This window comes from Ranitomeya variabilis, chromosome 7 (genome assembly GCF_051348905.1).
Source record: "Ranitomeya variabilis isolate aRanVar5 chromosome 7, aRanVar5.hap1, whole genome shotgun sequence".
In the NCBI taxonomy this organism is placed as follows: Eukaryota; Metazoa; Chordata; class Amphibia; order Anura; family Dendrobatidae; genus Ranitomeya; species Ranitomeya variabilis.
The window spans coordinates 10,752,699-10,890,000 of NC_135238.1; the positions used below are offsets into that span (position 1 = coordinate 10,752,699).

A 137,302-nucleotide genomic window follows, 5' to 3' on the forward strand; every position below is an offset into this window, starting at 1 on the left:
ATTCACCACCTTCCATCATTTCCCCCTCCGTCCATCCCGGCACATCATTATCCCTCACTGGTCGCTCCTCCATCTTGTCATCACCTTTTCGTTCTTCCGCATCCACCTGTTTACAGCCCTCGTTATCCATCTCTGACTGTCTTCTCCCAGCCCAGTTCCGGCACTGAACATCCCACCACTATCCGTCTACTTTCCGGACATGCTGCTATATTCCTGCCTCTCTTGATCGTTCTTATTTCTTGCAGCCCCTCGTCACCTTCCTCTGTAATTTCCTACCCTCACATGAGGAGCAGATGAAGTGTCCCCCACTGCGGTGCGTTTGGCTTGTATTCCTACCCCCGGCCTGGAATCATCTGCTAATATTCATCGCTTTCACTTTATTTCAATCCATCTCACTTAACAAGCCGGTTGTAGAAATCTGCATTGATCTCCTGCACTAAGTGAGAGTTCCTTCCTCTTGATGTGTCATGTTTAGAAAGACTTCTCCATCTTACTCCTGCTGGAATGAACGTCTGAGATTTCATCTCTCCCTATTTTCCCTTTCTCTTCGGTTTGGCCGAGTGTTTTATGACCTGTTCTACTTTCCCATCCATCTCCTGTCTACGATGCGCTGTGTCAGGCGTAATTCATTCTCTGCCAGTCTCTATGCACAACTGAAGCTTACACCCAACGACAATAACCGTGCAACATGCAACACGTCTGTAAGTAATGAATTAAGGAACATAACCAAAAACTACTTGAAAGCCATGGGCAGCTTACGCCATACTTGCCGACCATCTACGCACCCATCCCCAGGTGCATCTCCTATACCTCTGGCACGTTCCATGGGAAGATGACTAAACTCATGCGTTGTGTAGAGATGGAGACAGCAGACAAGAGCCAAATATGATGTAAAAAGACCAGTGCACACATGCTCCATGTCCACAATACTTACCATGATCGAATACACAAAGCCCACTATGTTGACTGGCCACATAGGGCAAAAACAGGACAGGATGGCAATGACGAGATAGTCCTTTGGCTTTTCTGGCTCAATGCCGCTGGCAGTGGCAGTAGACCCTTGTCGGCAGAGGCTTGGCCGGGGCGAGTTGGATGTGGCTTGAGCCAGCCGTCCTTCTGAACCAGTCAGGCTGGGGGCTCGAGGTCCTCCGTTGGCTGCCGGCTGGGCCTTCAAGTCATTGAGCGATGAAGCTTTGGATTGGATGGTCACTGATGGTTCCACTTCAGATCCAGCAGCCTCCTGAGCAGGCTCTGGTTCCTCTACCACCACCACAGTGGTAGAACATACTGGCTCCGAAGGCTCCGCCGGGGTAGTCTCCACCTCAGGTGGAGGCCCCGTATCTGCAGGAGGTGTTGCCATGGGTAAAGGAGCCAGTGGAGAAGGTTGAAAAGAAGGGATAAAAATGGGCCCAGAAGAGAGACGTCAAGAAGGAAAGCAAGAGCGGAATTCTAAAAGGTAGGAAGAGATAGAAGAGTCATATTCGGGGCAGGTGAGCATGCAGATGTTAGCTATTATCAGGGACATTGGGCACAAAAGCCAAGAAGACCACCTGATCCCTAACATACAATGCGCGGGGACCATTCTCTACATGCTATCATGTTATTTACCTTTATTATACCATGTACGCGTAATATAACTTCTACTGTTATCCAGGACTCCTCTCATTGCACCAAAGAAGCTCTCTGCAACGCCTATAACTCCTCCTACTCCTCATCATTACCACTTATCAGAGACGATTGTGATAACTCTTCCTTTTATTTTCGATCCCCTCCTACTATTCTTTATAAGTGCTCCCATTATAGAAGCTCTACATATCTCCACTTATTGATTCTCTTAACTCCTCCCACTAGACTTTATAACCCCTCCTATTCCTGATCACTCCTCCTACTAGTCTTTATAACCCCTCCTATTCCTGATCACTCCTCCTACTAGTCTTTATAACCCCTCCTATTTCTGATCACTCCTCCCACTAGTCTTTTTAACCCCTCCTATTTCTGATCACTCCTCCCACTAGTCTTTATAGCCCCTCCTATTTCTGATCATTCCTCCCACTAGTCTTTATAACCCCTCCTATTCCTGATCACTCCTCCTACTAGTCTTTATAACCCCTCCTATTCCTGATCACTCCTCCCACTAGTCTTTATAACCCCTCCTATTCCTGATCACTCCTCCCACTAGTCTTTATAACCCCTCCTATTTCTGATCACTCCTCCCACTAGTCTTTATAACCCCTCCTATTTCTGATCACTCCTCCCACTAGTCTTTATAACCCCTCTTAGTCCTGATTACTCCTCCCACTAGTCTTTATAACCCCTCCTATTTCTGATCACTCCTCCCACTAGTCTTTATAACCCCTCTTAGTCCTGATCACTCCTCCCACTAGTCTTTATAACCCCTCCTATTCCTGATTACTCCTCCCACAAGTCTTTATAACCCCTATTTCTGATCACTCCTCCCACTAGTCTTTATAACCCCTCCTATTTCTGATCACTCCTCCCACTAGTCTATAACTCCTCCTATTATTTCAGATTCTTCCTCTTTCTATACCTCTTCCAATTACAATAAGAATCTTCTGCATACTATTCTTATTATTGTTACATATCAAAAAAAATACCACCGTACCCGTGCTTTCCATAGCTCAGCACCACCCTACATCTCCTCTCTGGTCTCAGTCTACCACCCTACCCGTGCCCTCCGCTCCGCTAATGACCTCAGGTTAGCATCCTCAATAATCAGAACCTCCCACTCCCGTCTCCAAGACTTTACACGTGCTGCGCCGATTCTTTGGAATGCACTACCCAGGTTAATACGATTAATCCCCAATCCCCACAGTTTTAAGCGTGCACTAAAAACTCATTTATTCAGACTGGCCTACCGCCTCAACGCATTAACCTAACTATCCCTGTGTGGCCCATTCAAAAAAAACTAACAACATAATCAGGTTACTCCATGTTCTCATACACTTTATGCAGTTAATAGCCTCTGTGTCTGTACTGCTACATACTTAGGCTGATAACTGGTTCATGCAGCTTTACATGAACACCCGAGCCTTACACTATGGCTGGTCCAAATAACTAAAGCAATTGTTACATCCACCTCTCGTGTCTCCCCTTTTCCTCATAGATTGTAAGCTTGCGAGCAGCAGGGCCCTCATTCCTCCTGGTATCTGTTGTGAACTGTGATTTCTGTTATGCTGTAATGTCTATTGTCTGTATAAGTCCCCTCTATAAGTTGTAAAGCGCTGCGGAATATGTTGGCGCTATATAAATAAAATTATTATTATTACTACACACTGTGCACATACACAATACAGTACAAACCTGACATTCCCTATACATACTGGACACATACACACAATACAGTACTCACCTGACCGCCTATACACACTGTACACATACACAGTACTGTACACACCTGACACCCTCTATACACAGTGTACACATACACAGTACTGTACACACCTGACACCCTCTATACACAGTGTACACATACACAGTACTGGACACACCTGACACCCTCTATACACAGTGTACACATACACAGTACTGTACACACCTGACACCCTCTATACACAGTGTACACATACACAGTACTGTACACACCTGACACCCTCTATACACACTGGACACATACACAGTACTGTACACACCTGACACCCTCTATACACACTGGACACATACACAGTACTGTACACACCTGACACCCTCTATACACACTGGACACATACACAGTACTGTACACACCTGACACCCTCTATACACACTGGACACATACACAGTACTGTACACACCTGACACCCTCTATACACACTGGACACATACACAGTACTGTACACACCTGACACCCTCTATACACAGTGTACACATACACAGTACTGGACACACCTGACACCCTCTATACACAGTGTACACATACACAGTACTGTACACACCTGACACCCTCTATACACACTGTACACATACACAGTACTGTACACACCTGACACCCTCTATACACACTGGACACATACACAGTACTGTACACACCTGACACCCTCTATACACACTGGACACATACACAGTACTGTACACACCTGACACCCTCTATACACAGTGTACACATACACAGTACTGGACACACCTGACACCCTCTATACACACTGTACACATACACAGTACTGTACACACCTGACACCCTCTATACACAGTGTACACATACACAGTACTGTACACACCTGACACCCTCTATACACACTGGACACATACACAGTACTGTACACACCTGACACCCTCTATACACAGTGTACACATACACAGTACTGTACACACCTGACACCCTCTATACACAGTGTACACATACACAGTACTGTACACACCTGACACCCTCTATACACAGTGTACACATACACAGTACTGTACACACCTGACACCCTCTATACACACTGGACACATACACAGTACTGTACACACCTGACACCCTCTATACACACTGGACACATACACAGTACTGTACACACCTGACACCCTCTATACACAGTGTACACATACACAGTACTGTACACACCTGACACCCTCTATACACAGTGTACACATACACAGTACTGTACACACCTGACACCCTCTATACACACTGGACACATACACAGTACTGTACACACCTGACACCCTCTATACACACTGGACACATACACAGTACTGTACACACCTGACACCCTCTATACACAGTGTACACATACACAGTACTGGACACACCTGACACCCTCTATACACAGTGTACACATACACAGTACTGTACACACCTGACACCCTCTATACACAGTGTACACATACACAGTACTGTACACACCTGACACCCTCTATACACAGTGTACACATACACAGTACTGTACACACCTGACACCCTCTATACACAGTGTACACATACACAGTACTGTACACACCTGACACCCTCTATACACACTGGACACATACACAGTACTGTACACACCTGACACCCTCTATACACAGTGTACACATACACAGTACTGTACACACCTGACACCCTCTATACACAGTGTACACATACACAGTACTGTACACACCTGACACCCTCTATACACAGTGTACACATACACAGTACTGTACACACCTGACACCCTCTATACACACTGGACACATACACAGTACTGTACACACCTGACACCCTCTATACACAGTGTACACATACACAGTACTGTACACACCTGACACCCTCTATACACAGTGTACACATACACAGTACTGTACACACCTGACACCCTCTATACACAGTGTACACATACACAGTACTGTACACACCTGACACCCTCTATACACAGTGTACACATACACAGTACTGTACACACCTGACACCCTCTATACACACTGGACACATACACAGTACTGTACACACCTGACACCCTCTATACACAGTGTACACATACACAGTACTGTACACACCTGACACCCTCTATACACAGTGTACACATACACAGTACTGTACACACCTGACACCCTCTATACACAGTGTACACATACACAGTACTGTACACACCTGACACCCTCTATACACACTGTACACATACACAGTACTGTACACACCTGACACCCTCTATACACACTGGACACATACACAGTACTGTACACACCTGACACCCTCTATACACACTGGACACATACACAGTACTGTACACACCTGACACCCTCTATACACACTGGACACATACACAGTACTGTACACACCTGACACCCTCTATACACACTGGACACATACACAGTACTGTACACACCTGACACCCTCTATACACACTGGACACATACACAGTACTGTACACATCTGACACCCTCTATACACAGTGTACACATACACAGTACTGTACACACCTGACACCCTCTATACACAGTGTACACATACACAGTACTGTACACACCTGACACCCTCTATACACACTGGACACCTGACACCCTCTATACACACTGGACACATACACAGTACTGTACACACCTGACACCCTCTATACACACTGTACACATACACAGTACTGTACACACCTGACACCCTCTATACACAGTGTACACATACACAGTACTGTACGCACCTGACACCCTCTATACACACTGGACACATACACAGTACTGTACACACCTGACACCCTCTATACACACTGTACACATACACAGTACTGTACACACCTGACACCCTCTATACACAGTGTACACATACACAGTACTGGACACACCTGACACCCTCTATACACAGTGTACACATACACAGTACTGTACACACCTGACACCCTCTATACACAGTGTACACATACACAGTACTGGACACACCTGACACCCTCTATACACACTGGACACATACACAGTACTGTACACACCTGACACCCTCTATACACACTGGACACATACACAGTACTGTACACACCTGACACCCTCTATACACACTGGACACCTGACACCCTCTATACACACTGGACACATACACAGTACTGTACACACCTGACACCCTCTATACACACTGTACACATACACAGTACTGTACACACCTGACACCCTCTATACACACTGGACACATACACAGTACTGTACACACCTGACACCCTCTATACACACTGGACACATACACAGTACTGTACACACCTGACACCCTCTATACACACTGGACACATACACAGTACTGTACACACCTGACACCCTCTATACACACTGTACACATACACAGTACTGTACACACCTGACACCCTCTATACACAGTGTACACATACACAGTACTGGACACACCTGACACCCTCTATACACAGTGTACACATACACAGTACTGTACACACCTGACACCCTCTATACACAGTGTACACATACACAGTACTGTACACACCTGACACCCTCTATACACACTGGACACATACACAGTACTGTACACACCTGACACCCTCTATACACACTGGACACATACACAGTACTGTACACACCTGACACCCTCTATACACACTGGACACATACACAGTACTGTACACACCTGACACCCTCTATACACAGTGTACACATACACAGTACTGTACACACCTGACACCCTCTATACACAGTGTACACATACACAGTACTGTACACACCTGACACCCTCTATACACACTGGACACATACACAGTACTGTACGCACCTGACACCCTCTATACACACTGGACACATACACAGTACTGTACACACCTGACACCCTCTATACACAGTGTACACATACACAGTACTGTACACACCTGACACCCTCTATACACAGTGTACACATACACAGTACTGTACACACCTGACACCCTCTATACACAGTGTACACATACACAGTACTGTACACACCTGACACCCTCTATACACACTGTACACATACACAGTACTGTACACACCTGACACCCTCTATACACAGTGTACACATACACAGTACTGGACACACCTGACACCCTCTATACACAGTGTACACATACACAGTACTGGACACACCTGACACCCTCTATACACACTGGACACATACACAGTACTGTACACACCTGACACCCTCTATACACACTGGACACATACACAGTACTGTACACACCTGACACCCTCTATACACAGTGTACACATACACAGTACTGGACACACCTGACACCCTCTATACACACTGGACACATACACAGTACTGTACACACCTGACACCCTCTATACACACTGGACACATACACAGTACTGTACACACCTGACACCCTCTATACACACTGGACACATACACAGTACTGTACACACCTGACACCCTCTATACACACTGGACACATACACAGTACTGTACACACCTGACACCCTCTATACACAGTGTACACATACACAGTACTGTACACACCTGACACCCTCTATACACAGTGTACACATACACAGTACTGTACACACCTGACACCCTCTATACACACTGGACACATACACAGTACTGTACGCACCTGACACCCTCTATACACACTGGACACATACACAGTACTGTACACACCTGACACCCTCTATACACAGTGTACACATACACAGTACTGTACACACCTGACACCCTCTATACACAGTGTACACATACACAGTACTGTACACACCTGACACCCTCTATACACAGTGTACACATACACAGTACTGTACACACCTGACACCCTCTATACACAGTGTACACATACACAGTACTGTACACATCACACTAGAGCAACTACGAATAAGTAGTTGACACAATGAAGCTCACCAGTAAATAAATCATTTAAAATTTAACCTTTATTAGAAACACATAAAAGATCCATATAACCACTGAAATTTTTTACCACGAACAAAAACCCTGAATCAGAGGGGAACATCCACAGTACTGTACACACCTGACACCCTCTATACACACTGGACACATACACAGTACTGTACACACCTGACACCCTCTATACACACTGGACACATACACAGTACTGTACACACCTGACACCCTCTATATACACTGTACACATACACAGTACTGTACACACCTGACACCCTCTATACACACTGGACACTGACAACTGACACCGCCTATATACACTGGATACAACACAATACTGTATACACCTGACTCCCCTTTACATACTGTACACATACAAAATGCTATACACACCTGACACCCCCTATACACACAATATCATACTCACCTGACACCACCGTTACACACTGCATATACACAATACTGTACTCTTCTGGCATCCCCTATATATACCGGACACAAACACAATACAGTACACACCCGACACCCTCTATACACAATGTGCACATACAATACTGTACACATACACAATACAGTACACACCCGACACCCTCTATACACAATGTACACACACAATACAGTACACACCCGACACCCTTTATACACATACAATACTGTACACACACAACACTGTACACACCTGACTCCTCTTACATACAATACACACCCGTCAGCACTATGCGCACACATACACCACGCTGATGCTGTTCCCACATGCAGCTGACACACAATCTACAGCAGACAGCCGCTGTGCTCCGCCACATGGTGAACCCGCACTGTCTCCTCTCTGCAGCTTCTGGACCTATTAGATGTGAATGTAGATGAGATGCAGGAAATTGGGAAGGGGAGGGGGGAGGTGGAGATGCAGAGCCAAGTCAGCGCTTCACCTGGACAAGGGATGAATGAGAAGTTAACTGTGTGTGTGCCGGCTGCCCTATGTTACACACACCCTCCATGTGTCAGGTGTGCGCTGCCTGTGTACATGTGTGCCCCTCCGTGCCTACGCAGCATGTGTTTGGGCTGTTGTATAGTGAGCACATCACTCCTCAGCCTTTCCTCCTCCTCCCCCCAGGCTTCCCCATCCTAATAGCAGTACCAGTATATAATGAGACATTGATATATTGCCTCCTACCATCCCTGCACCCAAAAATCACATAACTGTGAGCGTGAAACATACAGCAGGGCTCACACCTGCACATGCCATGCACCCTGCCCGCATCCCTCCACCATCTGCAGCAGAGCCAGAAATGCCCAGCGATGCTGCTGCCCCTCCCGACACACCTAGATGGGAGCATCTCACCTCCTCTCTTTCCTTCTGTCCTCTCTCCAGCAGTCTCCTGGGGTTAGTTAGGGAAAATGGGGGGGACACAGGACACTAAACCTCACAGGTCAACCCTAGAGGGGTCCGATACCCACCCACCCCCCGACACAAAGCTAAGCAGCGTGTGTCTGGTTGTGAGGATACTGTGTCTGTGTCTCTCTCCCCCTCCCACTTTCTCTCCTTTCCCCCTCTTTCTGTCTCCCTCCCACTTTCACTCCATCTCGCTGTCTTGTAGTAGCTGTAAGGATGCTCAGACTCGCAGCACCTCCCTGGTGCTAACCCTAACACATCCCCTGCCCAGCACTGGCGCCCTTGTGCTAATCCTCACAGCCCCAATGCACCCCTGGGCTCCCTGCATCACTATGCTCTCTGCACCCCTGTGCTCCCTGCACCCCTATGCTGCATGCACCCCTGAGCTCCCTGCATCGATGAGCTCCCTGCACCCCTATGCTCCCGTCACCCCTGAGCTCACTGCACCACTGAGCTCCCTGCACCCCCCTGCTCCCTGAACCCTAGTGCTCTCTGCACCCGTGTTCCCTGCATCCCTATGCTCCCTGCACCCCTGTGCTCCCTGCACCCCTATGCTGCATGCACCCCTGGGCTCCCTGCATCCCTGAGCTCCCTACACCCCTGAGCTCTCTGAACCCTAGTGCTCTCTGCACCCCTGAGCTCACTGCAGCCTAATATTAGTAATAGGACTCGCAAGCGAGAGTACCCTTGACGCTGGGTTGAGAGCTTATCTATTTTAGCCAAAATATTAACCAATACCTCATTTAATGTATTTATCATATGCATTAATTTTTTTTTATCTTTTATTGCACTTTTTATAATTTTTTGCAGGATGCAGCTAGTCCCCTTTTTGTTGGCTGGGTGTACTGGGGCGCCTGTTCCTTTGGGGTGCATGTATATAGTGCTGGGCGGCCCCCCTGACAATATTAGGGGCGTCATTAATATGCTGTTAGCCGGACACTTTGCCCCGCACATCCCTGTGTGACTGGCATCCTACACAAGCCCTATCTGTGTGTAATTTTTCTACTATGCAGCCCCCACTCCATTATCTGGTAGGTGTGGGGTGAATGTTTCTATCAGTAGTTTGCACCTGTGCTGCCCCTGCCTTTACCAGTGGGGGCTGCTGCATCCTGCTAGTGCATTTGTCATCAGACAGGTTTTGGGAAGGCTGGATCCTTATGGTATGGTTTTTTTTTTTTTTTTTTATGTTAGCCTAATACTCCCAGCATCCTAAAGCGCCCTGCACCTCTGTGCTCCCTGCACCCCTCTGCTCCCTGCACCCCTCTGCTCCCTGCACCTCTGTGCTCCCTGCACCCCTCTGCTCCCCTGCACCCCTCTGCTCCCCTGCACCTCTGTGCTCCCCTGCACCCGTGCTCCCTGCACCTCTGTGCTCCCTGCACCCCTGTGCTCCCTGCACCCCTGTGCTCCCTGCGCTCCCTGCACCTCTGTGCTCCCTACACCCCTCTGCTCCCTGCACCCCTCTGCTCCCTGCACCCCTCTGCTCCCTGTCTGGTCCCAGTTATACATCTACACACCCTTATTATGGCCATACAGGTCTGCATTGACCCTCTGCTGGCCAAACCATGCCCAATTCCTACTATGTGGCGGTGGTATCAGGTGTAGCTGTATAGGTATAATATCAGGAGTAATAACCCTGCAGCATGTGGCGGTGGTATCAGGGGTAGCTGTATGGTGTAATATCAGGAGTAATAACCCTGCAGTATGTGGCGGTGGTATCAGGTGTAGCTGTATGGGTGTAATATCAGGAGTAATAACCCTGCAGTATGTGGCGGTGGTATCAGGTGTAGCTGTATGGGTGTAATATCAGGAGTAATAACCCTGCAGTATGTGGCGGTGGTATCAGGTGTAGCTGTATGGGTGTAATATCAGGAGTAACAAAACTGCAGTTTGTGGCGGTGGTATCAGGTGTAGCTGTATGGGTGTAATATCAGGAGTAATAACCCTGCAGTATGTGGCGGTGGTATCAGGGTTAGCTGTATGGGTGTAATATCAGGAGTAATAACCCTGCAGTATGTGGCGGTGGTATCAGGTGTAGCTGTATGGGTGTACTATCAGGAGTAATAACCCTGCAGTATGTGGCGGTGGTATCAGGTGTAGCTGTATGGGTGTACTATCAGGAGTAATAACCCTGCAGTATGTGGCGGTGGTATCAGGTGTAGCTGTATGGGTGTACTATCAGGAGTAATAACCCTGCAGTATGTGGCGGTGGTATCAGGTGTAGCTGTATGGGTGTACTATCAGGAGTAATAACCCTGCAGTATGTGGCGGTGGTATCAGGTGTAGCTGTATGGGTGTAATATCAGGAGTAATAACCCTGCAGTATGTGGCGGTGGTATCAGGGTTAGCTGTATGGGTGTAATATCAGGAGTAATAACCCTGCAGTATGTGGCGGTGGTATCAGGTGTAGCTGTATGGGTGTACTATCAGGAGTAATAACAATGCAGTATGTGGCGGTGGTATCAGGTGTAGCTGTATGGGTGTAATATCAGGAGTAATAACCCTGCAGTATGTGGCGGTGGTATCAGGTGTAGCTGTATGGGTGTAATATCAGGAGTAATAACCCTGCAGTATGTGGCGGTGGTATCAGGGGTAGCTGTATGGGTGTAATATCAGGAGTAATAACCCTGCAGTATGTGGCGGTGGTATCAGGGGTAGCTGTATGGGTGTAATATCAGGAGTAATAACCCTGCAGTATGTGGCGGTGGTATCAGGGTTAGCTGTATGGGTGTAATATCAGGAGTAATAACCCTGCAGTATGTGGCGGTGGTATCAGGTGTAGCTGTATGGGTGTAATATCAGGAGTAATAACCCTGCAGTATGTGGCGGTGGTATCAGGGTTAGCTGTATGGGTGTAATATCAGGAGTAATAACCGTGCAGTATGTGGCGGTGGTATCAGGTGTAGCTGTATGGGTGTACTATCAGGAGTAATAACCCTGCAGTATGTGGCGGTGGTATCAGGTGTAGCTGTATGGGTGTAATATCAGGAGTAATAACCCTGCAGTATGTGGCGGTGGTATCAGGGTTAGCTGTATGGGTGTAATATCAGGAGTAATAACCCTGCAGTATGTGGCGGTGGTATCAGGGGTAGCTGTATGGGTGTAATATCAGGAGTAATAACCCTGCAGTATGTGGCGGTGGTATCAGGGTTAGCTGTATGGGTGTAATATCAGGAGTAATAACCCTGCAGTATGTGGCGGTGGTATCAGGTGTAGCTGTATGGGTGTAATATCAGGAGTAATAACCCTGCAGTATGTGGCGGTGGTATCAGGGTTAGCTGTATGGGTGTAATATCAGGAGTAATAACCCTGCAGTATGTGGCGGTGGTATCAGGTGTAGCTGTATGGGTGTAATATCAGGAGTAATAACCCTGCAGTATGTGGCGGTGGTATCAGGGTTAGCTGTATGGGTGTAATATCAGGAGTAATAACCCTGCAGTATGTGGCGGTGGTATCAGGGTTAGCTGTATGGGTGTAATATCAGGAGTAATAACCCTGCAGTATGTGGCGGTGGTATCAGGGGTAGCTGTATGGGTGTTATATCAGGAGTAATAACCCTGCAGTATGTGGCGGTGGTATCAGGGTTAGCTGTATGGGTGTAATATCAGGAGTAATAACCCTGCAGTATGTGGCGGTGGTATCAGGGTTAGCTGTATGGGTGTAATATCAGGAGTAATAACCCTGCAGTATGTGGCGGTGGTATAAGGTGTAGCTGTATGGGTGTACTATCAGGAGTAATAACCCTGCAGTATGTGGCGGTGGTATCAGGGGTAGCTGTATGGTGTAATATCAGGAGTAATAACCCTGCAGTATGTGGCGGTAGTATCAGGTGTAGCTGTATGGGTGTAATATCAGGAGTAATAACCCTGCAGTATGTGGCGGGGGTATCAGGGGTAGCTGTATGGGTGTAATATCAGGAGTAATAACCCTGCAGTATGTGGCGGTGGTATCAGGTGTAGCTGTATGGGTGTAATATCAGGAGTAATAACCCTGCAGTATGTGGCGGTGGTATCAGGTGTAGCTGTATGGTGTAATATCAGGAGTAATAACCCTGCAGTATGTGGCGGTGGTATCAGGTATAGCTGTATGGGTGTAATATCAGGAGTAATAACCCTGCAGTATGTGGCGGTGGTATCAGGGGTAGCTGTATGGGTGTAATATCAGGAGTAATAACCCTGCAGTATGTGGCGGTGGTATCAGGGTTAGCTGTATGGGTGTAATATCAGGAGTAATAACCCTGCAGTATGTGGCGGTGGTACCAGGTATAGCTGTATGGGTGTAATATCAGGAGTAATAACCCTGCGGTATGTGGCGGTGGTATCAGGTGTAGCTGTATGGGTGTAATATCAGGAGTAATAACCCTGCAGTATGTGGCGGTGGTATCAGGTATAGCTGTATGGTGTAATATCAGGAGTAATGACCCTGCAGTATGTGGCGGTGGTATCAGGGGTAGCTGTATGGGTGTAATATCAGGAGTAATAACCCTGCAGTATGTGGCGGTGGTATCAGGTGTAGCTGTATGGGTGTAATATCAGGAGTAATAACCCTGCAGTATGTGGCGGTGGTATCAGGTATAGCTGTATGGTGTAATATCAGGAGTAATGACCCTGCAGTATGTGGCGGTGGTATCAGGTGTAGCTGTATGGGTGTAATATCAGGAGTAATAACCCTGCAGTATGTGGCGGTGGTATCAGGTGTAGCTGTATGGGTGTAATATCAGGAGTAATAACCCTGCAGTATGTGGCGGTGGTATCAGGGTTAGCTGTATGGGTGTAATATCAGGAGTAATAACCCTGCAGTATGTGGCGGTGGTATCAGGTGTAGCTGTATGGGTGTAATATCAGGAGTAATAACCCTGCGGTATGTGGCGGTGGTATCAGGTGTAGCTGTATGGGTGTAATATCAGGAGTAATAACCCTGCAGTATGTGGCGGTGGTATCAGGTATAGCTGTATGGTGTAATATCAGGAGTAATGACCCTGCAGTATGTGGCGGTGGTATCAGGGGTAGCTGTATGGGTGTAATATCAGGAGTAATAACCCTGCAGTATGTGGCGGTGGTATCAGGTGTAGCTGTATGGGTGTAATATCAGGAGTAATAACCCTGCAGTATGTGGCGGTGGTATCAGGTATAGCTGTATGGTGTAATATCAGGAGTAATGACCCTGCAGTATGTGGCGGTGGTATCAGGTGTAGCTGTATGGGTGTAATATCAGGAGTAATAACCCTGCAGTATGTGGCGGTGGTATCAGGTGTAGCTGTATGGGTGTAATATCAGGAGTAATAACCCTGCAGTATGTGGCGGTGGTATCAGGGTTAGCTGTATGGGTGTAATATCAGGAGTAATAACCCTGCAGTATGTGGCGGTGGTATCAGGTGTAGCTGTATGGGTGTAATATCAGGAGTAATAACCCTGCAGTATGTGGCGGTGGTATCAGGGGTAGCTGTATGGTGTAATATCAGGAGTAATGACCCTGCAGTATGTGGCGGTGGTATCAGGAGTAATAACCCTGCAGTATGTGGCGGTGGTATCAGGGGTAGCTGTATGGGTGTAATATCAGGAGTAATAACCCTGCGGTATGTGGCGGTGGTATCAGGGGTAGCTGTATGGGTGTAATATCAGGAGTAATAACCCTGCGGTATGTGGCGGTGGTATCAGGGGTAGCTGTATGGGTGTAATATCAGGAGTAATAACCCTGCAGTATGTGGCGGTGGTACCAGGTGTAGCTGTATGGGTGTAATATCAGGAGTAATAACCCTGCAGTATGTGGCGGTGGTATCAGGTGTAGCTGTATGGGTGTAATATCAGGAGTAATAACCCTGCGGTATGTGGCGGTGGTATCAGGTGTAGCTGTATGGGTGTAATATCAGGAGTAATAACCCTGCAGTATGTGGCGGTGGTATCAGGGGTAGCTGTATGGGTGTAATATCAGGAGTAATAACCCTGCAGTATGTGGCGGTGGTATCAGGTGTAGCTGTATGGGTGTAATATCAGGAGTAATAACCCTGCGGTATGTGGCGGTGGTATCAGGTGTAGCTGTATGGGTGTAATATCAGGAGTAATAACCCTGCGGTATGTGGCGGTGGTATCAGGTGTAGCTGTATGGGTGTACTATCAGGAGTAATAACCCTGCAGTATGTGGCGGTGGTATCAGGGGTAGCTGTATGGTGTAATATCAGGAGTAATAACCCTGCAGTATGTGGCGGTGGTATCAGGTATAGCTGTATGGGTGTACTATCAGGAGTAATAACCCTGCAGTATGTGGCGGTGGTATCAGGGGTAGCTGTATGGGTGTAATATCAGGAGTAATAACCCTGCAGTATGTGGCGGTGGTATCAGGGGTAGCTGTATGGGTGTACTATCAGGAGTAATAACCCTGCGGTATGTGGCGGTGGTATCAGGGGTAGCTGTATGGTGTAATATCAGGAGTAATAACCCTGCAGTATGTGGCGGTGGTATCAGGGTTAGCTGTATGGGTGTTATATCAGGAGTAATAACCCTGCAGTATGTGGCGGTGGTATCAGGGTTAGCTGTATGGGTGTAATATCAGGAGTAATAACCCTGCAGTATGTGGCGGTGGTATCAGGTGTAGCTGTATGGGTGTAATATCAGGGGTAATAACCCTGCAGTATGTGGCGGTGGTATCAGGTGTAGCTGTATGGGTGTAATATCAGGGGTAATAACCCTGCAGTATGTGGCGGTGGTATCAGGTGTAGCTGTATGGGTGTAATATCAGGAGTAATAACCCTGCAGTATGTGGCGGTGGTATCAGGGGTAGCTGTATGGGTGTTATATCAGTAGTTATAACCCTGCAGTATGTGGCGGTGGTATCAGGTGTAGCTGTATGGGTGTAATATCAGGAGTATTAACCCCGTCAGATATAATTTGGGGGCTGGTGACTACACCCCCACCAAGTCCTGGGACAGGGACGGCACCTTTCACACTTTCGGTATAAATTCCGGAGCTGGAGGAAGATGGTAAGGAAATACTTGTCGCATGAAATGAGCCGGGTGATAAATTATACATAGCTGTGGGTGGAAATCCCTTTTAACACTTTACGTTGAGGACTTTTGGGGTTTCTGTGCCCGGCTAACCACGAATAACACGTCTTCTCATGCAGAATGCTAGGACTTGTAGTTCTACAGCCGGCGGCCCCTTGCAGGTCGCCCCCCAGCTAAAGGCAGATCTCCTGCCCCGAGTCGTGTCTGCGGCATGGCGGCCCCTCGCACTTGTTTGTCACTACACCTCATCTCTCACTATCCATCCATAATGTAAGCACGTCTGGGCCCATGAATTATTCATGACCGCAGGAGGTCCCATAGGAGACATTCTGTGTTAACCCCCGCCACACAGGAGCCGAGAGCCGGGCTTCCCCGAGAAGAAAATACCCTGGATCCAGGCGGAGAATCGCCAGTCAGCGATGGGAAAACAACGACAAAGCTTTTATGGGGAAAGCCGGAAAATAAGACAATGGCGGGGGGAGAAGATGAAGGCAAATACAAGACAGAAGCTGCTGTGGTGATGGAGGAGGCAGGGGCGAGGGTGTGAGGAAACAGACAGCCGAAATAAAGGAACACGGAAGATTTGAGGAATTGTATTAAGGGGCACAGAGATGATGGAAGGGGGGATCCCAGGGTGCTGGGGAAGAAGAGAGATGGCGTGAAAAAAGAAACAGGACGCTGATTAAGAATTCATGAGTGAACAAATGTGAAAATATACAAAGGGTTAAATGGGGTAAGATGTGACGGAGGCAGTGATGAAGTAGAAATGAAGGGACATAGGTAAGGGCGGCAGATAGAAGGGTATGAAGGAAGGGACACGGGTAATGGTAGCAGGGAGAAGAGTATGAGGGAAGGGACATAGGTAAGGGCAGAAGAGAGGGTATGAAGGAAGGGACACGGGTATTGGTGGCAGTGAGAAGAGTATGAGAGAAGGGACATGAGTAAGGCAGCAGTTAGAAAAGTATAAAGGAAGGGATCTGGGTAAGGGCAGCAGAGAGAAGGGTATGAAAGAAGGGACATGGGTAAGGTCAGTGGTGAGAAGGGTATGAAGGAAGGGACATAGGTAAGGACAGCGGTAAGAAGGGTATGAAAGAAGGGACATGGGTAAGGTCAGTGGTGAGAAGGGTATGAAGGAAGGGACATAGGTAAGGACAGCGGTAAGAAGGGTATGAAAGAAGGGACATGGGTAAGGTCAGTGGTGAGAAGGGTATGAAGGAAGGGACATAGGTAAGGACAGTGGTGAGAAGGGTATGAAGGAAGGGACATAGGTAAGGGCGGCAGTGAGAAGGGTATGAAGGAAGGGACACTGGTATTGGTGGTAGTGAGAAGAGTATGAGGGAAGGGACATGGGTAAGGGAGGCAGTGAGAAGGGTATGAAGGAAGGGACATGGGCAAGAGCGGCAGTGAGAAGGGTATGAAGGAAGGGACATGGGTAAGGGCAGCGGTGAGAAGGGTATGCAGGAAGGGACATGAGTAAGGGCGGCAGGGAGAAGGGTATGAAGGAAGGGACATGGGTAAGGGCAGCAGTGAGAAGGGTATAAAGGAAAGGACATGGGTAAGGGTGGCAGATAGAAGGGTATGAAGGAAAGGACATGGGTAAGGGCAGCCGTGAGAAGGGTATGAAGGAAGGGACATGGGCAAGAGCAGCAGTGAGAAGAGTATAAAAGGACCTGTGGGGTGGCAGATAGAAGGGTATGAAGGAAGGGACATGGGTATGAAGGAAGGGACATGGATAAGGGAAGATGTGAAATGATAGCTTTGTAGAACACCAGAGAGAGGTAGCGAGGAGAAAGTTGACGGGGTGTGTGGGGCGGCAAGGTGGAGATGATGGGGTCTCACATCTCATGAAGAAAGGATGCCAGAGGTTATTCCTAAAAGCCGGAGTGCTGGTAAAGATAAAAGGTAACAAGGATCGGGAACCTACAGGAGAATACAAATAATTTGGAGACATGTTCTGGTTGGGAATCTCGAGGATCCGATTTTGGCATTGTTGTACATTGTCATCTGTCCCGGAGAAAGAACTAAGGGGGCAAAGATCGGCCCTGAGGTGTAGTGCGGACACACGGCGGGTGAGCGAGACCGTAATAAGGACACAGGAGATTTATGGGGAACCAGGAGCTGATGAGGCAGAAAAATGATGGGGCAGAGGGGAGTGTAAGCGATATAGCGGAGGCAGGAAGAACGAGGCGTCAGAAGCGGTGATATTCTGAGGACGACTGGGCGGCATTGGGCTGATGCTTTATATGGCGCCATTTTACAGATTTTTTGGCTCCTGATGGATATGCTACATAATAGCTTCATACAACACTGGAGAGAACAACCCTCTATACGTCTCCATGTGGGCGGCAGGACCTCACGTCACTATGTGGGCACCTTAGACTCTGAACACCTTGGAGGCCATTTATTACTATAACTCACGAATCCCCTCAAAAAGTTTGTGCACCCCTCTTATTGCATCAAGATCTACATCTCCCATCACACCGAAATATTCCCTGCAGATAGAGGAGCGGTAATGGGGGCGATCCAGGAGACAATATGTGAGGATCACAATGTGGAAGATTCTGATTTGTGGATGAATATCTGCATTTCTCATCACTGAGAGACTCCATGGAAACTGGAGCAGATACCTGCACATCACACAGCGTGCGTGGCCCCAACGTGCTAACGAAGCAGAATGCACATCTGTGTGCTGTGCCAGGACTGCCCCCTGCTGGGGAGACACCGCCTGACGTCACTGCACACAGCTCAGGACTTCGCCTTCATGCACTGGAGGCCAAGAACCACACAAGATAGTCCACATCTCTGACCACCCGTGCCGGTGCCCCCAAATATCACCACAGTCTACACCGATCACACCAAACGCTCCGGTATAGGAGTTCACAACGTTCTTAAGTATCTTACATACACCATATAGACATCATACAAATCCATTATATTCTGAATGATCCTCTCGTCATTACTGAGAATAGAGTCCAAAAATCAGCATCATCCTGATTAATGTCCTTGGTATTATCTGCCAAGAGGAGCGGAAGAAGTAAAAATTGTGCAAAATACATTTATACCCGCTATATACAAGACTTATTACATGCTGCTACTATAATACTGCCCCTATGTACAAGAATATAACTACTATAATACTGCCACTATGTACAGTACAAGAATATAACTACTATAATACTGCTCCTTGTACAAGAATATAACTACTATAATACTGCCCCCTATGTACAAGAATATAACTGCTATAATACTGCCCCCTATGTACAAGAATATAACTACTATAATACTGCTCCTATGTACAAGAATATAACTACTATAATACTGCTCCTATGTACACGAATATAACTACTATAATACTGCCCCTATGTACAAGAATATAACTACTATAATACTGCCCCTATGTACAAGAATATAACTACTATAATACTGCCCCTATGTACAAGAATATAACTACTATAATACTGCCCCTATGTACAAGAATATAACTACTATAATACTGCCCCTATGTACAAGAATATAACTACTATAATACTGCCCCTATGTACAAGAATATAACTACTATAATACTGCCCCTATGTACAAGAATATAACTACTATAATACTGCCCCCTATGTACAAGAATATAGCTACTATAATACTGCCCCCTATGTACAAGAATATAACTACTATAATACTGCCCCTATGTACAAGAATATAACTACTATAATACTGCTCCTATGTACAAGAATATAACTACTATAATACTGCCCCTATGTACAAGAATATAACTACTATAATACTGCCCCTATGTACAAGAATATAACTACTATAATACTGCCCCTATGTACAAGAATATAACTACTATAATACTGCCCCTATGTACAAGAATATAACTACTATAATACTGCCCCTATGTACAAGAATATAACTACTATAATACTGCCCCTATGTACAAGAATATAACTACTATAATACTGCCCCTATGTACAAGAATATAACTACTATAATACTGCTCCTATGTACAAGAATATAACTACTATAATACTGCTCCTATGTACAAGAATATAACTACTATAATACTGCTCCTATGTACAAGAATATAACTACTATAATACTGCTCCTATGTACAAGAATATAACTACTATAATACTGCTCCTATGTACAAGAATATAACTACTATAATACTGCCCCTATGTACAAGAATATAACTACTATAATACTGCCCCTATGTACAAGAATATAACTACTATAATACTGCCCCTATGTACAAGAATATAACTACTATAATACTGCTCCTATGTACAAGAATATAACTACTATAATACTGCCCCTATGTACAAGAATATAACTACTATAATACTGCCCCTATGTACAAGAATATAACTACTATAATACTGCCCCTATGTACAAGAATATAACTACTATAATACTGCTCCTATGTACAGAATATAACTACTATAATACTGCTCCTATGTACAAGAATATAACTACTATAATACTGCCCCTATGTACAGGAATATAACTACTATAATACTGCCCCTATGTACAAGAATATAACTACTATAATACTGCTCCTATGTACAAGAATATAACTACTATAATACTGCCCCTATGTACAGAATATAACTACTATAATACTGCCCCTATGTACAAGAATATAACTACTATAATACTGCCCCTATGTACAGAATATAACTACTATAATACTGCTCCTATGTACAAGAATATAAACTACTATAATACTGCCCCTATATACAAGAATATAACTACTATAATACTGCTCCTATGTACAAGAATATAACTACTATAATACTGCTCCTTGTACAAGAATATAACTACTATAATACTGCCCCCTATGTACAAGAATATAACTACTATAATACTGCCACTATGTACAGTACAAGAATATAACTACTATAATACTGCTCCTATATACAAGAATATAACTACTATAATACTGCTCCTATGTACAAGAATATAACTACTATAATACTGCTCCTATGTACAAGAATATAACTACTATAATACTGCCCCTATATACAAGAATATAACTACTATAATACTGCTCCTATATACAAGAATATAACTACTATAATACTGCTCCTATGTACAAGAATATAACTACTATAATACTGCTCCCTATGTACAAGAATATAACAACTATAATACTGCCCCTATGTACAAGAATATAACTACTATAATACTGCCCCTATGTACAAGAATATAACTACTATAATACTGCTCCTATGTACAAGAATATAACTGCTATAATACTGCCCCCTATGTACAAGAATATAACTACTATAATACTGCCCCTATGTACAAGAATATAACTACTATAATACTGCCCCTATGTACAAGAATATAACTACTATAATACTGCCCCCTATGTACAAGGATATAACTACTATAATACTGCTCCTATGTACAAGAATATAACTACTATAATACTGACCCTATGTATAAGAATATAACTACTATAATACTGCCCCTATGTGCAAGAATATTACTACTATAATACTGCTCCTATGTACAAGAATATAACTACTATAATACTGCCCCTATGTACAAGAATATAACTACTATAATACTGCCCCTATGTACAAGAATATAACTACTATAATACTGCCCGTACATACAAGAATATAACTACTATAATACTGCCCCATGTACAAGAATATAACTACTATAATACTGCTCCTATGTACAAGAATATAACTGCTATAATACTGCCACTATATACAAGAATATAACTACTATAATACTGCCCCTATGTATAAGAATATAACTACTATAATACTGCTCCCTATGTACAAGAATATAACTGCTATAATACTGCTCCCTATGTACAAGAATATAACTACTATAATACTGCTCCTATGTACAAGAATATAACTGCTATAATACTGCCCCCTATGTACAAGAATATAACTACTATAATACTGCTCCTATGTACAAGAATATAACTACTATAATACTGCTCCTATGTACAAGAATATAACTACTATAACACTGCCCCTATGTACAAGAATATAACTACTATAATACTGCTCCTACGTACAAGAATATAACTACTATAATACTGCTCCCTATGTACAAGAATATAACTACTATAATACTGCTCCTATGTACAAGAATATAACTACTATAATACTGCCACTATATACAAGAATATAACTACTATAATACTGCCCCTATGTATAAGAATATAACTACTATAATACTGCCCCTATGTACAAGAATATAACTACTATGATACTGCCCCTATGTACAAGGATATAACTACTATAATACTGCTCCTATGTACAATCCAGGAACTTTTGTGGTTATTTTCATGGTTTTTAGCATATTAGAGGCAGGGCCAAATTCAGGTTTTTATGGGTCCCGGGCAAAAGAGTCTCAGTGGCCCCTTCAACACATATCACAAGTCATGATGCACAGATAAGAAATATATGTATAGTACAATCCCAAAGATCTCACTGCTTACATAACATGAGTGTACAAAGTATAGTCCTCCATACAGTATAACGAGCCCCATATACAGTGGGGGAAATAAGTATTGGATCCCTCGCTGATTTTGTAAGTTTGCCCACTGACAAAGACATGAACAATCTATAAATTTAAGGGTAAGTTAATTTTAACATTGAGAGATAGAATATCACAAATAAAATCCAGAAAATCACATTGTATAAATTATATAAATGTATTTGCATTTTGCAGTGAGAAATAAGTATTTGACCCCCTACCAACCATTAAGAGTTCCGGCTCCTACAGACCAGTCAGACTCCTAATCACCTCGTTACCTGCATTACAGAGAGCTGTTACATAGTCACCTTTATAAAAGACTCCTGTCCACAGACTCAATCAGTCAGACTCTGACCTCTGCAACATGGGCAAGACCAAAGAGCTTTATAAGGATGTCAGGGACAAGATCCTAGACCTGCACAAAGCTGGAATGGGCTACAAAACCATAAGTAAGACGCTGGGTGAGGAGGAGACAACTGTTGGTGCAATACTAAGAAAATGGAAGAAATACAAAATGACTGTCAATCGACATCGATCTGGGGCACCGTGCAAAATCTCACCTCGTGGGGAATCCTGATCATGAGGAAGGTGAGAGATCAGCCTAAAACTACACGGGGGGAACTTGTTAATGATCTCAAGGCAGCTGGGACCACAGTCACCAAGAAAACCATTGGTAACACATTACGCCGTAAAGGTTTAAAATTATGCAGTGCCCGCAATGTCCCCCTGCTCAAGCAGACACATGTGTGGCCCGTCTGAAGTTTTCCAATGAATACCTGGATGACTGAGTGATTGGGAGAAGGTGCTGAGACAAAAAAAAAAAAAAAAAGAGGTCTTTGGCATTAACTCAACTCGCCGTGTTTGGAGGAAGAGAAATGCTGCCTATAACCCAAAGAACACCATCCCCACTGTCAAGCATGGAGGTGGAATCATTATGTTTTGGGGGTGTTTCTCTGCTAAGAGCACAGGACTACTTCACCGCATCAATGGGAGAATGGATGGAGCCATGTACCGTAAAATCATGAGTGACAACCTCCTTCCCTCAGAACATTAATAATGGGTGGTGGTTGGGTGTTCCAGCAAGACAATGACCCAAAACATACAGCCAAGGCAACAAAGGAGTGGCTCAAAAAGAAGCACATTAAGGTCATGGAGTGGCCTAACCAGTCTCCAGACCTTCATCCCATAGAAAACTTATGGAGGGAGATGAAGCTATGAGTTGTCAAGCGACAGCCTCAAAATCGTAATGATCTGCAAAGAGTGGAGCAAAATTCCTCCTGCCGTGCGCAAACCTCATCATCAACTACAAAAACGTCTGACTGCTGGGCTTGCCAACAAGGGTTTTACCACCAAGTATTAAGTCTTGTTTGCCAGAGGGATCAAATACTTATTTCTCACTGCAAAATGCAAATACAGTTATATAATTTACTGATGGTGGCCCGATTCTAACGCATCGGGTATTCTAGATTATGTATGTAGTTTTTTTTATGAAGATTTAAGAATAATGCAATAAATACACAGGATTTTCCGGGTAAAATATATACATTATCAGTGAAGCGGTGTTTATTCCCTCCCTCATAGAGTGTCTTCCATGTTATTCCCTCCCTCACAGACTGTCCTTCATGTTATTCTCTCCCTCACAGACTGTCTTCCATGTTATTCTCTCCCTCACAGACTGTCTTCCATGTTATTCTCGCCCTCACAGACTGTCCTTCATGTTATTCTCTCCCTCACAGACTGTCTTCCATGTTATTCTCTCCCTCACAGACTGTCTTCCATGTTATTCTCGCCCTCACAGTCTTCCATGTTATTCTCTCCCTCACAGACTGTCCTCCATGTTATTCTCTCCCTCACACACTGTCCTCCATGTTATTCTCGCTCTAGTATATGTATGTAGTTTATTTATGAACGCTGATCGGTCGAGGCCGGCCTGGCGCGGCGCAAGCAATCAGCAAAGCGGGATTTCGGTTACAAACCCTTAGACAATTATATATATATACTAGATGGTGGCCCGATTCTAACGCATCGGGTATTCTAGAATATGTATGTAGTGCGACGTAGTATATAACACAGGCCACGCAGTATATAGCACAGGCACGTACTATATAACACAGAGTATATTAGCACAGCCACGCAGGATATAACACTGCCCAGGTATTATATAGCACAGCCACGTAGCATATAGCACAGCCCACGCAGTATACAACACAGCCCACGCAGTATACAACACAGCCCACGCAGTATACCACACAGCCCACGCAGTATATCACACAGCCCACGCAGTATATAACACAGCCCACGCAGTATATAACACAGCCCACACAGTATATAACACAGCCCACGCAGTATATAACACAGCCCACGCAGTATATAGCACAGGCCACGTAGTATATAGCAGTGTGGGCACCATATACCTGTTAAAAAAAATAAAAAAAAAATAAAAATAGTTATACTCACCTTCCGGCAGCCCCCGGATCCAGCCCAGGCCTTTAGCGATGCTCTCGCCAGGTCCGTTCCCAGTGATGCTTTGCGGCAATAACCCGTGATGATGTAGCGGTCTTGCGTGATCCTACGTCATCTGGGGTCATTACTGCAAAGCATTACTGGGACCGGAGCATCGCAAGGAGCGGGAAAAGCTGCCGGGGACGCTGGAAGGTGAGAATATCACAATTTTTTTTATTATCATTTTTAACATTATATGTTTTTACTATTGATGCTGCATAGGCAGCATCAATAGTAAAAAGTGAAGCGGTGTTTAAATCCCGCTCCAATATCGCTGATTGGTCACGGCCGGCCGGGTGCGACCAATCAGCGACAGGCACAGTCTGGCCGCGAATTGGCTCGGGATTTAAACCCCGCGCCAATTCACGGCCGGACTGCACCTGTTGCTGATTGGTCCCACCAGCCACACACGACCAATCAGCGATGCGGGATTTCCATTACAGACGAAAATGGAACTTAGACGATTATATATAAATATATATATCATGGGATTTTATTTTTGATATTCTATCTCTCAATGTTAAAATTAACCTAAATTTATAGACTGTTCATGTGTTTGTCAGTGGGCAAACTTACAAAATCAGCAAAGGATCAAATACTTATTTCCCCCACTGTAATGCTCCATACAGAATAATGGGCCCCATATAATGCTCCATACAGAATAATGGGCCCCATATAATGCTCCATACAGAATAATGGGCCCCACATAATGCTCCATACAGAATAATGGGCCCCACATAATGCTCCATACAGAATAATGGGCCCCATATAATGCTCCATACATAAAAAAAATAGTCAGTTACCTCTCCTTGTTCCCGCAGCTCCGGTCTCCTCAGCCTCTTCTGGCTGTGCAGAGGGCGGTCGTGACATCATCGCTCCATCTAGTTTAAAGGACAAGGGAGCCCCATAGCAGGCGAGTGTCACTGACTGAGTGGACCCCCCGCTTAATTAGGGCCCCAGCACTTGTTGGGGTGGTGACCCTGGCCCTGGTTTGAGGTGACTTATTGTGCTTTTGGGGCAGTAGAGGTGGTGACCTCTGAGTTCGAGCATGGAGACCTTCAGATGTTTAGTCTGCGCTCTACTGTGCAAACTGAACCCTCACTTCCCGCTGCCGTCAATCTCGCTGCGGGCCCTTTGCAGTTACTAGACTCTCTGTGAGACATTTTGCCATCCAGTTCTGTGCTCTGCTGAATTTACCTGGAACAATGCCGCTCTCCTGGCCATCTTCTCTGCCGCCTTACCCAAGGGGATCAGAGGTGAACTCGCCAGTAGAGATTTGCTGTCCTCGCTTTAGGACTTGTTCTTTAAAACGCTCATCCACTCGGGTGACAAGGGAATACGACTTAAGGAGAAAAAAAAAAACTTCTGGATTCCATGAGTCACTTTCCACAAAAGTCTTCGAAATCTCCTCCCAGAATGGCAGAAGAGGAACTCATGGAGATCGGTCAGAACAGATCATCTACAGCGGGAAGATCCAGTCGCCTTACTGGAGGACTCTAAGTGTTGTGGTGAACGGGATCATTGTCACACAAATTGTTCCCAACTGAAGGCCAAATAGTAGGGAGAACCTCCCACCTCGGCAAGGAGGACATCACCCTTGGATTAACGCTTTCTTCCACTCAATCCTCAGTGCCTATGGTCATTTCCTACAGATCCTCCATGTTCACGGGACAGGAACTTACTGATGCCGGAGCAGGAGAGAATTGTATGGACGTGGCTTTGGCCAAGAGGCTGATTATTTCTTTAGTCCTTTTGCAGACGCCCCTGAAGCTAGCCTCCGTGAATGGCTCAACAATTCCAGGTGGCCGTATCCAATTCTGACCAGTGAAGATAACTCTCCAGATGGGTGCATGGAGGACATTTTTTTTTTTTTTTTAGATTTACCACTTTCTGATCCACTGGTGATTTTGGGACTTCCGTGGCTACAGCTACACGCTTGGCTCATCCGACCAGATTGCCCAGTGGGGATCATCTTGTGATGACTGCTTTAAGATTCCACCTCAAATACCTTCTCAGAATCTTTACCCTGTCTCTAATGTTCTTGGTCCCTATCAGGACTCCTCGGATGTCTCCTCCAGGCAAAGGGAACTGCAGGTAAGACGTGACTGAGCCCGAGTGTGTCCTTCTATGTTTTCTCTCTAGAAGAGGATTTGTTGAGGACAACCTACAGACAGAGTCAAAGCGGTTCCTGCTTCTGATCCAATTATGGAGTATGAAATAGACCAAGTTCTGGACTGTGATATGACTTGTGGTCCCAAGGAGAAATGCAGGGGCCTAAAGAGGATATACGTGGCCTTAATCCGTTCCAGAAATTCCACACAAAGCATGGTTTCTTCTACTACCAACTCATCTAGGAAGGACCTAAAACTTGGGAGGTACAGTTATGTATCTGCCCAGCTTGGGAGGGCTTCATCACCTTCTACGGTTGCTGTTCTCCACGTCGGGTTGTGTAAGTGGCCCGGCGTGCTTCCATAATATCAGCCTGGACCTATATGAGGCCCACCATGGAATCCACCTGTGTCTTGATATTAAGACTCTTAGTTATGACTGTGCACCACCACCTGCCCCCCTGCGGCCTCCAGTCCTCACTTCATACCCGCCTTTCATCTGCTGCATCAATCCCCACTGATCCTTGTGCCCACCTAAGACCACTTGTATCTCTACATTCAACGCCATTGCATCTTTTTTGAAGGAGACCATGGTGTCTTCACTTAACAATGCAAGAATATGAGTGACCTGGAGGCCATGGCCCACGAGGACCGGACTAAGACTTCTCAGGAACAGTGCCTGTGTCTGGTGATGCACCACATCTGCAGCAGGTTAGAACAGCCAGAGGAGCTCGGTGAAGTGCAAGGGAAACTGGTCAGAACGGGGTGAAGAGACATTTGGTGCAGAATCACTTGTTATATTTCTTGTGTTCAGCCATTTTACATTGTTTCTTTAGTTTATTGCAGAAAGTTGATAAATTTTGCCGACAATCCTGACTTGGGGACAAATGATTTTGACTGCAGCTGTAACAGCCTCCATACTGCCCCCTATGTGCAAGAATATAGTAGTACTCTCAATAACAAAAAACAATAAATCTTGGGATTTCATTTTTACTAAAATTCAGTTATTTCATAAGCAACAATGAGAAGTGAGACAGGGCGAAATACTTTATATACGGAGACAGATTATATGACACTGAGAACATAGAGGGAAGAAGAACAATGTTATTTACTAAGGGAGATCAAGAAAAAAACAAAAAACAAATCCCGAAGTGACGCACAGAGGGAGAGTGGAGGTGAGGAGCGATCGTCACCACAAGGACAGTTAAGAAAACTTTTTTTTTTTCACTTTTAAACTTTTTCAACAGTTATCAAAATGACGGGTTTCCAGCAGTTTTCAGTATTTACAGTGCGAGATGCAAGTGACACGTCCATTATATACAGCCTGTACCCGACCCCTGCACACTATATACACACAACGTCTCACCTGTGTATAACAGAAAAAGAGGGAAGGGGCGCCCTGAAATGTCGCAGAATAGGAGCTCCTGCCTTGTAGAAAGGGAGATTACCGCCTGCCCTTTACGGTCTGTATACGGATTGTGGAACGACGACATGCAGGGCCAGTAACGAGCGGACAACGAAGGCTTGAAATGACCATGGACAGAGTCTATATAAACCTATGTACACAGGCATTCACTCCTTCTGGAAAGTATATACACGTAGAAATTTGTACAGAAAACTGCTGCCCTCGTCCTGCCCCTCCAAAGAAAAAAACAAAACAAAAACGTGGCCACCAACTCACGCGGCTACTAGTCACATCAACCATGGCTAGGAAAGATGTAGTCCGACTACGAGGCTGATTTGGACTCGGTAATGAAGGCTGCGATGGGTGAAGACGTGAAATGCAAAAGACGACGACCATGAAGATGACGACCCTTCGTCAACAGGGGCAGCGGACAAGATCCGCTGGGATTCATCCTAGTTTTTTTGGAAACTATCCAGCAGGATACGTAGAATCGTGATTAGATACAATGTATCCAAACTTTACGTCACTGATACATTTCCGGCTACGTTTCCCAGCCTCAATGCCAATAAGCAGCACGGAAAGGGGTCGGTTTTGTATCCATATTCCTAATATTTAGCTACCGGGGCATCCGTCCGGAGATTGGCGCCATCTGCTATAAGTAAACCTCTCCGATCTTTTTTTCCGGAGTGGAACGTTCTGTCGTAAAATAAATCGATGCAATTTCCGATTTTTCTCCACTATTGCGCCTCATGTGCAACGGGAGCAGAACATGGAAGTTTCATCCATAGTAAGGAACGAGCAGAAGTTACAGACGCCTCAATTAACTAAGGCTTAAAGTTTTTAATGGTGCAACCGTAGAAGACTAGTCAGACGCTGCCCGAAGTTCATGAAGTAAGTCGCCCACCCAGATGACCTCAAGGCACAGGAACACCTGACAGCACCTCCGTTGGCGCTGAAGCCCTGGGGTTTGGGTTCCCAGCTGGTGGCCTTCACCATTGATATCTGCAGACCTGTTTTCTGTCACCTCAGACAATAAAACGCTAGAAGAATTCAACCTTTAAGAAGAAGATTCACAGTAGTGGGAGCACCGCAGCGGAGCAGCCTGTAAGTATACCTTCTCTAAACTAAACCTGCTCATTCCATAAGAATTCATGTTATTCTATATTAGATCCTAGAAACATAAAAAAATTAAAAATAGGAAAAAAACAAACAAAAAAAAGGGTTAAAACCTAGAATTTATACGCCAACCCCCTTAAGCTATTTGTTCGGTGGATGACGGGTGGAGCTGTAATGTACGATGGGAGTCATCAGCCAAAATTCATGAAGTTCCTGCTCGTATTAGAGAACGTTAACCGACTGCCGAAAGTCACCAAACACGAGCAATGTGAACATGGCCAGGATCATGGTGGCTTCTTTCCACCTGTCAGGCACCGGCGCTACTGCACCGAGCTCGCGGGATGGTCACAGAACTGCGGAGAGCGCAGCTGCACCCAACATCGGGCACGTTCTGCCGTTTCGCCTACAGTACGGGTCATTGTCTCCGCTACATCCTACTCTGGACAGAGACAAGTGGGATCAATTTGGAGGCCTGGATGTAAATGCCCACAGAAGACAATGCTTGGCCTTCACGGGACACTTGTGACCAGACAGGAATGAAGCAGAGCCCCCTGGACACAAGTACCCGTGAAGCCAGATTCTGCCCGAAACATGGAGTTTGGAGGTCCGTCTTACAAATGATGGCATTACCCCAGTTCAGGAACTGACCACGTCATCATTATCCACCTCCCACTGCTGCCCGGAGGACCAGCGCCATCACGTACCGCGTCTCGGGGTACCGCGCCCGTTTTCCTACCCTCCTTCACAGTGCCCTTATCTCAGATAATTCGGCTGGCGCCCGGGACATCTACTTGAAAAATTGAAAAGGATTTACCGCTCACACATCTAGTGTCAAGAAATACTAATCATGAGCCGGAGCAGCCCGCCAGCCCTTGCCACCCGCAGAGTCCTGATGTCTCACTGTCCTTGCAGGCACCGGTGCACACTATGGCGTCACTTTTATACAAGGCGTTGGTCCATGATTTCCACCACGCCAGGTGCTCCGATCACGCCGGGGGATGCAAAAAATGGGCACCAAGTCCTACAGCATTACACGGGGCGTGTAGTGTACAAGTCAGGCTGCGGTGAACTCCAAAAGTCATCCTCGGGGGCCGGCAGTATGGATGTCATTTTCCTAAATCCCTGGTCACCTTCCTTTAGCCTCACGGTTTTTATTCACCTGGAGGACAGAAGGTGGGAGGTGGGTTACATACAACCACTCTTCAGAACATGTGTGCCGGAGCCGGGGGCCGGTGTGGACCCCCAAACACTGTACACAAACACATCAGAAGAGAGCGACATCGTTGTCTGCACCCCCCTCCAGGAGAGCCAGTCACCAGGGCTGCGTGGACATCATGCCGGGAACACTGGTGTTCGGAAGCACAGCGGTTTCGCCGGCCGTCGGATCAGCGAGAGGGCAGACTTCGCAGGTGCCTGTGAGGGGAGAGAAGGCAGAAAAAGGGCGAATTATTGGGGGGGCACATAACGAACAATGCAAAACGTGAGCAGGGGGATAAAGTCAATGATTAGAGACGGAATTACGAGAATACAATAAAGCATCTAGACAAGCAGAGCGGGGGCAGGGGCGTCTCCAAACACAACCACTGAGTGACGGGCAGGCATGCTACAAGACGAGGTACGGGGGGCTACAGGGCATACCCCAAAACCCAGCAATGCTCAGCACAGCCTCCAGCTACCAACAATGCATACATCCCCAGGAAAGGGAAGGGAAAAGGGAACTAGGCTCTTGCCTTAGCCGTGGTCACTGCAGTAGGGGTCCCTCAGCGAGCCCCGTGGCCCCCGACATGGCGTGTGTGTGCATGTGGCCGCTCAGCTGTGCCAGGGTTTTGCAGTGAACGCTGCACAACTTGCAGAGGAAGCTGTCTGCCCGTGGGCACACCAGACCGTGGTGCTTCACCGAGTGGACCCGCAGGTACGCGGCCGTGGCAAAACCTGCACGGGGGAGGAGAAGCACACGCCACTTTAAGGCCGGGCCACAGGCATCGCTTCATCATCACAAAGTGATCCCCTCATCCACACCATTCTGCAAGGTGCCGCTACCCCACTAAAGAACCAGTAAACAGGGAGAGTTCACGGGAAGCCCTCAGCAAAAAGGAGACTGAAGACAAAGCGTTAGAGCCGATCTCTGAGGGTTTCAGAAACTATATTCTCGGCTAAAAGTAGGTGGCGTTCTGTCCAAGGATCAGAAATGTCTAATTTGTTTACTGGTTCTTTAATTCATAGCCAGGCTCCGCCCCCGAAGAGTCTAACATTCCACATACCCCGCCCCCAAGGATCTCATTAATGCTTATTTTAACATTTGCAAAGTAATAGCTTTTATCTGGTCTCCTAGCCGAGATCACATCAACTTCTGGTACCTGTAGCAACAACTCCGCATGCCCCCATGATACAACGTACAGGAATAATGGACCTTTTATATCATCTACTCTTGTTGTAACCAATTTACTAACATGTTAGTGAAAAGAACCCGTCCATTTTGTCAAGGAACCGTTCACACATAAGAGCACACTGGTGAGAGTGATTAAAGGACTCTTAAAGACCACCCTCCACCCTTCTAGGAGAACGTGTTCACTCATGGCCGAGAAGAGCATCGCTGGATGTTGGGATATGCCGGATTTGGGGCCCTCAGACGTGTAGTGGTGCGGTGTTGGACTGAGCGGCTGAGACACGTGCACAACGCACACCTCCCTTACCTTTGTTACACAGTTCACACACGTGGTTGGGTCCCTGGCTGTGGACCTTCATGTGGTCGGTGATGTAGGCCGCACTGAGGAGCTTCCCACACACGTGACAAGGAACCTTCTCCTCGTGTCGCACCATGTGGGCCCTCAGCCGGTCCTTCGTAGCAAAAGCAGCTTCACAGGTCTGGAGGCGGAAGGAGAAGACAAAGATGTGACTGAGAAACACAACGAATGCCGACCGATGGAAGAACCACATTTTACAAGTACCTGGCATTTAAAGGGTCGCTCCGTAGAGTGAACTTGTCTGACATGACTGTTCAAGTGATCCGGACTGAAAGAGAAGAAATGAAAGATAAGATTGAAAGAGACAAAAGAGGAATCGTCATGGGCCGGGCTGGCCAGACCGGTGATGGGCCGGGGGATGGGATGGCCAGACGGGTGATGGGCTGGCTGGACGGGTGATGGGCTGGCTGGGGAACGGGCCGGACGAGTGATGGGCTGGCTGGCGGACGGGCCGGGGGATAGGCTGGCTGGACGGGTGATGGGCTGGCTGGGGGACGGGACGGACGAGTGATGGGCTGGCTGGCCGGGGAAAAAGGCCGGATGGGTGATGGGCCGGGGGATAAGCTGGCTGGACGGGTGGGCTGACTGGGGGACGGGCCGGGGGATAGGCTGGCTGGACGGGTGATGGGCTGGCTGGGGGACGGGCCGGATGAGTGATGGGCTGGCTGGCCGGGGGACAGGCCGGACGAGTGATGGGCTGGCCGGCCGGGGGACAGGCCGGACGAGTGATGGGCTGGCCGAGTGACAGGGCTGGCATCTTACCGGGAGAAGCCTTTCCCGCAGTGGCTACAGATGTATGGTTTGTGCACCGTCCCGTCGTGAGAGCGGACGTGATACGTCATGCGGTCCTTGCGCTTGAAGCGTTGCTGACACACGTGGCACGAGTACGGCTTCTCATCGGAGTGAGACAACTTGTGACGATTCAGGTGGTAAACGTCCCGGAAGGCCTTCCCGCACATCTCACAGGCGTGGTTTTTCCGAACCTTTTTCGCTGTAGGCGACGGCCCCGGTCCCGGTAAAGGCAGTGTGGAAGCAGATGTAGGAACCTCCAGGGGTTCAGTACTGGTCCCGAGGGTCCCAGCAACACTGAGCAAACTGAGAGGAACCATGGTGGGCATCTTGACTGCAGGCTGCGCCCGGGCGGGCTTGGTGCCCGTGTGGATAGCTTCATGTCTCCGCAGGTTGTAGCCGTTCTTAAACTCTTTGGAGCATAAGGAACATATGTAGGGGCCCCGGCCCTTAGACTTCTTGGAGAGCTCCATGACCGGGTGCAAAGGGAGAGCGGTGGAGATGGGGGAAGGCTGAGATGTAATGGTGGTTGGCACCATCTGCTGTGGGATGGACAGTCCCGGCACCACTTGTTTGAGGGCGGCCGTGTCCACTGTGGACGGGTGCTGGGGCGCCATAGTGTGCACCAAGGTTTGCGTCGTGAGGGATCCATCGGGCGGTGCGGTAACAGTCGCAAGTACAGGTAAGAGTTCAACTTGTAAGGGCTCCGCCGGGGGTGGAGGAGGGGTCTGGAGGAGACAAAAGGGACCAATAACTAATAGATCCTCCAAGCTTCCAAATCAACAAGAACAGTGTAAAGTTAGGACACCCCAGGTGGCAACTGGAGGCCGGGTACAGCCAGTCAGACCAACGTTCTTCACAACAAACGGCTGACCAGTCGCCAAGTCATTAATCGCTAGGACCACCTGGTCACCGAGACAAGTGCAAGCTCCTCAGACCAGGCCCCGAGCACGACAAAGGCTTAGTATTGGGTCATGTCCAGTCCCAGCCTCGCTTCCCCCCACGTAGAGGACATTTATCTGCACACCGTAATAAAGACCACCGCCACACCATGACATCTCTGTGCACAATTCATCATGCCTAGAACGTACAAGGACCCCAAATAAGCCCCAGCCATATACACCGGACACATAGGAGCACATGTCACACACTGTCTGCAGAGCCCTGGACCCTCATCCATAGGCACAGAGACCCCACAATGTAAAGAGACCCCAATCTTCTCCCAATTAACCGCTTCCTGACACCGTCCGCCCTCCCGTGTCCCATGGACGCAGCACACAATGGCCCGTCAGACCTCGGTGTCACTGTGGCCGGATGGGGGGCGACCTCTCCACGCGGGGAGCAGAGGACATTATCCCTCACTGCCAGCTTCACTATGAGAGGAAAGAGGGAGAGGAAAGAGGGAGAGGAGGGGTGGTGAGAAAACACCCAGCACCAGCGCTCTCCGCTCCCTCCTCCCTGCAAAAAAAGAAATACAGCCTCACAGGCGGGAGAAGAAGCTGCAGATTTACAGGACTCCGCGGCCGCCGCCGGCTCCTCTGCAGCCAGCGACCCCCGGCCTCCCCGCACACCCCCAGCGTCCCCTCACACCCCGGGCCTCCCCGCACACCCCGGGCCTCCCCGCACACCCCGGCCTCCCCGCACACCCCCAGCGTCCCCTCACACCCCCGGCCTCCCCGCACACCCCCAGCGTCCCCTCACACCCCGGCCTCCCCGCACACCCCCAGCGTCCCCTCACACCCCGGCCTCCCCGCAGACCCCCAGCGTCCCCTCACACCCCGGCCTCCCCGCACACTCACCATTACCTGGAATATAAAGCTGGTCCAGTTCGCGTCCATTATTGCAGAAATCAATAAAGTCTCTTTTTCCCGTCTATTCTCGCGGTGGTCGCCCCCCGCTCCGCCGCCCCCTCCCTCCTCGGACGCGTCTCTCCGGTAGATCACTGCCCCCTAAAGGCGGAGGGGGAAAAAAATCCCCTATAAAATACACAGGGCATGGGATAAAGAAGGCTCAGCGCCGCGGTGACATCATGGCCCCCTCCTCCTCCCTGCAGCACGCACGGGGGGCTCCGCGCCCCTCTTCTTCTCCCCTCTTCTTCTTCCCTCCTCCCCTTGCGGATTATTTGTGCATTATTTACTATCCAAAATATGGCAGCGCCTGTGACCTTTCACCCCGCGGCTCCCCAGCCCCCACCTGCAAAAAAAACAAAAAATGTCACAAATCCGCGGCGGCCACACAGCGGCGGGCACCGGGTCACACAGCGCCGGGCGGCGGATGCACCGGGCGGCTGCAGCTAATAGCGCTGCGCGCTTTGTAACATTGGAGCTTTTTTTTTTTTTTTTCCCCTTTTGCTGCAGATTTGGACTGAACTAAAGATAAACAAGGGAGGGGGGAGCGGAGCGCGGCGTCGGAGCAAGATGGAGGCCGAGCATTGTGTGACGCCGAGGGGAAGGGGCGGCGGAGGACCCGCTCCGCAATCACCAGCTGCCCACAGGGGGGTCCCCGCTGCGCCAAATCCCCTCCGCCCGCCCCCTGCCCTGCGACAAACACGGGCCGCGGCCGCTAGCAGGAAGCGCGGAGTCTGCGAGCTCAGCCCGAGCACAAACACCCCCCTCCCTCCGCGATGGTCTCGTCCGCCTGCATTGATGAGCAGCTGGCCTCTCAAAGGGGAGGGGCGGCTCTTCTTCCTCCTCCTCCTCCCCCCTCTGGGCTCAAATATTTATGTGTCGGCAGACACTTTAGGCGCTCATTCTGTTAAAGGAACAGCGTCTTCTATAGTAGCCGGCTATGGCATCCTACACAATGGGGGTTACTGGGGGTGAGGGGCTGCTCAGGGTGAGGGATTACCGGGGGTGAGGGGCTGCTCGGGGTGAGGGATTACCGGGGGTGAGGGCCTGCTCGGGGTGAGGGATTACCGGGGGTGAGGGGCTGCTCGGGGTGAGGGGCTACGGTGCCGGCTTACACCGTTGTATCATAGACGTAGTGATTTAGAGGATCAGCTAGTGACGCCATATAACCACACTGTGGCCCCATTATCAGAGTATTGTATGAGAAAGCGCCGGACTCCTGCACACAGCTCCATGTGAGCTCCAGCGAGTCCCCCTCTTCCCTCCGTGTGAACTCCAGCACGTCCCCCTCTTCCCTCCGTGTGAACTCCAGCACGTTCCCCTCTTCCCTCCGTGTGAACTCCAGCACGTCCCCCTCTTCCCTCCGTGTGAACTCCAGCGCGTCCCCCTCTTCCCTCCGTCTGAGCTCCAGCGCGTCCCCCGCTCCCCGCCGTGTGAGCTCCAGCTCCTCCCCCTCTTCCCTCTGTGTGAACTCAAGCGCGTCCCCCTCTTCCCTCCGTGTGAACTCCAGCACGTCCCCCTCTTCCCTCCGTGTGAGCTCCAGCACGTCCCCCGCTCCTCGCCGTGTGAGCTCCAGCTCCTCCCCCTCTTCCCTCCGTGTGAACTCCAGCGCGTCCCCCTCTTCCCTCCGTGAACTCCAGCGCGTCCTCCTCTTCCCTCCGTGTGAGCTCCAGCGCATCCACCTCTTCCCTCCGTGAGCTCTAGCGCGTCCCCCTCTTCCCTCCGTGTGAACTCCAGCGCGTCCCCCTCTTCCCTCCGTGTGAACTCCAGCGCGTCCCCCTCTTCCCTCCGTGTGAGCTCCAGCGCGTCCCCCTCTTCCCTCCGTGTGAGCTCCAGCGCGTCCCCCTCTTCCCTCCGTGTGAACTCCAGCGTGTCCCCCGCTCCCCGCCGTGTGAGCTCCAGCTCCTCCCCCTCTTCCCTCCGTGTGAGCTTCAGCGCGTCCCCCGATCCCCTCCGTGTGAACTCCAGCGCGTCCCCCTCTTCCCTCCGTGTGAACTCCAGCACGTCCCCCTCTTCCCTCCGTCTGAACTCCAGCACGTCCCCCTCTTCCCTCTGTGAGCTCCAGCTCCTCCCCCTCTTCCCTCCGTGTGAGCTCCAGCGCGTCCCCCTCTTCCCTCCGTGTGAACTCCAGCGCGTCCCCCTCTTCCCTCCGTGTGAACTCCAGCACGTCCCCCTCTTCCCTCCGTCTGAACTCCAGCACGTCCCCCTCTTCCCTCCGTGTGAACTCCAGCACGTCCCCCGCTCCAACCCGTGTGAGCTCCAGCGCGTCCCCCGCTCCACCGCGTGTCAGCTCCAGTGCGTCCCCCTCTCTTCTCTGTGTGAGCTCCAGCGCGTCCCCGCCGTATTTATTTAACATATACAGTGCCTTGCGAAAGTATTTGGCCCCCTGGAACTTTTCAGCCTTTTCCCACATATTATGCTTCAAACATAAAGATACCAAATGTAAATTTTTGGTGAAGAATCAACAACAAGTGGAAAACAATTGTGAAGTTGAACGAAATTTATTGGTTACTTTAAATTTTTGTGGAAACCACAGGGTGGTGCAAAAATACTAAAACCCTCAACAATGGAGGTTACAGTCTGCTGAATTGTGAGTGAACATTAAACAGATATCTACGGGGGACACGCACAGGACTATGGGAGTACCGGGGACCTAGAATTAGAGGTGACCCAAGGGCCCGACATGGCCGAACATTACGCACCACTCTGATAAAACCACACATAATGCGAAACAAAAGGAGCCGCTGGACTCAGCATAGAAACGTCACACACAGGCAGCAATACCTGCAGTGCTGGGCACAGCGCACACCACTAGCCCCGACGCACGTTTCGGCAGTGTGCCTTTTTCCAGGGTGATAGCAAATACACACCAGACCCCTGATGAACTCTGCTGCATCCTCTGCTGAGCCCCGTCTACAGCTGACTGCAGGGAGGAGCGAAAAGGTGGAGAGAAATACTTATCCAATCAGGGGTCCCATTAGTAGTGATCGCACAGGGGTCCATATCCCATCCATTCCATAGTGGCGCAGTCAATTGGCCGTAGACCAATCAGCGATATTGGCGTGGAATTTAACCCCCCACTCACAGCGCAACATAGTTCAGTCACGTTTACTGGACACGTTCTGTCAGTCACAGTGCCATGTAGTTCAGTCACGTTTACTGGACATGTTCTGTCAGTCACAGTGCCATGTAGTTCAGTCACATTTACTGGACACGTTCTGTCAGTCACAGTGCCATGTAGTTCAGTCACATTTACTGGACAAGTTCTGTCAGTCACAGTGCCATGTAGTTCAGTCACGTTTACTGGACACGTTCTGTCAGTCACAGTGCCACATAGTTCAGTCACGTTTACTGAATAAGTTCTGTCAGTCACAGTGCCATGTAGTTCACTCACATTTACTGGACAAGTTCTGTCAGTCACAGTGCCACGTAGTTCACTCGCGTTTACTGGACACGTTCTGTCAGTCACAGTGCCACATAGTTCAGTCACGTTTACTGAATAAGTTCTGTCAGTCACAGTGCCATGTAGTTCACTCACATTTACTGGACAAGTTCTGTCAGTCACAGTGCACGTAGTTCACTCACGTTTACTGAATAAGTTCTGTCAGTCACAGTGCCATGTAGTTCAGTCACGTTTACTGAACAAGTTCTGTCAGTCACAGTGCCATGTAGTTCACTCACGTTTACTGAATAAGTTCTGTCAGTCACAGTGCCATGTAGTTCACTCACATTTACTGGACAAGTTCTGTCAGTCACAGTGCCATGTAGTTCAGTCACATTTACTGGACAAGTTCTGTCAGTCACAGTGCCATGTAGTTCACTCACGTTTACTGGACAAGTTCTGTCAGTGACAGTGCCATGTAGTTCACTCACATTTACTGGACAAGTTCTGTCAGTCACAGTGCCATGTAGTTCACTCACATTTACTGGACAAGTTCTGTCAGTCACAGTGCCATGTAGTTCACTCACGTTTACTGGACAAGTTCTGTCAGTGACAGTGCCATGTAGTTCACTCACATTTACTGGACAAGTTCTGTCAGTCACAGTGCCATGTAGTTCACTCACATTTACTGGACAAGTTCTGTCAGTCACAGTGCCATGTAGTTCACTCACGTTTACTGGACAAGTTCTGTCAGTCACAGTGCCATGTAGTTCAGTCACGTTTACTGAATAAGTTCTGTCAGTCACAGTGCCACGTAGTTCACTCACGTTTACTGAATAAGTTCTGTCAGTCACAGTGCCATGTAGTTCAGTCACATTTACTGGACACGTTCTGTCAGTCACAGTGCCATGTAGTTCACTCACGTTTACTGGACAAGTTCTGTCAGTCACAGTGCCATGTAGTTCAGTCACATTTACTGGACAAGTTCTGTCAGTCACAGTGCCATGTAGTTCACTCACGTTTACTGGACAAGTTCTGTCAGTCACAGTGCCATGTATTTCACTCACATTTACTGAATAAGTTCTGTCAGTCACAGTGCCATGTAGTTCAGTCACGTTTACTGGACAAGTTCTGTCAGTGACAGTGCCATGTAGTTCAGTCACGTTTACTGGACAAGTTCTGTCAGTCACAGTGCCATGTAGTTCACTCACATTTACTGAATAAGTTCTGTCAGTCACAGTGCCATGTAGTTCAGTCACGTTTACTGGACAAGTTCTGTCAGTGACAGTGCCATGTAGTTCAGTCACGTTTACTGAATAAGTTCTGTCAGTCACAGTGCCATGTAGTTCAGTCACGTTTACTGGACACGTTCTGTCAGTCACAGTGCCACGTAGTTCAGTCACGTTTACTGAATAAGTTCTGTCAGTCACAGTGCCACGTAGTTCAGTCACGTTCACTGAACACTTTCTGACAGTCACAGCGCGCTGAACAGATGCTTCTTTACTGTACGCTATCACGATTTACGCTTCCTGTCTTCCAATGGGTCGTAAGTGAAAATACGCCAATGAGGATGACAGAAAAGCAGCAGCAGCAAGAAAACGACAACATCAAGAGCAAGAGACACTTCAACAAACTGCTGCCAGACAAGCCCAGGATGGAATCTCACAGACAACATCGCCAACAGGAGGCACCACAACAAACTGCCACACGGCAATGATAACGTCTATATTTCACCCGGGAAATCCTGTGTATTCATTGCATTATTCTTAAATCTTCAGAAATAAACTACATTCATATTCTAGAATACCCGATGCGTTAGAATCGGGCCACCATGTAGTATAGTATATAGGGGTATACACAGTATATAGGGGTCGGGCCTATCACTCATGGTAGGAGCCATCCTGTATATATAGTATATAGGGGGATACACGGTATATAGGGGTCGGGCCTATCACTGACGGTAGGAGCCGTCCTGTATATATAATATATAGGGATACACGGTATATAGGGATCGGGCCTATCACTCACGGTAGGAGCCGTCCTGTATATATAGTATATAGGGGTATACACAGTATATAGGGATCGGGCCTATCACTGACGGTAGCAGCCATCCTGTATATATAGTATATAGGGGGATACACGGTATATAGGGGTCGGGCCTATCACTGACGGTAGGAGCCATCCTGTATATATAGTATATAGGGGGATACACGGTATATAGGGATCAGGCCTATCACTGACGGTAGGAGTCGTCCTGTATATATAATATATAGGGATACACGGTATATAGGGATCGGGCCTATCACTCACGGTAGGAGCCGTCCTGTATATATAGTATATAGGGGGATACACGGTATATAGGGATCGGGCCTATCACTCACGGTAGGAGCCGTCCTGTATATATAGTATATAGGGGGATACACGGTATATAGGGATCGGGCCTATCACTCACGGTAGGAGCCGTCCTGTATATATAGTATATAGGGGGATACACGGTATATAGGGATCGGGCCTATCACTCACGGTAGGAGCCGTCCTGTATATATAGTATATAGGGGGATACACGGTATATAGGGATCGGGCCTATCACTGACGGTAGGAGCCATCCTGTGTATATATAGTATATAGGGGTATACACGGTATATAGTGATCGGGCCTATCACTCACGGTAGGAGCCATCCTGTATATATAGTATATAGGGGGATACACGGTATATAGGGATCGGGCCTATCACTCACGGTAGGAGCCATCCTGTGTATATAGTATATAGGGGGATACACGGTATATAGGGATCGGGCCTATCACTCTCGGTAGGAGCCATCCAGTGTATATAGTATATAGGGGATACACGGTATATAGGGATCGGGCCTATCACTCTCGGTAGGAGCCGTCCTGTATATATAGTATATAGGGGGATACACGGTATATAGGGATCGGGCCTATCACTCTCGATAGGAGCCGTCCTGTATATATAGTATATAGGGGGATACACGGTATATAGGGATCGGGCCTATCACTCACGGTAGGAGGCGTCCTGTATATATAGTATATAGGGGGATACACGGTATATAGGGGTCGGGCCTATCACTCACGGTAGGAGCCATCCTGTGTATATAGTATATAGGGGGATACACGGTATATAGGGATCGGGCCTATCACTCTCGGTAGGAGCCGTCCTGTATATATAGTATATAGGGGGATACACGGTATATAGGGATCGGGCCTATCACTCTCGATAGGAGCCGTCCTGTATATATAGTATATAGGGGGATACACGGTATATAGGGATCGGGCCTATCACTGACGGTAGGAGCCGTCCTGTATATATAGTATATAGGGGGATACACAGTATATAGGGATCGGGCCTATCACTCACGGTAGGAGCCGTCCTGTATATATAGTATATAGGGGGATACACGGTATATAGGGGTCGGGCCTATCACTCACGGTAGGAGCCGTCCTGTATATATAGTATATAGGGGGATACTCGGTATATAAGGGTCGGGCCTATCACTCTCGGTAGGAGACATCCTGTGTATATAGTATATAGGGCAGTACTGTGTGTTGTTGGCATGTGTAAACGGGTGGTCTCTTCATCTCAGCGGTCCGGCCCTCCATCCAGTGACCACCCTGCCGGCTCCATAGACTTCCTCCTAATTTAACCCTTCCTGTCACTGACATCTTGGGCACACATTACCTCCCTTTGGCTGCGTCTTGCTGGAGAGTCGCCATCTGCGGAGCGCACGCCGGCCTCATACGTGGAGCATTGTGCCGGGCAGCGGTGCGATCCTGTGCATTCCTCTAATAACGGACGTTACACAGGACATGAATGCCCATGATATGCCAAACCAACAAAACGAGCAGAATCTGGCATAACTCGGGGGCTGGAGGCGACACTGGTCCGTCCTGCAGTGAGTGGTGGAGGCCGCTCTTCTTGGATCTACCCCACAGCATTAGGGCACACAGTGGATCTCCAGGCATGTAATGAGCACTCGCAGCGGTGAGATGGGGGTCACGCTCTAATCTCCCCTCTATTGGGGGCCGGTGACACAGGCTGCATGGGGCCATTAGTCACGTGATCAGTCAGAACAGCCGAGTGACCCCCAGGACAGGAGACTAAGGGGTCGTCAGCGCATTCCCATGGATGTCCGAGAAATCCTCATCACGGCACTGAGGGGACAGATTACAGCAAAGCGAGGCGGTGCAGCAGCCGAAACCAGGACACGGATCACAGGGAGCTGCAGCATCCAATCCTGTGTGATACTGACTGCTGAGCCGTGTATCTAATCCTATCCTGTGTGATACTGACTGCTGAGCTGTGTATCTAATCCTCTCCTGTGTGATACTGACTGCTGAGCTGTGTATCTAATCCTATCCTGTGTGATACTGACTGCTGAGCCGTGTATCTAATCCTCTCCTGTGTGATACTGTCTGCTGAGCTGTGTATCTAATCCTCTCCTGTGTGATACTGACTGCTGAGCCGTGTATCTAATCCTCTCCTGTGTGATACTGACTGCTGAGCCGTGTATCTAATCCTCTCCTGTGTGATACTGACTGCTGAGCCGTGTATCTAATCCTCTCCTGTGTGATACTGACTGCTGAGCCGTGTATCTAATCCTCTCCTGTGTGATACTGACTGCTGAGTCGTGTATCTAATCCTCTCCTGTGTGATACTGACTGCTGAGCCGTGTATCTAATCCTCTCCTGTGTGATACTGACTGCTGAGCCGTGTATCTAATCCTATCCTGTGTGATACTGACTGCTGAGCCGTGTATCTAATCCTATCCTGTGTGATACTGACTGATGAGCCGTGTATCTAATCCTCTCCTGTGTGATACTGTCTGCTGAGCCGTGTATCTAATCCTCTCCTGTGTGATACTGTCTGCTGAGCCGTGTATCTAATCCTCTCCTGTGTGATACTGACTGCTGAGCCGTGTATCTAATCCTCTCCTGTGTGATACTGTCTGCTGAGCTGTGTATCTAATCCTCTCCTGTGTGATACTGACTGCTGAGCCGTGTATCTAATCCTCTCCTGTGTGATGCTGAGCTGTGTATCTAATCCTCTCCTGTGTGATACTGACTGCTGAGCTGTGTATCTAATCCTCTCCTGTGTGATACTGACTGCTGAGCCGTGTATCTAATCCTCTCCTGTGTGATACTGACTGCTGAGCCGTGTATCTAATCCTCTCCTGTGTGATACTGACTGCTGAGCCGTGTATCTAATCCTATCCTGTGTGATACTGACTGCTGAGCTGTGTATCTAATCCTATCCTGTGTGATACTGACTGATGAGCCGTGTATCTAATCCTCTCCTGTGTGATACTGTCTGCTGAGCTGTGTATCTAATCCTCTCCTGTGTGATACTGACTGCTGAGCTGTGTATCTAATCCTCTCCTGTGTGATACTGTCTGCTGAGCTGTGTATCTAATCCTCTCCTGTGTGATACTGACTGCTGAGCCGTGTATCTAATCCTCTCCTGTGTGATGCTGAGCTGTGTATCTAATCCTATCCTGTGTGACACTGACTGCTGAGCTGTGTATCTAATCCTCTCCTTTGTGATAATGTACTGAGCCGTGTATCTAATCCTGTCCTGTGTGATACTGACTGCTGAGCCGTGAATCTAATCCTGTCCTGTGTGATACTGACTGCTGAGCTGTGTATCTAATCCTATCCTGTGTGATACTGACTGCTGAGCCGTGTATCTAATCGTCTCCTGTGTGATACTGACTGCTGAGCCGTGTATCTAATCCTCTCCTGTGTGATACTGACTGCTGAGCCGTGTATCTAATCCTCTCCTGTGTGATACTGACTGCTGAGCCGTGTATCTAATCCTCTCCTGTGTGATACTGACTGCTGAGCCGTGTATCTAATCCTCTCCTGTGTGATACTGACTGCTGAGCCGTGTATCTAATCCTATCCTGTGTGATACTGTCTGCTGAGCCGTGTATCTAATCCTCTCCTGTGTGATACTGACTGCTGAGCCGTGTATCTAATCCTATCCTGTGTGATACTGACTGCTGAGCCGTGTATCTAATCGTCTCCTGTGTGATACTGACTGCTGAGCCGTGTATCTAATCCTCTCCTGTGTGATACTGACTGCTGAGCTGTGTATCTAATCCTCTCCTGTGTGATACTGACTGCTGAGCCGTGTATCTAATCCTCTCCTGTGTGATACTGACTGCTGAGCTGTGTATCTAATCTCATCATACGCGGTCAGCCGGTCACTATTGCAGGGACTTGTGCATATTGGCAGCATTGCTGCCCCCTTGTGGTGCAGGTGGGTGTTACGCAGCTCTGACTATACAGTCAGTGCTGGGGGCCCGGACCGGCGATTGGGCCCCGTCTGTATTATATCCGTTATATATATATATCCGTTATTGTACCCGTTATAGCGCTCTCAGATACTAGCAGGGGCTGCATCACTCTTGGCCGGATACTAGAAGGGGTCGCGTTGCTCTCGGCTGGATACTAGCGGGGGCCACTTCGCTCTGGGTCGGATACTAGCGGGGGTCGCGTCGCTCTCTCCAAGATACTAGCGGGGGCCGTGTCGCTCTCGCCGGATACTAGCGGGGGCCGTGTCGGTCTCGGCTGGATACTAGCGGGGGCCGTGTCGGTCTCGGCTGGATACTAGCGGGGGCCGCTTCGCTCTCGCCAGGATACTAGCTGGAGCCGCTTCGCTCTCGCCAGGATACTAGTGGGGGCCATGTCGCTCTTGGCTGGGTATTAGCGGGGGCTGCTTCGCTCTCGCCAGGATACTAGCGGGGATCGCGTCGCTCTCGACCGGATACTAGCGGGGGCCGCTTCGCTCTCGGCTGGATACTAGCGGGGGCCGCTTCGCTCTCGCCAGGATACTAGCGGGGGTCGCCTCGCTCTCGGTCGGATACTAGCAGGGGCCGCTTCGCTCTCGGTCGGATACTAGTGGGGGCCGCTTCGCTCTCGGTCGGATACTAGCGGGGGCCGCTTCGCTCTCGGTCGGATACTAGCGGGGGCCGTGTAGTTATTCCACTCTATTTTGGAGACATCAGATTTCTATATGTATAAAAAAGACATTTTATTAATACATCGCTCGGCTGAGTAACAACAGACGTGATTCATTCAGACATCTGGACCATAAAACAAAGTAAAACATGGACGTGACTCGTGCCACCGGAGCGGCTCCGTCTGACGACACGCGGAGGGTCCGTGCAGCCAATAACTTATCTTCTCACCTTCTGAATGATGGGCCCCGACGAGCTCCTCCTGCACGGGGCGGATCAGCCAACGTCTCATTAAAATGACTGCTCTTATATACAAGTGGTTACATCTGAGGACCCTACAGACCCCTCTATATGACGCGGTGTGTAGGGTCGGGGGCCGCACTGCACGGATTCACAAATTCACACGATTACAAACACTATAACATGATAAAACATGGCGGTCCTCCCACAGTCTCCTCGCAGTAATGTGGGGTCCCATGTAGAGGTGACGGAGGACCCCACACACTCCACAGACGCACAGGTTACCCCCAGGCCGGCGTGGGGCAAAGACACGGGCATCAGGCAGGAGATTTAAAGGTTTCACAGAATCCATGACGTGAAGGCTTCTCGGTGAGAAGTGCGGGGTCCGGGGGGCGTCTTCAGCTCGCTACGATGCACAGGATATTGGCCTGTGGGGAGACCACCATCAGAATCAGGTCTGTCCCATAATCCCCACCCCACAAATATAACTCCCATTACTGAGGGGGCCGGCTACAATGTACAGATCCGGAGTCTTACCTTTAAGAAGGAGGTGACTTGTTTGGTAGACATCCCTTCCATGGAGGCCAGGTCCTCCACCTGAAACACAGAAATGGCATCTTCACCTTCGACTGACCGCAAAACACCCGACAGTGTATTCTCCCGTTACATGGCACCCTCTGACCCCGCGCAGTCCCTCTGACCGGTTGATCTTATCTTCTGCCATCGACATCAGTGTAACTGCAGTGTGGATTTACATTTTTGTTAGCTGCTTTCTAACGCTGCTCAACTCTCCTGCACTCCCCCAAAAATGGAGCTTATGTATTTGTCAGTGCAAGGGCTGAGCGGCATTTGTTGCCTGCTCCTGAGAATTTACTCATGTAAAACTGCAAATGCAGCTCTATTGATGCACATGGCAGACGATTATCTTCTGCCATATGCATCAATATAACAGCAACTATCAGAGAACAGGAAAATTGTGTTCTGCTATAAGCAGCTAATGATGTAAAACCACACATGCCGATGGCAGTAAATACAGTCGCAGATTAATGTGCAGAAGCACAAGATGAATTCTACACTAAGATTGGTGAGAACAGTCTTGGACGCCGAGTCTCACACTGACGGCATGCTGCGCCATTCACTCGATAGCACGCGCTTTATTTTTTACACTTACGTTGGTGAACGGGCCGTTGAGCTCCCTCCAGCCCACAATCAGCTTGGCCTTCTTGTCCCCGATCTTCTGCAAGGACTTCAGCTCTTTTATTGATCCGGTGTTGAGGAGATTGAGAATCTGCTCTCTGCCGTTCTGCAGCAGATCCGTCCGCATCTTCATCTCCCAGCTGGGCTTGTTCTCGTAGCCGTCGTGGACCTTCTGTGGATGTGATGGGTAAGATGATAAAGAAAACCTCCAGATACAAAGACCCACGTGAAACCCACCATTCACCAGCGCCCGTGTCTTCTGGGGGAGGTAGCATGATGGGGACTGTCAGCAGGGGAGTCCTCCCAACCACTTACCAATTCCCGGCGTTTCTCACTCACCTGCGTTTTCTTCTCCACCATCGGGATCCCCGCTTCTATGGTGTTTTTGTCGAGACCTGAACCAAACATAAAAGAATAAAAAAATCAGATGTGAGGACATGACACCTACCGTAGTGCAGGACAGAAGGTACTCGTCCCCCACAACCTCCGCCACTAACAGACAAGCTTCTGACCCCTACCCAGGGCCGTGCCAGAGAGCTCGCCCTCCGCCGCGAGGCGTCCAAGACTCTCACCCTGCAGGGGCTGGACGCGGAGCACCTTCCTGGCCTTGGCACGAGTCCTCAGCGGCACCCGGAACGTGCCCTCACTGGCGATGGAATCAGACAGTTCAATATCTGAGCGAGCCTCAGCCGCCAGAGCCTTCTCCTCCAGCTCCTTCTGCTTCTCCTTCAGCCGCTGAGGAAGGAGTTAAAGGGATATTACACCATTATCCTCTATACACGGATGCTGCCCGCAGACCATGCCCTTAGAATAGCGCTGGTGTCCATCACCATCAGATCACTGGCAGGGATCTGCTAACCTCAGCACCACAGTTGTACAACAACTCCCAGCATTTTCTGACAGTGCATGCTGGGAATTGTAGTTTCAATGGGGCACCGCAGAATGCTGATCCTTGCTCTCAGAGCGCCGCTGCCTCACCTCGATCTCCATCTGACTCTCCTCCCATTTCTTCAGGAGGGCCATGCGCTCCCGTTTGGGGGTGCTGAGTAGTTGGGTTTCCATTTTTCCCTTCTCTGACAGAATCCGGTCCAGTTTGAGCAGCCTATCCACCACCGCCGGGTCCAAGTTGGCGATATGGAGTTTCTTCCTGTAAAAAAGCAGAAAGGGTCTCCGTATGGGTCAGACTCCAGGGTGACGATAACCCGCAGCAAGTGCAGGATGAAAATCGTACTTATTGGCTTCCTTATACAAGTTTGGAGACTCCTCTGTGGGCTCACACTTGACTTTTTTAGGGTGTTGAGATGGAACCAAATTCTCCAGGTCATCCCGGGGTCTCTTCATGGTGGGCTGAACTGAGGAAGGAAAAGTAGAGACGTGAGACGATGTCTCTCAGCCGATGTTCTGCCATCCTTATACCCAGTGTCCGATTGGAGGGGACCTCATACCTGGTGCCTGGGTGGTCTCCAAGCTGAAGGGTTTGTTGATGACCTGCTTAGACTTGGCAGCGAAATTGAGGGCAGTGAGGGTGTCAAAGTAATACTGCTTTTCCGGGGCAATGTTCGCGATCATAACGCTGTGGGCAGAGCCGCCGAGCGAATCCTGGAAACAACAAACACGTGTGAGGATGGCCCGAGAGACCGGCCACGGCGACTGCCCATCATGGCAGCGGGTGCCATCAGTGGAGCCCACCATCCCTCACCTGCAGGAGCCGGGTCAGCTTGCTGTCTCTGTAGGGGATTCTGGGCAGCCCCTGATTTAAGGCGTCCACTACCTTGCTGAGAGTGAACAGGGACGAGTTGATGGCGCCGCTCTCCTTCAGGCGGATGCCTTGGTTTCCGGTGCGCCGGTTGTCTTCGGAGCCGGCCAGGTCTATGAGGTAAAGCTTTCCGGTCAGCTGCCTGAACGGAGAAATCTGCTGATTCTTCTGCACCTGAGGTACAATAAAAAAATATATATATATTGTGATACTGTGTCAGCCGGGAAAATCAATGCAAACACTTTAATGCCCAAAAGTGACAAAAGTATGCTCTCTGAAGAAGGAGCCGCTGTGCTCTGAAAGCTGCAAATATATTATTCTGGTTAGCAATAAAGGGATCCCTCCGAGAATACTTGTGTCATTTTTGGGCATATAAGTATTTACAACGATTCTGCACCTAATGTGCTATAATAGCATTAGCGGGGCTCGTCCTCGGCCTAGCGGAGTGTCCGCTCTGTGCGGAGGCAGAGGACAGGAGCGGAGGCCGAGGACAGGAGCGGATACTGCAGCGTGAAATCACCAACTCCTCAATGATTAAAAGTGGCAAACGTTGTGAGAATCTATACAGGATCGTATGGGTGGTCCGTCCCCCCAGGATTGTATGGGTGGTCCGTCCCCCCGGGATGGCAGAGATCAACACTGCTGATACATGGCTGCCCCTGCTGGTCGCCTGGCCATGCTCATAACGAAGCGGCACCCGACAAGTAATGGCGGCTCCTACTTCCAGGCCACCTTGTCGGACGGCTCCCCCTCTCACCTTGATGAGCAGCACGGCGTGGCTGCGGCTGGAGCGGTCGTTCAGTTTGGTGGAGGCGACAGTCCGGTTCTGACTGGCGGGAATGAAATGTTCATCGAAGTCTGAGAAGGTGGTGATGGTCTTGTGGGTCACCCCCGGGATGAGGATGTTGTGGCCTTTGTCTTCTCGGATAGGAAGGTCCTTGTTCTTGGGCTCCAGCAGATCCATCACCTGATAAGAGAAGGGTTAATGAGGGATTGGAGGGGGATCTGGCCGGTCCCCAGCGGTGCAGCACGAGGTCATCACCCACCTTCTCCTGATAGATCTCCACGTAGGACATGGTGATGGTGAAGGTCCAGTTCTCCTCCTCGGGTGTGCCGTTCGTCCCCCGGGTCATCTGCAGCAGGTCTCTGACGGCTCGCGGTATGATGCCCGGCTGCTGCGGGCTGCCCAGCATGGTGTGGGTCTTCCCTGGAGAGGACGGCTAGTTACACGGAGCACAGGTGTTACATAACCCCCAACCCCCCAGGACACTACGTACCCGCTCCGGTAGGTCCGTAGGCGAACACACTGGCATTCTGCCCGACCAACAAGTGGGGCAGGATGGGACACACTGAGCTGGTGTAGATCTCGCGCTGCGTGGCCTTTTCTCCATAGAAAGCATCAAACCTGAGGAGCAGAGTAAGGGACAGGAGTGAAGTTCTGCCATAAATCCTGGATGTGCCCGGTCCTTAGTGACGGCGTCCCCCGGCGGACATTGCCACCTGCACCACGGTCACTCACTGGTACTGCATGGTTTCCAGCTGGTTCCTATAGTTCACGATCTCCAGTGACTGCGCGTCCAGGCCCCGGACACAGGCCTGGTCCTGCTCCTTCTCCATGAACGGTCGGAGCCGCACCGACACTCGGACGCGGGAAGGTGACGGCTTCTTATTCACCCCGTGACTGTCCAGGACGCTCACCCTCTTCGCCATGTTTATGCCTGACGACGCAAGAACAGATGAAGGACAAATATCGGGCAAAAGGTCCCTCACTGCTAACGCTGCCCCTGGTGGGTCAGACCGCTGCCCCCGCTCACCTGTAGAGAACGCACGTCGTGGTTGCACTCAATGATCCCGTTCTCTCCAATAGGGGGTCCCCGAATCTGAAAAAGGCACCTGAAAAACAGAGCGCAGAGTGAGAACGACGGGACACAGGGGACATCCACTGATCGTATAGAATACCAGTGACGTGACAAGAAGAACTATCATAGGAACGAAGAGAACCTAAAATGTCAGAAGAGAAATACGTGGGATCCACAAACACAAGAGAAAGGAGCCGGCCGTCAGCCCAGATCACAGTTATATAAAGACTTCACCCCCAGATTTCATTGCTGTAATTACCATTAATACTCATGTCATCATATAGAGAAATGAGGGACACCGCGCCGGCTAGGCCACGAGCCCCATGCACCGCACCGGCGAGGCCACGAGCCCCATGCTCCGCGCTGGCGAGGCCACGAGCCCCATGCACCGCTAGATCCCCTAGATTTACATACTGAGCACACCGGACTGTGATTGACAGCTCTCGCTGCCGAATCCAAAGTGAGGAGCATCTACACCGACTACGAGGCAGCCAGCAGTGCTGACAATGTGGGGATGGCCTCCTGCCATCATAGCAAGAAACTGATCATCTTCTCTGGCGCTGTATCCTTGCACAGATTACGGTCCCGGCGCTGTATCCTTGCACAGATTACGGTCCTTGTGACGTATTCTTGTACAGATTACGGTCCTGGCACTGTATTCTTGTACAGATTACGGTCCTGGCACTGTATTCTTGTACAGATTACGGTCCTGGCACTGTATTCTTGTACAGATTACGGTCCTGGCACTGTATTCTTGTACAGATTACGGTCCTGGCACTGTATTCTTGTACAGATTACGGTCCTGGCACTGTATTCTTGTACAGATTACGGTCCTGGCACTGTATTCTTGTACAGATTACGGTCCTGGCACTGTATTCTTGTACAGATTACGGTCCTGGCACTGTATTCTTGTACAGATTACGGTCCTGGCACTGTATTCTTGTACAGATTACGGTCCTGGCACTGTATTCTTGTACAGATTACGGTCCTGGCACTGTATTCTTGTACAGATTACGGTCCTGGCACTGTATTCTTGTACAGATTACGGTCCTGGCACTGTATTCTTGTACAGATTACGGTCCTGGCACTGTATTCTTGTACAGATTACGGTCCTGGCACTGTATTCTTGTACAGATTACGGTCCTGGCACTGTATTCTTGTACAGATTACGGTCCTGGCACTGTATTCTTGTACAGATTACGGTCCTGGCACTGTATTCTTGTACAGATTACGGTCCTGGCACTGTATTCTTGTACAGATTACGGTCCTGGCACTGTATTCTTGTACAGATTACGGTCCTGGCACTGTATTCTTGTACAGATTACGGTCCTGGCACTGTATTCTTGTACAGATTACGGTCCTGGCACTGTATTCTTGTACAGATTACGGTCCTGGCACTGTATTCTTGTACAGATTACGGTCCTGGCACTGTATTCTTGTACAGATTACGGTCCTGGCACTGTATTCTTGTACAGATTACGGTCCTGGCACTGTATTCTTGTACAGATTACGGTCCTGGCACTGTATTCTTGTACAGATTACGGTCCTGGTGCTGTATCCTTGTACTGATTATGGTCCTGTATCCATGTACTGATTACGATCCTGGTGCTCTATCCTTGTACTGATTATGGTCCTTGTGACGTATTCTTGTACTGATTATGGTCCTGGTGCTGATTTGCTGTACTGTTAATTATTCTGATCCTGTACACATGGAGCAATCCATGACTTATCAAATAATGTGATAAAGGCTGTGATAATAAAGTATTGCACCCACTGACCAGATATACATCTGGATTTGTGTTAGGAGTGTCAGAGAAAAATTAAAATCCCTACAGACCTGTCCCCCTCACATTGAACATATGGGGAAAGAAGGAACATACAATTAATTATAGCTAGGGAGAGAGAAACTAATCAAAAAACCTTTGAAGCAGAGACCTCCTGCCATGGACAGGTGCTTACAACAGGATATCTACTGGGGAAAAAGAGCCAGATTGAGATTTGTTTACACATAGATGGAGAACTGCAGAGGTTTCCTTTGTTCCAATGAGGCAGCATCCTCTCATGAAAGAATCTGTTGCAGACCAGCCGGGGCCGGAGTACATATATGGAGGTTTGAATAGATCTGACATTAATGGGATATGGTGAAGAGACCAACAGAACGGATTCACTCACATCACCAGCTCCACTAGATTCCCTCCAACTCAATGACGAACCGATAGATAATGCTATACCTGTCATATATAATCTATGTAGAGATAACATCATAAAAAATCTGCTGACAATATCTACAGCCTGGAACCTCCAGGGGCGAAGATATCCTGTAACTTGGGGATTTCATAAAATTCTGAAGGGCCGAGCACATCCTACAACCAGCCCCCACACGAGGTCATCAATGGGAGGAACGAGGGCGTAGCTTTACAGGTAATAAAAGCAGTATTGGGTCTGGATCTTTGTCATCCCTGGACAAACTGGTGCCAGCAGTGGGATCTGCGTGCCCTCCCGGCTGTCATCCTTGACAAGGAGCATGATTTGAAGACCCCATCGATGCCGTCAAGGCTTTGCTGCACAGGAGACTGATCTGTGCTGTCCACTGCAGCACGGGACCTTGGCAGTCACTTCACATTGGTCTGTGAACATTTAGCCTGGCGGGGGCCATATGCAATTTACGCAACAAAAACAATGGGGGAATGTATCATGGAAAAAGCAAAGGGAAGGAATAGTGTCCACTAGTGAAGACTCCTGGGTGGAAGGGGGATCGTGAGAACACAAAGTGCCAATATCCAGAGCCGGCCTGGATCGGGGTCATCAGGGGATGAGCAGCCCGGGGCCAGGCCTACATAATGAGCAGCCCGGGGCCAGGCCTACATAATGAGCAGCCCGGGGCCAGGCCTACATAATGAGCAGCCCGGGGCCAGGCCTACATAATGAGCAGCCCGGGGCCAGGCCTACATAATGAGCAGCCCGGGGCCAGGCCTACATAATGAGCAGCCCGGGGCCAGGCCTACATAATGAGCAGCCCGGGGCCAGGCCTACATAATGAGCAGCCCGCGGCCAGGCCTAAATAATGAGCAGCCCGGGGCCAGGCCTAAATAATGAGCAGCCCGGGGCCAGGCCTAAATAATGAGCAGCCCGGGGCCAGGCCTAAATAATGAGCAGCCCGGGGCCAGGCCTAAATAATGAGCAGCCCGGGGCCAGGCCTAAATAATGAGCAGCCCGGGGCCAGGCCTAAATAATGAGCAGCCCGGGGCCAGGCCTAAATAATGAGCAGCCCGGGGCCAGGCCTAAATAATGAGCAGCCCGGGGCCAGGCCTAAATAATGAGCAGCCCGGGGCCAGGCCTAAATAATGAGCAGCCCGGGGCCAGGCCTAAATAATGAGCAGCCCGGGGCCAGGCCTAAATAATGAGCAGCCCGGGGCCAGGCCTAAATAATGAGCAGCCCGGGGCCAGGCCTAAATAATGAGCAGCCCGGGGCCAGGCCTAAATAATGAGCAGCCCGGGGCCAGGCCTAAATAATGAGCAGCCCGGGGCCAGGCCTAAATAATGAGCAGCCCGGGGCCAGGCCTAAATAATGAGCAGCCCGGGGCCAGGCCTAAATAATGAGCAGCCCGGGGCCAGGCCTAAATAATGAGCAGCCCGGGGCCAGGCCTAAATAATGAGCAGCCCGGGGCCAGGCCTAAATAATGAGCAGCCCGGGGCCAGGCCTAAATAATGAGCAGCCCGGGGCCAGGCCTAAATAATGAGCAGCCCGGGGCCAGGCCTAAATAATGAGCAGCCCGGGGCCAGGCCTAAATAATGAGCAGCCCGGGGCCAGGCCTAAATAATGAGCAGCCCGGGGCCAGGCCTAAATAATGAGCAGCCCGGGGCCAGGCCTAAATAATGAGCAGCCCGGGGCCAGGCCTAAATAATGAGCAGCCCGGGGCCAGGCCTAAATAATGAGCAGCCCGGGGCCAGGCCTAAATAATGAGCAGCCCGGGGCCAGGCCTAAATAATGAGCAGCCCGGGGCCAGGCCTAAATAATGAGCAGCCCGGGGCCAGGCCTAAATATAAATCGCTCCTCTCACCATTATCGTGCAGTGTAAACCGGCCGCCAATCAAGGTGCTCATTCAATCAAAATCATCTTGAGTGCAGCACAAAAGATCATCGTCCTCGGCAGCACATTGTCCTGTGTAACCAGAACGCGTGCTGCCGATAATGGCCACCAAGCAATCTAGAACACATCAATGCTCATGGTTCACTGAGGTCTGCTGTGTGATCAGGAATCTCCCTGCAGGGTTTTGCTGTGTGATCCAAGAGCAGCATGATGTAGGGGCAGAGACCCTGATTCCGGCGATGTGTCACTTATTAGGCTGAGTGTTGTAGTTTCAATATAATCAGTGTTTTCTCAGCAGGAGATTATCACTGCAGGACTAGGTGCCTGGTGCCTCCTGGTCCAACCCTGCTTCCACCACTGATTGGCTGCTCTCTGTGTACACTGCGCATAGGCAGAAACCTGCCAATCGGTGGTGTGGGCGGAGTAGGCGCTGGATTTGGGTGGTTGCTTAGCCACAGCCTCCTGCAAGAAGTGGCCATATACCGAACACTCTCTGGGGAAAGACTGCGCCGGTGATTCCTGCGGTCTGTGCTGCCCCTGGTTGGTCACTGCCAGGACCAGAATATATATATAGTCACACAGTGTATATAGATACAGTGTGTGTGTGTATCTACACTGTATACATAGAGACACATATATATATATATATATATATACACGCACACATAAATACACCGTATACACAGGGGCCTGAGGTCCTGGCAATGACCAACCAGGGGGCGGCACAGACACACCGCAGGAATCGCCCCCCTGATGACTCTGCCTGTCGCATCCGTGCCTCTCCCGCCTCACCTGCCTCCCTGTCGCCCGCAGTCGCTGCCGCCGCTTCTTCCGCTCTCAGGCCTCAGTTACTTCAGAGGAAACCATCGGTTACTGGACCTCTTTTTCGTATTTGGCGGCCTCCTTCATTAACAGCCAATGGGAAGCCCTGGCCGCGTCACGTGACGCTGAATTCCGGTGCCGAACGAGAGGCGTGAAACGCAAACCACTCGTCATTGGTTAATTCAAAAGAAGGAACGCGTTGCCGTGCAGGTCACATGACACGTGCGCCATGTTTACTGTGGGCACGGACCGGAGGGTTATAATTACCAGGCGGTGCTCCGGATTTGCACAATTCTTCGTCAATGATGTACTTTGTCCTTAGACCCCAAATATCGGAGGATTTCACCACAGCTGTCAGATGTCTCCCGCACAGGAGCTTCGTGTCATAGTAAATATGGCCGCCGCAGCCTCATAGCACCAGCGCCGCAGTGTTAGGAGGCCGGATGTGACGTCATGTGCGCCTGGCGGGGTAAACAGAGACCGGACAAGATGGCGGCCTCCTCCTGTCTGTGATCCGCGGGGATATCGCTGGAGTCCCGGTGAGTGACGTCACCAGGCGCGGGTTATAGGCCGGTAACCGCCATTATCTCATTATAGCTATGTCTTATCATGGCGGAAGGCTCCTCGCTGTGCTGTCACTGCGCCTGCGCTGCCTGGAGGCCATGGAAGTCGTGAGTGACATTTCCTCTTTTTTAACCCTTTCTCCTTGTTTAGATGGAGGAGGCGTCCGGAGAGGCCGAGGAGAAGGTGACGTCCGGCATGGAGTCTCTGGCCGTGAAGGAAGAAGAGGAAGACGAGGAGGAGGCGCGAGAGGGTGAGGAGGGGCAGAAGGAGGACGAAGGAGAGAAAGTGGAGGAGGAGGACGGAGACCAGCAGCGTCAGGAGGAAGATGACGACGACGAGGAGGAGGAGGAGGACTGGTGCATCCCCTGCAGTGACGACGACCTGGACGAGACGGACGGATGGATGCCGGCCCCCGAGGAGATCAAGCGCCTGTATGAGCTCATCGCCAGCGAGAAGACGCTGCCCCTGCAGGTGGACCTCCTGCTGCGCCGGCCGCCCACCCCCGAGCCGGACACTCTGGACGAGGAGTCCGACCAGGAGCAGGAGGAAGAGGAGGAGGAAGATGAGACGTGAGTGACCGAGGCCCGAAACCTGTGACCTCAGGGTCACCCGAAGCCAACAGAAAATTGTGCTGAGGGGAGGGAAAAGTGTGGGATTACACAAACCTGTAACAACCTGTAATGTACGGCTTCACTGTGGGATCAGGAGCGGAGCCTGCGCTGTACCAGGTGTCACTGCGGGATCAGGAGCGGAGCCTGCACTGTAGCAGGTGTCACTGCGGGATCAGGAGCTGAGCCTGCGCCGTACCAGGTGTCACTGCAGGATCAGGAGCTGAGCCTGCGCCGTACCAGGTGTCACTGCGGGATCAGGAGCTGAGCCTGCACCGTACCAGGTGTCACTGCGGGATCAGGACCTGAGCCTGCGTCGTACCAGGTGTCGCTGCGGGATTAGGACCTGAGCCTGCACCATACCAGGTGTCGCTGCGGGATCAGGAGCTGAGCCTGCACCGTACCAGGTGTCACTGCGGGATCAGGAGCTGAGCCTGCACCGTACCAGGTGTCACTGCGGGATCAGGACCTGAGCCTGCGTCGTACCAGGTGTCGCTGCGGGATTAGGACCTGAGCCTGCACCATACCAGGTGTCGCTGCGGGATCAGGAGCTGAGCCTGCGCCGTACCAGGTGTCGCTGCGGGATCAGGAGCTGAGCCTGCGCCGTAACAGGTGTCACTGCGGGATCAGGAGCTGAGCCTGCGCCATACTAGGTGTTGCTGCTGGATCAGGAGCTGAGCCTGCGCTGTACCAGGTGTTGCTGCAGGAAAGTAGTCTCAGTAAATCGCGGAAAAAAACAGCCCCGATCCGGCGATGCAGGCGGGAAAATAAAGGGTCTGAGAAAGTGGAAAATGGCGACTTGTTGTTTTCCTACTAAAATATAATCAGTGTTTTGCTGCGGGTGTAATCGTACTGACCGGGGAACGGTGCTACCTGGTGACTTTTAGTGCAGCAAAAGCGAAACCCAGCGTAACTATAATGGAGTTACAGCCTATTTCTCTGCAGTTGGATTTTTTTTAGCATTTTACATGGGGGGAAAAAGAAGGGTGTGATTCCGAAAATACGAGCCCTGGTATGTCTGTGCGAATGGAAGAATTAAAAACAAAAGCTATGGGTCCTGGAAGAAGGTGACACGTTTCCCTGCTGTAGATGCAGCCTCTTCAGTGGTTGGATCCATTGTAACGAACCTTCAGCTGTGTGATCATTGCTTCGTCCAGACAATGAATCCCGAAAGTGGTGAATTATAGGATACCGGACCTGACTGTCTCTCTTTCCCCCGCAGGCCTCCCATCCCCACAGAGTTCGATTTCAATGATGAACCTATCACTCCGAAAAACTCATTGATTGACAGGCGGCGAACGCCCGGTAAGTGATGGGGGAGGGGAACGCCTGTTCTTGGTCCATCAGGCTGCTGCATAGCCATACACTGATGGGGCAGGACTGCAGTGTAAAGCATGGTGGACGGAGTAGTAGCCACAGCCTTAGATGAGCTGGCTGGCCACAGGGTGGTCTTCTGGTGTCTGCGTGTAAACATACATAGCATACATATTTAACTCTATTTTCTGTTGGCCAGGGAGCTCGACCCGCAGTCAGAAGAGAGAGGCGCGGATGGACAAGGTGCTGTCCGACATGAAGCGACACAAGAAGATCGAGGAGCAGATCCTGAAGACCGGCCGCGATCTGTTCGATATGGACCCGGACTCTGTGCCTACCCCAAAGCGCTCATCCGCCATCTTTCCTCGCCAGCGGAAGTACTGAGCTCCATCAGCTGGACTGTAACTGCGGCAGAACTGAGCAGAGCGCCATCTTGTGGCACCCACAATCTGAAGTCCAAACATCAGCTGCTTTATGTATTTAACTATTTCACGCTCACACATATTTCTTGCAAAAAGTGACAGACCTCAGCATGCCTTGACTGCCCGGATACCTGGGACTTGTAGTTGAAGAGTTGGGGAGGATCAGCCGAGAGGACGGCCTGGGATGATTACTGCCCCAGAAGCTTCTGTCTGCCCCCCTCAGTTTTGTGCTTCTTGTCACCTGTAAATAAATGGACCTTTTTTCCCCCTTTAAAATCCAATAGTTTCTGTTCAGGGCGAGCGGCCAAGAATTGTCTGTGCTCCGCAATTAGGATTCGGGCAGAACTGTCAGTCATCCCCCAGCGCTGCCCTCACTGGTATTAATGGCCGGGACCTGCCCCACATTAGTCATGGATGTACACACGAGGTCAAAATTGTTGGTCCCCCTCGTTTAATGACAGAAAAACCCACAATGGTCACAGGAATAACTTGAATCTGACAAAAGGAGTAAGAAAAAGATCTATGAAAAAGAACAGATGAAAGTCAGACATTGCTTTTCCACCATGCGTCTACAAAATTACACAAAAAAAATAAACCTATGAAATCGGCCTGGACAGAAATGATGGAACCCGGAAAATAATGTGACAGAAGGGACATGTTAGATCGCGGTGTGTCCACTAACTATCATCACAGGGGTCTACAATCCTGGAATCAGTGAGTGGCCGGTATATAGGGCTACAGATCCTCACTGTGCTGGTTGGTGACATGGTGGGTATCACACTCAGCATGGACCAGAGGAAGCGAAGGAAAGAGTCGTCTCAGGAGATTAGAGAGAACATTATAGACAAACATGTTACAGGTAAAGGTTATAAGACGTCTCCAAGCAGCTCGATGTTCCTGTGACCACAGCTGCACATATTATTCAGAAATGTAAGATCCATGGACTGTAGCCGACCTCCCTGGACGTGACCGCAGGAGGAACATTGGAGATAAATCAAAGAGACGGATAATACGAATGGTAACAAAAGAGCCAGAAAAACTTCTAAACAGATTAAAGGTGAACTTCAAGCTCAAGGAACATCAGTGTCAAATCGCACCATCCGTCATTGTATAAGCCAAAGTGGATTTCATGGGAGACGACCAAGGAGGACATCATTGCTGAAAAAAGAATCATAAAAAAGTCAGACTGGAATTTGCCAAACTACATGTTGACAAGCCACAAAGATTCTGGGAGAATGTCCTATGGACAGATGTGAATAAAATGGAACTTTTGGTGAGGCACATCAGCTCTATGTTCACAGATGGAAAAATGAAGCCTATCAAGAATAGAACACTGTCCCTACTGTGAAACATGGAGGAGGCTCTGTTATGTTCTGCTTTGCTGCATCTGGCACAGGGTGTCTAGAATCTGTGCAGGGTACAATGAGATCTCAAGACTATCAAGGGATTCCAGAGAGAAATGTGCTGCCGAGTGTCAGAAAGCGTGGTCTCAGTCACAGGTCATGGGTCTTGCAACAGGATAATGACCCAAAACACACAGCTAAAAACATCCAAGAATGGCTAAGAGGAAACATTGGACTATTCTGAAGTGGCCTTCTGTGAGCTCTGACCTAAATCCTATTGGAAAGAGCTGACACATGGCGTCTGGAGAAGGCGACCTTCACACACGAGACAACTGGAGGAGTTTGCTCTTGAGGAGCGGCCAGAATACCTGTCGAGAGGAGCAGAAGTCTCACTGACAGTTACAGGAATCGTGTGATTGCCTCAAAAGGTCGTGCAGCAAAATATTAAGTTAAGGAACCATCACTTCTGTCCAGGCCGATTTCATGAGGTTTATTGTTTTTTTAAATTCTGTGGACGCATGGCTGAAAAGCAATGTCTGACTCTCATCTGTTCATTTCCATAGATCTTTTATTTATTATTACCTTTGTCAGATTCCAGTGATTTCTGTGACCATTGTTCGCTCTTTCCGTGGGGTGTCGCCTCCATATCCCCCCTGCTCCAGTATCGGTCTTCAGTGGGGGCTGGGTGACGCATTATGTCTGTGCTGAAAGTGATCCGGGTGGCCGAAGGGTCTGGAGATTAAATAGTAGAAGGGTTTATTCAGCACTTTCTACATCGGTGCAGAATTCGGCCTTTTTAACCCCCGGAGCTTATTTTGTTTTTCGCTCCCCTCCTTCCCAGAGCCATAACTTTTTATTTCTCCATCAATATGGCCATGTGAGAGCTTGTTTTTTTCAGGACAAGTTGTACTTTTGAACGACACCATTGGTCGTTACCATGTCGTGTAACAGAAAACGGGAAAAAATTCCAAGTGCAATGAAATTGCAAAAAAAAAAAAAATGCACTCCCACACTTGTTTTTTGTTTGCCTTTTTTGCTAGGTTCACTAAATGCTAAAACTGAGCTGCCATTATGATTCTCCAGGTCATTTCGAGTTCATAGACACCAAACATGTCTAAGTTATTTTTTATCTATGGTGAACAAAAATTCCAAAATTTGCTAAAGAAAATTTGCGCCATTTTCTGATCCCCGTAGCGTCTCCATTTTTTGTGATTTGGGGTCGGGTGATGGCTTATTTTTTGTGTGCCGAGCTGGCGTTTTTAATTATACCACCTTTGTGGAGATACTTTTTTTTTTTTGATCGCCAGTTATTGCATTTTACGACCAATAAAACGTAATTTTGGCGGTTTGATTTTCTTTCTCGTTAAGCCATTTAGCGATCAGGTTAATCCTTTTTTTTAATGATAGATCGGGTGATTCTGAATGCTGCGATACCAAATATGTGAATGTTTGATCTTTTTTTAATGCTTTATTTTGAATGGGGCGAAAGGGGGGTGATTTGAACTTTTATTTTTTTATATTTTTAAACACACTTTTTTTCATCCGCCAGTGCCCATTAACTAGTTAAATGCCACTGTCAAACTGACAGCTGTTTATAACAGCTGACATGTCGCGGCTTTGAGGTGGGATCACCGCAGGAGCCCACCTCAAAGCGGGGGATACTGTTGGCTGACGTACTATCCCGTCAGCTGGCAGAAAGGGGTTAAATGTACAGATTTAATAAGTGAAGGATGGAATATTGGTGCTAAGACTGAGAAAACACAAGAAAAGTTCCTGGCAGCTAGGACCTGTGGGAATGTGCGCTGACCTCATGTGTCTTTGTTTCTCACCCCACACAATGTTTTTCATCTTTCGGTACATTATACGGTAAGATGATGGCGTCATTCAAAACTAAAGCTCAGCCCATAAAAAAACAAGTCCTGATATGGCGGAAAATGAGTTATGGGTCTTGGATGAAGTGGAGATGAAAATAGAAATAAAAATGTCTGCTGCCGTGGGAAGGAGGTCAATACGTTCTCTAGGACGAGACCCTTTACTTCCATCATTATACACGGCTCAAAAAAATAAAGGGAACACTAAAATCCCACCTCCTAGATATCACTGAATGAAATATTCATTACATAGTGGAATGTGTTGAGAACAATAGAACCTAAAAATGATCAACGTAAATCACAACTAATATCCCACGGAGGTCTGGAGTTGGAATGATGCTCAGTATTGTGTGTGGCCTCCATGTGCCTGTAGGACCTCCCTACACCGCCTGGGCATGCTCCTGATGAGGCGGCGGATGGTCTCCTCAGGGATCTCCTCCCAGACCTGGACTAAAGCGACCGCCAACTCCTGGACAGTCTGTGGTGCAACGTGACGTTGGTGGATGGAGCGAGACATGATGTCCCAGATGTGTTCACTTGGATTCAGGTCTGGGGAACGGGCGGGCCAGTCCATAGCTTCCATGCCTTCATTTTGCAGGAACTGCTGACACACTCCAGCCACATGAGGTCTGGCATTGTCCTGCATTAGGAGGAACCCAGGGTCAACCGCACCAGCATATGGTCTCACAAGGGGTCTGAGGATCTCATCTCGGTACCTAATGGCAGTCAGGCTACCTCTGGTGAGCACATGGAGGGCTGTGCGGCCCTCCAAAGAAATGCCACCCCACACCATTACTGACCCACTGGCAAACCGGTCATGCTGAAGGATGTTGCAGGCAGCAGATCGCTCTCCATGGTATCTCCAGACTCTGTCACGTCTGTCACATGTGCTCAGTGTGAACCTGCTTTCATCTGTGAAGAGCACATGGTGCCAGTGGTGAATTTGCCAATCCTGGTGTTCTGTGGCAAATGCCAAGCGTCCTGCACGGTGTTGGGCTGTGAGCACAACCCCCATCTGTGGACGTTGGGCCCTGAGACCATCCTCATGGAGTCCGTTTCTAACTGTGCAGACACATGCACATTTGTGGCCTGCTGGAGGTCATTTTGCAGGGCTCTGGCAGTGCTCCTCCTTGCACAAAGGCGGAGGTAGCGGTCCTGCTGCTGGGATGTTGCCCTCCTACGGCCCCCTCCACTTCTCCTGGTGTACTGGCCTGTCTCCTGGTAGCACCTCCGCCTCTGGACACTACGCTGACAAACACAGCACACCTTCTTGCCACAGCTCGCATTGATGTGCCATCCTGGATGAGCTGCACTACCTGAGCCACTTGTGTGGGTTGTAGAGTCTGTGTCATGCTACCATCAGTGTTGCTTCCTAAATGGACAGTTTGATTTCACAGAAGTTTGATTTACTTGGAGTTATATTCTGTTGTGTAAGTGTTCCCTTTACATTTTTGAGCAGTGTATAATGTTCCATAGAAATCAATGAACGGCGGCAGCAAGAAAATCTGCAGGATCAGATGCAGAAGTTCTGCAATCAGTGCCGCAGTACTGCTGATGTCCATAAGGAGGCAGAGACCAAATCACAAGGGCATCAGAAACTAAAACATCCCTTATAACAAGAAACTCTGCACCAGAGGGAAAAACGGGGACAGCTGCAACCCCATGACTGAGGAGAGAGCGCTGCGCCCCGATATAGAGGAGGGAGAGCGCTGCGCCCCGATATAGAGGAGGGAGAGCCTTGTGCCCAAGTACAGATGAGGGAGAGCGCTGCGCCCAGGTACAGAGGAGGGAGAGCACTGCGCCCCGGTACAGAGGAGGGAGAGCGCTGCGCCCCGGTACAGAGGAGGGAGAGCGCTGCACCCCGGTACAGAGGAGGGAGAGCGCTGCGCCCCGGTACAGAGGAGGGAGAGCGCTGCGCCCCGGTACAGAGGAGGGAGAGCGCTGCACCCCGGTACAGAGGAGGGAGAGCGCTGCGCCCCGGTACAGAGGAGGGAGAGCGCTGCGCCCCGGTACAGAGGAGGGAGAGCGCTGCACCCCGGTACAGAGGAGGGAGAGCGCTGCACCCCGGTACAGAGGAGGGAGAGCGCTGCGCCCAGGTACAGAGGAGGGAGAGCACTGCGCCCCGGTACAGAGGAGGGAGAGCGCTGCGCCCCGGTACAGAGGAGGGAGAGCGCTGCACCCCGGTACAGAGGAGGGAGAGCCTTGTGCCCAAGTACAGATGAGGGAGAGCGCTGCGCCCAGGTACAGAGGAGGGAGAGCGCTGCGCCCCGGTACAGAGGAGGGAGAGCGCTGCACCCCGGTACAGAGGAGGGAGAGCGCTGCGCCCCGGTACAGAGGAGGGAGAGCGCTGCACCCCGGTACAGAGGAGGGAGAACGCTGCGCCCCGGTACAGAGGAGGGAGAACGCTGCACCCCGGTACAGAGGAGGGAGAACGCTGCGCCCCGGTACAGAGGAGGGAGAGCGCTGCACCCCGGTACAGAGGAGGGAGAGCGCTGCGCCCCGGTACAGAGGAGGGAGAGCGCTGCACCCCGGTACAGAGGAGGGAGAACGCTGCGCCCCGGTACAGAGGAGGGAGAGCGCTGCACCCCGGTACAGAGGAGGGAGAACGCTGCGCCCCGGTACAGAGGAGGGAGAACGCTGCGCCCCGGTACAGAGGAGGGAGAGCGCTGCGCCCCGGTACAGAGGAGGGAGAGCGCTGCGCCCTGGTACAGAGGAGGGAGAGCGCTGTGCCCCGGTACAGAGGAGGGAGAACGCTGCGCCCCGGTACAGAGGAGGGAGAGCGCTGCGCCCCGGTACAGAGGAGGGAGAGCGCTGCGCCCCGGTACAGAGGAGGGAGAGCGCTGCGCCCCGGAACAGAGGAGGGAGAGCGCTGCGCCCCGGAACAGAGGAGGGAGAACGCTGCGCCCCGGTACAGAGGAGGGAGAGCGCTGCGCCCCGGTACAGAGGAGGGAGAGCGCTGCGCCCCGGTACAGAGGAGGGAGAGCGCTGCGCCCCGGAACAGAGGAGGGAGAACGCTGCGCCCCGGTACAGAGGAGGGAGAGCGCTGCACCCTGGTACAGAGGAGGGAGAGGGCTGCGCCCTGGTACAGAGGAGGGAGAGCGCTGCGCCCCGGTACAGAGGAGGGAGAGCGCTGCGCCCCGGAACAGAGGAGGGAGAACGCTGCGCCCCGGTACAGAGGAGGGAGAACGCTGCGCCCCGGTACAGAGGAGGGAGAGCGCTGCGCCCTGGTACAGAGGAGGGAGAGCGCTGCGCCCCGGAACAGAGGAGGGAGAACGCTGCGCCCCGGTACAGAGGAGGGAGAGCGCTGCGCCCTGGTACAGAGGAGGGAGAACGCTGCGCCCCGGTACAGAGGAGGGAGAGCGCTGCGCCCCGGTATAGAGGAGGGAGAGCGCTGCACCCCGGTACAGAGGAGGGAGAGCGCTGCGCCCCGGTACAGAGGAGGGAGAACGCTGCGCCCCGGTACAGAGGAGGGAGAGCGCTGCGCCCCGGAACAGAGGAGGGAGAACGCTGCGCCCCGGTACAGAGGAGGGAGAGCGCTGCGCCCCGGTATAGAGGAGGGAGAGCGCTGCACCCCGGTACAGAGGAGGGAGAGCGCTGCGCCCCGGTACAGAGGAGGGAGAACGCTGCGCCCCGGTACAGAGGAGGGAGAGCGCTGCGCCCTGGTACAGAGGAGGGAGAACGCTGCGCCCCGGTACAGAGGAGGGAGAGCGCTGCGCCCCGGTACAGAGGAGGGAGAGCGCTGCGCCCCGGTACAGAGGAGGGAGAACGCTGCGCCCCGGTACAGAGGAGGGAGAGCGCTGCGCCCCGGTACAGAGGAGGGAGAGCGCTGCGCCCTGGTACAGAGGAGGGAGAACGCTGCGCCCTATAACTTGTAGTGATTCTCGATGTACTGCAGGGGGCGCTGGTCCTGTCACGGCTGCAGCCAGTTTTCCCCCCCCACCTGCTGAGGCCTAGATGGCAATAAAAGGGTTAAGCGCTTACATGGAAATCCCTGCAAATACGGTGCAGGGTGATTGGTATCCGGGGTAACAGTAAATAGAGCAGCACATACACCCGGGGCGGCAGCTGCCACAGAGATAGCATTACTACCCACAGCAGCCAATCACAGTGCAGCTTCCATTTTACCAGAGCAGTATATGAAATGAAAGCTGAGCTGTGATTGGTTGCTAGGGGCAACACTGACAGTCTCCTAAATCTCCACCTTTGCATATCTTTTTCCTGTTCTCTGCTTGCTGTCAGTGAATAGAAATATTCTCACATTTACATTCAGAGGCTGAAAACCTGCTGCCCCGCGACTAATAAACACCGCTGTGGTCTGAGCCCGGCGACATCGGGGCACTGGATAAACATATTACATACATACCTCTATATAACGCCCCCTCCCCCGGGCGGCCATGTTCTCTCGTTATCTGTCACCTTTGTCTTCTGATCTCCACCTAAACCTGACATGTGGCAGAACCGGCTCCTCACAATCACCTGAGGAAAGTCCCCGCCATAATCCCCAGAATAACGGAGGCGCCTCCGCCCGCACTGAGCACACAGCCCGCACCCTCATGAGGGCAGTAGTGTGGACTACTACTCCCAGCGTGCTCCTCTCACTTCCCAGGGCAGGCTGAACCCTTTGGGCCTTGTTCAGATGGGGAATTTACAAAAGACGCTGCAGTTAAGTCCGCAGCTGATTTTTGTCTCAGATATACGGCAAACTCTGCACCATAAAAGCTGAGGCGGATTCCTGGTTTTAACGGATTTTAGGAACTTTTTGGTGGAAAATAGTCCTCAGACTCAGCGCTGAGTGTTCGTTACAGTGTCTCGGTGCAGGAACGCCAAAATACAAATCCAAGAAATGCTTCGAGTCTGCTGACGAGCGACTCGTTCATTTGTGTGAGAAAAACACACAAGTTAGAAAAACCGTCACGTGAATTCTTTGGCGCCTTTTCCGTGTAGGAAGTGCAGCGCGTCACGCGGTTTTCCATTAGGTTTCATCAAAGGTTTTTATTACAAAAACGCCGCAGGATCCCATGATATTATTACACAGCACATTAATATTACAGGGGTATAAAAACCGGCCCTAAAAACGGCGCTGAAAACTCGAGTCTACGCCAAGAACCGCCGGCAGTGGTTTTTTTTTTTGTTTATTTTTACACATAGATTTTCTTCCGGCTGAAAAATCCAAATAAAAAACTTATTGTGAAGAAAACGCATCAAAAACCTCTTGGAAAAACACGTAAAAAACTGTCCGAAAAACTGCACCAAAATTTCATGTGTTTTTTTTTTAGTTGTGGAGATTTTATTTTCAGCCTGAAAAATCCACAAATAAAACTGGAATTGGCGCGTCTACACGACAAAAATCGCCAGGTTTCCGGATGGAAACCACCGACGCCATACAGGGTCACCGCCGGCGCTCACGGGGGGCTCCGCGGGGTCTCGCCCCCTCTATTAAGATATTTTCCGGCTGCTCCCATAATAAGGAATCCGACCCTAAATCCGCAGGTGGGAAAGGTGGCGTAACCAGAAGCAGTACCGTCTCACTGCACCATGTGGTGACAAAGCCTGCAGGGACAGAGGGCGCCCCACCCCGGACACATGACAGGTGGAGCGGAGGAGCGGCTGCCGCTGACTGGACGGCCTCTCCCTCCCTCATTGCTGCTTCCTCCTTCAGTCTGCTGTGCTGGGAGCACTGGGAAGGTAACTGGGAAGTGTTGGGGGTCTCCCTGTCCCTATGCGGCCCCCAGAGTGCGCAGATGGGGGGCAGCAGAGGGGGGTGCGCAGAACTTCCTGGAAATGTAAAGAAGACGGGGGAGGGGGGCGTCCTGCAGGGCAGATGGAGGCTGCTTTGGTGCAGCAGTCCGTCCGTCCGTCCGTCCGTCCGTCCGTCCGTCCGACCGTCCGGGAGGGGATGTCGGGATTGTACTTTCACTTCCCAGTCGCGTAGATGAAGGCGGCGAATACGGAGCGTTTATTGTATGTTAGTGGGCGATGATGTCGTAGTCTGGGCCCCGGTGAGGGTGACGGGAATGATGAGGGTCACAATATCCCGAATCTGGGCGAGTTATAATTCCGGTGCCGCACTCGCTAATCATGGCGTCTTCTCTCCCCCCAGTCGTGTCCGGCCTGAGAATGTCCGAAGAGTCCATCATCCGCATCCCACCGTATTACTACATCCATGTACTGGACCAGAACAGCAACATCTCCCGCGTGGAGACCGGACCCAAAACCTACATCCGGCAGGACAATGAGAGGTGAGACCCTCGCGGGCTGGGGGGGCGTATACATTTAAAGGGGTCTCCTGCTGATCTGCTCGTCACTGATGCGGGGGTCCCTCCTGGGCCACGTCGCACTGTATATCCCATCATGCCTTCCTCCATTGCGCTGACCCGCGTGCGCTGTGTGTCCTGTCCTGCAGGGTTCTCTTCCGCCCGGTCCCCATGGTGATGGTGCCGCCGCGGCACTACTGTGTGATCCAGAACCCGGTGCTGCGGGACGCCGGGCGCAGCGTTCAGTTCGATGACGGAGGACAGGCCAAGCTGCGACATGGCGACCGCGAGATCCGGCTGGCCCAGGACCCGTTCCCGCTGTACCCGGGGGAGCACCAGCAGCTGGTGGGTCCATTTATATATAGCTACTGCCGAATCGCAATGCCCCTCTAAAGCCAATCAGAAGTGAGACCGCCCCCCTGACTCTTCCTGTTTGCAAAGAGTCAGGCGGCAGGAAGGTCATGTGACTCGTTAATTTGTGAGGCCACCAATTAGAATACGCAGAGTTAAACAATGAACTCTTTCCTCGTGGGCTCAGGTCATCACCCCGCTGACCGTGGTCCTCGCCAACACCGCCCTTCACCTGAAGGCTCTGCTGGATTTCGAGGACGCCAGTGAGAAGTTTGTGGCCGGTGACGAGTGGCTCTTCGAGGGTCCAGGTAGGATCTGCTGTCGATGGTCAGTGACTGTGAGCCTCTAATATGGGGGCACTGAGCTGTGACGCGTCGCCCCATGTAGGCACCTACATCCCCCGGAAGGAGGTGGAAGTGGTACAGACCATCCAAGCAACAGTGATCCGGCACAACCAGGCCATCCGCCTGCGGGCGCGCAAAGAGTGCCAGGACCGCGAGGACCGCGCCAGAGTCACTGGTGAGTCCACACATCTGCGGATACCGGGTCGGGGTCTGCCTGCGGATAACGGGTCGGGGGTCTGCCTGCGGATAACGGGTCGGGGGTCTGCCTGCGGATAACGGGTCGGGGGTCTGTCTGCGTATAACGGGTCGGGGGTCTGCCTGCGGATAACGGGTCGGGGGTCTGTCTGCGGATAACGGGTCGGGGGTCTGCCTGCGGATAACGGGTCGGGGGTCTGTCTGCGTATAACGGGTCGGGGGTCTGCCTGCGGATAACGGGTCGGGGGTCTGTCTGCGGATAACGGGTCGGGGGTCTGTCTGCGGATAACGGGTCGGGGGTCTGTCTGCGGATAACGGGTCGGGGGTCTGTCTGCGGATAACGGGTCGGGGGTCTGTCTGCGGATAACGGGTCGGGGGTCTGTCTGCGGATAACGGGTCGGGGGTCTGTCTGCGGATAACGGGTCGGGGGTCTGTCTGCGGATAACGGGTCGGGGGTCTGTCTGCGGATAACGGGTCGGGGGTCTGTCTGCGGATAACGGGTCGGGGGTCTGTCTGCGGATAACGGGTCGGGGGTCTGTCTGCGGATAACGGGTCGGGGGTCTGTCTGCGGATAACGGGTCGGGGGTCTGTCTGCGGATAACGGGTCGGGGGTCTGTCTGCGGATAACGGGTCGGGGGTCTGTCTGCGGATAACGGGTCGGGGGTCTGTCTGCGGATAACGGGTCGGGGGTCTGTCTGCGGATAACGGGTCGGGGGTCTGCCTGCGGATAACGGGTTGGGGGTTGGCCTGTGGATAATGGGTTGGGGTTTGTTCTCAGATAATTGGTCGGGGGTCTGTCTGCGGATAATGGGTTGGCCTGCGGATAATGGGTCAGGGGTCAGCCTGCGGATAACGGGTCGGGGGTCAGCCTGCGGATAACGGGTCGGGGGTCAGCCTGCGGATAACGGGTCGGGGGTCTGTCTGCGGATAATGGGTCGGGGGTCTGTCTGCGGATAACGGGTTGAGGTTCGGCCTGCGGATAATGGGTCAGGGGTCTGTCTGCGGATAACGGGTCGGGGGTCTGTCTGCGGATAACGGGTCGGGGGTCTGTCTGCGGATAACGGGTCGGGGGTCTGTCTGCGGATAACGGGTCGGGGGTCTGTCTGCGGATAACGGGTCGGGGGTCTGTCTGCGGATAACGGGTCGGGGGTCTGTCTGCGGATAATGGGTCGGGGGTCTGTCTGCGGATAACGGGTTGAGGTTCGGCCTGCGGATAACGGGTCGGGGGTCTGTCTGCAGATAACGGGTCGGGGGTCTGTCTGCGGATAACGGGTCGGGGGTCTGTCTGCAGATAACGGGTCGGGGGTCAGCCTGCGGATAACTGGTCGGGGGTCTGTCTGCGGATAATGGGTCGGGGGTCTGTCTGCGGATAACGGGTTGAGGTTCGGCCTGCGGATAATGGGTCGGGGGTCTGTCTGCGGATAACGGGTCTGGGGTCTGTCTGCAGATAACGGGTCAGGGGTTGGCCTGTGGATAACGGGTCGGGGTTTGTTCTCAGATAATGGGTCCGGGGTCTGTCTGCGGATAATGGGTTGGCCTGCGGATAACGGGTCTGGGGTCTGCCTGCAGATAATGGGTCGGGGGTTGGCCTGTGGATAATGGGTTGGGGTTTGTTCTCAGATAATGGGTCGGGGGTCTGTCTGCGGATAATGGGTTGGCCTGCGGATAATGGGTCAGGGGTCTGTCTGCAGATAACGGGTCGGGGGTCTGTCTGCGGATAACGGGTCGGGGGTCTGTCTGCGGATAACGGGTCGGGGGTCAGCCTGCGGATAACGGGTCGGGGGTCTGTCTGCGGATAACGGGTTGAGGTTCGGCCTGCGGATAATGGGTCGGGGGTCTGTCTGCGGATAACGGGTCTGGGGTCTGTCTGCAGATAACGGGTCAGGGGTTGGCCTGTGGATAACGGGTCGGGGTTTGTTCTCAGATAATGGGTCCGGGGTCTGTCTGCGGATAATGGGTTGGCCTGCGGATAACGGGTTGGGGGTCTGCCTGCAGATAATGGGTCGGGGGTTGGCCTGTGGATAATGGGTTGGGGTTTGTTCTCAGATAATGGGTCGGGGGTCTGTCTGCGGATAATGGGTTGGCCTGCGGATAATGGGTCAGGGGTCTGTCTGCGGATAACGGGTCGGGGGTCAGCCTGCGGATAACGGGTCGGGGGTCAGCCTGCGGATAACGGGTCGGGGGTCTGTCTGCGGATAATGGGTCGGGGGTCTGTCTGCGGATAACGGGTTGAGGTTCGGCCTGCGGATAATGGGTCGGGGGTCTGTCTGCGGATAACGGGTCGGGGGTCTGTCTGCGGATAACGGGTCGGGGGTCTGTCTGCGGATAACGGGTCGGGGGTCAGCCTGCGGATAACGGGTCGGGGGTCTGTCTGCGGATAATGGGTCGGGGGTCTGTCTGCGGATAACGGGTTGAGGTTCGGCCTGCGGATAACGGGTCGGGGGTCTGTCTGCAGATAACGGGTCGGGGGTCTGTCTGCGGATAACGGGTCGGGGGTCTGTCTGCAGATAACGGGTCGGGGGTCAGCCTGCGGATAACGGGTCGGGGGTCTGTCTGCGGATAATGGGTCGGGGGTCTGTCTGCGGATAACGGGTCTGGGGTCTGTCTGCAGATAACGGGTCAGGGGTTGGCCTGTGGATAACGGGTCGGGGTTTGTTCTCAGATAATGGGTCCGGGGTCTGTCTGCGGATAATGGGTTGGCCTGCGGATAACGGGTCGGGGGTCTGCCTGCAGATAATGGGTCGGGGGTTGGCCTGTGGATAATGGGTTGGGGTTTGTTCTCAGATAATGGGTCGGGGGTCTGTCTGCGGATAATGGGTTGGCCTGCGGATAATGGGTCAGGGGTCTGTCTGCGGATAATGGGTCAGGGGTCTGTCTGCGGATAACGGGTTGGGGGTCTGTCTGCAGATAATGGGTCGGGGGTCTGTCTGCGGATAATGGGTCAGGGGTCTGTCTGCGGATAACGGATCGGGGGTCTGTCTGCGGATAATAGGTTGGCCTGCAGATAACGGGTCCGGGGTCTGTCTGTGGATAATGGGTCCGGGGTCTGTCTGTGGATAATGGGTCCGGGGTCTGTCTGCGGATAATGGGTCCGGGGTCTGTCTGTGGATAATGGGTCCGGGGTCTGTCTGCGTACATCATGTCACTGGTCTCGCTCTTCTCTTTGTAGGGGAGGAATGGCTGGTGAAGAAGGTCGGCGCGTATCTTCCCGGTGTATATGAAGAGGTCGTGGATGTTGTAGACGCTTTTGTCCTGACAGACAAGGTAAGATAGGACATCACCGTTATCGGCCCATGTCACGCTGCTTGTCTGCGTGCAATCTAAACAGTCAGTGCTGCAGTGTAAATCATGGAGTCTAGGCCTCTGATTAGTCACTGGTTCTGGTACAGCACTTTCCACAATGGTGTTGCTTTCTCCATCCTCGCCATATAAGACCCTGAGTGGAGTCTGGCATTGGCCCCTGTATTTCCCGGGCCCCATAGCTGTGACTTTTATGGGCTCTGTTTAGTAAGTGTAAAGGTCTGTATGTCGCTGTGACCGCTTTACACCCGGGTCGGGGGTGCCAGGCCTCACCCTTCCACCTACACAGTAGAAATGTGACCTCGGCTACAATAAGGGAACACCTGCCGCGGCGGTGAGAGGGCGGCTTTCCACAATCCACCTGACATTGTGCACTCCCTGTTTGCAGAGTTTCCTGCTTTAGGGGAAAGGTTAAAGTGGCAGAACTGCTGAGCAGCAATGATTCTTTTCTTCTAGAAAGCTCTGCACATCCGAGCCACCAAGACATTCAACGATGAGAAGCGGAACCTGCGGCGAACTGGAGAGGAATGGCTGGTCACCATGGAAGACACGGAGGCCTACATCCCCAACGTGTACGAGGAGGTGGTGGGAGTCGTGGACATCACCACCCTCAACAGCCGGCAGTATTGTGTCATCCTGGACCCGGTGGGGGCAGATGGCAAACCGCAACTCGGACAGAAGAAAGTCGTGAAGGTAACGAGGAACTGGTTAATATTTCCACAATGATGATGGAAAACCCAGCGCATCCGACATGTCTGATGATCGGCCCAAGTTGTATACAATATTGCCTAGCTGCATCTCTGTTCCTTTGCCGCGTAGCCCAGCCGCGCCTCTGCTCCTCTTCCGTGTAGCCTATCTGCACCTCTGTTCCTCTGCCGCCGCGTAGCCTAGCTGTGTCTCTGTTTTTCTGTACAGGGGGAGAAGTCCTTCTTCTTGCAGCCTGGAGAAAACCTGGAGTCGGGAATCCAAGATGTCTACATCCTATCAGAGGAGGAGGGTCTGGTCCTGAGAGCTCTGCAGGTCCTGGAGGAGAAGGACGAGGTGGGTATGACCCATGGAGGCGACCTCGGGCTCCTCATCTTCCTCTCCACCATTACATGACTGCTTGTCTCTGTTTTCAGGATGGAAACGATGTTGAGCGAAAACCTGGAGATCGCTGGATGATCAGGGGTCCCCTGGAGTACGTCCCCCCGGTAGAGGTGGAGGTGGTGGTGCGGAGACAGTCCATACCCCTGGATGAGAATGAAGGGATTTATGTGCGAGACATCAAAACAGGGAAGGTAAGTATGACCACCACCATCCCTTCAGCTGCACATGGAGATCTGGCCTCGCAGCCGGGGACACGTGGGTGGCTGCACTCCATCTGTATCCTCATCAGTCATCGCTGGTCAGGAATAGATCATGGATGCCGCTCTGTGAAATCCTAGACGAGCCGCACCCTGAAGCCTGACCTCTGGCACCGCCATCCTCATCATCCCCAACATGTCGGTCACAGGTGTAACCCTTTCCTGACAACACGCCTGTGCCTTACACTATGCACTACAGAGGACTCCACCTGCACTCTTGCCTCCACCAGGTGCGGGCGGTCGTCGGACACACCTACATGCTGACACATGACGAGGAGCAGTGGGAGAAGGAGCTTCCTCCTAATGTGGAGACCCTACTGGCCTCTGGTAAGGACCCCGTGGCAGACAGATCGAACCGCGGGGTCAGAACACAAGAGGCGCAACCCCGAGACAAGACTAAAGTTGTGACCTACCGAGTGCCACATAATGCTGCCGTCCAAGTGTATGACTACCGGGAGAAGAAGGCCAGGTGAGCCGTCTGCAACTTCTCTGCCTCCCCGTCATGATGACCATTTTTGACCTAAAGGGAAACCCTGCTTTCCTTCTCGACTTACCCCCTTAATCCGGACATCTCACGTATTGAGTTTTGGCCGCGACATTGTAACCAAGAGTTCATGTTTGCCCACTGCCTGTGACATGCTGTGTATAGCCTCATTCCTGTCCTTGGTCTTACATCTCACACCTCTCCTGGGCATTTCATCTCTGGCCTCGCTTCTTCCGGGCCTTGCCTCTCTTATCTCGCATCTCCTGGGCCTTGCATCTCATGCCTCTCCTGGGCCTTGCATCTCCTGGACTTTGCCTTTCCTGGGCCTTGCCTTGCCTCTCCTGGTCCTTGCCTCTCACTCCTCTCTTGGGCTTGCCTTTTCCTTGGCCTTGCATCTCGCACCTCTACCAGGCCTTGCCTCCCACTCCTCTCCTGGGTTTGCCATTCCGGGGCCTTGCACCTCGTGTGTCTCCTGAGCCTTGCCTCTCGCACCTCTCCCAGGCCTTGCCTCTTCTGAACCTCACATTTCCCGCCTCTCCTGGGCCTTGCCTCCCTCTCCTCTCCTGTGCTTACCTCTCCTGGCCCTTGCCTCTCGCTCCTCTGCTGGGCCTTGCTTCTTTTGTCTCTCCCATGCTTTGCCTCTCACTCCTCTCCCGTGCTTTGCCTCTCACTCCTCTCTTGGGCCTTGCTTCTTTTGCCTCTTCTGTGCCTTGCTTCTTTCACCTCTCCTGGGCTTTGCCTCACTCTGCTTTGCCTCTCGCTCCTCTCCCGGGCCTTGCTTCTTTTGCCTCTCCTGGCCCTTGCCTCTCACTCCTCTCCTGGCCCTTGCCTCTCACTCCTCTCCCGTGCTTTGCCTCTCGCTCCTCTCCCGGGCCTTGCTTCTTTCTCCTCTCTTGTGCTTTGCCTCTCACTCCTCTCCCGGGCCTTGCCTCTCGCTCCTCTCCCGGGCCTTGCTTCTTTCTCCTCTCCTGTGCTTTGCCTCTCACTCCTCTCCCGGGCCTTGCCTCTCACTCCTCTCCCGGGCCTTGCCTCTCACTCCTCTCCCGTGCTTTGCCTCTCGCTCCTCTCCCGGGCCTTGCTTCTTTCTCCTCTCCTGTGCTTTGCCTCTCACTCCTCTCCTGGGCCTTGCCTCTCGCGCCTCTCCTGGGCCTTGCTTCTTTCTCCTCTCCTGTGCTTTGCCTCTCACTCCTCTCCCGTGCTTTGCCTCTCACTCCTCTCCCGTGCTTTGCCTCTCGCTCCTCTCCCGGGCCTTGCTTCTTTTGTCTCTCCCATGCTTTGCCTCTCACTCCTCTCCCGGGCCTTGCTTCTTTCGCCTTTCCTGTGCTTTGCCTCTCACTCCTCTCCCGTGCTTTGCCTCTCGCTCCTCTCCCGGGCCTTGCTTCTTTCTCCTCTCCTGTGCTTTGCCTCTCACTCCTCTCCCGGGCCTTGCCTCTCGCGCCTCTCCTGGGCCTTGCTTCTTTCTCCTCTCCTGTGCTTTGCCTCTCACTCCTCTCCCATGCTTTGCCTCTCACTCCTCTCCCGGGCCTTGCTTCTTTCGCCTCTCCTGTGCTTTGCCTCTCACTCCTCTCCCGGGCCTTGCTTCTTTCACCTCTCCTGTGCTTTGCCTCTCACTCCTCTCCTGGGCCTTGCTTCCTTCGCCTCTCCCGTGCTTTGCCTCTCACTCCTCTCCTGGGCCTTGCTTCTTTCTCCTCTCCCGTGCTTTGCCTCTCACTCCTCTCCTGGGCCTTGCTTCTTTCACCTCTCCCGTGCTTTGCCTCTCACTCCTCTCCCGGGCCTTGCTTCTTTGGCCTCTCCTGTGCTTTGCCTCTCACTCCTCTCCTGGGCCTTGCTTCCTTCGCCTCTCCCGTGCTTTGCCTCTCACTCCTCTCCCGTGCTTTGCCTCTCGCTCCTCTCCCAGGCCTTGCTTCTTTTGTCTCTCCCATGCTTTGCCTCTCGCTCCTCTCCCGGGCCTTGCTTCTTTTGCCTCTCACTCTGCTTTGCCTCTCACTCCTCTCCCGTGCTTTGCCTCTCACTCCTCTCCCGTGCTTTGCCTCTCGCTCCTCTCCCGGGCCTTGCTTCTTTTGTCTCTCCCATGCTTTGCCTCTCACTCCTCTCCTGGGCCTTGCTTCTTTCTCCTCTCTTGTTCTTTGCCTCTCACTCCTCTCCCGGGCCTTGCTTCTTTCGCCTCTCCTGTGCTTTGCCTCTCACTCCTCTCCCGGGCCTTGCTTCTTTCTCCTCTCTTGTGCTTTGCCTCTCACTCCTCTCCTGGGCCTTGCTTCCTTCGCCTCTCCCGTGCTTTGCCTCTCACTCCTCTCCTGGGCCTTGCTTCTTTCTCCTCTCCCGTGCTTTGCCTTTCACTCCTCTCCTGGGCCTTGCTTCTTTCACCTCTCCCGTGCTTTGCCTCTCACTCCTCTCCCGGGCCTTGCTTCCTTCGCCTCTCCCGTGCTTTGCCTCTCACTCCTCTCCCGTGCTTTGCCTCTCGCTCCTCTCCCGGGCCTTGCTTCTTTCTCCTCTCTTGTGCTTTGCCTCTCACTCCTCTCCTGGGCCTTGCTTCCTTCGCCTCTCCCGTGCTTTGCCTCTCACTCCTCTCCCGGGCCTTGCTTCTTTTGCCTCTCCCGTGCTTTGCCTCTCACTCCTCTCCTGTGCTTTGCCTCTCACTCCTCTCCCGGGCCTTGCTTCCTTCGCCTCTCCCGTGCTTTGCCTCTCACTCCTCTCCCGTGCTTTGCCTCTCACTCCTCTCCCGGGCCTTGCTTCCTTCGCCTCTCCCGTGCTTTGCCTCTCACTCCTCTCCCGTGCTTTGCCTCTCACTCCTCTCCCATGCCTTGCTTCTTTTGTCTCTTCTGTGCTTTGCCTCTCACTCCTCTCCCGTGCTTTGCCTCTCGCTCCTCTCCCGTGCTTTGCCTCTCACTCCTCTCCCGGGCCTTGCTTCCTTCGCCTCTCCCGTGCTTTGCCTCTCACTCCTCTCCCGTGCTTTGCCTCTCACTCCTCTCCCATGCCTTGCTTCTTTTGTCTCTTCTGTGCTTTGCCTCTCACTCCTCTCCCGTGCTTTGCCTCTCACTCCTCTCCCGTGCTTTGCCTCTCACTCCTCTCCCGGGCCTTGCTTCCTTCGCCTCTCCCGTGCTTTGCCTCTCACTCCTCTCCCGTGCTTTGCCTCTCACTCCTCTCCCGTGCTTTGCCTCTCGCTCCTCTCCCAGGCCTTGCTTCTTTTGCCTCTCACTCTGCTTTGCCTCTCACTCCTCTCCCGTGCTTTGCCTCTCACTCCTCTCCCGTGCTTTGCCTCTCGCTCCTCTCCCGGGCCTTGCTTCTTTTGTCTCTCCCATGCTTTGCCTCTCACTCCTCTCCTGGGCCTTGCTTCTTTCTCCTCTCTTGTTCTTTGCCTCTCACTCCTCTCCCGGGCCTTGCTTCTTTTGCCTCTCACTCTGCTTTGCCTCTCACTCCTCTCCCGTGCTTTGCCTCTCACTCCTCTCCCGTGCTTTGCCTCTCACTCCTCTCCTGGGCCTTGCTTCTTTCTCCTCTCCCGTGCTTTGCCTCTCACTCCTCTCCTGGGCCTTGCTTCTTTCTCCTCTCCCGTGCTTTGCCTTTCACTCCTCTCCTGGGCCTTGCTTCTTTCACCTCTCCCGTGCTTTGCCTCTCACTCCTCTCCTGGGCCTTGCTTCCTTCGCCTCTCCCGTGCTTTGCCTCTCACTCCTCTCCCGTGCTTTGCCTCTCGCTCCTCTCCCGGGCCTTGCTTCTTTCTCCTCTCTTGTGCTTTGCCTCTCACTCCTCTCCCGGACCTTGCTTCCTTCGCCTCTCCCGTGCTTTGCCTCTCACTCCTCTCCCGTGCTTTGCCTCTCACTCCTCTCCCGGGCCTTGCTTCCTTCGCCTCTCCCGTGCTTTGCCTCTCACTCCTCTCCCGTGCTTTGCCTCTCGCTCCTCTCCCAGGCCTTGCTTCTTTTGCCTCTCACTCTGCTTTGCCTCTCACTCCTCTCTTGTGCTTTGCCTCTCACTCCTCTCCCGTGCTTTGCCTCTCACTCCTCTCTTGTGCCTTGCCTCCTCTCACTCCTCTCCCGGGCCTTGTGTGCTTCCACACTGTCCTGCTGAAGGCATTTCTACCCTGTTATAATGAGGATGTTGGGAGTGATCTTGTATTCTTGCTGGGGTTTGTATTTACCCGCCTCGTTCTGTCTTGCAGGGTTGTGTTTGGCCCTGAGCTGGTGATCCTAGGCCCCGATGAGCAGTTCACAGTCCTCAGTCTCTCAGGAGGAACCCCGAAACACTCCAATGTCATTAAGGCCATCTGCCTCCTCCTGGGGCCGGACTTCTGCACCGACCTCATCAATATTGAGACGGCGGATCACGCGCGGCTCCAGATCCAGCTGTCCTACAACTGGTGAGTCTGAGGTCAGAGGTCGCTGAGGTCGGGGTGTACGGAGTTGTTATTTATGCGTTTCCCCCTTTATATTCTCCTACACTTTTCTTGGTAATGGGAGCCTTTTAGTCAGCGACCATTTCCCGGCGTTTTGTTTGCATTTACTCATCGGTGAAATATTTCGGGAATTTCTTGTTCCTCGTTTTTTGATTGTCGGTAAGGGAACATTTGTAAATGAGTTATAAGATGGAGCAAATTCTTAAAGGAACCTGTCAGCAGGAAGGGTCTCTCCCCTAATGACCCTGAATTTGAGGACACAACTGCACTAGACACGGAGATTGATTAGGACTTGCCCCTCCCCTGTGATCTCGGACATCCAATCAGCAGAGCCGAGATGGGTCATGTGCCCGCAGACTAGTCTTTAGAGTCAGGTGGGAGGAGCTAGCTCCCTGCGGCGATCGCTAGGTGCAGAAAACGCTGATGTCGGTGTTCTCCGGCTCTCGCAGGCATTTCGAGATAAAGGATAAGACCGATCCGCTGGAGGCGTCAACCATTTTCAGCGTCCTGGACTTCGTGGGCGACGCCTGTAAAGCCATCGCCTCCCGGATCAGAGGAGCCGTGGCCTCGGTGCAGTTTGACGACTTCCACAAGGTGAGACATGAGGGGCCACGAGTACCATCTCTAGGGGCCCCAATGATTTTGTACCGCCATGATGGCCGACCCCGTTCTTCTCCTCTCGCGCCCAGAACTCCAACCGCATCATCTGCTCGGCCGTCTTTGGTTTCGACGACTCGGTGAAGATCCGAAGCTCCTTCAAGTTCCCGCAGAACAACCTGGTGATCACCAGCGTGGACATCCAGTCGGTGGAGCCCGTGGACCAGCGCACCCGGGACGCCCTGCAGAAGAGCGTGCAGCTCGCCATCGAGATCACCACCAACTCCCAGGAGGCGACGGCCAGGTGACGCTCCGCAGCCTCCAATGCCTTGCTCTCTTTCGATTCCTCTCTTGTTTCCAACATCTCTGGTTGCTGTCAGTGACTTGGAACATTCTTACATGCGTCTGGAGGCTGAATAATCTGAACAGACCTCTTACGTCTCACAGCTGAGGGTTTGTTACAGTCACGTCAGTGTGAACAATTTTTTCTTCCATCCTCATGCGTCGTCACGTTACTGTTCATGGGGGGATTGTCCAGACTGGATCCAATTGTAACAAAGCCTCAGCTGTGAGAAGTATGAGGGATTTTTTTTACAAGGTTTATATTTACTTGCAGCGAACAGAGATCCTAAAATCAATTGAGAAATTGCCCCTCATTAATGACTGCAGGAAAACGAGAACACCCACTAAAGGGTTAACACAGAGGGTTGCCTGTGCTGGGATATTCCTGTGCCTGCAGTGCCGCCTTGTGGTGTTAGTGGGTACTGCACCCAGTATTTGGGATATTAACCCCTTTTTTGCTGTCACCCTGCAGACACGAGGCTGAAAGATTGGAGCAAGAGGCGAAGGGCCGGCTGGAGAGGCAGCGAATCACAGACCAGGCGGAGGCCGAGAGAGCGCGCAAGGAGCTGCTGGAGCTGGAGGCCCTGAGGTATGAGGGGAGGGAGGCCCTGTGTATAGGGGTCTGGGATGAGCCCCCTAATGGTGTCTGTGTCGGGGTACCCCGCTAACCCCGTGTCCTCCATTATCAGCACCGTCGTAGAGAGCACCGGAGCCGCAAAAGCCGAAGCGCAGTCCAAAGCGGAGGCCGCGAAGATCGAAGGCGAGGGAGCGGTGCTGCAAGCCAAGCTGCGAGCGGAGGCCCTGGCCATAGAGACGGTGAGCGGGCCGAGCGGTGCCAAGTCGGGCGGGGCGGTGCCAGGCTGGGTGTTGGTGCATGGGGCGGTGCCAGGCTGTGGGTTGCGGGACAGGGACAGATATGGTGGTGCCGGGTGGTCGAGCGGGGCGGTACTAGGCTGGGTGGTGCCAGGCTCAGTGGTGGCGGGTGAGGCCAGGTAGGAAGGTGCTGGGCGGGGTTATGCCGGTCTGGGTGGTGCCAGGTAGTGCGATCGAGCGAGACAGTGCCAGGCTGGGTGGTGCCAGGTAGGGCGGTGATGGGTAGGTGTCACGGTTCACAGGGAAGATACCTTTATCATCCCTGCCGCTCACACCAATTTGTCATGAACCGGGTTTGTTTGGTTGCCCCTGGTTCTTTCTGAAGGGGATTTATCTATATCCCACTTCCCAGTTCCGGTTTTGAACTTGCAGCTCTCTGGCGCCCCCTTACCCTCAGGTCAGACAGGGCACTGCACCTAGGATAATTAGTTGCCAGAAAGGCTGCCTGCTATGTGCTGGCTAATGAGCACACTGCAACGAGGGCGATATAACTACTCCCACTCAGCCGGGAACAATAATTATTAATGCCGTCCGTCTCTACAAAGCCTCCCAAACGCATCTGCTGCCACCAGCTCCGATTTCTTAATTATTAACAGGTCCGGAGCCAACCCAAATTAGTAGCGTAATTCACTTCGGAGGACGTGACAGTTCGTTATAGAGCAAGGAGAGACAAAGCTAGTAATTTTATATAATTTACTCCAAAAAAATGTAGGCAGTGTTTACAGAAGTATAAAAGATATTATAAAGAAAAGTATCGTATGTACAGTACAATTACAAATAAAATGGGATTAAAGCTGAAAAAACACTTACATTTCGTTATCATTTGATCTCATGGCTGACAGTGTGCTGTGGAGGAGACACATCTAGATGCATCACACATCTGTCTCGCAGCTAGACCCAGGACAAAGACTAGTGAAGACTGATGTCTCACTCACTTATCTCCCAGCCTAAAACCAAGGCACTCCCCCTGTGGTGACCTCACTCAGAGGCTGAATCCTCCCTTTTCTTAGACTTATGACAAACCATTTCTATACATAACTCGCTGTGTGAACCTCATATAAGAACAACACAATGATCAGGATGTTCTCCACGTCAGGGGGGTTCTTTTAAGTATAAACAAGGATACATGACTCGCTTAAGGAGAAATCCGCTCCTTGCAACTGGTTGGGTTTTGCTCCTCTCAATTTCAGTGAGCTATAGATCTCTCGATAGACATTCGGAATATATAATCCTTATATCTCTAGCCCGGATCGGTGCCAGTATACATAACTTTAAAAGAACAATAGAGTTCCATGCATTTTCTGTACCAGTGTGTACCTGAGCGCCCTCTTTCTGCCATGTCCAGGATGCGGAGCTGCAGCGGTTGCGCCAGGCTCGCAGTGAGGAGCTGAAGTATCTGCAGGAGAAGAACAAGCTGGAGGTGGAGAAGGAGCAGGAGCTGGCCGACATCGCCATCAAGAAGTTCCGTGGAATGACCGAGGCGATCGGTGCGGGAACCCTGCGGGACATCGCGCTGGCCGGGCCGGAGCTGCAGGTGGGTGCCCCTGTCCTCTACCCGTCCTCGCCCTGCACTGCGGCCGCAGCTTCATATTCTGCAGTCTGACCGTTAACCCTTTGTTCTCCCAGGTGAAACTGCTGCAGGGTCTGGGCATCCAGTCGACACTGATCACAGATGGCTCCACTCCCATCAACCTCTTCAGCACCGCAACCGGACTCCTGGGGCTTCCCGGCATCGTACCCCAAAAGAAAGATGGCGAGAAATGAAACGCCCCCCAACCCAGCTCAGTCATGTGACCAGCCCTGGTCTCTTCCCCCTCCCATCTATCCCATCCCTGTACATGCTATGTGTCCTGTTGGCCTGGGCTCTCCAGCACTATTATGTACTGTACTGCTCCTCCGCGGTAGTTGCTCTCCAGCACTGTTATGTACTGTGCTGCTCCTCTGCGGTAGTTTTTCTCCTTCACTGTTAAGTACTGTGCTGCTCCTCCGCGGTAGTTGCTCTCCAGCACTGTTATGTACTGTGCTGCTCCTCCACGGTAGTTGCTCTCCAGCACTGTTATGTACTGTGCTGCTCCTCTGCGGTAGTTGCTCTCCAGCACTGTTATGTACTGTGCTGCTCCTCCACGGTAGTTGCTCTCCAGCACTGTTATGTACTGTGCTGCTCCTTCGCGGTAGTTGCTCTCCAGCACTGTTATGTACTGTGCTGCTCCTCCGTGGTAGTTGCTCTCCAGCACCGTTATGTACTGTGCTGCTCCTCTGCGGTAGTTGCTCTCCAGCACTGTTATGTACTGTGCTGAGTCCTTACTCCACTTCCATCCCTCCTTGCACTGTTGCAATCACTGTTGAGATCCTGCACGATATTCTCAGGTTCTGACTTGTGCCTTAAGCCCAGTGTGGGGCAGAAATCACTAATAAACCTAGAAACACAAGTTTATCAGTGTAGCGTCCTGTGTGGTGGCGGGGCTTTCTGTGTGCGGGGGTGATGTACTGCATGGTGGCGGGACGTCCTGTGTGATGGCGGGGCTTACTGTGTGCGGGAGCGGGGCTTCCTATGTTCGAGGGTGGGGCTTCCTGTGTCTGTGGGTTCCTGTGTATGAGGGCAGGGTATGTTGTTTGAGGGTTGTCATGTATGAGGGTGGGGGCGTCCTGTGTACCGTGGTGGGGTGTCCTGTGTGTGGTGTTTCCTGTGTATGATGGCGGTGGTTCCTGTGTTTGAGGGGTGGGGCGTCCTATGTGTGGGGGGTCCTGTGTATGAGGGTGGGGCGTCCTGTGTATGAGGGTAGGGTGTCATGTGTATGAGGGTGGGGCACCCTGTGTGGGGGATGGTTCCTGTGTGTGAGGGTGGGGCGTCCTGTGTATGAGGGGGGTGGTTACTGTGTATGAGGGTAGGGTGTCATGTGTATGAGGGTGGGGCGTCCTGTGTGGGGGATGGTTCCTGTGTGTGGGGTGTCCTGTGTATGAGGGTGGGGCGTCCTGTGTGGGGGATGGTTCCTGTGTGTGGGGTGTCCTGTGTATGAGGGTGGGGCGTCCTGTGTGGGGGATGGTTCCTGTGTGTGGGGGTGGGGCGTCCTGTGTATGAGGGTGGAGGTTCCTCTGTATGATGGGGGTGGTTCCTGCGTTTGAGGGTGGGGAGTCCTATGTGTGGGGGAGTCCTGTATAAGATGGTGGGGTGTCCTGTGTATGTGGGTGGGGCGTCCTCTGTGGGGGGTGGTTCTTGTGTATCAGGGTGGGGTGTCCTGTGTATGAGGGCGGGGCGTCCTGTGTATGAGGGCGGGGCGTCCTGTGTGGGGGATGTTTCCTGTGTATGAGGGCGGGGTGTCCTGTGTATGTGGGTGGGGCGTCCTGTGTGGGAGTGGTTCCTGCGTATGAGGGTTGGGCGTCCTGTGTGGGGGTGGTTCCTGCATATGAGGGCGGGGCGTCCTGTGTATGAGGGCGGGGCGTCCTGTGTGGGGGATGGGTCCTGTGTATGTGGGTGGGGTGTCCTGTGTATGTGGGTGGGGCGTCCTGTGTATGAGGGTGGTTCCTGTGTATGTGGGTGGGGCGTCCTGTGTATGAGGGTGGTTCCTGTGTATGTGGGTGGGGCGTCCTGTGTATGAGGGTGGTTCCTGCGTATGAGGGTGGGGCGTCCTCTGTGGAGGTGGGGCGTCCTGTGTATCAGCGTGGGGCGTCCTGTGTATGAGGGCGGGGCGTCCTGTGTATGAGGGCGGGGCGTCCTGTGTGGGGGATGGTTCCTGTGTATGAGGGTGGGGCGTCCTGTGTATGTGGGTGGGGCGTCCTGCATATGAGGGTGGGCGTCCTGTGTATGAGGGCGGGGCGTCCTGTGTGGGGGATGGTTCTTGTGTATGACGGTGGGGCGTCCTGTGTATGTGGGTGGGGCGTCCTGCATATGAGGGCGGGGCGTCCTGTGTATGAGGGCGGGGCGTCCTGTGTGGGGGATGGTTCCTGTGTATGAGGGTGGGGCGTCCTGCATATGAGGGTGGGCGTCCTGTGTATGAGGGCGGGGCGTCCTGTGTGGGGGTGGTTCCTGTGTATGAGGGTGGGGCGTCCTGTGTATGTGGGTGGGGCGTCCTGCATATGAGGGCGGGGCGTCCTGTGTATGAGGGTGGGGCGTCCTGTGTGGGGGATGGTTCCTGTGTATGAGGGTGGGGCGTCCTGTGTATGTGGGTGGGGCGTCCTGTGTATGAGGGCGGGGCGTCCTGTGTGGGGGTGGTTCCTGTGCATGAGGGTGGGGCGTCCTCTGTGGGGGTGGTTCTTGTGTATCAGGGTGGGTGTCCTGTGTATGAGGGTGGGGCGTCCTGTGTATGTGGGTGGGGCGTCCTGTGTATGAGGGTGGTTCCTGTGTATGAGGGCGGGGCGTCCTGCATATGAGGGTGGGTGTCCTGTGTATGAGGGCGGGGCGTCCTGTGTGGGGGTGGTTCCTGTGTATGAGGGCGGGGCGTCCTGTGTGGGGGTGGTTCCTGTGTATGAGGGCGGGGCGTCCTGCATATGAGGGTGGGTGTCCTGTGTATGAGGGCGGGGCGTCCTGTGTGGGGGTGGTTCCTGTGTATGAGGGCGGGGCGTCCTGTGTGGGGGTGGTTCCTGTGTATGAGGGCGGGGCGTCCTGTGTGGGGGTGGTTCCTGTGTATGAGGGTGGGGCGTCCTGTGTGTGGGGGTGGTTCCTGTGTATGAGGGCGGGGTGTCCTGTGTATGGGGGTGGTTCCTGTGTATGAGGGCGGGGCGTACTGTGTATGGGGGTGGTTCCTGTGTATGAGGGCGGGGCGTACTGTGTGGGGGTGGTTCCTGTGTATGAGGGCGGGGCATCCTGTGTGGGGGTGGTTCCTGCGTATGAGGGTTGGGCGTCCTGTGTGGGGGTGGATCCTGCGTATGAGGGCGGGGCGTCCTGTGTGGGGGTGGATCCTGCGTATGAGGGTGGGGCGTCCTGTGTGGGGGTGGTTCCTGCGTATGAGGGCGGGGCGTCCTGTGTGGGGGTGGTTCCTGTGTATGAGGGTGGGGTGTCCTGTGTATGTGGGTGGGGCGTCCTGTGTATGAGGGTGGTTCCTGTGTATGAGGGCGGGGCATCCTGTGTGGGGGTGGTTCCTGCGTATGAGGGTTGGGCGTCCTGTGTGAGGGTGGATCCTGCGTATGAGGGCGGGGCGTCCTGTGTGGGGGTGGTTCCTGTGTATGAGGGCGGGGCGTCCTGTGTGGGGGTGGTTCCTGTGTATGAGGGCGGGGCGTCCTGTGTGGGGATGGTTCCTGTGTATGAGGGTGGTTCCTGTGTATGAGGGTGGGGCGTCCTCTGTGGGGGTGGTTCTTGTGTATCAGGGTGGGTGTCCTGTGTATGAGGGCGGGGCGTCCTGCATATGAGGGTGGGTGTCCTGTGTATGAGGGCGGGGCGTCCTGTGTGGGGGTGGTTCCTGTGTATGAGGGCGGGGTGTCCTGTGTGGGGGTGGTTCCTGTGTATGAGGGCGGGGCGTCCTGTGTGGGGGTGGTTCCTGTGTATGAGGGCGGGGTGTCCTGTGTGGGGGTGGTTCCTGTGTATGAGGGCGGGGCGTACTGTGTGGGGGTGGTTCCTGTGTATGAGGGCGGGGCATCCTGTGTGGGGGTGGTTCCTGCGTATGAGGGTTGGGCGTCCTGTGTGGGGGTGGATCCTGTGTATGAGGGCGGGGCGTCCTGTGTGGGGGTGGATCCTGTGTATGAGGGTGGGGCGTCCTGTGTGGGGGTGGTTCCTGTGTATGAGGGCGGGGCGTCCTGTGTGGGGGTGGTTCCTGTGTATGAGGGCGGGGCGTCCTGTGTGGGGATGGTTCCTGTGTATGAGGGCGGGGCGTCCTGTGTGGGGGTGGTACCTGTGTATGAGGGCGGGGCGTCCTGTGTGGGGGTGGTTCCTGTGTATGAGGGCGGGGCGTCCTGTGTGGGGATGGTTCCTGTGTATGAGGGTGGGGTGTCCTGTGTGTAAGTAATGGCACCAGTAATCGGCGGGCCCTTTCCATCCAATAGCTGGGAACCTGCCTGGACCTGATATACCTCGCAGCTGCGGGTTCGTCACCTTGTACCAGAGCAGACTGTTACATTTTCTACACTGTAACAAACCCTCAGCTGTGGCAGGAGGATGGTCGGGGTGAATGCTGCTGGAGCTACTTCTGTCTACAATCACTGACTGCAAACAGATGTTACAAATGTAGAAAATGTCCCCGGGGTGTGGGGGGGAAACACCAGGACTGCGGCTCCGTCCGCCGCGGCGCTAGATGCTCCGTGATAAATTTTACGCCTTTTTCTGGTGTAAATGTTGTATTCTTGCCCCGCCCCTGGCCCCGCCCTTTCCTCAGCGCTCCATGGTCTCCGCCTCCCAGTCAGTGATGATGTCACACACGGCTCTGTGATGTCACTGTGGTGGGTGGAGCAGAATAATGCGCACAGGAAGATGGAAGCGAGTGTCGCCCTCTGCTGGTGGCTGCTGTCGGTGCTCCTTACAGTGACTGCAGGTGACCCCCGATCCCCCCACGTATGAGAGGGTCACTGTGTGTCATAATGGCCGCCGGTGCTGAGAATGTCGTTGCTTCCCCTCACAGGCACGGAGCGTCCTCGTACAGCCTCACCCCCCGCGGCGTCCCCGGGCGTCACCCCCGAGGCTTCTGGCCCCACCCCTGAGGCTTCTGGCCCCACCCCACACACCGCCCGCTTTTTTGACTACGCTGATGACGACCAAATCAAAACTGCCGAAATCTCCAGCGTCATCGGAGAAGTCTCCTCAGCGGAAACGAGAGGTAAACCCCCTGGAATATGAAGGGTTAACTCCCAGAGGCAACCAAAATGGCTGTCATTACCCCCCACCTCTGGTGCAGCTCCGCCCTCCTGTCCAGGGACGGCCCCCGAGGAGCCCTGCTGGCGGCCATATTGGTTTCCCAGGAAACTCTGATTATAGAGCCTTCAGTGATGTTGGGGGTTGGAGTAGATCTCGGGGTACACGATTGGTGCAGCTGGGGATGATGTCAGCTCCTTGTCCTCTAGTGAAGGAGGCCCAGATCCTGCGGATCGTGCTGCTGGGCGCCGTGCTGGCCTTCATCATCCTCATCCTGTATCACATCTTCTGCCGCGTGTGAGTATCTCATCTCCTCCAGCCAGAAAGCGACATGACAGCTGCAAAGCAAACTCTCCACTCACGCAAAGCTGCAGCCACAAAACTGGAACCGTGTGTTATCACTGTGGGTGACCGCAGCTCTGGAGGTGACAGGAGGATAAGACACGATGTAACAGCAGAATAGTGAGTGCAGCTCTGGAGGTGACAGGAGGATAAGACACGATGTAACAGCAGAATAGTGAGTGCAGCTCTGGAGGTGACTGGAGGATAAGACACGATGTAACTGCAGAATAGTGAGTGCAGCTCTGGAGGTGACTGGAGGATAAGACACGATGTAACTGCAGAATAGTGAGTGCAGCTCTGGAGGTGACTGGAGGATAAGACACGATGTAACTGCAGAATAGTGAGTGCAGCTCTGGAGGTGACTGGAGGGTAAGACATGATGTAACTGTAGAATAGTGAGTGCAGCTCTGGAGGTGACTGGAGGATAAGAAACTATGTAACTGCAGAATAGTGAGTGCAGCTCTGGAGGTGACTGGAGGATAAGACACAATGTCACAGCAGAATAGTGAGTGCAGCTCTGGAGGTGACTGGAGGATAAGACACGATGTCACAGCAGAATAGTGAGTGCAGCTCTGGAGGTGACTGGAGAATAAAACACGATGTAACAGCAGAATAGTGAGTGCAGCTCTGGAGGTGACCGGAGGGTAAGATGATGACTGATCAGACTAATGGCGACTGTATTTAACCCTTTCGCGTTGTGTTCTTGGCTCCTCACAGCTTTCTCCTCGTTTCCACAGGTTTTGTGCTTTCGGGGTGTGACGCAGACCCTCCATCCTGCGCCGGCCGGTTCGGGCACTCGCCCTTTTCTATGGTAATATTATGAGCAGCAGTCACTCCTGTCTGGCGCATTATTCCTGGGCCCCCCGTGTGCGGAGGCTTCGGGGGTCCTCCTCCCAGCATGCACCGCTCTCCCCACACAATGACGCACCCCCACAGCCGCTCTTTGGATTTGCGTTTAATCCCGTTAATACCTTTGTACACGTTTTATAAATTGCGTTACATTTACTAACATTTCGCTCGGCTGAAATATTTACATTCATCAAAAATAATCAGAAGAGGCGGAATAAATTATTAATAAATAAATAAATAAGGACGGGAAAAAAATGGGATCCGCGGGGGCGGGAGAATGGAGACGTCTGTGTGTGTGTGGGCGGAGCCGATCCGTCAGAACCGCCCACAAACCCTGGAATAGCAGCAACCTATAAAAAATAGATATCATTTCTGCACGAGAAGTCGCCCCCTGGTGGAGAACAGACACATTACAACGTACCTGGATGCCTAGCACCTCCCACTTTATAAGGAAGTCCCTCCCCTGCTTAAACCCGGTCTGTACCATTGCTACAATGAGGGGTGATTATCCGATCCTTGCACACGGACGACATTTTCACACATTAAAGTGTCCTATCAGTTCGCTGGGGATTTGGCGACATCACCGAGGCCGCCATTTCATGGACTGAACCATTATTCAGAAGGCGGGGGGAATTTTATGTTTTTTTCAAGAAACGGACCATTGCTAAGATATCGTAAAAAATAAATATATGGAAAATTATTAGCGGTGACAAAACTAAAAGGGGCGGTGCGCTCAGCGATCAACGGGTTCTGATCAAGGCAAACACAGCTGGCTGATTGGCTAATATCTCGCCATGCTTAACCCTTAAATGTGCAGCTTTGAGCAAATTTTTTTTTTATTTTTTATTTTTTTTGCTTATTTCATTGCAGCCATTCCCTAATTGTCCGGGCAGTTAGACTTAACCCCTAACATGCTGCTGCCCAATACTCTCCCATATCTACAGGGAGGGAATGCGGAAAGCGCTGACCCTTCACCCACACAATTAAAGGGGAAGTTACTATAGAGTTTGGCCAGTATAACCCCCATGGCGGGGCTTTGAGAGCACAGAGCTGTACCCTAACCCTTCCCCCTAGTGGTGGCGGTGAGTACTGCAGGATGCATTTGCTACCATCCCTGCGCACAATAACACTGACCCCTGGTGGACACTGAGGATATTGCACAGTCGTGGAAAGGATGAGTGCCACCCGGTGGCCACTGAGAGGACTGCAGAGGAGGAATCGGTAGTCGAATCCGTTAATACTGTCACACTGTGGGTGAGAGCCTTCAGAGGGAGGTCAGGGTGTCCCGCTAGCGCCCCCTCTCCTCTCCGGAGACCCCCGGTGACCTCTATAGCAGTACATGACGCAGTGCGGTATATGCATCCAGCAAGGCACAGTCCATTATGCCGCAGCGGTCACACCGAGTCTCAGATTTGGGTGGGGGGTCACTGTGAGCAGTCCTGGTCTTTGGCTGAGGGGCTGTCGGTGACGGGGTGTCCGTTCCTGGGCCGCTGGCTCATCCTGCACTGCTGGAACAAGCTGTACGCTCTTCGGCAGATGAGGTAAAACCAGTAAACCTGGGGCGCCATGAGGACGGCCGCACCAACGTTGTACTCCGGGGAGAGACTGAAGGGCACCCTGTAGAGGGGCAGCCCCACCCGCCGCCCGTACACCCAGTACATGTAGGGGAACAGCAGCAGGCGGCAGCAGAAGAAAGTCACTAGCATGACGGCGCCATTGAGCCGGTGCAGAAGGGTGTCCTGCTTCTTATACTGCAAGATGGAGAGAAAGAAGAAAAGGCGCCGTCATTACCTACACAGGGAGACGGCAGAGGCCGCGTGTAATACCGCACTCACCTGGATCAGCACTTTACCCAGACACACAAACGGGGTGCTGACTTCAGCCATCAGCATGCACCCCAAGAAAAAGTCTCCCTTCCCTTCTCTCCACAGCTGCAAAACACAGAAATGATAGCCATATACAACATGTACACACCAGGCGGCATTATACTACTTCTATCCTCGTACATAGGGGCAGTATTATAGTAGATATATTCTTGTACATAGGGGCAGTATTATAGTAGTTATATTCTTGTACATAGGGGCAGTATTATAGTAATTATATTCTTGTACATAGGGGCAGTATTATAGTAGTTATATTCTTGTACATAGGAGCAGTATTATAGTAGTTATATTCTTGTACTTAGGGGGCAGTATTATAGTAGTTATATTCTTGTACATAGGGGGCAGTATTATAGTAGTTATATTCTTGTACATAGGGGCAGTATTATAGTAGTTATATTCTTGTACATAGGGGCAGTATTATAGTAGTTATATTCTTGTACATAGGAGCAGTATTATAGTAGTTATATTCTTGTACTTAGGGGGCAGTATTATAGTAGTTATATTCTTGTACATAGGGGCAGTATTATAGTAGTTATATTCTTGTACATAGGGAGCAGTATTATAGTAGTTATATTCCTGTACATAGGAGCAGTATTATAGTAGTTATATTCTTGTACATAGGAGCAGTATTATAGTAGTTATATTCTTGTACATAGGGGCAGTATTATAGTAGTTATATTCTTGTACATGGGGCAGTATTATAGTAGTTATATCCTTGTACATAGGGGCAGTATTATAGTAGTTATATTCTTGTACATAGGGGGCAGTATTATAGTAGTTATATTCTTGTACATAGGGGCAGTATTATAGTAGTTATATTCGTGTACATAGGAGCAGTATTATAGTAGTTATATTCTTGTACATAGGGGCAGTATTATAGTAGTTATATTCTTGTACATAGGGGCAGTATTATAGTAGTTATATTCTTGTACATAGGAGCAGTATTATAGTAGTTATATTCTTGTACATAGGAGCAGTATTATAGTAGTTATATTCTTGTACATAGGAGCAGTATTATAGTAGTTATACTCCTGTACATAGGAGCAGTATTATAGTAGTTATATTCTTGTACATAGGGGCAGTATTATAGTAGTTATATTCGTGTACATAGGAGCAGTATTATAGTAGTTATATTCTTGTACATAGGAGCATGTTATGGTTCTCAATGGCAAGAGAACATAGCCCAGCATAAATATGAACTAGCTCTTGGAAGGATGGAAACTTAAATTGACCATGAACTAAACCTGCCGCACAACTAACAGTAGCCGGGTAGCGTGCCTACGTTTTATCCCTAGACGCTCAGCGCCAGCCGGAGGACTAACTAATCCTGGCAGAGGAAAATACAGTCCTGGCTCACCTCTAGAGAAATTTCCCCGAAAGGCAGACAGAGGCCCCCACATATATTGGCGGTGATTTTAGATGAAAATGACAAACGTAGTATGAAAATAAGTTTAGCAAAATCGAGGTCCGCTTACTAGATAGCAGGAAGACAGAAAGGGCACTTTCATGGTCAGCTGAAAACCCTATCAAAATACCATCCTGAAATTACTTTAAGACTCTAGTATTAACTCATAACATCAGAGTGGCAATTTCAGATCACAAGAGCTTTCCAGACACAGAAACGAAACTGCAGCTGTGAACTGGAACAAAATGCAAAAAACAAACAAGGACAAAAGTCCGACTTAGCTGGGAGTTGTCTAGAAGCAGGAACATGCACAGAAAGGCTTCTGATTACAATGTTGACCGGCATGGAAGTGACAGAGGAGCAAGGCTAAATAGCGACTCCCACATCCTGATGGGAACAGGTGAACAGAGGGGATGATGCACACAAGTTCAATTCCACCAGTGGCCACCGGGGGAGCCCAAAATCCAATTTCACAACAGTACCCCCCCCTCAAGGAGGGGGCACCGAACCCTCACCAGAACCACCAGGGCGATCAGGATGAGCCCTATGAAAGGCACGGACCAGATCGGAGGCATGAACATCAGAGGCAGTCACCCAAGAATTATCCTCCTGACCGTATCCCTTCCATTTGACCAGATACTGGAGTTTCCGTCTGGAAACACGAGAGTCCAAGATTTTTTCCACAACGTACTCCAACTCGCCCTCAACCAACACCGGAGCAGGAGGCTCAACGGAAGGCACAACCGGTACCTCATACCTGCGCAATAATGACCGATGAAAAACATTATGAATAGAAAAAGATGCAGGGAGGTCCAAACGGAAGGACACAGGGTTAAGAATCTCCAATATCTTGTACGGGCCGATGAACCGAGGCTTAAACTTAGGAGAAGAAACCCTCATAGGGACAAAACGAGAAGACAACCACACCAAGTCCCCAACACAAAGCCGAGGACCAACCCGACGCCGGCGGTTGGCAAAAAGCTGAGTCTTCTCCTGGGACAACTTCAAATTGTCCACTACCTGCCCCCAAATCTGATGCAACCTCTCCACCACAGCATCCACTCCAGGACAATCCGAAGATTCCACCTGACCGGAGGAAAATCGAGGATGAAACCCCGAATTACAGAAAAAAGGAGACACCAAGGTGGCAGAGCTGGCCCGATTATTGAGGGCAAACTCCGCTAAAGGCAAAAAAGCAACCCAATCATCCTGATCTGCAGACACAAAACACCTCAAATATGTCTCCAAGGTCTGATTCGTCCGCTCGGTCTGGCCATTAGTCTGAGGATGGAAAGCAGACGAAAAAGACAAATCTATGCCCATCCTAGCACAGAATGCCCGCCAAAATCTAGACACGAATTGGGTACCTCTGTCAGAAACGATATTCTCCGGAATACCATGCAAACGAACAACATTTTGAAAAAACAGAGGAACCAACTCGGAAGAAGAAGGCAACTTAGGCAGGGGAACCAAATGGACCATCTTAGAGAAACGGTCACACACCACCCAGATGACAGACATCTTCTGAGAAACAGGAAGATCCGAAATAAAATCCATCGAGATGTGCGTCCAAGGCCTCTTAGGGATAGGCAAGGGCAACAACAATCCACTAGCCCGAGAACAACAAGGCTTGGCCCGAGCACAAACGTCACAAGACTGCACAAAGCCTCGTACATCTCGTGACAGGGAAGGCCACCAGAAGGACCTTGCCACCAAATCCCTGGTACCAAAGATTCCAGGATGACCTGCCAACGCAGAAGAATGAACCTCAGAAATGACTTTACTGGTCCAATCATCAGGAACAAACAGTCTACCAGGTGGGCAACGATCAGGTCTATCCGCCTGAAACTCCTGCAAGGCCCGCCGCAGGTCTGGAGAAACGGCAGACAATATCACTCCATCCTTAAGGATACCTGTAGGTTCAGAATTACCAGGGGAGTCAGGCTCAAAACTCCTAGAAAGGGCATCCGCCTTAACATTCTTAGAACCCGGTAGGTATGACACCACAAAATTAAACCGAGAGAAAAACAACGACCAGCGCGCCTGTCTAGGATTCAGGCGTCTGGCGGACTCAAGATAAATTAAATTTTTGTGGTCGGTCAATACCACCACCTGATGTCTAGCCCCCTCAAGCCAATGACGCCACTCCTCAAAAGCCCACTTCATGGCCAAAAGCTCCCGATTACCAATATCATAATTCCGCTCGGCGGGCGAAAATTTACGAGAAAAAAAAGCACAAGGTTTCATCACGGAGCAGTCGGAACTTCTCTGCGACAAAACCGCCCCAGCTCCGATTTCAGAAGCGTCGACCTCAACCTGAAAAGGAAGAGCAACATCAGGCTGACGCAACACTGGGGCGGAAGAAAAGCGGCGCTTAAGCTCCCGAAAGGCCTCCACAGCAGCAGGGGACCAATCAGCAACATCAGCACCCTTCTTAGTCAAATCAGTCAATGGTTTAACAACATCAGAAAAACCAGCAATAAATCGACGATAAAAGTTAGCAAAGCCCAAAAATTTCTGAAGACTCTTAAGAGAAGAGGGTTGCGTCCAATCACCAATAGCCTGAACCTTGACAGGATCCATCTCGATGGAAGAGGGGGAAAAAATGTATCCCAAGAAAGAAATCTTTTGAACCCCAAAAACGCACTTAGAACCCTTCACACACAAGGAATTAGACCGCAAAACCTGAAAAACCCTCCTGACCTGCTGGACATGAGAGTCCCAGTCATCCGAAAAAATCAAAATATCATCCAGATACACAATCATAAATTTATCCAAATAATCACGGAAAATGTCATGCATAAAGGACTGAAAGACTGAAGGGGCATTTGAAAGACCAAAAGGCATCACCAAATACTCAAAATGGCCCTCGGGCGTATTAAATGCGGTTTTCCACTCATCCCCCTGCTTAATTCGCACCAAATTATACGCCCCACGGAGATCTATCTTAGAGAACCACTTGGCCCCCTTTATACGAGCAAACAAATCAGTAAGCAGTGGTAACGGATATTGATATTTAACAGTGATTTTATTCAAAAGCCGATAATCAATGCACGGCCTCAAAGAGCCATCTTTCTTAGCCACAAAGAAAAAACCGGCTCCTAAGGGAGATGACGAAGGACGAATATGTCCCTTTTCCAAGGACTCCTTTATATATTCTCGCATAGCAGCATGTTCAGGCACAGATTAAATAAACGACCCTTAGGGTATTTACTACCCGGAATCAAATCTATGGCACAATCGCACTCCCGGTGCGGAGGTAATGAACCAAGCTTAGATTCTTCAAAAACGTCACGATATTCAGTCAAGAATTCAGGAATCTCAGAGGGAATAGATGATGAAATGGAAACCACAGGTACGTCCCCATGCGTCCCCTTACATCCCCAGCTTAACACAGACATAGCTTTCCAGTCAAGGACTGGGTTATGAGATTGCAGCCATGGCAATCCAAGCACCAACACATCATGTAGGTTATACAGCACAAGAAAGCGAATAATCTCCTGGTGATCCGGATTAATCCGCATAGTTACTTGTGTCCAGTATTGTGGTTTATTACTAGCCAATGGGGTGGAGTCAATCCCCTTCAGAGGTATAGGAGTTTCAAGAGGCTCTAAATCATACCCACAGCGTTTGGCAAAGGACCAATCCATAAGACTCAAAGCGGCGCCAGAGTCGACATAGGCATCCGCGGTAATAGATGATAAAGAACAAATCAGGGTCACAGATAGAATAAACTTAGACTGTAAAGTGCCAATTGAAACTGACTTATCAAGCTTCTTAGTGCGCTTAGAGCATGCTGATATAACATGAGTTGAATCACCACAATAAAAGCACAACCCATTTTTTCGTCTAAAATTCTGCCGTTCGCTTCTGGACAGAATTCTATCACATTGCATATTCTCTGGCGTCTTCTCAGTAGACACCGCCAAATGGTGCACAGGTTTGCGCTCCCGCAGACGTCTATCGATCTGGATAGCCATTGTCATGGACTCATTCAGACCCGCAGGCACAGGGAACCCCACCATAACATCCTTAACGGCATCAGAGAGACCCTCTCTGAAATTCGCCGCCAGGGCGCACTCATTCCACTGAGTAAGCACAGACCATTTGCGGAATTTTTGGCAGTATATTTCAGCTTCATCTTGCCCCTGAGATAGGGACATCAAGGCCTTTTCCGCCTGAAGCTCTAAATGAGGTTCCTCATAAAGCAACCCCAAGGCCAGAAAAAACGCATCCACATTGAGCAACGCAGGATCCCCTGGTGTCAATGAAAAAGCCCAGTCTTGAGGGTCGCCCCGGAGCAAGGAAATCACAATCCTGACCTGCTGTGCAGGATCTCCGGCAGAGCGAGACTTCAGGGACAAAAACAATTTGCAATTATTTTTAAAATTTTGAAAGCAAGATCTATTCCCTGAAAAAAATTCAGGCAAAGGAATTCTAGGTTCAGATATAGGAACATGAACAACAAAATCTTGTAAATTTTGAACTTTCGTGGTGAGATTATTCAAACCTGCAGCTAAACTCTGAATATCCATTTTAAACAGGTGAACACAGAGCCATTCCAGGATTAGAAGGAGAGAGAGAGAGGAAGGCTGCAATATAGGCAGACTTGCAAGTGATTCAATTGAAAGCACACTCAGAACTGAAGGAAAAAAAAAAAAAAAAAAAAATTTTCAGCAGACTTCTTTTTTCTCTCCTTTCTCTGCCAATTAATTTAACCCTTTGTAGGCTGGTCAAACTGTTATGGTTCTCAATGGCAAGAGAACATAGCCCAGCATAAATATGAACTAGCTCTTGGAAGGATGGAAACTTAAACTGACCATGAACTAAACCTGCCGCACAACTAACAGTAGCCGGGTAGCGTGCCTACGTTTTATCCCTAGACGCTCAGCGCCAGCCGGAGGACTAACTAATCCTGGCAGAGGAAAATACAGTCCTGGCTCACCTCTAGAGAAATTTCCCCGAAAGGCAGACAGAGGCCCCCACATATATTGGCGGTGATTTTAGATGAAAATGACAAACGTAGTATGAAAATAGGTTTAGCAAAATCGAGGTCCGCTTACTAGATAGCAGGAAGACAGAAAGGACACTTTCATGGTCAGCAGAAAACCCTATCAAAATACCATCCTGAAATTACTTTAAGACTCTAGTATTAACTCATAACATCAGAGTGGCAATTTCAGATCACAAGAGCTTTCCAGACACAGAAACGAAACTGCAGCTGTGAACTGGAACAAAATGCAAAAAACAAACAAGGACAAAAGTCCGACTTAGCTGGGAGTTGTCTAGAAGCAGGAACATGCACAGAAAGGCTTCTGATTACAATGTTGACCGGCATGAAACTGACAGAGGAGCAAGGTTAAATAGCGACTCCCACATCCTGATAGGAGCAGGTGAACAGAGGGGATGATGCACACAAGTTCAATTCCACCAGTGGCCACCGGGGGAGCCCAAAATCCAATTTCACAACAGGAGCAGTATTATAGTAGTTATATTCTTGTACATAGGGGGCAGTATTATAGTAGTTATATTCTTGTACATAGGGGGCAGTATTATAGTAGTTATATTCTTGTACATAGGAGCAGTATTATAGTAGTTATATTCTTGTATATGGGAGCAGTATTATAGCAGTTATATTCTTGTATATAGGAGCAGTATTATAGTAGTTATATTCTTGTACATAGGAGCAGTATTATAGTAGTTATATTCTTGTACATAGCAGCAGTATTATAGTAGTTATATTCTTGTACATAGGAGCAGTATTATAGTAGTTATATTCTTGTACATAGGAGCAGTATTATAGTAGTTATATTCTTGTACATAGGGGGCAGTATTATAGTAGTTATATTCTTGTACATAGGAACAGTATTATAGTAGTTATATTCTTGTATATGGGAGCAGTATTATAGTAGTTATATTCTTGTACATAGGGGCAGTATTATTGTAGTTAGATTCTTGTACATAGGAGCAGTATTATAGTAGTTATGTTCTTGTACATAGGGGCAGTATTATAGTAGTTATGTTCTTGTACATAGGGGCAGTATTATAGTAGTTATATTCTTGTACATAGGGGCAGTATTATAGTAGCTATATTCCTGTACATAGGAGCAGTATTATAGTAGTTATATTCTTGTACATAGGGGCAGTATTATAGTAGCTATATTCCTGTACATAGGGGCAGTATTATAGTAGTTATATTCTTGTACATAGGGGCAGTATTATAGTAGTTATATTCTTGTACATAGGGGCAGTATTATAGTAGTTATATTCTTGCACATAGGGGCAGTATTATAGTAGTTATATTCTTGTACATAGGAGCAGTATTATAGTAGTTATATTCCTGTACATAGGAGCAGTATTATAGTAGTTATATTCTTGTACATAGGGGCAGTATTATAGTAGTTATATTCTTGTACATAGGAGCAGTATTATAGTAGTTATATTCTTGTATATGGGAGCAGTATTATAGCAGTTATATTCTTGTATATAGGAGCAGTATTATAGTAGTTATATTCTTGTACATAGGAGCAGTATTATAGTAGTTATATTCTTGTACATAGCAGCAGTATTATAGTAGTTATATTCTTGTACATAGGGGCAGTATTATAGTAGTTATATTCTTGTACATAGGAGCAGTATTATAGTAGTTATATTCTTGTATATGGGAGCAGTATTATAGCAGTTATATTCTTGTATATAGGAGCAGTATTATAGTAGTTATATTCTTGTACATAGGAGCAGTATTATAGTAGTTATATTCTTGTACATAGGAGCAGTATTATAGTAGTTATATTCTTGTACATAGGAGCAGTATTATAGTAGTTATATTCTTGTACATAGGGGGCAGTATTATAGTAGTTATATTCTTGTACATAGGAACAGTATTAGGCCGGAGACACACTGGTGCGAGAGACGGCCGAGTCTCGCTGGTTAAAAGCAAGCTGTGGCACCTGCACTCCGGAGCGGAGCGTGCGGCTCCATAGCAATACATGGAGCTGCACGCTCAGCTCCGGAATGCAGGTGCCACAGCTTGCTTTTAACCAGCGAGACTCGGCCGTCTCTCGCACCAGTGTGTCTCCGGCCTTATAGTAGTTATATTCTTGTATATGGGAGCAGTATTATAGTAGTTATATTCTTGTACATAGGGGCAGTATTATTGTAGTTATATTCTTGTACATAGGAGCAGTATTATAGTAGTTATGTTCTTGTACATAGGGGCAGTATTATAGTAGTTATGTTCTTGTACATAGGGGCAGTATTATAGTAGTTATATTCTTGTACATAGGGGCAGTATTATAGTAGCTATATTCCTGTACATAGGAGCAGTATTATAGTAGTTATATTCTTGTACATAGGGGCAGTATTATAGTAGCTATATTCCTGTACATAGGGGCAGTATTATAGTAGTTATATTCTTGTACATAGGGGCAGTATTATAGTAGTTATATTCTTGTACATAGGGGCAGTATTATAGTAGTTATATTCTTGCACATAGGGGCAGTATTATAGTAGTTATATTCTTGTACATAGGAGCAGTATTATAGTAGTTATATTCCTGTACATAGGAGCAGTATTATAGTAGTTATATTCTTGTACATAGGGGCAGTATTATAGTAGTTATATTCTTGTACATAGGGGCAGTATTATAGTAGTTATATTCTTGTATATAGGAGCAGTATTATAGTAGTTATATTCTTGGACATAGGGGCAGTATTATAGTAGGTATATTCTGTACATAGGGGCAGTATTATAGTAGTTATATTCTTGTACATAGGAGCAGTATTATAGTAGTTATATTCTTGTACATAGGGGCAGTATTATAGTAGTTATATTCTTGTACATAGGAGCAGTATTATAGTAGTTATATTCTTGTACATAGGGGCAGTATTATAGTAGTTATATTCTTGTACATAGGAGCAGTATTATAGTAGTTATATTCTTGTACATAGGAGCAGTATTATAATAGTTATATTCTTGTACATAGGAGCAGTATTATAGTAGTTATATTCTTGTACATAGGGGCAGTATTATAGTAGTTATATTCTTGCACATAGGGGCAGTATTATAGTAGTTATATTCTTGTACATAGGAGCAGTATTATAGTAGTTATATTCCTGTACATAGGAGCAGTATTATAGTAGTTATATTCTTGTACATAGGGGCAGTATTATAGTAGTTATATTCTTGTACATAGGAGCAGTATTATAGTAGTTATATTCTTGTATATGGGAGCAGTATTATAGCAGTTATATTCTTGTATATAGGAGCAGTATTATAGTAGTTATATTCTTGTACATAGGAGCAGTATTATAGTAGTTATATTCTTGTACATAGCAGCAGTATTATAGTAGTTATATTCTTGTACATAGGAGCAGTATTATAGTAGTTATATTCTTGTACATAGGAGCAGTATTATAGTAGTTATATTCTTGTACATAGGGGGCAGTATTATAGTAGTTATATTCTTGTACATAGGAACAGTATTATAGTAGTTATATTCTTGTATATGGGAGCAGTATTATAGTAGTTATATTCTTGTACATAGGGGGCAGTATTATAGTAGTTATATTCTTGTACATAGGAGCAGTATTATAGTAGTTATATTCTTGTATATAGGAGCAGTATTATAGTAGATATATTCTTGTACATAGGGGCAGTATTATAGTAGTTATATTCTTGTACATAGGAGCAGTATTATAGTAGTTATATTCCTGTACATAGGAGCAGTATTATAGTAGTTATATTCTTGTACATAGGGGCAGTATTATAGTAGTTATATTCTTGTACATAGGGGCAGTATTATAGTAGGTATATTCTGTACATAGGGGCAGTATTATAGTAGTTATATTCTTGTACATAGGAGCAGTATTATAGTAGTTATATTCTTGGACATAGGGGCAGTATTATAGTAGGTATATTCTGTACATAGGGGCAGTATTATAGTAGTTATATTCTTGTACATAGGAGCAGTATTATAGTAGTTATATTCTTGTACATAGGGGCAGTATTATAGTAGTTATATTCTTGTACATAGGAGGCAGTATTATAGTAGTTATATTCTTGTACATAGGAGCAGTATTATAGTAGTTATATTCTTGTACATAGGAGCAGTATTATAGTAGTTATATTCTTGTACATAGGAGCAGTATTATAGTAGTTATATTCTTGGACATAGGGGCAGTATTATAGTAGGTATATTCTGTACATAGGGGCAGTATTATAGTAGTTATATTCTTGTACATAGGAGCAGTATTATAGTAGTTATATTCTTGTACATAGGGGCAGTATTATAGTAGTTATATTCTTGTATATAGGGGCAGTATTATAGTAGTTATATTCTTGTACATAGGGGGCAGTATTATAGTAGTTATATTCTTGTACATAGGAGCAGTATTATAGTAGTTATATTCTTGTACATAGGAGCAGTATTATAGTAGTTATATTCTGTACATAGGAGCAGTATTATAGTAGTTATATTCTTGTACATAGGGGCAGTATTATAGTAGTTATATTCTTGTACATAGGGGCAGTATTATAGTAGTTATATTCCTGTACATAGAGGCAGTATTGTAGTAGTTATATTCTTGTACATAGGGGGCAGTATTATAGTAGTTATATTCTTGTACATAGGAGCAGTATTATAGTAGTTATATTCTTGTACATAGGAGCAGTATTATAGTAGTTATATTCTTGTACATAGGGGGCAGTATTATAGTAGTTATATTCTTGTACATAGGAGCAGTATTATAGTAGTTATATTCTTGTACATAGGAGCAGTATTATAGTAGTTATATTCTTGTACATAGGAGCAGTATTATAGTAGTTATATTCTTGTACATAGGAGCAGTATTATAGTAGTTATATTCTTGTACATAGGAGCAGTATTATAATAGTTATATTCTTGTACATAGGGGCAGTATTATAGTAGTTATATTCTTGTACATAGGGGCAGTATTATAGCAGTTATATTCTTGTACATAGGGGCAGTATTATAGTAGCTATATTCCTGTACGTAGGGGCAGTATTATCGTCTTTTTTCCATCACTACTCACCACTGACACAGGGAAGCAGACGGCCACCATGAAGACGTGGTGCAGGACCATGAGGAACTCCTTGTGCAGGTAGGCCCTGGTAAGCTGCCAGCCTCCTGGGTGACCTTTCAACTTGTGCTTGTGCCAGTAGCAGAGGTACATGGCGTAGATGTCATAAATAAAGTATGGGACGGCGAAGCGTGTGTAGGTGGCCGCCAACCAGTGTCTGAAAATACAAGAGTGGCTGATTAGTGAATGGTCTGCAGACGTTCGCACTGTTTCCTGCTTGTCTTTCCTCCATCTTGTCACCCCCATTGGGTGGTCGGTGGGCCGGGAGGTGACACCCTAATAACTGTGCCAATTAGACAGATGTCAGGACGGGGTAATCCCTCCTATGGTCTGATGTAATCTCCATCTGCCAGGCTGCCCGCTGCAGGGTGGAGGATGGGAGTGGTAATCTCTGTTAAACTTACTAATTCTTACAAATAACACAGATTACAGTACGGGAGGGGTTAACCTTGAGCCGCGCGACCTCTGCTTAACCGTTCCATGGCCGCACTGAGCGTACCAGGACTTTACCGCGGCCGCGGTTTGTTGGGCGCTCGGCCCCTGTTCACACTGCGCGTCGCCTCTGCTGCGTAAAGACAATTCTGAGACTTTTGTGCATTTTGTATGGAAAATTGATGACATCCTGAGTCTCAGGAGCGCAGTGTCCAGGTCCTGCCAACAGGTGGCACCACATGCATTGATCATTACCAAGCGGAGCGGTGGGGGCCGACATGAGCGCAGGATATCGCAGGCCGCGGGCATCGATCCTGAGTGACGGGCAGAGCTGCGGCATCGGAAAATGCCAGGTGGCATCGGGGCCCAGACAGGATGGATTGTCATCCTATGGTGTGAGCAGAGGAATCACCACAGCCGAGATCATCGCTACACAGCCGCAGCCACGCCGGAGACAGGGCCACGCCAGAGGAGACACCCGGAGACAGAGACACCTGGAGACAGACCCACCCAAAGCGAGAGCCACCCGCAGACAGAACCACCTGGAGACAGAGCCACCTGGAGACAGAGCCACCCGGAGACAGAGCCACGCCAGAGGAGACACCTGGAGACAGACCCACCCAAAGCAAGAGCCACCCGCAGACAGAACCACCTGGAGACAGAGCTACCTGGAGACAGACCCACCCAGAGACAGAGCCACCCGGAGACAGACCCACCCAGAGACAGAGCCACCTAGAGACAGAGCCACCCGGAGACAGACCCACCCAGAGACAGAGCCACCCGGAGACAGACCCACCCAGAGACAGAGCCACCCGGAGACAGACCCACCCAGAGACAGAGCCACCCGGAGACAGAGCCACCTGGAGACAGACCCACCCGGAGACAGAGCCACCCGGTCCGGAGACAGAGCCACCTGGAGACAGAGCCACCTAGAGACAGAGCTACCTGGAGACAGACCCACCCAAAGAGAGCCACGCCAGAGACAGAGCTACCCGGAGACAGAGCCACCCGGAGACAGAGCCATGCCACAGCCACGCCGGAGACAGAGCCACGCCAGAGGAGACACCTGGAGACAGAGTCACCTGGAGACAGACCCACCCAAAGAGAGAGCCACCCGGAGACACAGTCACTCAGAGGGCCACTCAAGAGACAGTCACCCTGGAGACAGAGCTACGGTGGAGACAGAGCCACGCCGCAGACAGAGCCACTCCGGAGACAGAGCCACCCCGGAGACACAGCCACCCCAGTGACAGAGCCACTCCGGAGACAGAGCCACGCTGGAGACAGAGCAACTCCGGAGACAGAGCCACGCCAGGAAGAGAGCCACGCTGGAGACAGAGCCACCATGGAGACAGAGCCACCTCGGAGACACAGCCACCTTGGAGACAGAGCCACGCCAGGGACAGAGCAACCCCAGAGACACAGCCACCCCGGAGACAGAGCCATGCCAGGGACAGAGCCACCCCGGAGACAGAGCCACGCTGGAGACAGAGCTACTCCGGAGACAAAGCCACCCATGAGACAGAGCCACCTCGGAGACAGAGCCACGCCAGGGAGAGAGCCACCCCGGAGACACAGCCACCCTGGAGACAAAGCCACCCCGGAGACAGAGCCACACCAGGGACAGCCATCCCGGAGACAGAGCCACGCTGGAGACAGAGCCACCCCGGAGACAGAGCCACCTCAGAGACAGCCTCGCCAGGGACAGAGCCACCCCGGAGACACAGCCACCCCGGAGACAGAGCCATGCCAGGCACAGAGCCACCTGGATACAGAGCCACGCTGGAGACAGAGCCACCCCGGCGACAGAGCCACCTGGAGACATAGCCACCCAGAGAGCCACTCCAGAGACAGAGTCACACCGGAGACAGAGCCACGCCGCAGACAGAGCCACTTCGGAGACAGAGCCATTCCGGAGACAGAGCCACGCCGGAGACAGAACCAAACCGTGAGAGAGCCACGCCAGAGACAGAGCCACGCCGGAGAGAGAGCCACATCAGAGACACAGCCATGCCGGAGACAGTGCCCCCTGGAGACAGAACCACCCCAGAGACAGAGCTACCCCGTGAAAGAGCCACGCCGGAGACAGAACCACCCCGGAGAGAGAGCCATGCCGGAGACGGAGACAAAGCCAAGTAGGAGACACCCGGCGACAGAGCCATGACAGAGCCACAGACACCCGGAGATACAGCCACGCTGGAGACAGAACAAAGCTGTTGACGGAGACATCCAGAGACAGAGCCACGCTGGAGACAGAGCATTATAAGAGAGCGGCCGATGTCAGGAGACTGTCAGCACTAGAGATGTGTGACAAGCAAGAAAATAGTAGCTGATAACAGGGAGCAACAGACTGTTCACACCCGTCCTACAGTCACCTCCCCCAGTAATGGCTGATAACAGGGAGTAATAGACTGTCATCTATACATGATCGTACCCTGCAGTGAGGGCGTCACATCGAGTTTGGGGGTCTCCTTCCCGTATGACGCCCGGTCTTGCTCCCTTGCTCAGTCCTCGGTGGCGGCTCTGGTATCATGTGACCCGGCTCTCCAGACGCGGCTCCTCCGCACATCAGATTATATACATATTTAATGGCGCCTTCTGTTCCTTGGCTCCGCTGCTCTCTGCCCCCCACATGTGACCCCCGCGGTGACACTCACCGGTCCTCGATGACATCTTTACAGCTGGAGGCCACTATGTATCCGGCAGTGGAGGCGAGGACGGCTTGTATGGAGGAGACCAGCCTGTAATGGAAGGAGAGAGGAGCTCAGAGGAGGAGGCACGGTATACGGGGGGCAGCACATATATATATAGCCAGAGGGGCCCGAGCGCTGCCAAGGGACCGACAGATGTGCGACACACAGGGCCACAGCCCTGCCTGACAGTGATGATGGAGCAGACACCAATCCTACCCTGGGGCCGGACACCGTCCATCCCTCTATACACACAGTGCAGGCACCACACACACCACAAGCTGCAAACAGGCAAAGAATGCGATGGAGATCACCCTGTCCAGACAACGCAGGAAATAGCGTGCAAAAACAAGAGCGCCCCCTATCAGTGGTACAGACCATAATCTTATCATGTATCTCTGTATACAGGGAGCTCCCCCTAGTGGTGGCTGCAGACAGGATCTTATCATGTATCTCTGTATACAGGGAGCTCCCCCTAGTGGTGGCTGCAGACAGGACCTTATCATGTATCTCTGTATACAGGGAGCTCCCCCTAGTGGTGGCTGCAGACAGGATCTTATCATGTATCTCTGTATACAGGGAGCTCCCCCTAGTGGTGACTGCAGACAGGATCTTATCATGTATCTCTGTATACAGGGAGCTCCCCCTAGTGGTGACTGCAGACAGGATCTTATCATGTATCTCTGTATACAGGGAGCTCCCCCTAGTGGTGGCTGCAGACAGGACCTTATCATGTATCTCTGTATACAGGGAGCTCCCCCTAGTGGTGGCTGCAGACAGGATCTTATCATGTATCTCTGTATACAGGGAGCTCCCCCTAGTGGTGACTGCAGACAGGATCTTATCATGTATCTCTGTATACAGGGAGCTCCCCCTAGTGGTGACTGCAGACAGGATCTTATCATGTATCTCTGTATACAGTGTGCTCCCCCTAGTGGTGACTGCAGACAGGATCTTATCATGTATCTCTGTATACAGGGAGCTCCCCCTAGTGGTGGCTGCAGACAGGATCTTATCATGTATCTCTGTATACAGGGAGCTCCCCCTAGTGGTGGCTGCAGACAGGATCTTATCATGTACCTCTGTATACAGGGAGCTCCCCCTAGTGGTGACTGCAGACAGGATCTTATCATGTATCTCTGTATACAGGAGCTCCCCCTAGTGGTGGCTGCAGACAGAATGTTATCATGTATCTCTGTATACAGGGAGCTCCCCCTAGTGGTGGCTGCAGACAGGATCTTATCATGTATCTATGTATACAGGGAGCTCCCCCTAGTGGTGGCTGCAGACAGGATCTTATCATGTATCTCTGTATACAGGGAGCTCCCCCTAGTGGTGGCTGCAGACAGGATCTTATCATGTATCTCTGTATACAGGGAGCTCCCCCTAGTGGTGACTGCAGTCAGGATCTTATCATGTATCTCTGTATACAGGGAGCTCCCCCTAGTGGTGACTGCAGACAGGATCTTATCATGTATCTCTCTATAAAGGGAGCTCCCCCTAGTGGTGGGTGCAGACAGGATCTTATCATGTATCTCTGTATACAGGGAGCTCCCCCTAGTGGTGGCTGCAGACAAGATCTTATCATGTATCTCTGTATACAGGGAGCTCCCCCTAGTGGTGACTGCAGACAGGATCTTATCATGTATCTCTGTATACAGGGAGCTCCCCCTAGTGGTGACTGCAGACAGGATCTTATCATGTATCTCTGTATACAGGGAGCTCCCCCTAGTGGTGGCTGCAGACAAGATCTTATCATGTATCTCTGTATACAGGAGCTCCCCCTAGTGGTGGCTGCAGACAAGATCTTATCATGTATCTCTGTATACAGGGAGCTCCCCCTAGTGGTGGCTGTAGACAGGATCTTATCATGTATCTCTGTATACAGGGAGCTCCCCCTAGTGGTGGCTGCAGACAGGATCTTATCATGTATCTCTGTATACAGGGAGCTCCCCCTAGTGGTGACTGCAGACAGGATCTTATCATGTATCTCTGTATACAGGGAGCTCCCCCTAGTGGTGACTGCAGACAGAATCTTATCATGTATCTCTGTATACAGGGAGCTCCCCCTAGTGGTGGCTGCAGACAGGATCTTATCATGTATCTCTGTATACAGGGAGCTCCCCCTAGTGGTGGCTGCAGACAGGATCTTATCATGTATCTCTGTATACAGGGAGCTCCCCCTAGTGGTGGCTGCAGACAGGATCTTATCATGTATCTCTGTATACAGGGAGCTCCCCCTAGTGGTGGCTGCAGACAGGATCTTATCATGTATCTCTGTATACAGGGAGCTCCCCCTAGTGGTGGCTACAGACAGGATCTTACCATGTATCTCTGTATACAGGGAGCTCCCCCTAGTGGTGGCTGCAGACAGGATCTTATCATGTATCTCTGTATACAGGGAGCTCCCCCTAGTGGTGGCTGCAGACAGGATCTTATCATGTATCTCTGTATACAGGGAGCTCCCCCTAGTGGTGACTGCAGACAGGATCTTATCATGTATCTCTGTATACAGGGAGCTCCCCCTAGTGGTGACTGCAGACAGGATCTTATCATGTATCTCTGTATACAGGGAGCTCCCCCTAGTGGTGGCTGCAGACAGGATCTTATCATGTATCTCTGTATACAGGGAGCTCCCCCTAGTGGTGGCTGCAGACAGGATCTTATCATGTATCTCTGTATACAGGGAGCTCCCCCTAGTGGTGGCTGCAGACAGGATCTTATCATGTATCTCTGTATACAGGGAGCTCCCCCTAGTGGTGGCTGCAGACAGGACCTTATCATGTATCTCTGTATACAGGGAGCTCCCCCTAGTGGTGGCTGCAGACAGGATCTTATCATGTACCTCTGTATACAGGGAGCTCCCCCTAGTGGTGGCTGCAGACAGGATCTTATCATGTATCTCTGTATACAGGGAGCTCCCCCTAGTGGTGGCTGCAGACAGGATCTTATCATGTATCTCTGTTTACAGGGAGCTCCCCCTAGTGGTGACTGCAGACAGAATCTTATATATTAATTTGGGCAGAATTTTTGACTTATTTATGGTGTTCAGATTTGGGAGTCTATGAAGAGACAGTAGAAGTGGAGGGTAAATAATGAAGTCTTGAAACGTTATTGATGAATCTTTGTGAACGGCAGTCAGGACATTTTGGGAAAGCGTGGATCATTTTGAGGCAGAGAGCAGAATAACATCCTGTCTGCATTGGAGGATGATGCTAAATGCCCTCAGTATCAGGCAGCTGCAACGAAAACAAATTCAATCCTGTCAAGTATGTCAGGTACATGCCAGGGTGGGCTAGAGGGGGATCTAGTGAAGTTATTTGTCCATCTTTATAGTTTCTAAGCAAGAGTCCCAAATGTTACACTTTGAGAGGACCCCTAGTCAGTATAGACCCCCATAGCGTAGCTCTATAGGAAGAGCCTTTCATCCAGAGGAATGGTAGATTTAGACATTTGCAGATAACGAGCTCTCGGGTTCCTCACATGTGTGCCGTGCATTGGTATTCAGCCCCTGGATCAGGACTTTGTAGGACCACCTTTCTCTGCCGTCTTTTGGGGTCTGTCTCTCCAGCTTTGCACATCTAGAGGAGACATTTTGCCCCTTCTTTGCTCCCTCGCTCTCGCTCAGTGACATTGGATGGAGACGTCTGTGATCAGTAATTTTCACGCTTTGACACGGATTCTCTGGGATTTGGGTCTGGACGGTGACTGCGCCGTTCACACACAGGAATATACTCTGATCTACACCCTCCATTGTGGCTCTGGCAGGATGTTGAGGGTCTTTGTCCCGCTGGAAGGTGAACTACGCCCCAGTCTCACGTCTTCTGCATTTGGAATGCCTGTTAGGTTTTCCTCCAGGATTGCCCTGTTTTTAGCTCCATCCATTTTCCCATCACCTTTGACCAGCTTCCCTGCCCCTGCTGAAGAAAAGCCTCCCCACAGCATTATGCTGCCACCGTGTGTGACGGTGGGTATAGCGTTTTCAGAGTGCTGTGCAGTGTTAGTTTTCCACTACATTTGGTCTCATCTGACCAGAGCTCCTTCTTCCACGTTTGCTGTGTCCCCTACATGGGACTTCTTATTGCTGGTGTCCCAAACTGGTTTGTTCTTGCCATTCTTCCATAAAGGCCAGATTTGTGGAGTATAAGTTGTCCTGTGGACAGATTCTCTCTGTGAGGATTTCTACAGCTCCTCCAGTGACCATGGACCTCTTGGCTGCTTAGTGTTTTGCTTGGGATGTCAGGTTAGGGGGATGGCCATGTCTTGGGAGGTTCACAGTTGTGCCATACTGCTACCATTTTTGGATGATGGATTGATGCTCCGTGAGATGTTCAAAGCTTGGGCTATTTTTTTATAACCTAACCCTGCTTTAGTCTTCTCCACAACTTTATCCCTGACCTGTCTGGTGGGCTCCTTAGTTTTCATGATGCTGTTTTATCCCTAATATTCTCACACAAAGCTCTGAAGTCTTCACAGACCGACTGTAGTTACAGTGAAGGAAATAAGTATTTGATCCCTTACTGATTTTGTAAGTTTGCCCACTGACAAAGACATGAACAGTCTATAATTTTAAGGATAGGTTAATTTTAACATTGAGAGATAGAATATCAAAAATAAAATCCAGAAAATCACATTGTATAAATTATATAAATGTATTTGCATTTTGCAGTGAGAAATAAGTATTTGATCCCTCTGGTAAACAAGACTTAATACTTGGTGGTAAAACCCTTGTTGGCAAGCACAGCAGTCAGATGTTTTTGTAGTTGATGATGAGGTTTGCGCACATGTCAGGAGGAATTTTGCTCCACTCCTCTTTGCAGATCATCTCTATATCATTAAGATTTTGAGGCTGTCGCTTGGCAGCTCGGAGCTTCATCTCCCTCCATGTTTTATATGGGATGAAGGTCTGGAGACTGGCTTGGCCACTCCATGACCTTAATGTTATTCTTTTTGAGCCACTCCCTTGTTGCCTTGGCTGTATGTTTTGGGTCACTGTCTTGCTGGAAGACCCAGCCACAACCCATTTTTAATGTTCTGGCGGAGGGAAGGAGGTTGTCACTCAGGATTTTGCGGTACATGGCTCCATCCATTCTCACATTGATGCGGTGAAGTAGTCCTGTGCCCTTAGCAGAGAAACACCCCCCAAAACATAATGTTTCCCCCTCCATGCTTGACAGTGGGGATGGTGTTCTTTGGGTCATAGGCAGCATTTCTCTTCCTCCAAACACGGTGAGTTGAGTTAATGCCCTAGATCCACAATTTTTGTCTCATGTGACCACAGCACCTTCTCACAGTCACTCACAGAGTCATCCAGGTGTCATTGGTAAACTTCAGACGGCCTGCACATGTGTCTTCTTGAGCAGGAGGACCTTGCGGGCACTGCAGGATTTTATACCTTTACGGTGTGATGTGTTACCAATGGTTTTCTTGGTGACTGTGGTCCCAGCTGCCTTGAGATCATTAACACATTCCCTCAGTGCAGTTTTAGGCTGATCTCTCACCTTCCTCATGATCAGGATACCCCACCAGGTGAGATTTTGCATGATGCCCCAGATCGATGTTGATTCACAATCATTTTGTATTTCTTCCATTTTCTTACTATTGCACCAACAGTTGTCTCCTCCTCACCCAGCGTCTTACTTATGGTTTGTAGCCCATTCCAGCTTTGTGCAGGTCCAGGATCTTGTCCCTGACATCCTTATACAGCTCTTTGGTCTTGCCCATGTTGTAGAGGTCAGAGTCTGACTGATTAATTGAGTCTGAGGACAGGAGTCTTTTATAAAGGTGACTATGTAACAGCTGTCTGTAATGCAGGTAACGAGTTAATTAGGAGTCTAACTGGTCTGTAGGAGCCGGAACTTAAGGCCGGAGACACACTGGTGCGAGATACGGCCGAGTCTCGCTGGTTAAAAGCAAGCTGTGGCACCGGCACTCCGGAGCGGAGCGTGCGGCTCCATGTATTGCTATGCAGCTGCACGCTCCGCTCCGGAATGCCGGTGCCACAGCTTGCTTTTAACCAGCGAGACTCGGCCGTATCTCGCACCAGTGTGTCTCCGGCCTAATGGTTGGGGTTCAAATACTTATTTCTCACTGCAAAATGCAAATACATTTATATAATTTATACAATGTGATTTTCTGGATTTTATTTTTGATATTCTATCTCTCAATGTTAAAATTAACCTTAATATTATAGACTGTTCATGTCTCTGTCAGTGGGCAAACTTACAAAATCAGCAAGGGATCCAATACTTATTTCCCGCACTGTATGTGGGGCTCGCTATACTGTATACTTTGAAGAAATCACACCCAGGAGGCCGCAATGTACTAATTATTGGTCACTCAGGATGTTATTTAGGAGGATCAGACTACAGGGGGCTGAACACTAATGCACAGAACAATCGTCAGATTTATATTTAGTGAATACTAACAAAACCTCGGATCGCTTCCTTTATACGTGAACTTACTATTGGCGTCACAGAAAATCCCAGTAAAATACAATTAAGTTTGTGGGTGTAACACGAATAAGTGAGGAAACGTTCACGGGGTGTGAAGACTTTCTTCCCTTCTCTCCTGGTTCTGTCTCCGCTGTGTTGCATTATGGGACTTGTAGTGTTTCCTATGACCCTGTTTTCGGCTATAACCTGTATAACTCCACAATGTATACACCTATATACTCAGTTACTGCACCGGATGGGGGCAGTGTGCTGGGCATGATGGGGGTTGTAGTGCTCTGATCCGCAGCGTCCGGCCCTCGGCTCTAGTAACTGCCACAAAGGTCACAGCGGCGAATCTACAAGATCCGGATTCCCATAATACCGTCCCTGCCTGAGCTAAATATATAGTGAGCGGCCGAGGCAGACTGCAGCTAATCCGGGCCGTGTATCTAATCCTCTCCTGTGTGATACTGACTGCTGAGCCGTGTATCTAATCCTCTCCTGTGTGATACTGACTGCTGAGCCGTGTATCTAATCCTCTCCTGTGTGATACTGACTGCTGAGCCGTGTATCTAATCCTCTCCTGTGTGATACTGACTGCTGAGCCGTGTATCTAATCCTCTCCTGTGTGATACTGACTGCTGAGCTGTGTATCTAATCCTATCCTGTGAGATACTGACTGCTGAGCCGTGTATCTAATCCTCTCCTGTGTGATACTGACTGCTGAGCCGTGTATCTAATCCTCTCCTGTGTGATACTGTCTGCTGAGCCGTGTATCTAATCCTATCCTGTGAGATACTGACTGCTGAGCCGTGTATCTAATCCTATCCTGTGTGATACTGACTGCTGAGCCGTGTATCTAATCCTCTCCTGTGTGATACTGTCTGCTGAGCTGTGTATCTAATCCTCTCCTGTGTGATACTGACTGCTGAGCCGTGTATCTAATCCTATCCTGTGAGATACTGACTGCTGAGCCGTGTATCTAATCCTATCCTGTGTGATACTGACTGCTGAGCCGTGTATCTAATCCTATCCTGTGAGATACTGACTGCTGAGCCGTGTATCTAATCCTATCCTGTGTGATACTGACTGCTGAGCCGTGTATCTAATCCTATCCTGTGTGATACTGACTGCTGAGCTGTGTATCTAATCCTCTCCTGTTTGATACTGACTGCTGAGCTGTGTATCTAATCCTCTCCTGTTTGATACTGACTGCTGAGCTGTGTATCTAATCCTATCCTGTGTGATACTGACTGCTGAGCCGTGTATCTAATCCTATCCTGTGAGATACTGACTGCTGAGCCGTGTATCTAATCCTATCCTGTGTGATACTGACTGCTGAGCCGTGTATCTACTCCTATCCTGTGAGATACTGACTGCTGAGCCGTGTATCTAATCCTCTCCTGTGTGATACGGACTGCTGAGCCGTGTATCTAATCCTATCCTGTGTGATACTGTCTGCTGAGCCGTGTATCTAATCCTCTCCTGTGTGATACTGTCTGCTGAGCCGTGTATCTAATCCTCTCCTGTGTGATACTGACTGCTGAGCCGTGTATCTAATCCTATCCTGTGTGATACTGACTGCTGAGCTGTGTATCTAATCCTCTCCTGTTTGATACTGACTGCTGAGCTGTGTATCTAATCCTCTCCTGTTTGATACTGACTGCTGAGCTGTGTATCTAATCCTCTCCTGTTTGATACTGACTGCTGAGCTGTGTATCTAATCCTCTCCTGTGTGATACTGACTGCTGAGCTGTGTATCTAATCCTCTCCTGTGTGATACTGTGCTGAGCCGTGTATCTAATCCTCTCCTGTGAGATACTGACTGCTGAGCCGTGTATCTAATCCTATCCTGTGTGATACTGACTGCTGAGCCGTGTATCTAATCCTCTCCTGTGAGATACTGTCTGCTGAGCCGTGTATCTAATCCTCTCCTGTGTGATACTGACTGCTGAGCCGTGTATCTAATCCTATCCTGTGTGGTACTGACTGCTGAGCCGTGTATCTAATCCTATCCTGTGAGATACTGACTGCTGAGCCGTGTATCTAATCCTATCCTGTGAGATACTGACTGCTGAGCCGTGTATCTAATCCTCTCCTGTGTGATACTGTCTGCTGAGCCGTGTATCTAATCCTCTCCTGTGTGATACTGACTGCTGAGCCGTGTATCTAATCCTATCCTGTGTGATACTGACTGCTGAGCCGTGTATCTAATCCTATCCTGTGTAATACTGACTGCTGAGCTGTGTATCTAATCCTCTCCTGTGTGATACTGTGCTGAGCCGTGTATCTAATCCTCTCCTGTGAGATTCTGACTGCTGAGCCGTGTATCTAATCCTATCCTGTGTGATACTGACTGCTGAGCTGTGTATCTAATCCTATCCTGTGTGATACTGACTGCTGAGCCGTGTATCTAATCCTCTCCTGTGTGATACTGACTGCTGAGCCGTGTATCTAATCCTATCCTGTGAGATACTGACTGCTGAGCCGTGTATCTAATCCTATCCTGTGAGATACTGTCTGCTGAGCCGTGTATCTAATCCTCTCCTGTGTGATACTGACTGCTGAGCCGTGTATCTAATCCTCTCCTGTGTGATACTGACTGCTGAGCCGTGTATCTAATCCTCTCCTGTGTGATACTGTCTGCTGAGCTGTGTATCTAATCCTCTCCTGTGTGATACTGACTGCTGAGCCTTGTATCTAATCCTATCCTGTGTGATACTGACTGCTGAGCCGTGTATCTAATCCTATCCTGTGTGATACTGACTGCTGAGCCGTGTATCTAATCCTATCCTGTGTGATACTGACTGCTGAGCTGTGTATCTAATCCTCTCCTGTGTGATACTGTGCTGAGCCGTGTATCTAATCCTCTCCTGTGAGATACTGACTGCTGAGCCGTGTATCTAATCCTCTCCTGTGTGATACTGTCTGCTGAGCCGTGTATCTAATCCTATCCTGTGTGGTACTGACTGCTGAGCCGTGTATCTAATCCTATCCTGTGAGATACTGACTGCTGAGCCGTGTATCTAATCCTATCCTGTGAGATACTGACTGCTGAGCCGTGTATCTAATCCTCTCCTGTGTGATACTGTCTGCTGAGCCGTGTATCTAATCCTCTCCTGTGTGATACTGACTGCTGAGCCGTGTATCTAATCCTATCCTGTGTGATACTGACTGCTGAGCCGTGTATCTAATCCTATCCTGTGTAATACTGACTGCTGAGCTGTGTATCTAATCCTCTCCTGTGTGATACTGTGCTGAGCCGTGTATCTAATCCTCTCCTGTGAGATACTGACTGCTGAGCCGTGTATCTAATCCTATCCTGTGTGATACTGACTGCTGAGCTGTGTATCTAATCCTATCCTGTGTGATACTGACTGCTGAGCTGTGTATCTAATCCTCTCCTGTGTGATACTGACTGCTGAGCCGTGTATCTAATCCTATCCTGTGAGATACTGTCTGCTGAGCCGTGTATCTAATTCTCTCCTGTGTGATACTGACTGCTGAGCCGTGTATCTAATCCTCTCCTGTGTGATACTGACTGCTGAGCCGTGTATCTAATCCTCTCCTGTGTGATACTGTCTGCTGAGCTGTGTATCTAATCCTCTCCTGTGTGATACTGACTGCTGAGCCGTGTATCTAATCCTATCCTGTGTGATACTGACTGCTGAGCCGTGTATCTAATCCTATCCTGTGTGATACTGACTGCTGAGCCGTGTATCTAATCCTCTCCTGTGTGATACTGACTGTTGAGCCTTGTATCTAATCCTATCCTGTGTGATACTGACTGCTGAGCCGTGTATCTAATCTTATCCTGTGTGATACTGTCTGCTGAGCCGTGTATCTAATCCTCTCCTGTGTGATACTGACTGCTGAGCCGTGTATCTAATCCTATCCTGTGTGATACTGACTGCTGAGCCGTGTATCTAATCCTATCCTGTGTGATACCGTCTGCTGAGCCGTGTATCTAATCCTCTCCTGTGTGATACCGTCTGCTGAGCCGTGTATCTAATCCTATCCTGTGTGATACTGTCTGCTGAGCCGTGTATCTAATCCTCTCCTGTGTGATACTGTCTGCTGAGCTGTGTATCTAATCCTATCCTGTGATACTGTCTGCTGAGCCGTGTATCTAATCCTATCCTGTGTGATACTGACTGCTGAGCCGTGTATCTAATCCTATCCTGTGTGATACTGTCTGCTGAGCCGTGTATCTAATCCTCTCCTGTGTGATACTGTCTGCTGAGCCGTGTATCTAATCCTCTCCTGTGTGATACTGACTGCTGAGCCGTGTATCTAATCCTATCCTGTGTGATACTGTCTGCTGAGCCGTGTATCTAATCCTATCCTGTGTGATACCGTCTGCTGAGCCGTGTATCTAATCCTCTCCTGTGTGATACCGTCTGCTGAGCCGTGTATCTAATCCTATCCTGTGTGATACTGACTGCTGAGCCGTGTATCTAATCTTATCCTGTGTGATACTGTCTGCTGAGCCGTGTATCTAATCCTCTCCTGTGTGATACTGTCTGCTGAGCTGTGTATCTAATCCTATCCTGTGATACTGTCTGCTGAGCCGTGTATCTAATCCTATCCTGTGTGATACTGACTGCTGAGCCGTGTATCTAATCCTATCCTGTGTGATACTGACTGCTGAGCCGTGTATCTAATCCTATCCTGTGTGATACTGTCTGCTGAGCCGTGTATCTAATCCTCTCCTGTGTGATACTGACTGCTGAGCCGTGTATCTAATCCTCTCCTGTGTGATACTGACTGCTGAGCCGTGTATCTAATCCTCTCCTGTGTGATACTGTCTGCTGAGCTGTGTATCTAATCCTCTCCTGTGTGATAATGTCTGCTGAGCTGTGTATCTAATCCTATCCTGTGTGATTTTTTTGCAGCCATTTGATAAATTCAAAAAGTTCATTATTTTTCTCATTACTGTACACTCTTTACCCCATTTTGACTGAAAAAAAACTGAAATGTTGAGATTTTTGCAAATTTAATAAAAAAGAACTGAAATATCACATTATTATTATTATTTCTCTAGCACCATTGATTCCATAGTGCTGTACATGAGAAGGGGTTACATACAAGTTACAGATATCACTTACAGTAAAGTAACAATGACAGACTGGTACAGAGGGGCGAGGACCCGACCCCCGCGGGCTTACATTCTACAGGATGGTGGGGAAGGAGACAATAGGCTGAGGGTTGCAGGAGCTCCACATGGTCATAAGTCTTCAGCCCCTTTGCTCAGACACTCATATTTAGGTCCCATGCTGTCCATTTCCTTGTGATCCTCCTTGAGATGGATCTACTCCTCCATTGGAGTCCAGCTGTGTGTAATTAGACTGATAGGACTTGATTTGGAAAGGCGCACACCTGTATATATAAGGGTACCTTTACACAGTGCAATTTTGATCGCTACGACGGCACGATTCGTGACGTTGCAGCGTCGTATGATTATCGCTCCAGCGTCGTAGACTGCGGTCACACGTTGCAATACACAGCGCTGGAGCGATAATTTCATGACGTATTTGCGATGTAGAAGCCGTTCCTTACTGTGCGCACATCGTATACAACCTGTGTCACACAATGCAATCATGCCGCCACAGCGGGACACTAGGCGACGAAAGAAAGTTTCAAACGATCTGCTACGACGTACGATTCTCAGCGGGGATCCGGATCGCAGTAGCGTGTCAGACACAACGATATCGTAAATGCATCGCTGGAACGTCACAAATCGTGCCGTCGTAGCGATCAAAATTGCACTGTGTAAAGGTACCCTAAGACCTCACAGCTCACAGTGCATGTCAGACCAAATGAGGATCATGAGGTCAAAGGAACTGGCCAAGGAGCTCAGAGACAGAATTGTGGCAAGGCACAGATCTGGCCAAGGTTACAACAGAATTTCTGCAGTACTCAAGGTTCCTAAGAGCACAGTGGCCTCCATAATCCTTACATGGAAGAAGTTTGGGACCACCAGAAGTCTGCCTAGACCTGGCCGTCCACCCAAACTGAGCAGTCGTGGGAGAAGAGCCTTGGTGAGAGAGGTAAAGAAGAACCCCAAGATCACTGTGCTCCAGAGATGCAGTAGGGAGATGGGAGAAAGGTCCACAAAGTCAACTATCACTGCAGCCTCCACCAGTCAGGTCTTTATGGCAGAGTGGACGACGGAAGCCTCTCCTCAGTGCAAGACATATGAAAGCCGGCATAGAGTTTGCTAAAAAACACATGAAGGACTCCCAGACTGAGAAATAAGATTCCCTGGTCTGATGAGACGAAGATAGACCTTTCTGGTGATAATTCTAAGCGGTATGTGTGGAGAAAACCAAGCACTGCTCATCACCTGCCCAATACAATCCCAACAGTGAAGCATGGTGGTGGCAGTATCATGCTATGGGGGTGTTTTTCAGCTGCAGGGACAGGACGACTGGTTGTCATTGAAGGAAACATGAATACGGCCAAGTACAGAGATATCCTGGATGAAAACCTCTTCCAGAGTGCTCTGGACCTCAGACTTGGCCGATGGTTCACCTTCCAACAAGACAATGATCCTAAGCACACAGCTAAAATAGCAAAGGAGTGGCTTCAGAACAACTCTGTGACCATTCCTGACCGGCCCAGCCAGAGCCCTGACCTAAACCCAACTGAGCATCTCTGGAGAGACCTGAAAATGGCGTCCACCAACGTTCACCATCCAACCTGACGGAACTGGAGAAGATCTGCAAGGAAGAATGGCCGAGGATCCCCAAATCCAGGGGTGAAAAACTTGTTGTATCATTCCCAAGAGGACTCATGGCTGTACGAGCTCAAAAGGGGCTTCTACTCAATACTGAGCAAAGGGGCTGAAGACTTATGACCATGTGATAGTTCAGTTTTTATTTTTTAATACATTTGCAAAAATTTCTACATTTCTGTTTCTTTTTCAGTGTAGATGGGGTGCAGAGTGAATATTAATGAGAAAAATGAACTTTATAGAATTTACCAAATGGCTGCAATGAAACAAAGAGTGAAAAATGTGAAGTGGTCTGAATACTTTCCCCTATATACAGCTCTGGCAATAATGAAGAGACCACTGCAGAATGTTCAGTTTCTCTGATTTTTCTCTTTATATTTTTGAGTAAATTGTTCTTTTATTTTATAAACTTCTGACAACAGGTCTCCGAAGTTCCAAGCAGTAAATTTTGTATTTATTTTCTGAAAATGAGAAATGGTGAAAATAACAAAAAAATGCAGACCTCAACTAATGCAAAAAAAACAAGTTCATAATCATTTAGACACAACAATACTAATGTTTTACCTCAGGAAGAGTTCATAAATCAATATTGTGTGGAATAACCATGATTGTTAATCCCAGTGTTCCTGCGTCTTGGCAGCTTTCCACCAGTCTCTCACACGGCTCCTGGGTGGATTTCTTCTGCTCAGGCCATGTTCCCCAACTGTGAGGACTGGTGTCTCCAGCAGGACAATGCACCATGGCACACAGCTAGGTCAATCAAGGTGTGGATGAAGGACCACATCAAATCCTTGTCATGGCCGCCCAATCTCCAGACCTGAACCCTATTGAAAACCTCTGGAATGTAATCAGGAGGAAGATGGATAGTCACAAGCCATCAAACAAAGAAGAACTGCTGACATTATTGTATCAGGAGCGGCATAAGGTCACCCAGGAGCCGTGTGAGAGACTGGTGGAAAGCTGCCAAGACGCAGGAAAGCTGGGATTAACAATCATGGTTATTCCACAAAATATTGATTTCTAAACTCTTCCTGAGGTAAAACATTAGTATTGTTGTGTCTACAGGATTATGAACTTGTTTTTTTTGCATTAGTTGAGGTCTGCATTTTTTTGTTATTTTCACCATTTCTCATTTTCAGAAAATAAATACAAAATTTACTGCTTGGAACTTCGGTGACCTGTTGTCAGAAGTTTATAAAATAAAAGAACAATTTACTCAAAAATATAAAGAGAAAAATCAGAGAAACTGAACATTCTGCAGTGGTCTCTTCATTATTGCCAGAGCTGTATAGGAGGGTATATCCCCGATATTACACCAGATACATCATCCATCATCCTCCACGGACCGGACACATTACTGCTCTGTGTATATAAAGGAAAGCCCAAATCCGACACACGGCAGTCCTATGTAACAGCTCAGATAATGCAATAGATGTACCCTGCAGTCCTATGTAACACCACAGATAACACAGTGATATGTCTCTGAGTACAGATAATGCAATAGATGTACCCTGCAGTCCTATGTAACACCACAGATAACACAGTGATATCTCTGAGTACAGATAATGTAGTAGATGTCATCTGCAGTCCTATGTAACACCTCAGATAACAGTGATAACTCTCTGAGTACAGATAATGTAGTAGATGTCACCTGCAGTCCTATGTAACACCACAGATAACACAGTGATAACTCTCTTGAGTACAGATAATGTAGTAGATGTCACCAGCAGTCCTATGTAACACCACAGATAACAGTGATATCTCTCTGAGTACAGATAATGTAGTAGATGTCACCTGCAGTCCTATGTAACACCACAGATAACACAGTGATAACTCTCTGAGTTCAGATAATGTAGTAGATGTCACCTGCAGTCCTATGTAACACCACAGATAACACAGTGATAACTCTCTTGAGTACAGATAATGTAGTAGATGTCACCAGCAGTCCTATGTAACACCACAGATAACAGTGATATCTCTCTGAGTACAGATAATGTAGTAGATGTCACCTGCAGTCCTATGTAACACCACAGATAACACAGTGATAACTCTCTGAGTACAGGTGGTGCAGTCGCTGCCACCTGCAGTCCTATGTAACAGTAGCCGGCGCTGGGCTCTGCTACATCTGTATATAAGGTAACACTGTATCTCGGGATCTCGGTGACACACATACATGGAGCAGCGCTGCACGAGGGGGCATTAGCGGGGCACGGCTGGCACTGTATATAGGTGTGTGCCTGGCCCTGTATACAATATACTCTCCTCCCCGGCCGGTGCCCCTCTCTCCCGGCTGCCCCTCTCCCCCCGGCTGGTGCCCCTCTCTCCCGGCTGCCCCTCTCCCCCCGGCTGGTGCCCCTCTCTCCCGGCTGCCCCTCTCCCCCCGGCTGGTGCCCCTCTCTCCCGGCTGCCCCTCTCCTCCCCGGCCGGTGCCCCTCTCCCCCCGGCCGCTGCCCCTCTCCCCCAGCCGGTGCCCCTCTCCTCCCGGCCGGTGCCCCTCTCCCCCCGGCCGCTGCCCCTCTCCCCCAGCCGATGCCCCTCTCCTCCCGGCCGATGCCCCTCTCCTCCCGGCCGGTGCCCCTCTCCTCCCGGCCGGTGCCCCTCTCCCCCCGGCCGGTGCCCCTCTCCCCCCGGCCGGTGCCCCTCTCCTCCCCAGCCGGTGCCCCTCTCCTCCCGGCCGGTGCCCCTCTCCTCCCCGGCCGGTGCCCCTCTCCCCCCGGCCGCTGCCCCTCTCCCCCAGCCGGTGCCCCTCTCCTCCCGGCCGGTGCCCCTCTCCCCCCGGCCGCTGCCCCTCTCCCCCAGCCGATGCCCCTCTCCTCCCGGCCGATGCCCCTCTCCTCCTGGCCGGTGCCCCTCTCCCCCGGTACCTGGCTGACACTATGACGGTGTTGGATTCCTCCCCACGGAACAGCCGCAGCCTCCGCAGTCCGGCCTTGGAGAGGAGGAAGAGACCCGGGAAGAAGAGGCTGCCAGCGGCCAGGACATGTACCATTGCGGCAGTGGAGAGGATGGAGACGAGAGGCAGGGATGGGGGGTGGGGTGGGGGAGGGGGAGACAGAGACACCGCACAGGGGGGACACCCTGCACACACACACGCCGGAGAGGGGGCAACAGACAGACAAAGGGGGGCCGAGACCTGGGAGAAGACAAAGAGGCAGAGGGCGGGGGCGGGGGGCCGGTGAGGAGTGGTACCCGGCTGCTCAGGGATGAGGGTGGATGCTGCGCTCGCTGCAGCCGCACAGAGACAGCACAGGGGCCGCCAGTGACAGCGACGAGGGAGGCAGCGCCGGGAGGAGGGATCTAACGGCACAGCGTGGATGTGGTGTCTGCAGCACGCTGCTCCGGGCTGTCATAATCCGGGTTCACATGTCTTCAGTGTAATCCTTATTATAAGCACACCGCCCCCCATCTCATGACAGCTGCCGGGGGCTCACGTCACCGCAGCCCCCACTGCCAGAGACAGCAACACAGCAGACAGACCACCGCTACAGCACAACTGGGGGGCAGCACTGGTCAGAAGAGCTCACACTCCGCAGCTCCCTGCGAGACAAAAGGAAGAATTACTGTATAACCGGGAAAATATACTCCAGAGCTGCACTCACAATTCTGCCGGTGCAGTCACTGTGTACATACATTACATTACTGATCCTGAGTTACATCCTGTATTATACCCCAGAGCTGCACTCACTATTCTGCTGGTGCAGTCACTGTGTACATACATTACTGATCCTGAGTTACCTCCTGTATTATACCCCAGAGCTGCACTCACTATTCTGCTGGTGTAGTCACTGTGTACATACATTACATTACTGATCCTGAGTTACCTCCTGTATTATACTCCAGAGCTGCACTCACTATTCTGCTGGTGCAGTCACTGTGTACATACATTACATTACTGATCCTGAGTTACATCCTGTATTATACTCCAGAGCTGCACTCACTATTCTGCTGGTGCAGTCACTTTGTACATACATTACATTACTGATCCTGAGTTACATCCTGTATTATACTCCAGAGCTGCACTCATTATTCTGCTGGTGCAGTCACTGTGTACATACATTACATTACTGATCCTGAGTTACATCCTGTATTATACCCCAGAGCTGCACTCACTATTCTGCTGGTGCAGTCACTGTGTACATACATTACTGATCCTGAGTTACATCCTGTATTATACTCCAGAGCTACACTCACTATTCTGCTGGTGCAGTCACTGTGTACATACATTACACTACTGATCCTGAGTTACATCCTGTATTATACCCCAGAGCTGCACTCACTATTCTGCTGGTGCAGTCACTCTGTACATACATTACATTATTGATCCTGAGTTACATCCTGTATTATATTCCAGAGCTGCACTCACTATTCTGCTGGTGCAGTCACTGTGTACATACATTACTGATCCTGAGTTACATCCTGTATTATACCCCAGAGCTGCACTCACTATTCTGCTGGTGCAGTCACTGTGTACATACATTACATTACAGATCCTGAGTTACCTCCTGTATTATACCTCAGAGCTGCGCTCACTATTCTGCTGGTGCAGTCACTGTGTACATACATTACATTACTGATCCTGAGTTACCTCCTGTATTATACCCCAGAGCTGCACTCACTATTCTGCTGGTGCAGTCACTGTGTACATACATTACATTACTGATCCTGAGTTACCTCCTGTATTATACTCCAGAGCTGCAGTCACTATTCTGCTGGTGCAGTCACTGTGTACATACATTACATTACTGATCCTGAGTTATATCCTGTATTATACTCCAGAGCTGCACTCAGTATTCTGCTGGTGCAGTCACTGTGTACATACATTACATTACTGATCCTGAGTTACATCCTGTATTATACCCCAGAGCTGCACTCACTATTCTGCTGGTGCAGTCACTGTGTACATACATTACATTACTGATCCTGAGTTACCTCCTGTATTATACCCCAGAGCTGCACTCACTATTCTGCTGGTGCAGTCACTGTGTACATACATTACTGATCCTGTGTTACCTCCTGTATTATACCCCAGAGCTGCACTCACTATTCTGCTGGTGCAGTCACTGTGTACATACATTACATTACTGATCCTGAGTTACATCCTGTATTATACTCCAGAGCTGCACTCACTATTCTGCTGGTGCAGTCACTGTGTACATACATTACTGATCCTGTGTTACCTCCTGTATTATACCCCATAGCTGCACTCACTATTCTGCTGGTGCAGTCACTGTGTACATACATTACATTACTGATCTTGAGTTACATCCTGTATTATTCTCCAGAGCTGCACTCACTATTCTGCTGGTGCAGTCACTGTGTACATACATTACATTACTGATCCTGAGTTACCTCCTGTATTATACCCCAGAGCTGCACTCACTATTCTGCTGGTGCAGTCACTGTGTACATACATTACATTACTGATCCTGAGTTACATCCTGTATTATACTCCAGAGCTGCACTCACTATTCTGCTGGTGCAGTCACTGTGTACATACATTACTGATCCTGAGTTACATCCTGTATTATACTCCAGAGCTACACTCACTATTCTGCTGGTGCAGTCACTGTGTACATACATTACACTACTGATCCTGAGTTACATCCTGTATTATACCCCAGAGCTGCACTCACTATTCTGCTGGTGCAGTCACTCTGTACATACATTACATTATTGATCCTGAGTTACATCCTGTATTATATTCCAGAGCTGCACTCACTATTCTGCTGGTGCAGTCACTGTGTACATACATTACTGATCCTGAGTTACATCCTGTATTATACCCCAGAGCTGCACTCACTATTCTGCTGGTGCAGTCACTGTGTACATACATTACATTACAGATCCTGAGTTACCTCCTGTATTATACCTCAGAGCTGCGCTCACTATTCTGCTGGTGCAGTCACTGTGTACATACATTACATTACTGATCCTGAGTTACCTCCTGTATTATACCCCAGAGCTGCACTCACTATTCTGCTGGTGCAGTCACTGTGTACATACATTACATTACTGATCCTGAGTTACCTCCTGTATTATACTCCAGAGCTGCAGTCACTATTCTGCTGGTGCAGTCACTGTGTACATACATTACATTACTGATCCTGAGTTATATCCTGTATTATACTCCAGAGCTGCACTCAGTATTCTGCTGGTGCAGTCACTGTGTACATACATTACATTACTGATCCTGAGTTACATCCTGTATTATACCCCAGAGCTGCACTCACTATTCTGCTGGTGCAGTCACTGTGTACATACATTACATTACTGATCCTGAGTTACCTCCTGTATTATACCCCAGAGCTGCACTCACTATTCTGCTGGTGCAGTCACTGTGTACATACATTACTGATCCTGTGTTACCTCCTGTATTATACCCCAGAGCTGCACTCACTATTCTGCTGGTGCAGTCACTGTGTACATACATTACATTACTGATCCTGAGTTACATCCTGTATTATACTCCAGAGCTGCACTCACTATTCTGCTGGTGCAGTCACTGTGTACATACATTACTGATCCTGTGTTACCTCCTGTATTATACCCCATAGCTGCACTCACTATTCTGCTGGTGCAGTCACTGTGTACATACATTACATTACTGATCTTGAGTTACATCCTGTATTATTCTCCAGAGCTGCACTCACTATTCTGCTGGTGCAGTCACTGTGTACATACATTACATTACTGATCCTGAGTTACCTCCTGTATTATACCCCAGAGCTGCACTCACTATTCTGCTGGTGCAGTCACTGTGTACATACATTACATTACAGATCCTGAGTTACCTCCTGTATTATACCCCAGAGCTGCACTCACTATTCTGCTGGTGCAGTCACTGTGTACATACATTACATTACTGATCCTGAGTTACCTCCTGTATTATACCCCAGAGCTGCACTCACTATTCTGCTGGTGCAGTCACTGTGTACATACATTACATTACTGATCCTGAGTTACATCCTGTATTATACTCCAGAGCTGCACTCACTATTCTGCTGGTGCAGTTACTGTGTACATACATTACATTACTCATCCTGAGTTACACCCTGTATTATACCCCAGAGCTGCACTCACTATTCTGCTGGTGCAGTCACTGTGTACATACATTACATTACTGATCCTGAGTTACATCCTGTATTATACCCCAGAGCTGCACTCACTCTTCTGCTGGTGCAGTCACTGTGTACATACATTACATTACTGATCCTGAGTTACATCCTGTATTATACCGCAGAGCTGCACTCACTATTCTGCTGGTGCAGTCACTGTGTACATACATTACATTACTGATCCTGAGTTACATCCTGTATTATACCCCAGAGCTGCACTCACTATTCTTTCTGGACTATTGGACATCATGCCTCCCTCCCCTCCTCCTGCAGTTTTCCTTATGGATTGATTTTCCAGCCATTGATCGGCAGCTTCTGCTGATGCAGGCGGAGGACGGGCGCCGGCTGCGCCTCCCCGGATTCTGCTTACTCCGCCGTTCGCTCCTCAGCTGCCGGTTCCTCAGCTGCCGGTTCCTCAGCTGCCGGTTCCTGCTCTCACTGCTTTACCCTTTCCCTAATGTGCCGCTCTGACATCTTGGCATCAGACCCCAGCAGCCTCAGCTGCCGCCACCCTCCGCTCCTATAGGGGGGCAGCTATAGATTCCACTGATGACAATAGGCGCCATGTAATACTCCACACCACCTGCGGGGGCGCTGCAGGAAAAGAAAATACTTTTTGACCTGATTCCTCCATTTATAGAATGAAGCAAGAAGGAAAAATAGACTTCGGCAGCAGGTGTCAGTGAGAGGGAAAGAAAGAGTTAATACAGAGGGGCTGAGGATTTATGCAAAACCTCATTTTTGCCTAGAGAAGCTTTGATTTGCAAAATGGGAAGAAAGATGAAGCGGAAGATTGGGGGGGGGTGAGAGGCTGGGAGCGGAGGGGTCGGGGTGCGGAGGTGCAGGGGTCCGTTAGGGCATTTGTTTTTCTAAATAAATACATTTAAATAAGTATGTGCCCCCCCCCCTCTTTTTCTTTTTTTCCACACATAGGGGGCAGCCTCTCCAAAAATGGCAAATTACTCGAATGGGGGCAGCTGTCCTGGGCCTGGGGGGAGGGGTCATGTCTGACAGATCGCGATGTTCTGGGGCGCAGAGACTTATTAATGGGAGTGAAGAAATAAAGCGGCACTGCGGCGGAGGGCGATCTGATCAGTGACGATGGCGCCTTCTGGTGCCCACTGCTCGTACAGCAGCCGCTCCGCACCCAGCACTACAGACGGCGCCCTCTGGTGCCCACTGCTCGTACAGCAGCCGCTCCGCACCCAGCACTACAGACGGCGCCCTCTGGTGCCCACTGCTCGTACAGCAGCCGCTCCGCACCCAGCACTACAGACGGCGCCCTCTGGTGCCCACTGCTCGTACAGCAGCCGCTCCGCACCCAGCACTACAGACGGCGCCCTCTGGTGCCCACTGCTCGTACAGCAGCCGCTCCGCACCCAGCACTACAGACGGCGCCCTCTGGTGCCCACTGCTCGTACAGCAGCCGCTCCGCACCCAGCACTACAGACGGCGCCCTCTGGTGCCCACTGCTCGTACAGCACCCGCTCTGCACCCAGCACTACAGACGGCGCCCTCTGGTGCCCACTGCTCGTACAGCAGCCGCTCCGCACCCAGAGCTGCAGACAGCACCCTCTGGTGCCCACTGCTCGTACAGCAGCCGCTCCGCACCCAGCGCTACAGACGGCGCCCTCTGGTGCCCACTGCTCGTACAGCACCCGCTCTGCACCCAGCACTACAGACGGCGCCCTCTGGTGCCCACTGCTCGTACAGCAGCCGCTCCGCACCCAGCGCTACAGACGGCGACCTCTGGTGCCCACTGCTCATACAGCAGCTGCTCCGCACCCAGAGCTACAGACGGCGCCCTCTGGTGCCCACTGCTCATACAGCAGCCGCTCCGCACCCAGCACTACAGACGGCGCCCCCTGGTGCCCACCGCTCGTACAGCGGCCGCTCCGCACCCAGAGCTACAGACTGTGCCCTCTGGTGCCCACTGCTCATACAGCAGCCGCTCCGCACCCAGAGCTACAGACGGCGCCCTCTGGGGCCCACTGCTTGTACAGCAGCTGCTCCGCACCCAGAGCTACAGACGGCGCCCCCTGGTGCCCACCGCTCGTACAGCGGCCGCTCCGCACCCAGAGCTACAGACTGTGCCCTCTGGTGCCCACTGCTCATACAGCAGCCGCTCCGCACCCAGAGCTACAGACGGCGCCCTCTGGGGCCCACTGCTTGTACAGCAGCTGCTCCGCACCCAGAGCTACAGACGGCGCCCTCTGGTGCCCACTGCTCGTTCAGCAGCCGCTCCGCACCCAGAGCTACAGATGGGTCTCAGGTTCCGTTTTCTGCTCCGTTCATTGTGCGCTTATATGACCGGACAGCACCGATCTCCGGATCGCTGCGATCACAGGTCGTCATTTATTATTATTATTTTGTCTTTTATTAGATAGGAATTTTCTGGACAATAGACACTGAATATGGGGGAGGGTTTTTTGTACATTAATTTTTAGCCTTTTTTATACTATTAAAAATTTTTTTAGCTTTATTCTTTCATTCCCCCCAAATCGTTTGGTCGCTTGTGCTATAAGCCATCAGTGTTCTCCTATACACAAAACAAGGGCGCGCTCTATTGTGGTAAAGCATGTCTGTGAAACACATGAAATATTAACCCCTTCATGACCCAGCCTATTTTGGCCTTAATGACCTTGCCGTTTTTTGCAATTCTGACCAGTGTCCCTTTATGAGGTAATAACTCAGGAACGCTTCAACGGATCTTAGCGATTCTGAGATTGTTTTTTCGTGACATATTGGGCTTCATGTTAGTGGTAAATTTAGGTCGATAATTTTTGTGTTTATTTGTGAAAAAAATGGAAATTAGACTAAACTTTTGAAAATTTCGCAATTTTCAAATTTTGAATTTTTATTCTGTTAAACCAGAGAGTTATGTGACACAAAATAGTTAATAAATAACATTTCCCACATGTCTACTTTACATCAGCACAATTTTGGAAACAAAAGTTTTTTTTTTGCTAGGAAGTTATAAGGGTTAAAATTTGACCAGCGATTTCTCATTTTTACAACGAAATTTACAAAACCATTTTTTTTTAGGGACCACCTCACATTTGAACTCAGTTTGAGGGGTCTGTATGGCTGAAAATACCCAAAAGTGACACCATTCTAAAAACTGCACCCCTCAAGGTGCTCAAAACCACATTCAAGAAGTTTATTAACCCTTCAGGTGTTTCACAGCAGCAGAAGCAACATGGAAGGAAAAAATGAACATTTAACTTTTTAGTCACAAAAATGATCTTTTAGCAACAATTTTTTTATTTTCCCAAGGGTAAAAAGAGAAACTGGACCCCAAAAGTTATTGTACAATTTGTCCTGAGTACGCTGATACCTCATATGTGGGGTAAACCACTGTTTGGGCGCACGGCAGGGCTCGGAAGGGAAGGAGCGCCATTTGACTTTTTCAATGAAAAATTGGCTCCAATCTTTAGCGGACACCATGTCACGTTTGGAGAGCCCCTGTGTGCCTAAACATTGTCGCTCCCCCACAAGTGACCCCATTTTGGAAACTAGACCCCCCAAGGAGCTTACCTAGATGCATAGTGAGCACTTTGAACCCCCAGGTGCTTAACAAATTAATCCTTAAAAATGAAAAAGTACTTTTTTTTCACAAAAAATTTCTTTTAGCCTCAATTTTTTCATTTTTACATGGGCAACAGGATGAAATGGATCCTAAAATTTGTTGGGCAATTTCTCCTGAGTACACCGATACCTCGTATGTGGTTACAAACCACTGTTTGTGCACACGGCAGGGCTCGGAAGGGAAGGAGCGCCATTTGACTTTTGAATGAAAAATTAGCTCCAATCGTTAGCGGACACCATGTCGCGTTTGGAGAGCCCCCGTGTGCCTAAACATTGGAGCTCCTGCACTTGTGACCCCATTTTGGAATCTAGACCCCCAAGGAACTTATCTAGAAGCATAGTGAGCACTTTGAACCCCAAGGTGCTTCACAAATTGATCCGTAAAAATGAAAAAGTACTTTTTTTTCACAAAAAAATTCTTTAAGCCTCAATTTATTCATTTCCACATGGGCAACAGGATAAAATGGATCAAAAAATTTATTGGGCAATTTCTCCTGAGTACACTGATAGCTCACATGTGGGGGTAAACCACTGTTTGGGCACACGGCAGGGCTCAGAAGGGAAGGAGCGCCATTTGACTTTTTGAATGAAAAATTAGCTCCAATCGTTAGCGGACACCATTTCGCGTTTGGAGAGCCCCTGTGTGCCTAAACATTGGAGCTCCCCCACTTGTGACCCCATTTTGGAAACTAGACCTCCCATGGAACTAATCTAGATGTGTGGTGACCACTTTAAACCCCCAAGTGCTTCACAGAAGTTTATAACGCAGAGCCGTGAAAATAAAAAATCATTTTTCTTTCCTCAAAAATTATTTTTTATTTTCACAAAAGTAACAGGAGAAATTGGACCCCAAAAGTTGTTGCGCAGTTTGTCCTGAGTACACTGATACCCCATATGTGGGGGTAAACCACTGTTTGGGTGCACGTCAGGGCTCGGAAGGGAAGTAGTGACTTTTGAAATGCAGACTTTGATGGAATGGTCTGGGGGCATCATGTTACGTTTGCGGAGCCCCTGATGTGCCTAAACAGTAGAAACACCCCACAAGTGACCCCATTTTGGAAACTAGACCCCCCAAGGAACTTATCTAGATATGTGGTGAGCACTTTGAACTCCCATGTGTTTCATAGAAGTTTACAACACAGAGCCGTGAAAAAAAAAAATCATTTTTCTTTCCTCAAAAATGATGTTTTAGCAAGCAATTTTTTATTTTCACAAGGGTAACAGGAGAAATTGGACCCCAATAGTTGTTGCCCAATTTGTCCTGAGTACGCTGGTACCCCATATGTGGGGGTAAACCACTATTTTGGGCGCACGTCGGTGCTCGGAAGGGAGGGAGCACCATTTGACTTTTTGAATACAAGATTCACTGGAATCAATGGTGGCGCCATGTTGCGTTTGGAGACCCCTGATGTGCCTAAACAGTGGAAACCCCTCAATTCTAACGCCAATACTAACCCCAACACACCCCTAATCCTAATCCCAACTGTAGCCATAACCCTAATCACAACCCTAACCCCAACACACCCCTAACCACAACCCTAACCCCAACACACCCCTAACCCTAACCCCAACTCTAGCCATAACCCTAATCACAAACCTAACCCCAACACACCTCTAACCACAACCCCAACACACCCCTAACCCTAATCCCAACCCTAACCCAACCCTAACCCCAACACACCCCTAACCCTAACCATAACCCTAAACACAGCCTAATCTTAACCCTATTTCCAACCCTAGCCCTAATTCCAACCCTAACACTAATTCCAACCCTAACCCTAAGGCTATGTGCGCACGTTGCGGATTCGTGTGAGATTTTTCCACACCATTTTTGAAAAATCCGCAGGAAAAAGGCACTGTGTTTTACCTGCGGATTTACCGCGGATTTCCAGTGTTTTTTGTGCGGATTTCACCTGCGGATTCCTATTGAGGAACAGGTGTAAAACGCTGCGGAATCCGCACAAAGAATTGACATGCTGCAGAAAATACAGCACAACGTTTCCGCGCGGTATTTTTCGCACCATTGGCACAGTGGATTTCGTTTGCCATAGGTTTACATGGTACTGTAAACCTGATGGAAAACTGCTACGAATCCGCAGCAGCCAATCCGCTGCGGATCCGCAGCCAAATCCGCACCGTGTGCACATACTCTAATTCTAACCCTAACCCTAGTTCTAACCCTAACCCTAGCCCTAGTGTAAAAAAACCAAAAACCTATCACAGCGATCAAAATGTCCCTGTAACGAATCTGCCGGCCGGCAGATTCGGCGGGCGCACTACGCATGCGCCCGCCATTTTGGAAGATGGCGGCGCCCATGGAGCACACGGACGGACACGGGAGGGACACCGGAGGTCGGTAAGTATGAGGGGGGGGGATCGGACAGCGGGGGGAGCGGACAGGAGGACGGAGGGGAGCGGAGGACAGCAATTACAGGTCGGAGGACCGTGGGGACAAGATCGGTAGCGGTGGAGGGGGGCAGATCGCAATCTCCAGCCATGGCTGATGCTATTGCAGCATCAGCCATGGCTGGATTGTAATATTTCACCAATTTTCATTGGTGAAATATTACTATCGCTCTGATTGAAAGTGAAACGTCACTTTCAACAGCCAATCAGAGCGATCGTAGCCACGGGGGGGGGGGGCGAAGCCACACACCCCCCCCCCCTCCGGGCTCAAGTACCCCTCCCCCCCCTGCAGGTCAGGTGAAATTAGTTAACCCTTTCACCCGGCCTGCAGGAGCGCGATCCGACCATGACGCATATGCTGCGTCACAGGTCGGATTGGCACAGGTTTTCATGACGCATACGCTGCATCAAAGATCGGGAAGGGGTTAATAGCAATACGGCTTCTGAATATTAGGAAAAAATACATGAGTCGATTCGCACAAAATTTGGCGGAATAATGTCTGCCCAGCAAACAACGTCAAGGTGGCCTCATAAGACTGATGGGTCCCTGACCAGTATGAACACCTCTCTTATGGCAGAGACAGACTGCCGTATACCTTGTGTGAGGATCGCACGCACTGCACGGACTGGCCGCCACCTCTCCTGAGCATGATGGATTACTATGGTCACACAGGTCAGGAGAGCTGACAGCCAGTACGAGGTTTACGATTCTCGCAGTCTGTCTCTGCCCTTAGGCCGATGTCGGAATTCCTGGGTGAATGTGGACACCTCTCGGTAAAGCCTGTATTTATGGGCAGATAGAGGCCTGCAGCAATTAAAATCACATCATGGTGAAGGGCGGAGCGCTCGGTCAGTGAGCGGACACAAAGAACAAAAGACTGACTGCAGACTAATGTGAATAGGGGCAAACCAGGAGCAGCGACCTCCATACACAATGCCTATAGGAGAACAGGGAATGACAGAACTCCCCACCGCCCACCAAACACAGGACCCCCCAGGCGCTCTCGGGACAGGACCCCCCAGGCGCTCTCGGGACAGGACCCCCCAGGCGCTCTCGGGACAGGACTCGCCGTGCTTCCTTTTCATGAGCATTTCCAGGAGGAGTAACAGAGGAACGGCACAATGCAGAGATCTTCACATAAAAAAGACAGTGAGCTGTATGTGTAAGGAGGAAGACCGGACTGCGGGTTCCTGTGCCAGACCGGGTCTGGAACTGCTGAGGCTGCGTCCCATGTTGTCCATGGGAAGGCAAAAATGCCCGGACAGGTTCCCTGACCCGGAAGCTGGGGGTGCTGTTATCAGTAGAAGCGCGCTCAGCGTTGGGTAGTTTCCCGCCGGCAGTGACAGAGGCAAGATGCGTGCGCAGCGGGCTCCGAGGGGGGCGCAGCTGGGCCGCAATGACACACGGCCGATCCAATGCCGGAGCCCCCCGCAGTAATAAGGAAAGAGCCGGGAGCCCTGTGCAGCTAAGAGCCGAGGCAGAGTCCAGGACTATTCGCTGCGGCCCTCATCACCGGACCGTGGTCGGCAGGACGTCGCTGCAGAAGCCGCGCGCCAGTGGTTGTCAGCGCTTCAGACTTGGCGGGAACAGGCAGCGCGCAGTATAGAGAGAAAAGTGCAGCGCCCAGAAGCTGGCAGAGAGCGAGGAGCCGGGTAACCGTGAGTACAGCGCACGTACCGCAGAGAGAACCGGGTACTGGACAGACATTCTCAGCCCACCTTACCGCCATACACCTCAGCAGCACACACCTCCCCGCCGTACACCTCACCACCATACACCTCACCGCCGTACTCCTCTGCAGCATACACTTCACCGCCGTACACGTCCCCGCCATACACCTCACCGCCATACACCTCACCGCCGTACACATCCCCGCCATACACATCCCCGCCATACACCTCACCGCCATACACATCCCCCCATACACCTCCCCAGCATACACCTCCGCAGCATGCACCTCCCCGCCATACACCTCCCCGCCATACACCTCACCGCCGTACACGTCCCCACCATACACCTCTGCAGCATACACTTCACCGCCGTACACGTCCCCGCCATACACATCCCCCCATACACCTCCCCAGCATACACCTCCGCAGCATGCACCTCCCCGCCGTACACCTCACCGCCGTACACCTCACCGCCGTACACATCCCCCCATACACCTCCCCAGCATACACCTCCGCAGCATGCACCTCCCTGCCGTACACCTCACCGCCATACACCTCCCCAGCACCTCACCGCCGTACACGTCCCCGTCATACACCTCACCGCCGTACACCTCCCCCCTGTACACCTCCCACCCGTACACCTCTCTCCCACCGGAGACCCTGACTGTGCTGGGGCCTTGTTTGCTGCGGTCGCTTATGTTCATGGACCAGGGGCTCAGCGGAAGGTGCTGGAGACCAGAAGACGGACCACCGCTACCAGCACCGCGCCGGCCGCCATTGGCGCTACCGACCCCCATAGTGTCTGCAGTGTGAGAGCACAGAGAGCGGCCGGTACCGGTTTATTCCCTTATTTAACCCTTCATCTCCCCGCGAGGAGGAAGCCCCCGGTTCATTTGTCACATTAGTTAACCCTTGCTCTGCCTGCTGTCAGGTTTCCAGGGTGGCGACCACCAGCGGTCACTTCTGCTGCCATGTAGAGGACAGCGGCCCCCGCACTGCTCAACTGGGGACATTATTCCCACTCCGGGTGACTCTCTACTTAGCGCTGGGCGCTCTCTAGGACCCTGCACGTGACTTCGCCGGAGTAAGATTGTCCGCTGACGGCCACCGTACCAGTGAACTGCAGAGCCCGATCTCCATGGTAACGAGGGACGCGGGGCGAAGTCTCGCGAGATGCAGGGACCCCGGAGCCTGGAGGAGGGTGAGGAGGAAAGAGGGGGGCACGGGGTCTGTGTGTGTGACCGGAGGAGGGGGGGCTGTGTGTGTGACCGGAGGAGAGGGGGGGGGCTGTGTGTGTGACCGGAGGGGGGGCTGTGTGTGTGACCAGAAGAGGGGGGGGGCTGTGTGTGTGACCAGAAGAGGGGGGGGGCTGTGTGTGTGACCGGAGGAGAGGGGGGGGGCTGTGTGTGTGACCGGAGGGGGGGCTGTGTGTGTGACCAGAAGAGGGGGGGGGGGGCTGTGTGTGTGACCGGAGGAGAGGGGAGGGGCTGTGTGTGTGACCGGAGGAGGAGGGGGGCTGTGTGTGTGACCGGAGGAGGGGGGGGGCTGTGTGTGTGACCGGAGGGGGGGGGCTGTGTGTGTGACCGGAGGAGAGGGGGGGGGCTGTGTGTGTGACCGGAGGGGGGGGGGGGCTGTGTGTGTGACCAGAGGGGGGGGGGGCTGTGTGTGTGACCGGAGGGGGGGGGGGCTGTGTGTGTGACCGGAGGAGAGGGGGGGGGGCTGTGTGTGTGACCGGAGGGGGGGGGGGGCTGTGTGTGTGACCGGAGGGGGGGGGGGGGCTGTGTGTGTGACCAGAGGGGGGGGGCTGTGTGTGTGACCGGAGGAGAGGGGGGGGGTCTGTGTGTGTGACCGGAGGGGGGGGGCTGTGTGTGTGACCGGAGGAGAGGGGGGGGGCTGTGTGTGTGACCGGAGGGGGGGCTGTGTGTGTGACCGGAGGAGAGGGGGGGGGCTGTGTGTGTGACCAGAAGAGGGGGGGGGCTGTGTGTGTGACCGGAGGAGAGGGGGGGGGCTGTGTGTGTGACCGGAGGGGGGGCTGTGTGTGTGACCGGAGGAGGGGGGGCTGTGTGTGTGTGACCGGAGGAGAGGGGGGGGGTCTGTGTGTGTGACCGGAGGGGGGGGGCTGTGTGTGTGTGACCGGAGGAGAGGGGGGGGGCTGTGTGTGTGAGCGGAGGGGGGGGGCTGTGTGTGTGACCGGAGGAGAGGGGGGGGGGCTGTGTGTGTGACCGGAGGGGGGGGGGGGCTGTGTGTGTGACCAGAGGGGGGGGCTGTGTGTGTGACCGGAGGAGAGGGGGGGGGCTGTGTGTGTGACCGGAGGGGGGGGGGGCTGTGTGTGTGACCGGAGGAGAGGGGGGGGGCTGTGTGTGTGACCGGAGGGGGGGGGGGCTGTGTGTGTGACCGGAGGGGGGGGGGGGCTGTGTGTGTGACCGGAGGGGGGGGGGCTGTGTGTGTGACCGGAGGAGAGGGGGGGGGCTGTGTGTGTGACCGGAGGGGGGGGGGGCTGTGTGTGTGACCGGAGGAGAGGGGGGGGGCTGTGTGTGTGACCGGAGGGGGGGGGGGCTGTGTGTGTGACCGGAGGGGGGGGGGGGCTGTGTGTGTGACCAGAGGGGGGGGGCTGTGTGTGTGACCGGAGGAGAGGGGGGGGTCTGTGTGTGTGACCGGAGGGGGGGGGCTGTGTGTGTGACCGGAGGAGAGGGGGGGGGCTGTGTGTGTGACCGGAGGGGGGCTGTGTGTGTGACCAGAAGAGGGGGGGGGCTGTGTGTGTGACCGGAGGAGAGGGGGGGGGCTGTGTGTGTGACCGGAGGGGGGGCTGTGTGTGTGACCGGAGGAGGGGGGGCTGTGTGTGTGTGACCGGAGGAGAGGGGGGGGGTCTGTGTGTGTGACCGGAGGGGGGGGGCTGTGTGTGTGTGACCGGAGGAGAGGGGGGGGGCTGTGTGTGTGAGCGGAGGAGAGGGGGGGGGTCTGTGTGTGTGACCGGAGGGGGGGGGCTGTGTGTGTGACCGGAGGAGAGGGGGGGCTGTGTGTGTGACCGGAGGAGGGGGGGCTGTGTGTGTGTGACCGGAGGAGAGGGGGGGGGTCTGTGTGTGTGACCGGAGGGGGGGGGCTGTGTGTGTGTGACCGGAGGAGAGGGGGGGGGCTGTGTGTGTGTGACCGGAGGAGAGGGGGGGGGCTGTGTGTGTGTGACCGGAGGAGGGGGGGGGGGCTGTGTGTGTGTGACCGGAGGAGAGGGGGGGGGCTGTGTGTGTGACCGGAGGAGAGGGGGGGGGCTGTGTGTGTGTGACCGGAGGAGGGGGGGGGGCTGTGTGTGTGTGACCGGAGGAGAGGGGGGGGGCTGTGTGTGTGACCGGAGGAGAGGGGGGGGGCTGTGTGTGTGACCGGAGGAGGGGGGGGGGGCTGTGTGTGTGTGACCGGAGGAGAGGGGGGGGCTGTGTGTATGACCGGAGGGGGGGGGGGGCTGTGTGTGTGACCGGAGGAGAGGGGGGGGGCTGTGTGTGTGACCGGAGGAGAGGGGGGGGGCTGTGTGTGTGACCGGAGGGGGGGGGGGCTGTGTGTGTGACCGGAGGAGAGGGGGGGGGCTGTGTGTGTGACCGGAGGGGGGGGGCTGTGTGTGTGACCGGAGGGGGGGGGCTGTGTGTGTGACCGGAGGGGGGGCTGTGTGTGTGACCGGAGGAGGGGGGGGGCTGTGTGTGTGACCGGAGGAGGGGGGGGGGCTGTGTGTGTGACCGGAGGAGGAGGGGGGCTGTGTGTGTGACCGGAGGAGGGGGGGGGCTGTGTGTGTGACCGGAGGGGGGGGGGGGCTGTGTGTGTGACCGGAGGAGGGGGGGGGGCTGTGTGTGTGACCGGAGGAGGAGGGGGGCTGTGTGTGTGACCGGAGGAGGGGGGGGGCTGTGTGTGTGACCGGAGGGGGGGGGGGGCTGTGTGTGTGACCGGAGGGGGGGGGGGGGCTGTGTGTGTGACCGGAGGGGGGGGGGGCTGTGTGTGTGACCGGAGGAGGGGGGGGGGCTGTGCTGAGAGTTACGGGCAGCACTAGGTACATGATACAATGTTTCCAATGTGCCCACCAATTAGTCACATCATTATTATTGACAAAGGCTATAAACATAAGGGTGAATGACCTCGGGGAGATCAAAACATCCAACACCGCGGAGACACCATCACGTTTTTCTCAACGCAGTGACAAATGGGCGTGGTTATCAGTTTTCATATTGGGTCACATGACCATTGTGGGGCACCGCAGGCAGCGTACAGGAAATGGCGCAGACCGGTCACATTTTAGGCTCAGAGGCGACTTTTTCTGCAGACAACGAATTTGCGCAAAACTGACTTTTCTTGTCTTTCTCTCCTAGGAT

General features: G+C 50.6%; 7 protein-coding genes across 11 annotated transcripts in view; 3 read left to right on the forward strand and 4 right to left on the reverse strand.

Annotated features, from left to right (window-relative positions):
- PRRT2 (proline rich transmembrane protein 2) overlaps positions 1–9,751 on the reverse strand; it is a 21,572-nt gene extending 11,821 nt beyond the window's left edge. Inside the window, exons 1-2 of the mRNA XM_077273958.1 lie at positions 9,555–9,751; positions 935–1,449 (exon numbers count right to left, since the gene is read on the reverse strand). Coding sequence (XP_077130073.1) covers positions 935–1,360 — 426 coding nt within the window. The 5' untranslated portion in view covers positions 1,361–1,449; positions 9,555–9,751. The remainder of the gene's footprint in view (positions 1–934; positions 1,450–9,554) is intronic.
- A 19,594-nt stretch (positions 9,752–29,345) lies between these two features.
- MAZ (MYC associated zinc finger protein) lies at positions 29,346–36,088 on the reverse strand. 2 transcript variants are annotated; one of them, XM_077273959.1, is made up of 5 exons: positions 35,567–36,088; positions 33,741–34,495; positions 33,183–33,246; positions 32,928–33,099; positions 29,346–31,647 (listed from the first exon to the last, which is right to left on the reverse strand). In XM_077273959.1, the coding sequence occupies exons 1-5, from the start codon at positions 35,603–35,605 to the stop codon at positions 31,547–31,549; spliced, it is 1,131 nt and encodes a 376-aa protein (XP_077130074.1). In that variant the 5' UTR covers positions 35,606–36,088; the 3' UTR covers positions 29,346–31,546. The 2 variants fall into 2 exon arrangements, with proteins under 2 accessions (XP_077130074.1, XP_077130075.1); XM_077273960.1 differs by having other exon boundaries at positions 35,573–35,958.
- A 9,937-nt stretch (positions 36,089–46,025) lies between these two features.
- KIF22 (kinesin family member 22) lies at positions 46,026–56,045 on the reverse strand. 2 transcript variants are annotated; one of them, XM_077273962.1, is made up of 15 exons: positions 55,909–56,045; positions 50,981–51,059; positions 50,686–50,884; positions 50,444–50,571; positions 50,213–50,373; positions 49,924–50,133; positions 49,110–49,340; positions 48,856–49,009; positions 48,642–48,762; positions 48,389–48,557; positions 47,983–48,145; positions 47,750–47,805; positions 47,385–47,582; positions 46,751–46,810; positions 46,026–46,641 (listed from the first exon to the last, which is right to left on the reverse strand). In XM_077273962.1, exons 3-15 carry the CDS (start codon positions 50,874–50,876, stop codon positions 46,612–46,614), a joined length of 1,872 nt encoding a protein of 623 aa, XP_077130077.1. In that variant the 5' UTR covers positions 50,877–50,884; positions 50,981–51,059; positions 55,909–56,045; the 3' UTR covers positions 46,026–46,611. The 2 variants fall into 2 exon arrangements, with proteins under 2 accessions (XP_077130077.1, XP_077130076.1); XM_077273961.1 differs by having other exon boundaries at positions 47,929–48,145; positions 55,909–56,043.
- Positions 56,046–56,338: 293 nt separating this feature from the next.
- Positions 56,339–59,122, forward strand: PAGR1 (PAXIP1 associated glutamate rich protein 1). Of its 2 annotated transcripts, none has more exons than XM_077273963.1 (4): positions 56,339–56,477; positions 56,653–57,071; positions 58,333–58,415; positions 58,624–59,122. In XM_077273963.1, the coding sequence occupies exons 2-4, from the start codon at positions 56,653–56,655 to the stop codon at positions 58,806–58,808; spliced, it is 687 nt and encodes a 228-aa protein (XP_077130078.1). In that variant the 5' UTR covers positions 56,339–56,477; the 3' UTR covers positions 58,809–59,122. The 2 variants fall into 2 exon arrangements, with proteins under 2 accessions (XP_077130078.1, XP_077130079.1); XM_077273964.1 differs by having other exon boundaries at positions 56,394–56,511.
- Positions 59,123–67,408: 8,286 nt separating this feature from the next.
- On the forward strand, positions 67,409–82,959 carry MVP (major vault protein). Its single transcript, XM_077273965.1, has 17 exons — positions 67,409–67,745; positions 68,161–68,299; positions 68,464–68,659; positions 68,853–68,973; positions 69,053–69,184; positions 72,374–72,468; positions 72,961–73,197; positions 73,420–73,545; positions 73,626–73,784; positions 74,081–74,319; positions 78,485–78,682; positions 79,168–79,312; positions 79,408–79,619; positions 80,130–80,246; positions 80,347–80,473; positions 81,876–82,064; positions 82,157–82,959. The coding sequence occupies exons 1-17, from the start codon at positions 67,424–67,426 to the stop codon at positions 82,292–82,294; spliced, it is 2,892 nt and encodes a 963-aa protein (XP_077130080.1). The 5' UTR covers positions 67,409–67,423; the 3' UTR covers positions 82,295–82,959.
- Positions 82,960–86,715: 3,756 nt separating this feature from the next.
- Positions 86,716–101,934, forward strand: LOC143785276 (uncharacterized). Of its 2 annotated transcripts, XR_013217965.1 has the most exons (5): positions 86,716–86,988; positions 87,076–87,270; positions 87,515–87,602; positions 88,385–88,458; positions 101,801–101,934. XR_013217965.1 is itself a non-coding variant. In XM_077274019.1 (4 exons), exons 1-4 carry the CDS (start codon positions 86,790–86,792, stop codon positions 88,404–88,406), a joined length of 504 nt encoding a protein of 167 aa, XP_077130134.1. In that variant the 5' UTR covers positions 86,717–86,789; the 3' UTR covers positions 88,407–88,480. The 2 variants fall into 2 exon arrangements, 1 of the variants encoding a protein (XP_077130134.1); XM_077274019.1 differs by lacking the exon at positions 101,801–101,934 and having other exon boundaries at positions 86,717–86,988; positions 88,385–88,480.
- TLCD3B (TLC domain containing 3B) lies at positions 88,588–121,594 on the reverse strand. The gene is made up of 5 exons (XM_077274018.1): positions 121,041–121,594; positions 104,974–105,057; positions 101,837–102,041; positions 90,332–90,427; positions 88,588–90,247 (listed from the first exon to the last, which is right to left on the reverse strand). The coding sequence occupies exons 1-5, from the start codon at positions 121,163–121,165 to the stop codon at positions 89,921–89,923; spliced, it is 837 nt and encodes a 278-aa protein (XP_077130133.1). The 5' UTR covers positions 121,166–121,594; the 3' UTR covers positions 88,588–89,920.
- Positions 121,595–137,302: the final 15,708 nt, after the last annotated feature.

What these genes read in the sequence shown, in the direction of transcription:
- LOC143785276 (XM_077274019.1), top strand. Translation starts at nt 86,790, where the DNA reads ATGTTGTATTCTTGCCCCGCCCCTGGCCCCGCCCTTTCCTCAGCGCTC. An exon ending in GCTCCTTACAGTGACTGCAG is followed by an intron (nt 86,989 to 87,075) that starts GTGACCCCCGAT and finishes TTCCCCTCACAG; the next exon opens with GCACGGAGCGTCCTCGTACA. An exon ending in CTCCTCAGCGGAAACGAGAG is followed by an intron (nt 87,271 to 87,514) that starts GTAAACCCCCTG and finishes CTTGTCCTCTAG; the next exon opens with TGAAGGAGGCCCAGATCCTG.
- TLCD3B (XM_077274018.1), bottom strand. Translation starts at nt 121,165, where the DNA reads ATGGTACATGTCCTGGCCGCTGGCAGCCTCTTCTTCCCGGGTCTCTTC. An exon ending in ACCGTCATAGTGTCAGCCAG is followed by an intron (nt 105,058 to 121,040) that starts GTACCGGGGGAG and finishes CTTCCATTACAG; the next exon opens with GCTGGTCTCCTCCATACAAG. An exon ending in TCTGCTTCCCTGTGTCAGTG is followed by an intron (nt 90,428 to 101,836) that starts GTGAGTAGTGAT and finishes TGTGTTTTGCAG; the next exon opens with CTGTGGAGAGAAGGGAAGGG.
- MAZ (XM_077273959.1), bottom strand. Translation starts at nt 35,605, where the DNA reads ATGGACGCGAACTGGACCAGCTTTATATTCCAGGTAATG. An exon ending in TGCGGGAAAGGCTTCTCCCG is followed by an intron (nt 33,247 to 33,740) that starts GTAAGATGCCAG and finishes CTTCTCTTTCAG; the next exon opens with TCCGGATCACTTGAACAGTC. An exon ending in GTGTGAACTGTGTAACAAAG is followed by an intron (nt 31,648 to 32,927) that starts GTAAGGGAGGTG and finishes CTCCCCTCACAG; the next exon opens with GCACCTGCGAAGTCTGCCCT.
- MVP (XM_077273965.1), top strand. Translation starts at nt 67,424, where the DNA reads ATGGAAACCACCGACGCCATACAGGGTCACCGCCGGCGCTCACGGGGG. An exon ending in GAGACATCAAAACAGGGAAG is followed by an intron (nt 73,785 to 74,080) that starts GTAAGTATGACC and finishes TGCCTCCACCAG; the next exon opens with GTGCGGGCGGTCGTCGGACA. An exon ending in TGGCCGGGCCGGAGCTGCAG is followed by an intron (nt 82,065 to 82,156) that starts GTGGGTGCCCCT and finishes TTGTTCTCCCAG; the next exon opens with GTGAAACTGCTGCAGGGTCT.
- PAGR1 (XM_077273963.1), top strand. Translation starts at nt 56,653, where the DNA reads ATGGAGGAGGCGTCCGGAGAGGCCGAGGAGAAGGTGACGTCCGGCATG. An exon ending in GAGGAGGAGGAAGATGAGAC is followed by an intron (nt 57,072 to 58,332) that starts GTGAGTGACCGA and finishes TTTCCCCCGCAG; the next exon opens with GCCTCCCATCCCCACAGAGT. An exon ending in TGACAGGCGGCGAACGCCCG is followed by an intron (nt 58,416 to 58,623) that starts GTAAGTGATGGG and finishes TCTGTTGGCCAG; the next exon opens with GGAGCTCGACCCGCAGTCAG.
- KIF22 (XM_077273961.1), bottom strand. Translation starts at nt 50,876, where the DNA reads ATGGCGAAGAGGGTGAGCGTCCTGGACAGTCACGGGGTGAATAAGAAG. An exon ending in TGGAGATCTATCAGGAGAAG is followed by an intron (nt 50,134 to 50,212) that starts GTGGGTGATGAC and finishes TTCTCTTATCAG; the next exon opens with GTGATGGATCTGCTGGAGCC. An exon ending in ACGCCGTGCTGCTCATCAAG is followed by an intron (nt 49,341 to 49,923) that starts GTGAGAGGGGGA and finishes ATTGTACCTCAG; the next exon opens with GTGCAGAAGAATCAGCAGAT.